Source organism: Somniosus microcephalus, chromosome 13 (assembly GCF_052327205.1).
Source record: "Somniosus microcephalus isolate GS21.2 chromosome 13, FLI_Smic_1.0, whole genome shotgun sequence".
NCBI classification, from domain to species: domain Eukaryota; kingdom Metazoa; phylum Chordata; class Chondrichthyes; order Squaliformes; family Somniosidae; genus Somniosus; species Somniosus microcephalus.
Genome location: NC_140999.1, coordinates 156736380 through 156858275, shown reverse-complemented (window position 1 = coordinate 156858275; position 121896 = coordinate 156736380). Strand labels below are relative to the sequence as shown.

The following is a 121896-nucleotide window of genomic DNA, read 5'->3' as shown; positions in this document are numbered from 1 at the left end:
TGTATTCTAATAGCCAATCTCACATGTTGCGTGCAGAAACAATTCTTGCCTGCCTTGGTGAATTTGTTTATCATTTCACCTCTCCCTTCCTGGGATGGCAGGAATGACATATAAGGAGAGATTGGGTCGGTTGGGCTTATATTCACTGGAGTTTAGAAGAATGAGACGGGATCTCATTGAAACTTATAAAATTCTAACAGGATTAGACAGACTAGATGCAGGAAGGATGTTCCCGATGGCGGGGGAGTCCAGAACCAGGGGTCACAGTCTAAGGATAAGGGGTAAGCCATTTAGGACAGAGATGAGGAGGAATTTCTTCACCGAGAGAGTGATGAACCTGTGGAATTCTCTACCACAGAAGGCAGTAGAGGCCAATTCATTAAATATATTCAAGAAGGAGTTAGATATATTTCTTAAGGCTAAAGGGATCAAGGGATATGGGGAGAAAGCAGGGACAGGGTACTGAATTTAGATGATCAGCCATGATCTCATTAAATGGCGGAGCAGGCTCGAGGGGCCGAATGGCCTACTCCTGCTCCTATCTTCTATGTTTCTATGTTTCTAGTTGTCATTGATCTGTTCATTAAACCTTCAGGATGGTGAAATCTCCCATGATGTTCTGCAAGTCTCCTTACTTGTTCAAATAGCTTTGTATCCACCTGTTCATCTTGTGCTGGCGGTTTCTAAAATTTACCAAATAAAAATTTACCACCCATATCATTATTTTAACTTTATTCCCTTCTGTTACTTTGTCCATCCTTTGGATAGATGCCATTCATTTTTTTAAATCAATAATACAACTGTGAATCAAGGGCTTACCCATGAAGAAAATAGTGACACTATGGCCTGATATTTACAGGGAGGCAGGGAGGGAGCGGGGGGGGTGGGGAGGCGGGGGGGGCGGTGGATCGTAGCATCCAGGAAACCTGGAAATGTGGGTAATGTGGATATCCGGCTGAATTGAACGAAAAAAAAATTGCTGACAAAACCTCATTTTAAAAAATCTCTCTGTTTCCTGGTCGGCAGCCCGATGGAAAGGTTGGCTGGCTGTTGGGCAGGAACTCCTGTGCTTGTAGGACGCAGCCGGCGAGCGGAGAGGATGGAGGGAGGGATAGAGAGATTGTGAGTTAGGGGGGAGATTGTGGGTCGGAGGGATAATTATGGAGGTCGGGGGGAGAGATTGTGGACGCCGGGTGGGAGGTCGTGAGTCGGGGGGAGATTGGAGGCTATGGGGGGCAGAGGGAGGATCGTGGAGGCTGGGGTGAGAGGGGAGATTGTGAAGGTTGTGGGGGGAGATCGGAGGCCGGAGGGAGATCGTGGGTCGGGTCGAGATCATGGAGGCCTTGGGGAGATCAGATCTTGGGGGAGGAGGGAGGCCGATTACGACAGGTCTACTTGGGGGCCAGGTAACGCAAGTCTTGTGAACAGAAGTTAATTGAATTTGCGCGATTGGCTGATCGGTGGGCGGGCTGGTGTCAGGCCAAAGGCTGTACTGCGAGCGGAGTCGGAGTCAATGAAGGAAAGGTTGAGTGCTCTGTGCTTTGTGTTACAGGGAGATTAACAAATGACTGACGGAGGAACAGGCTCGTAAAGCCTACGAGAGGGCTGTAAAAAGTGCTCCTGCTCATCCCAGCCCACAAGCAGTGTTGGAAAGGCACTTACCTGCTGGATCCGGTCATCGACAGTGCTATCAAGCGGCACTTACTCCCCTTGACATTCAATGGCATTACTATCGCTGAATCTCCCACTATCAACATCCTGGGGGTTACCATTGATCAGAAACTGAACTGGACCAGCCATATAAATACTGTGGCTACAAGAGCAGGCCAGAGGCTGGGAATTCTGCGGCGAGTGTCTCACCTCCTGACTCCCCAAAGCCTTTCCACCATCTACAAGGCACAAGTCAGGAGTGTGATGGAATACTCTCCACTTGCCTGGATGAGTGCAGCTCCAACAACACTCAAGAAGCTCGACACAATTCAGGATAAAGCAGCCCGCTTGATTGGCGCTCCATCCACCTTCAACATTCACTCCCTCCACCACTGGCGCACTGTGGCTGCAGTGTGTACCATCTACAAGATGCACTGCAGCAACTCGCCAAAGCTCCTTCAACAGCACCTTCCAAACCCGCGACCTCTACCACTTAGAAGGACAAGGGCAGCAGACGCATGGGAACATTACCACCTACAAGTTCCCCTCCAAGCCACACACCATCCTGACTTGGACCTGTATCGCCGTTCCTTCACTGTCGCTGGGCCAAAATCCTGGAACTCCCTTCCTAACAGCATTGTTGGTGTACCTACACCATATGGACTGCAGCGGTTCAAGAAGGCGGCACACCACCATCTTCTCAAGGGCAATTAGGGATGGGCACTAAATGCAGGCCTAGCCAGTGATGCCCACACCCCATCAATGAATTTAAAAAAATAAAAAAAATAACCTGCTCACTGATTGGGTTCTGCCAAGACCACTCTGCTCCCAACCTCATTACAGCCTTGGTCCAAACATGGACAAAGGAGCTGAATTTCAGAGGTGAGGTGAGAGTGACTGCCCTTGACATCAAGGCAGCATTTGACCATGGCATGAAGGAGCTCTAGTAAAACTGAAGTCAATGGGAATTGCGGGGGGGGTAAACTCTCCACTGGCTGGAGTCATATCGAGCACAAAGGAAGATGGTTGTGGTGATTGAAGGTCAATCATCACAGCCTCAGGACATCACTGCAGGAGTTCCTCAGGGCAGGGTCCTAGGCCCAACCATCTTCAGCTGCTTCATCAATGATCTTCCCTCCAACATAAGGTCAGAAATGGGGATGTTCGCCGATGGCTGCACAGTGTACAGTGCTATTCACAACTCCTCAGATAATGAAGTAGTCCATGCCCGCATGCAACAAGACCTGGACGACGTTCAGACTTGGGTTGATAAGTGGCAGGTAACATTTGTGCCACAGAAGTGCCAGGCAATGACTATCTCCAACAAATGAGAGTTTAACCACTGCCCCTTGACATTCAATGGCATTACCATCGCCGAATCCCCCACCATCAACATCCTGGGGGTCACCATTGACCAGAAACTTAACTGGACAAGCCACATAAATATTGTGGCAACAAGAGCAGGTCAGAGGCTAGGTATTCTGCACAGAGTGTCTCACCTCCTGACTCTCCAAAGCCTTTCTACCATCTACAAGGCACAAGTAAGGAGTGTGATGGAATACTCTCCACTTGCCTGGATGAGTGCAGCTCCAACAACACTCAAGAAGCTTCACACCATCCAGGACAAAGCAGCCCGCTTGATTGGCACCCCATCCACCACCTTAAACATTCACTCCCTCCACCACCAGCGTACTGTGGCTGCAGTGTGTACCATCTACAAGATGCACTGCAGCAACTCGCCAAGGCTTCTTCGGCAGCACCTCCCAAACCCGCGACCTCTTCCACCTAGAAGGACAAGGGCAGCAGGCGCATGGGAACACCATCACCTCCAAGTTCCCCTCCATGTCACACACCATCCTGACTTAGAAGTATATCACTGATCCATCATCGTCGCTGGGTCAAAATCCTGGAACTCCCTACCTAACAGCACTGCAGGAGTACCTTCACCACACGGACTGCAGCGGTTCAAGAAGGTGGTTCACCATCACCTTCTCAAGGGCAACTAAGGATGGGCAATAAATGGTGGCCTTGCCAGTGACGCACACATCCCATAAACAAATTTAAAAATTCCTCCTCCGTCCAAATGCGGGTTTTCTGAGCACTGGGAAACCCAGCCTTCAGCCGTTAAATGTAAAACTTTGGTAAAATTGGAGACACGCAGCTTCATTAACATATTTAAATAAGTGACCTGCCTCTCGAGAGCAGGTTAGGTGCCCGCACCCCAACACACCGCCGTTAAAACCGTAAGTGGGCGTGTTGGAGGCAGGTTGGGGTCGGATTCCGATTTTAAAAATTTAATTTCCCTCCCCCGCCCGTTCTGCAGGGGGTGGAGGTGGGGGTGAAAACTCCCCCCATATGTCGTGGTACAGGTGAGTGGCAGAAATTGGGGAACTGCAAAATTAGTGGAAAGATAGACTGATCAGCAGCCATGACCAGGAGCCTTGAATGGTGTCTTGCAATTTGGGACTCCTAATCACAGCTACAAAACAGACTGGGTACATCAATGTGGCTAGAAAGATAGTATAATAAGGAAGACTTCAGATTACTCAGACTTTGGAAAAGTTCTCGGGCTGGGGAAAGCTTTCCAGATCAACTTTTCTTTGTAGGTCAATCCTCGCTCTCAGCTTCCGCTCTTGGCTATCTGCTGTCAGCCATGTTTCTAAATTGACAATATTATAAATATTCCATCTAGCTGCAGATATTTCTAACTCCAATACTTTGTTCCTGCTGCTCCTTGTGATTGTATAAAACATTTAAGTTGCTCCTTCAATATATTCTTTTTGATATTGATCTATCTGTTGGTGATTGTCATCACTTTTTCTTTTTGGTCTATTTTTATTTGGCCCTCAACACCAACCAGCACCAGCACCGCCTCCCCCCCCCCCCCCCCCCCCCACTCCCCGCAACTCCACTTTACAGTCTTAAATCCTCCCCCGCTGCGTTATCTACCCTTGCTACAATAATATTGGTACCAGTCTGATTTAAGTGAAACCTATCTTTATTTTATTTGTTTCTGGGATGTGGGCATCGCTGGCAAGGCCAGCATTTATTGCCCTTGAGAAGGTGGTGGTGAGCCGCCTTCTTGAACCGCTGCAGTCTGGTGGTGAAGGTACTCCCACAGTGATGTTAGGGAGGGAGTTCCAGGATTTTGACCCAGCAACGATGAAGGAACGGCGATATACTTCTAAGTCAGGATGGTTTTAACTTGGAGGGGCAGTTGCAGGTGATGGTGTTCCCATGCGCCTGCTACCCTTGTCCTTCTAGGTGGTAGAGGTTCGCGGGTTTGGGAGGCGCTGTCGAAGAAGCCTTGGCGAATTGCTGCAGTACATCTTGTAGGTGGTAAACACTGCAGCCACGGTGCGCTGGTGGTGGAGGGAGTGAATGTTTAAGGTGGTGATGGGATGCTGATCAAGCGGGCTGCTTTGTCCTGGATGCTGTCGAGCTTCTTGAGTGTTGTTGGAGCTGCACTCATCCAGGCAAGTAACGAGTATTCCATCACACTCCTGACTTGTGCCTTGTAGATGGTGGAAAGGCTTTGGGGAGTCAGGAGGTGAGACACTCGCTGCAAAATACCCAGCCTCTGACCTGCTCTTGTTGCCTCAGTATTTATGTGACTGGTCCAGTTAAGTTTCTGGTCAATGGTGACTTCCAGGATGTTGATGGTGGGGGATTCAGCAATGGTAATGCCATTGTATGTCAAGGGGCGGTGGTTAGACTCTCGCTTGTTGGAGATAGTCATTGCCTGGCACTTGTATGGCACGAATGTCACTTACCATTTATCAGCCCAAGCCTGAATGTCGTCCAGGTCTTGTTGCATGCAGGCATGGACTGCTTCATTATCTGAGGAGTTGCGAATGGAACTGAACACTCTGCAATCATCAGCGAATATCCCACTTCTGACCTTATAATGGAGCAAAGGTCATTGATGAAGCAGTTGAAGATGGTTGGGCCTAGGACCCTGCCCTGAGGAACTCCTGCAGCGATGTCCTGGAGCTGAGATGATTGACCTCCAACAACCACAACCATCTTCCTTTGTGCTAGGTATGACTCCAGCCAGTGGAGAGTTTTCCCCGTGATTCCCATTGACTTCAATTTTACTAAGGCTCCTTGATGCCACACTTGGTCAAATGCTGCCTTGATGTCAAGGGCAGTCACTCTCCCCTCACCCCTGGAATTTAGCTCTTTGTTCCATATTTGGACCAAGGCTATAATGAGGTCTGGAGCCGGGTCCTGGCAGAACCCAAACTGAGCATCGGTGAGCAGGTTACTGGTGAATAGGTGCTGCTTGATAGCACTCTCGACGACACCTTCCATCACTTTGCTGATGATTGAGAGTAGACTGATGGGGCGGTAATTGGCTTGATTGGATTTGTCTTGCTTTTTGTGGACAGGACATACCTGGGCAGTTTTCCACATTGTCAGGTGGATACCAGTGTTGTAGCTGTACTGGAATAGCTTGGTTAGAGGCGCAGCTAGTTCTTGAGTGTAAGTCTTCAGCACGACAGCTGGGACGTTGTCCGTGCCCATAGCCTTTGCTGTATCCAGTGCGCTCAGCCATTTCTTGATATCACGTGGAGTGAATCGAATTGGCTGAAGACTGGCTTCTGTGATGGTGGGGACGTCAGGAGGAGGCTGATGTGGATCATCCACTCGGCACTTCTGGCTGAAGATGGTTGCCTTGTCTTTCGCACTCGCGTGCTGGGCTCCATCATTGAGGATCGGGATATTCATGGAGCCTCCTCCCGTTAGTTATTTCATTGTCCACCACCATTCACAACTGGATGCGGCAGGACTGCAGAGCTTTGATCTGATCCGTTGATTGTGGGATCGCATAGCTCTTTCGCTATTTAGCATGCATGTGTTGCAGCTTCCCCAGTTTGGCAACTGGTGCTAATCCTGGCATGCACTTCTGCACTCCTCATTGAACCATGGTTGGTAGCCTGGCTTGTTGGTAATGGTAGAGTGAGGGATATGCCGGGCTATGAGGTTACAGATTGTGGTAGAGTACAATTCTGCTGCTGCTGATGGCCCACAGTGCCTCATGGATGCCCAGTGTTGAGCTGCTAGATCTGTTCTGAATCTATCCCATTTAAATAAAGGAAACTACGATGGTCTGAGGAGCGAGTTGGGTAGGATTGATTGGGGAATGTCACTCAAAGGGTTGACGGTGGATAGGCAATGGCAAACATTCAAAGACCGAATGGATGAGCTACAGAATTTGTTCATCCCAGTTTGGCATAAAAATAAAACAAAAAAGGTGACTCAACCGTGGCTAACAAGGGAAATTAGGGATAGCATAAGATGCAAAGAGAGGACATATAAATTGGCCAGAAAAAGCAATAATCCTGAGGATTAGGAGCAGTTTAGGATTCAAAGGAGGACAAAGGGATTAATTAAGAAAGGGAAAATAGAATATGAGAATAAGCTGGCAGGGAACATAAAAACTGACTGTAAAAGCTTTTATAGATATGTGAAGAGAAAAAGATTGGTGAAGTCAAGCGTAGGTCCCTTGCAGTCAGAATCAGGGGAATTTATAATGGGGAACAAAGAAATGGCAGACCAACTAAATACATATTTTGGTTCTGCCTTCACAAAGGAGGACACAAATAACCTCCCAGAGATGCCGGGGAACATAGGGTCTGCTGAAAGGGTGGAACTGAAAGAAATCAGTATTTGTAGGGAAATGGTGTTAGGAAAATTGATGGGACTGAAGGCCGATAAATCCCCAGGGCCTGATAATCTACATCCCAGGGTACTTAAGGAAGTGGCCCGAGAAATAATAGATGCATTGCTGGACATCTTCCAGAACTCGATAGACTCTGGAACAGTACCCATGGATTGGAGGGTAGCTAATGTTACCCCACTATTCAAAAAAGGTGGTAGAGAGAAAAAGCGGGGAATTATAGACCGGTAAGCCTGACATCGGTAGTGGGGAAAATGCTAGAGTCCATTATAAAAGATGTAATAGCAGAGCACTTGGAAAGCAGTGACAGGATCGGACAAAGTCAACATGGATTTACAAAACGTAAATCATGCTTGACTAATCTACTGGAACTTTTGAGGATGTAACTGGTAAAATAGATAAGGGAGAACCAGTGGATGTGGTGTATTTGGACTTTCAGAAGGCTTTCGATAAGGTCCCACATAAGAGATTAGCGTGCAAAATTAAGGCACATGGGATTGGGGGCAAGGTATTGACTTGGATAGAGAACTGGTTGGCGGACAGAAAGCAAAGAGTTGGAATAAACGGGTCGTTTTCCGAGTGGCAGGCAGTGACTAGTGGGGTACCGCAAGGATCGGTCCTAGGACCCCAGCTGTTCATGATATATATTAATGACCTGGACGAGGGAATTGGATGTAATATCTCCAAATTTGCAGACGACACAAAGCTGGGTGGGAGGGTATGCTGTGAGGAGGATGTCGTGAAACTCCAGTACGATTTGGACAGGTTGGGTGATTGGGCAGAAACATGACAAATGCACTATCATGTGGATAAATGTGAGGTTATCCACTTTGGTGGCAAAAACAGGAAGGCAGATTATTATTTGAATGGCAATCGATTGGGAGAAGGGGAAGTGCAAAGAGACCTGGGTGTTCTTGTGCACCAATCGCTGAAGGTAAGCATGCAGGTGCAGCAGGCGGTTAAGAAGGCAAATGGTATGTTGGCCTTCGTAGCAAGAGGGTTCGAGTACAGGAACAAGGATGTCTCGCTACAGTTGTACAGGGCCTTGGTGAGACCGCACCTTGAGTATTGTGTGCAGTTTTGGTCGCCTTACCTGAGGAAGGACGTTCTTGCCATGGAGGGAGTGCAGCGAAGATTCACCAGGCTGATACCTGGGATGGCAGGAATGACGTATGAGGAGAGATTGTGTCGATTGGGCTTATACTCACTGGAGTTTAGAAGATTGAGAGGGGATCTCATCGAAACCTATAAAATTTTGTCAGGCCTGGGCAGACTAGATGCAGGAAGGATGTTTCTGATGGCCGGGGAGTCCAGAACCAGTGGTCATAGTCTAAGGATAAGGGGTAAGCCATTTAGGACTGAAATGAGGAGGAATTTCTTCACCCAGAGAGTGGTGAACCTGTGGAATTCTCTGCCACAGAGGGTGGTGGAGGCCAGTTCATTAAATATATTCAAGAAAGAGTTGGATATATTTCTTAAGTCTAAAGGGATCAAGGGATATGGGGAGAAGGCAGGGACAGGGTACTGAATTTGGATGATCAGCCATGATCTCATTGCTGGCGGAGCAGGCTCGAGGGGCCGAATGGCCTACTCCTACTCCTATCTTTTATGTTTCTATGTTAGCACGGTGGTAGTGCCACCAACACGATGGAGGGTGTCTTCAGTGTGAAGACAGAGCTTCGCCTGCACAAGGACTGGTCAGTGCTACCAAGTCTGTCATTCATGGACAGATGTATCTGCGACAGGTGGATTGGTGAGGATGAGGTCAAGTAGATTTTTCCCTCGTGTTGCCTCACCACCCAATCCGGCATCGACCTCGGCACTATTCTTATTATTGTCTTCTGTAGCGATTTTGTTACAACTGAGTGGCTTGCTAGGCCATTTCAGAGGGCAGTTTAGAGTCAACCACCTTTGGTGTCACATATAGGCCAGACCAGGTAAGAACGGTAGATTTCCTTCCCGAAAAGACATTAGTAAACCAGATGGGGTTTTTACAACAATCTGATAGTTTCATGGTCATCATTACTGATACTAGCTTTTTATTCCAGATTTATTTAATTAACTGAATTTAAATTCCCCAGCTGCCGTGGTGGGATTTGAACTCACATGTCAGGATTATTAGTCCAGCCTCTGGATTACTAATGCAGTAAAATAACCACTATGCTATTGTTCCCGATAACTGTTCTTATCTGAACAGTTTCTTCCTGCCCCAGAACTTGTTCCAATTTCCTTGAAATCTAAAAACTTCCCTTCTACTTCATCTCTTCTAGCCACATAGTAATATTTCTATCTACTGTACAGTGCATGGCACCAAAAGTAATCTGCGATTACAATTCAATCTAGAACCTAAATCCTCAAACTCCTTCAGTAACACCTCCAGCGTACCTTACTGTGAATCACAACTTTAGGCCTTTTCACTTTCACAGCTGCAAATTAGTCTTTCTATCCCCTAATTATGCAATACCAGATAACTAAAACTCACCTGTGTTGATGGATAGTGTAACTTTTTTCCCATGGGCAACCCCTTGGTTTATGATGCTCTGCTGTTCCTTTTAATACCCTTCCCTGTGCTTCTCATTGTTGCAAAATGGGCAGCCGATTCACTATCGCATGTTTTAAACCTAAAAATAAAAGTTAAAATGACCCCCACAGTACTTCTTTTGTCTTCCAGGAATATCAATTTGCTTTTCCTTAGACTTCCAATCTATCTTCACCTGAGACTTTCTAACAGCCTACCGGCCTTTCTTTAAGAGAACCTTTGATTCAATCTAAACTGTTCCTGGGTACATCCTGAATTTTGCATATTTGATCTCTGAAATGAAGAATAGATTTGCCTTTCTAACCTAGGCTTTATTAACTTAAAAATCCTGTAGCACATCTTTCAACACCCAGTCCCAACTAAAGGCTGGAAAGAACTGCATTTAAGATGGCCACCACAAATCACATGACATCAACTACCAATGAGATTACAACATATATCCCAAGGCAGGAAACAAACAACCAATCACAATACTTCTTACTAAACATAAAGAATAATCACCACATTCACCCCTCCTTTTAAAATATACTCCAACCTAAATAACCTTTACAATTTATAATTAATTATTTACAACTAAAACTATGCACAGACAAAATAAAACTATTCAACATGACACAATACTAAGTGAGCAACAACAAATAGTAACATTGCACATAAGTATTAAGTATCTCTCAACTAAAACAATATTAATATAATATTTCAACAATTTTAAAACATTACTATCAATTTAAAAGTCCATTTTCAATCGGTCGACTGGATATCTTGTTCGTGTCGACCTTCTTAACCTTGGTGAAATTCCTTGCCCTCCCACACCAGGAGACACAGAAGTATCTTCTGCAGGAAGGCTATCCATATCCCGATTTTCAACGGTTTCCGGATTAGAAATCCCATCAGGAGGTAAACTGGGACAGTCATGAACATCCATCGAGGGCTGACTAATAGAAGTATAATTATCTGCAGTCGGATTGGAAATATTCGTAGTATCTGTAACAGCATCCACATTATCTGAATCATGACTATTGTTAATATCCTCAGAAGAGGGCTGGCCACCACAAGGAGCCAAGTCTTTAATTGAAACGGTACTTTCTTTCCCATCTTGGAATCGAATATTGGGAATTTGCCTCCAACAGCTCCACCTCCTCCACTAAAGGATCATATTTTGACAATCTAACATGGCGTCGAAGCAGCACAGGTCCCTGCATTGTAAGCCATGAAGGTACCGAATATCCCGTAGTAGATCTCCGCGGATAGTTAAAGAGCCTTTCATGGGGGGTCACATTAGTAGCCGTTGAAAGCAATGATCTAATGGAATGCAGGGCATCAGGCAGTACCATTTCCCACTGTGCATTCTTAAGGTTCCGGGATGTCAAAGCCAACATAACTGCCTTCCAGATCACCCCATTGTATCGTTCGCACTGTCCATTACCCTGGGGATTATACGGGGTAGTTCTGCTAGTAGAAATTCCCCGACTCTGAAGGTATTCCTTCAACTGGGAAGACATAAAAGAACTTCCCTGATCCAAATGGATATACGCAGGCATCCCAAAGATGACAAAAAGTTGAGTCAGACATTTGATAACTGTAGCAGCTGATACATCTGCGCAAGGAAAAGCAAAAGGGAACCTTGAAAACTCATCCACAACAGTAAATATATATCGGTTTTGAGTAGTTGAAGGAAGAGGCCCCTTAAAATCGACGCTCAAACGTTCAAAAGGAGAAGTAGCCTTTATAAGATCTCGTTGAGGCTTAAAGAAATTCGGTTTACACCGAGCACAGATAAAACATGATGAAGTCATCCGCTTGACGTCTTCAACTGAAAAGGGCAAATTCTTACTGCGTACGAAGTGTATCATCCTCGTAACCCCAGGATGGCATAAGGCATTGTGAAGATTAATAAGCGTATCTCCGTGAATCACAGAACAATAAGCCCTCGACAGCGCATCAGCAGCAACATTATCCTTCTCCGGCACCCTCGTCTGAAGTGTTCTGCTCGGGAGGCTGTGTGTAGTAAATGCGGCAAGAGAGGTCATTACGCACGTGTGTGTAAATCATCAGGTTCAATTACCTCCTCTGTGACTATTCAGCCTTTAGATCGGGCGTTTATTGCATCAATTTCTGCTGCATTTGCTCATGGCCTAAACAAAGCTATAGTTACGGCCCAAGTTAATGGGTTGGAAGTGAAGGCCCTTATAGATACGGGCAGTACCGAGAGTTTTATAAGTCTTCAGTTGGCAAAGGAGAAGCATTTGAAAATTTCGCCTGTTTCCTATCAGGTGTGTATGGCTCAGACGACTCTCACTTCACAAGTAGCTGGTTGTTGCCTTGTGAAATTGATTCTTCTAGGTAATACGTATACTGATATACGCCTATCTGTTTTGCCTAATCTCTGTGCGGATATTTTGATTGGTCATGATGTGCTTCAGTTACACGAGTCTCTCAGTCTTTCATTTGGAGGGACTAAGCCACCTTTATCTATTTGTGGATTAACCTCTTTATCCATTTCTCCATTATCACTTTTTTCCAATTTGATGCCGGATTGTAAGCCAATTGCTATCAAGTCAAGAAGGTATAGCAGTCAGGATAGAGAATTTATTAATTCTGAAGTTCAACGTCTCTTATTGGAAGGAATCATTGAACCTAGTTGTTCGCCTTGGCGGGCACAGGTAGTTGTCACGACTAACGAGACATAAGAAACGAATGGTGATAGACTATTCCCAAACTATTAATAGGTATACTCAATTAGATGCGTACCCTTTGCCTAAGATTGATGAGCTTATCAATAAAGTATCTCAGTATAAGGTTTTTAGCACTATTGACCTAAAGAGTGCTTATCATCAGATTCCTATTGTTAAGAAGGATCAACCATATACGGCCTTTGAGGCTGGTGGAAAGCTGTATCAGTTTTGCCGAATACCATTTGGTGTTACTAATGGTGTTGCTTGTTTTCAACGGGCAATGGATGCTTTTATAAGTGATAACTCTCTCTCTGACACCTTTTCATACTTAGATGACATCACGGTGTGTGGCAAATCAAGGGTGGAGCATGATTCTAATTTAGAAAGATTCCTTCAAGCTGCGGAAAAAGTTGGTTTAACTTTCAATAAAGAGAAGTGTACCTTTTCGACCACTGAGGTAAATCTACTGGGGTACATTATCTTGGGAAACAAGATTAAACCAGACCCAGAACGTCTGCGACCATTGATTGATTTACCTTGTCCTACTAATTCTAAGGCTTTGCAACGAGTTGTTGGACTGTTTTCTTACTATTTTAATTGGATTGCAAATTTTTCACAGAAGATCCGACCTCTTATTCGGGTTACGACATATCCTCTATCATGGGAGGCCAGGACGTGTTTTGATAATTTTAAAAAGGATATCCTTGGAGCAGTTGTGCATTCTATTGATGAGCAGGTTCCTTTTGTGATTGAGACGGACGCTTCTGATTTTGCAATTGGGGCTACTCTGAACCAAAATGGAAGACCTGTGGCCTTTTTCTCACGTACCTTGAACAATAGTGAAAAAAGGCATTCTTCAATAGAGAAAGAGGCGTATGCAATAGTAGAAGCACTGCGTAAATGGAGACATTATTTATCAGGGCGACATTTTACGTTGGTAACTGATCAAAAGTCTGTGTCCTTTATGTTTGATGTCAAACATTTTGGAAAGATTAAGAATGATAAAATAATGAGGTGGAGGATTGAGTTGGCATGTTACCATTTTGATATAGACACTTCTGAATCCTAGAGGCAACAGCCGCTGAAGTAGAAACTGTTTCAGAATCTAGTAAACCACTCCTATTAAGTCCACATAATTCCTTTTCATCCGGAACTGCCGAAACCACAGTCACAGGCCGATTAAAAAGAGCATAAGAATCCGAACTTCTCTGAGCCACATCCAATGTAGAAGCTTGCTCAAAAGCACTCTTAAGATCCAAAGTCTTATTTTCTAACAACCGCTGACGAATTGATCTAGACAGTAATCCATTAATAAAAGCATCCCGTACCGATTCTTCCTTATATTCTTCAGCCGTCATGGCCTTATAATTACAGTTAACACTAAGGCACCGAAGTGCTTGTAAATAAGTATCCAACGATTCTCCCACCTGCTGCCTACGGGCAGATAGAAGGTGACGTGCAAATACCTCATTCTTTGGTTTAACAAAAATCTTTTCCAATGTAGAAATAGCCACTTCGTAAGTTTTACAGTCCAAAATATACTTATACACATCCGGAGCAATGTAGTTGATCAGCATATTCAGCTTATTTAGAGACTCTTGATCCAACACGCCCAAAAAGTTTTTAAATGTACAATACCAGTGTTTCCATTTATCATCCACTCCTGCAGAATTAGGGTCAGCATTGAATCGTTCTGGTTGAAGATATCGCTCCATTCTGACATAAAGTTAATAAATTGAAATGAAGAATAGATTTGCCTTTCTAATCTAGGCTTTATTAACTTAAAAATCCTGTAGCACATCTTTCAACACCCAGTCCCAACTAAAGGCTGGAAAGAACTGAATTTAAGATGGCCACCACAAATCACATGACATCAACTACCAATGAGATTACAACATATATCCCAAGGCAGGAAACAAACAACCAATCACAATACTTCTTACTAAACATAAAGAATAATCACTACATTCTCTCAAATGCAAAAAGGGATTTTCAGGCAAGTACAAACTGAACCAATCCTGAAGGCTGGTGTGCTGGACATCATCAAGCCTGTTACCAGAAAGACTACAGTAACTAACCTCACAACACTTTATAAGGATATGACAGGAGCACAACTCATCCCAACTTATTGCATGAAAATGGTGGCAGGTTCCCTGGCAGACATTTCCCAGTGTCTGCTACAGTTGCTCGGTTCTCCGAGACCACCATTTGGAAGGTGCTGGTTGGCACCAAGATCCCCCAACGGAAGGAGAGTCCTTGTTGCAGCCTCCTCTCCCCCCAATCTATCCCCCACTTACTTTGCTGTGTACATAGGATTACATAGGATATACAGCACAGAAACAGACCATTCGGCCCAACCAGTCCATGCCGGTGTTTATGCTCCACTTGAGCCTCCTCCGGTCTTTCCTCATCTAACCCTATCAGCATAACCCTCTATTCCCTTCTCCCTCATATGCTTATCTAACCGCCCCTTAAATGCATCGATAGTATTCGCTTCAACCACTTCCTGTGGTAGCAAGTTCCACATTCTCATCACTCCCTGGGTAAAGAAGTTTCTACTGAATTGCCTATTTGATTTCTTGGTGACTATCTTATATTGATGGCTTCTAGCTTTGCTCTTCCCCACAAGTGGAAACACTCTCTCTGTATCCACTCTATCAAAACCATTCATAATTAAAAACCACTATTAGGTCACCCCTCAGCCTTCTCTTTTCAAGAGAAATGGGACCCAGCCTGTTCATCCTTTCCTGATTGGTATACCCTCGCATTTCTGGTATCTTTTTTGCCCCCTATCCAGTGCCTCTATATTCTTTTCATAATATGGAGACCAGAGCTGTACACAGTACTCCAATTGTGGTCTAATCAAGGTTCGATACAAGATTAGCATAATTTCTATACTTTTCAATTCTATCCCTCTAGAAATTAACCCTAGTGCTTGGTTTGCTTTTTTTATGGCCTTGCTAACCTGTGTTGCTACTTTTAATGATTTGTGTATTTGGACTCCGAGATCCCTTTGTTCCTCTACCCCACTTAGATTCTTATTTTCCAAGTAATATGTGATCTCCTTATTATTCTTACCAAAATGTAATACTTCGCATTTATCAGTGTTGAAAATCATTTGCTAATTATATGCCCATTCTGGAAGTTTATTAATGTCCTCCTGCAATTTGTTGCAGTCCTCCTCAGTATTGACTATCCCCCCAATTTGGTATCATCTGCAAATTTAGAAATTGTGTTTTTGCATCTTTCTTCTAGTCTTGCAAGGACAGACCATTCCAAAAGGGCAGCAAAGTTGCCAATTTTCAGAAACAACCCCCAGTGGACAATACAAGATCGATAAAATGACAACACTCTCCTCTTAAATGGTTCCACATTTTGTTGTGCAGTGAAAATTTTGAGATTTGGAAATCTGTAAAAACATGAGCCAACACGCATCCGGAGCAGATATCGGGAAACTGCGGAATTCCAGGCCACCAGTTTCTGACCATTTATTCAATGAGTGCAAAAGTTCCCTAGATTGTTTAGAAAACACTCTGAGGGCTAGAAATTCATTATAGCCTAGGAATGGGTGGTATCATTAAAAAAGGTAGGTAACAGTTGGATAGTAGGCTCCTGTGAGAACCAAATACTATTTGTGGGCCTTAGTCTCTGCTGAGGCACATGTGGCTGCCAATTTCTTGATCTTTGAGGCTGTTCTGACCCTTTGATTGCCTGGCTGCCTCTTCAGGGGCTGCAGCAGCAGTCCCATTGCAGCACAGGTTTAGCTTTGTAGCTGCACAATGATGGAATTCCTCTTAGTGATAGGAATCCCATTGGGAGTCCACCATGCATTAATAATGACTCCTGAACCAAGGAAATAGGTTGAGATTGGAGCAGATTCGGAAGTCTCCAAAGAGGAGAATCTAGCTGAGGACATCCTCCATCAGAACTACTCATGCTCCATGAATCACCCAGTGCCGCATCCTTGCTTACAGTATCTAATTCCCCCCGAGTGAAAGTATTTGAGCTGGTGCGTGGGAGTGAGAAAGCAAGTGACATAGGGGATACCAAGGGCATTGGAGCAGATGAACATGGGGCAGGTTCTTGATACAGGGGCTCTTGTGTGACCTGGTCCTCTTCATTCCTATCCTCGTTGTCATGGTCCTCATCATCATCTTCTTTCTGTAGGAAAGGGGGACATAAGCTAAGAACAGGTTAGCAAAACTCTTAACATTTAGGACACTGTGGGTGGTTAGGAAGCTTTTGGCTATCTGGTCCTTTTCAAGAATGTCACAGTGAATGCCTAGGTATGCACCCACTAACCTGCAGCTTTCACTGTTTCACTGATCTTACCATCTCCACGGCTAGAGCAGAGTGCCCTCCCACCACCTCTATTGCCTACTCTTCGTAGGAGTTCAGCTTTTTAATGTCAGATACGTTACTTCCAGTCACCTGCCTTTCATGGACAATGTGCACACCTTTCTCCTGATTGAGTGCATTTGGTGAAGACTAGCATTTGAGGGATGTCAAATTGGTTCTTAAATGATTCCAGAGTTTTCACTTCCACTACTCAATCTGGGAGTTCATTCCATATGTTTATCTCTCTTTGCGTGAAACAATTGGATACTGTATTGAAGGCTCTTTAGGATCTTTCTCGATGGTTGAGCTAAGATGGGCTGAATGACCTTTCTCACAACTGTAATTATTTATTATTTCTCAGCACTTTTAGCCTGTCTAGGACGTCCGTCTCAGTCATTCGTTTTAGCTGAGATAACTCTTGGGGAGGACATTTTGCCTGTGTCTTCCTTTGCCAATATTTCAAGGAATTAGTCATTTGGGACAGTCACGGTCCTGTTCCTGTGCTGCTGCTCTGCTCTAAGCCCTATGTCACAGAGATGCTCAGTTATGTTAATTATGCTCAGAATATGTTAATAAGGCACTCGGTATATGCTAATTAGGCGCCCGGATATGTTAATGAGCTCGTCACGTGTCTGCAATTATAACTCGGCTCTGCCGCACAGCCCGCTGGGATAGGAAGTAGTTCCAAGATGGCGGCCGCAACAGCAACTGCAACGACGGGGATGAGCGCGGGGGGCCCGAGCCTCACCGGGACCCTCAACAAGAAGAAGAAGCCCTTCCTGGGCATGCCTGCGCCGCTGGGCTATGTGCCGGGTTTGGGCAGAGGGTGAGTTCCGTGCCCAATGTCTGCTTTTCCTTCGTGGCGCCAAGCGCGGGCCGGGAGAAAACAAACAAACACACACAAGCGGGCCGAGTGCGTTATGCGGGCCAGGGGATCGTGGTTGGCCAACTGAATGCCCCCAAGTCAAGTTCCTGTCGTCCAGGCAGCTCCCGAAACATTACGTTTGACTCCAGGTGGAGGCAACCGATTATATAATTTCTTACAAATGCCCTTAGGAGTTTCCTCCCCACCCCCTTTTTCTTTCATCCTTAAGACAATGGCTAATGCGCAGGTGTCAACTGTCCTTGGGTACCTGACTCAATTGGCTATTCTTCATATGTGAACATGCCGGGGGGGGGGATTAATCAAAGCACAGCCAATCCCGTCCTATCTTCTCGTGCTCACACTGTATAAACAGAAGAGGTCAGAAAGTGGTGCATGGTGCACTGAGGGTCAATTCTCGGGGACCAAAGTCCTGAGCCCAAAGGAGGCTGGAAAGATGTCCGACCATTATTGAGTTGGGCCATTTTTCAGGCATCTGTGATGGCATTACGTCCCGTACAAATATAAATGAACATATGAAAAATAAACAAGAAAAGACCAACTGATCCATCCAGCCTGTCCCACATGAGGAGTTTAATGTCTTAGTTTAGTGGGACTGAGGCCAATTGTAGTGTCCAACTATCTCCTGAGCTGAGATCAGCCAACACAGGGATTGAACCTGGAACATTCTGGTCCTTGTGGCTTAGTGCTACATGGGGTAATGCCTTTACCTATGGTCATCATGAGGGCAGCTAAATTCTATTGATGTTGCCTCCTGTTAAAAGATTATGCATGTTGTAAGCATTGGTCTAATGTACATAACTGATGATTTGATGGCTTCAAACTTTAAATTTCATTTGTAAAGAGGGACTTGAACATGGAATATGGTATCAGTTCAGTGCTTTCCTCGGGCCCCAAGTGTTTCTGTTGAATTCCACTTGTTTTTGCAGGATTTTATGTTCCTGTGTATGCTAATGAGATTCTCAGGAAATTTTGACGTAGCTCGCCAATGGGAAGATTAGTGTAAATTTCAGTTTAACTTGTTGGTTCCACTGTTTTGGGAAATTCTGAGCCAGTATGTTCATTGTGCAAAGCAGAAACCAACACTAAACTTGCATTAACGTATAGTGTAAATCTGGAGTCAGGGTTCTACCTGACAGGAGAGAAATTATGTGATATTCCCTGAAGAGGGTAATCTGATGCACGAGCGTACATCTAGCACAATACCTAACCTGGATTTTAAAAAGCGACCAAAGGGCCTATTGATTACCTTATCTACCTCCCCCCCCCAAAAAAAAAACCCACCTTGGGCACTTTTTCAGCCTACCTGATAATTACTTTGTTTAGAAAGTGGGTTTCCTCCCTTTTCACTATTTAAACGTTTACATTTTAACTATTGGGAGAGCAGCTTTGTGCAGAGTGCTCCCCTGGGTAGGACAATACAAGGTCCAGGCATATCCAGGAGTGTAAACAGTATACTACCAGCCTGCAATCAGAACTGCACCTAAGACCAGTAGCTGCAGTTTGAACGGTACTGTAACCACTCTGTGCTTCAATCAAAGTAGGTAAAATGAAAGAGCTTTTCTCTTTTTTAAAAGAATATATATGTATGACATAAATGGAGCCAAAACTACAAGTGGTTGAAATAATGGCGTATCTAATAATATAAAATGCTTTTATTATTTACCTACAGTCAAATATGGATTATAATTTGAGGAATACATAGTGTATGCAAGAATTTTTTGAATCTCAAATATTTTTTAAAAACTGATCTCATTAAGATTCAGATGATGGTATGGTGCATTTTATAACCTCTGGTTGACATCACTGCTTTGTAATCCCAGTTATCTGCTATTCTGTATTTATACTGCAATTTCAGATTTATTATGGCTGTAATCTCTAGTCCTGAGGTCATGGACTATCAAATTTCTTACTTTAAAATTATTAATTCAAACATTACTTAATACCTATAGTCTTTCCTGTAGCTCAGATGCTCTATGCCATTCATCCACTTAATTGTACTTTCTCCAAGACCAGGATGTTCCCTTGTGCTGTAGCATTCAGATTTGATGATGTTGGTTGAGGATAGAATGTTGACCAAGACACTGAAAGAACACCCTGCTCCTTGAATAGTAGCTCCTGAACAGACATTTGGGGCCTTGATTTAACATCTCTTTTGAAGGATGATACCACTACTCACAATGCAGCTCTCATTTGTGCACTGAAGTTGAGTTTGTTGTCTCAATCCAGTTCCTGTTGGGTGCAAACCCCTAATATATTATGGCCTGTTATTTTCAGTCAGTGGCGATGGGACAGCAATCGCCGCTGACCTCGAAGAAAGCTGCCCACAAAGATGTTGCGATCTTTGTGGCGCAAACTTTAGGTTTCGTGACGTGTAATTGTTTCTAATGCTGTCAATCGGGGATTCCTAGCACAATGCAACTGTGGTGTCATCAAGCTGTCTAAGCAGCCAATCACATTGAAGAATTCTCACAGACAGCAAACCAGGAAATGAAAAACACTGATTATCTTCACTTTTTTAACGTTAGAGAGCGCAAAATAAAGATTGGGACATACACATGGTGTTAAAGTAGAAGCTGAAATATCATGAACAAACTTAGAAAAAAAAAATATATATATATTTAAATCTAGTAATTTTTTATCATAATGGAGAAATTTGACATTCCACAAATATAAAAATTAGTTTTTCAGGGCCAGAATGGTGGTTTAGCAGTCAATATGCTGTTAAAACTCCAGTTACACCTATTCCAAAAAGGCTTAACATTTAATGGGGTATTTAACTGCGATAGCAGTGCGGAAAAGCTCAAGTTTTCATCAGTTTCACTGATTGCCGGCTCCACTGCGCTGCCTGTGTTAGAGCAGTGAATGACTGCAACTTCAGGATTTCCAAGTTTAGCAGCGCATGTGCTAAATACTGAAGTTACTGTTGGTTTCAGAGGGGTAATGATGGCAAACGTTGACAGTTTTCCGTCATTACCCACCGCAAAATCCAGGCCGTTGTGTCAGGAAATTGATAGCATCACTTGACTGGGCCATGAAATATAAGCAACGCTCTGTGCTGGAGAGAAGTTTGGGCTGGTGACCTGTGTGAGTTCCATTAAATTGTAGTGACATTCTTTAATATATCTCAGATTATAGTGGCCATACAGACCGATGGACTCCCTTGTTCTGGATTTCCCTAATAGAGGAAATAGTTTCTCTGTATCTAGCCTATCAACTTTTTTAATCATTTAAAGACCTCAATTAGATCACCTCTCAACTTTCTAAACTCCTGGGAATACAAACCAAGTTTATTAAACCTGTCCTCATAATGTAACTCTTCAAACTCTGGTATAATTGTGATGAATCTGCTGTACCCTCTCCATATCTTTGCTGGGGTTTGATGCCCATAACTAAACTCAGTACTTCAGTTGTACTCCAGCCTTGGTCAGACACTATCTGAAGTTGAAGCGTGGAGGTCCATTAAAGATGAAGCATAGGGTTAGAGATTTAGGGTTTGTTAAGTTGAAGACATGTACAAAGTTGAAATAAGTTACAAATAAAAGACCCCTTCCAAACAAAAAGATAATTGGTGTTAATTTGGAGAATGACCATCCAAACTTTGTTCTTGGGTCACCTAGGTACCCCAGAGCCTTGGGAGATCACATGTAGAATTTAATCGATATTCTCACTAATTTGAATACATCGCAATTGGCTACAGGACTTCTCCATCAGTGAGGCAACAGCATTAAGAACATCGCTTTCTGAACTCCCAGGCAAAATCTATACAGGACAAATCAGAAATTTAGAAATACTAATAAATTGCCCAGGGTCAGTTGATGAAATTTATTATGGCAACACAGTTGGGAGAAACTTGGTCCACCGAGCCACCAAGTGGCCAGAGCCTGCCGCAACAACGTGGCGGATCACATAGCAAAATTAAATGAGGAATGTTGACAGAATAGCAAGACCAAAAAGCACTGATTATCTGCAAGATAACAGCATATAAGTTTTGCGAAAAGGAGTGTGCACCCTAAGCAAGATTTTTAATAATGTGTAGATAGATAAAAGCATAATTGGACTGAGTTGCCTGGATTTCAAGAGCTGGATTGTCGGGGTTTTTTGGTTGTGGTTTTGACATTGTTACATTAAGTGACTTCTCAGTATTGTAAAAAGGCCATGGCCTAGAAATTGAGTTGGCGCCGCGCCAGGGCTTTAGCGCCGGAAATTTAGCGCCGGTGCTAAGTCCCCCTGCGCGCGCCAAAAATTCAGTAGCGCCGCGCCCAGACGGCTGCCGGCGCTACTGGCGGGCGTGAGCGCCTCCCAATGGGCGCTGACTGCCGCATTGCGGCGCTAATCCGGCGCTGCAGGACCTGATGCGGTGCGGCAGGCTGGGGAAGTGCAGGCCTCCTCCTTCAGTTAAGGAGGAGCTGCCTGCACCCGCCCGCTGTCCGTTCAAATATTGAAAAAAATGAGCCCGGCACCTCGGACAAGTGCCGGGCTTGCAGGCCAGACGCATCTGTTCCGCGGGGGGGGGGGGGGATGGAGGAGTCCGGGGAGGGAGGTGCGGGCAGGCGGCCGGCGGGAAAGCGGCCGGCCGCCGCGCGACCTTAATGCGCCGGCGCTAACTCGGGGAAGACTCGGTTGAAAAAATCTTAGTTGCGGCTGCCATGGGCGAGGTGGCCGCAACTCAATTTCGGCGCTGGGGCCGTCACCACGGCAACCGGGACACTGCGCACACCGATGACGTCATCGGTGCCGGCGCAGTGCAACCGGTGTAACGCCGACGGAAGGGCCCCACTGAATTTTCAAACTGGCCATAACTGCGGCGCTAGGCCCTCCAGCGCCCCAAATGGGGCGCTAAGCCTACTGAATTTTCAGCCCCATGTGTGCTCAGCATGGGGTAAATTTACTAGCCATAATTAGTGTAAAAAGCATGCAACTATTTAATGATAAACTCAAAAAATCCAAAACCTATGTTATCATGCAGAAGACATAAACCAAGTTGAAATAAAATTATATACAAAAGACCCCTCCCAAAAGATAAAACAATGTTTGTGTTAGAGCTCACACTATTGAAGAAGCACAACCATGTTGACCACCCAGCATGAAATCAATGATGAACTTCTATCTTTAAAAAAAAACTACTTTTGTCTACTGGTACAGTAAAGAATCTGGTTAGCCTTGTATCCAGGAGGAAGAGAAACTAATGCTAAATGTAGCTCCACTGTAGTTTGAATACAAAAGCTCCATTATTTTGTGACCTGGTTGTTAATTTAAATCTTGTACTTGATCTAGTGCTACTGGTTTCACAACCCGTTCTGATATTGGTCCGGCTCGAGATGCCAATGACCCAGTTGATGACCGTCATGCTCCCCCAGGAAAAAGAACTGTTGGTGATCAAATGAAAAAGAACCAGGCAGATGATGACGATGAAGATTTGAATGACACTAACTATGATGAGGTGCTAACTAGTATACTTGTATTTAAAAACTTCAATATGAGAGTTTAAAAATATGTTTGTCCCAGAAAATGAAAAAAATTAATAAGTTATGACCAGAATAGCAAGTTGCAGATGGTGCGGTAAGCCATTCACAAGTGTTTTATTTTTGCTTCTGTTCATAGGTAGCCTTCCTTTACTTTGCCATTTATTGCTTAAAATTGCTTCTAATATTTTGACCATTGATATGGTAACCTCTTCAGATTTTCAGACTTTCAAAATATTGCTGCTGTTACTGTAATTTGAAACAGCCAGGTTTACATAGACTTTACAGCGCAGAACCAGGCCATTCAGCCCAAATGGTCTATGTCGGTGTTCATGCTCTATGCGAGTCACCTCCCACTCTACTTCATCTAACTCTATCAGCATATCCTTCTATTCCTTTCTCCCTTGTGTACTTATCGAACTTCCCCTTGAATGCATCCATGCTATTCGCCTCTACTACTCCATGTGATAGCAAGTCCTCTCTGGCTAAAGAAGTTTCTCCGAATTCCTTACTGGATTAATTAGTGAATATCTTATATTTTTGACCCCTAGTTTTGGACTTCCCCGTAAGTGGAAACATCTTTACATCTACCCTATCAAACGCCTTCATAATTTTAAAGACCTCTATTAGTTTGCCCCTCGGCCTTCTCTTTTTTAGAGTAAAGAGCCCCAGCCTGTTCAGTCTTTCTGATAGTTTTAACCCCTCATTTCTGGTATCATCCTTGTAAATCTTTTTTGCGTCTTCTCCAGTGCCTCTATATCCCTTTCTGTAATATGGAGATCAGAATTGTGCACAGTACTCCAAGTGTGGTCTAACTAAGGTTCTTTTAACCTGACTTCTGCCTTTCAATTCTATCCCTCTAGAAATGAACCCCAGTGCTTTGTTTGCATTTTTATGGCCTTGTTAACCTGCGTTGCTACTTTTAATGATTTGTGAATCTGTACCCCAAGATCCCTTTGCTCCTCTACCCCATTTAGACTCTTTTTTCCTAAGGAGTATGTGGCCTCCTTATTCCTCCTACCAAAATGCACCATCTCACACTTACTTTTATTGACATTTATATTGAAATTAATTTGCCATTTACATGGCCAATCTTCAAGTATATTAGCGTCTTGTGTTTTGTCGCCGTCTTCCTCAGTATTAACTATACCCCCCAATTTGGTGTTGTCAAATTTTGAAATTGTACTTCTGATCCCAGAGTTCAAATTGTTTATGTAAATAGTGAACAGTGGTCACAGCACCGATCCCTGTGGAACACCACTTTCTGCCATTTGCCAGCCTGAGTAACTACCTTTAATTCCTACTGTTTTCTGTTTTGTGGACAGCTTGCTATCCATTCTGCTACTTTCCCCTGACTCCACATGCTCTGACATTAGTCATGAGTCTATTATCCTTACCAAAGGCTTTTGAAAATCCAAGTATATTACATCTACTGCATTACCTGTATCTACTCTTTCTGTTACTGCTTCAAAGAATTCAGTAAGGTTGGTCAAGCATGACCTTCCCTTTTGGAATTCGTGATGACAATTCTTTATTACACTTTTGTTTTCTAGATGTATTTCTACTACATCTTTGAGTAAAGATTACATTCCATTTACTGTACCATCATCACTGATGAACCTAGGTGGAAGGATTGTATATTCAGCATATTTTGTTACTTTTCTTAAAGTAAACCACAAAATTAAAACAAGTCCTTTTTTCTGATTATCTTTGCTTGATATTTTGGAGATACAGGTAGACTACCTTTTATCCGAACTTCCGAAAACCGAAACCCTCTAAAAACCGAAGGTTTTTTCGTTCAGCGTAAGTCGTGTGCACGACATGACCAGAGTGGCGCACGACTTACGCTGAGCAGAGGGTCAGCGTAAGTTGTGCGCACGACCCCGACCCCCGCCGACGACCCCCCCCGCCGACCCTGACCCCCGCCGACCCACCCCCGACAAATTTCCCAGTCTTATAAAATACCTTCCGAAATCCGAAATTTTCCGAAAACCGAAACACGGCTGGTCCCGAGGTTTTCGGATAAAGGATAGCCTACCTGTATTAAAGTCATTTTCTTTTTAAGTTCAATGGATATGCTGGAAGTTTGTTCTCAAGTGGACCATATGAAAAAGATGATGAAGAGGCTGATGCAATCTATGCTGCGTTGGACAAGAGAATGGATGAAAGAAGGAAAGATAGAAGGTATGAAAAATTACATTGAATTACATAGCATCTACAGCACAGGAACAGGTCATTCAGCCCAACCAGTCCATTCTGGCATTTATGCACCCCTCGAGCCTCCTCACATCCTTCCTCATCTAACTCGATCAGCATAACCCTCAATTCCCTTCTCCATCATATGCTTATCTAGCTTCTCCTTAAATGCATCTATATACTATTCGCCTCAGCTTCTCCCTGTGGTAACGAATTCCATATACTTAACACTCACTGGGTAAAGAAGTTTCTTCTGAATTCCCTATTTGATTTCTTGGTGACTATCTTATAATGATGCCCTCTAGTTTTTCTCTTCCCCACAAGTGGAAACACTCTCTGTGTCTATCAAAACCTCTCTCTCTTGTCTATTAAAACCTTTCATAATTTTAAAGACCTCTATTAGGTCACCCCTCAGCCTTCTCCTTTCAAGAGAAAAGAGACACAGCCTGTTTATCCTTTCCGAATAGGTATAACCTCGCAGTTCTGATATGAGCCTTGTAAATCTTTTTTGCACCCTCTCCAGTGCCTCTATATACTTTTTATGATATGGCGACCAGAACTGTACACAGTACTCCGTGTGGTCTAACCAAGGTCCGATAAATGTTTAGCATAACTTTACAATTTTACCCCTCTAGAAATAAACCCTAGTGCATGGTTTTCTTTTTTTATGGGCTTATTAACCTGCGTTGCTACTTTTAGTGATTTGTGTATTTGTCCTCCCTTTGCTCCTCTACCCATTTAGATTCTTATTTTCCAAGTAATATGTGACCTCCTTATTTTTCTTATCAAAATGTAATACCTCACACTTGAGCTGAAATTCATTTGCCAATTTATGCCCATTCTGCGAGTTTATTAATGTCTTGTAATTTATTACAGTCCTCCTCAGCGTTGACTATCCCTCCCAATTTGGTGGTGTCTGCAAATTAATTGTGTTTTTTATTTCAAAGTCTAAATTGTTGATGTAAATTATGAACCAGTGTCCCAGCACTCATCCTTGTGGGACCTCACTTCCCACCTTCTGCTACTCTGAATAGCTACCCTTTACCCCTACATTTCAATACAGTATTGCATTTTAATACTGTAAAATGTCAGATTCCATTGAATTTATTCATGAGCATATTTCATTGTACTGTTTAAGTATATTTTCTAAAGACCATCAAAACTGGAAATACTATTGAATGTAAATTGTAAAAACTGATTCAGCATGATCTGCAACAGGAGACACACAGATGGACAATAATTCAGATGTCTGCTTGTTTTAACAAATTATTTCATTCTTGAATGCAAGATATATGGAAGCTCATGAGAATACAGTAGCTGAAATATGATAGATGAAGCATAAATGCATAGTTTTGTCAAATAATTAGCTCTGATTAGCAAAAAATATATATAGCATATCTTTCTGTCTAATGCAAATTTCTGTCTTGCACTTAATGGGCCGTATTTTGCGACCCCTATGGATGTGTACGAGGTGCGCACACGCCCGTAGAGGCCGCGCAAGTGCCGGGTTTAGGCATGCGAAATGCATGCGCTAAAACCAGGCACTTGCGATCTGTCAAGAATCTTCTTAACAGATCCTCCGCATTCCCAGGAAAAGGGCCTCTACAAGTGGAGAGTTGCGCTATTTGTCCCACTTCCGCCCACTGAAAGGCCGTGGAATACTTGCACCTGGTAAAAGCTGGCGTAAGGCCTGCTTTTACCAGCATAAGAGTTTTAAAAAATAGAAAAATAAAATGTTATCACTTGCCTATACATTAAAAACCCTGTCCAATAAGGTAAGTTTATTTTCAGCCCCTTTAAAAAAAAAAATTTTTAATTCAAAAATTAAATTTTTGTTTAAAATATTTAATTAAATGCCATTTTAATTAATTTTATATATGTAATTAAAAAAAGATTATTTCATGTGTAGTGTGTATTTTTTAAAGTCATCCCCATTCATATTTATGACAGTTCCGTACGTAAGTATGAATGGGGATTCCCTTCTTTCATTGGTTGGGCTAGCCCACGTGATCCCAGGGGCGCTTGCGAACCGCATGCGCCCCTGGGATACGTGGGCCTCTACACATTTCTACCAGGAGAGGCCCAGGTTTGCAAGCCTCCGTATCTCCCGGTCCACCGGGTAAATGCGGAAAAAATGTGATGATCGGAGGCATCCGCCTATGGGAAGCCTCCGATCGCATATTCTGGGCCATTATTGTCTGCAGCTTTTTAAATGTATTCTTCACCAAAAAAGCCAGAGTTCTTTAGAAACAGGATAATGGCTCAGAATTAGCTGGAGTGGCCGATCTCGCGGCATGCCCTGTTAGTTAGACTTGTTCCTGCACCCTTCAGCTCTCACTTTTTTTGCCCTGTATGTTGCCACAAGTGTGAGCTGATAACGGGAGGGAAATGACACGTGGGACCTCGGGAACAGGGCAACTAACAGTGTATCTCCTTAACAAATGAGATTTAAGTGTTGTGAAATAAACAGAGGAAGAACAGAGAAGGAGGGTGAATAAGAGTGGGTAAATTCAATGTCATATCAGGTACAGAAAGATAAATAAAGAGGGATAGAAAAATTAGATAGAGAGAAAGAAAAGAGACAAAGGGAAAATAAGAATTTTTTAAGAAGATGTGACATTTAAAAAATCTCCCATCAACAATTCACTACATGCAGGAATGAGACTACACATTTTTTTAATCATTCACTTTCTGGGGCAGAGAGGTTGATTGGCAGTCATTAACAATTATCACGTCGTTAAAAGGGCACATGCGCTATCAATTAATAGTTAACTTTCTGTGGCAAGGGAAATTAACATGCAAATACAGCAAGTTGATGAAACTCATGGGGAGGTTAAGGGTGAGATGCTGTTTTCGTGAAGCTAATGGTGGAGTGGGGGAAATCGTCCAGCAGTTTATGGCGATTCGTAATTCACGGAGTATCTTCCTCGCCGCAAGTTGCTGACCGATTTACACATTAATAACGGCATGCGTCGTTCACACCCCTTTCAGCAAATAGGTTTTACATTCGCCCTTCTAAAATAGTGCATCCTCTAACTTATCGTGAGTAGCACTGTGGGAGATAGATATAAAATAAATTCTGTTTTTTAAAAATAAATGCACATAGTGTGTCTTTGTTACACTTCAGCTATAGACACATTTCTGTCACTTTTTTTTAAAAAGGAAGATCAATCTGACCGTGAACCTTCTAAGAACAGCCAGCATTTAGCTGATCCGAGCAAGGCAGAGCAATTGTACCAAGGAACACACCCAGTTGCACAGAGCTGCACTTTAGCATCAGAATTATACATTGTGTGTTGCATGATATAACATTTTTTCCCTTACAAAGCCGTGGAGAATACCGCAGCAGATCATTAAAATATATCTCACTTTGTGTAACATGCCAACTGAGTGATTTTTTTTTTTTTTTTTTCAAAAAATGTAAAAAGAGAAAATGTTATTTCCTGGTGGTTTTTCTAACCTTCAAATGACACCCCAAGGAAAGGAGCCAAGCAGCTGCCAATCTAGAGAAACTTACAATACTAATGGTAATGCAGTTGTAATTGATTCAGGATGTCCCTATTAATACCAGTTCCTCATGAGTGCCTGAGTAGTGGTCCTAATGGGACAGCTCAGATTAGTAGCTAAATATCGCAACTGTGCTCCAGAATACCCATGAGCCGCACAACAAGAGTTTAGCTAATATAAATAATCCTGGCCTTCGTGTTTTTTAGTAAAAGTTAGTGAAACTTTACTGTAAATACTGACTACTTGTTAAATGCATTGATTCCTGTACAATTGCCTCTAGATCGGTTTAATTTCACTGGAAGCAGTAGGGTCCTTTGAGGTTTTTGCAGCATCTCCTTACAGTAACCTCTGGTCTGTGCACCAATTTACAGTCATGGCCCTGGAGAGGAGTGATTCTTGATGTTCATTACAAAGCTGGCACAGTAGACTATAACCTTTCATTCATAAGATATAACATCCTGATTTAATTGAGTAGCTAGACTCTTGTGACATATTCGGTGAGCTGTTGAACTAGATATGAAGGTTACGCAAAGAATAAAATATTAGTTCATGATGCACTACTCATTATCTTCTTGTCAAAGTAACATTCACTTGGTCATTGATGACGAGACAGGTTTACTTTACTTTATAAGTGAGTGTTAATTGTAAGTGCCATTGTTCTCTTTGCTAATGGCACCATCCTCTTTGGAGTGGTTAACTTTCCTTCCAAAAGATTAGCATTGACAAAATCACAGAATTGGTCAGTGGATGAACAGATGATGTGTTTTCAGCACTGGAAGGACCAAATTAGCAAGAAAAGTTACAATACAATTGGTCTAAAATCTATCTACATTCCTGGATCAAATTTATGATGTATCTATCCTTACTATTAACCCTGGATGTATCCTGTCAGCTATATAAGTTTGCTATAGAGGATGAGACTGGGAAATTAATGGTGGGAAATATGGAGATGGCAAAAACACTGAATGAATATTTTGTATCAGTCTTTACAGTAGAGGACACTAAGAATATCCCAACACTGGACAAACAGGGGGCTATGGGGGGGGAGGAGCTAAACACGATCAAAATCACTAAGGAAGTGGTACTTGGTAAAATAATGGGACTCAAGGCGGATAAATCACCTGGACCTGATGGCTTACATCCTAGGGTCTTGAGGGAAGTGGCGGTAGGGATTGTGGATGCATTAGTAATAATTTTCCAAAACTCTCTGGACTCGGCAAAGGTCCCGGCAGACTGGAAAATTGCTAATGTAACACCCTTATTTAAAAAGGGCAGCAGACAGAAGGCTGGAAACTATAGACCGGTTAGCCTAACATCTGTGGTAGGTAAAATTTTGGAGTCCATTATTGAGACAGTAACAGGACATTTGGATAATCATAATTTAATAGGACAAAGTCAGCATGGTTTTATGAAGGGGAAGTCCTGTTTGACAAATTTGCTGGAGTTCTTTGAGGAAGTAACATATAGGGTGGATAAAGGGGAACCAGTGGACGTAGTGTATTTAGACTTCCAAAAGGCATTTGACAAGGTGCCACACAAAAGATTATTGCTTAAGATAAAAAATCACGGGATTAGGGGTAATATTCTGGCATGGATAGAGGATTGGCTATCTAACAGAAGGCAGAGAGTTGGGATAAATGGTTCATTCTCAGACTGGCAATCAGTAACTAGTGGTGTTCCGCAGGGGTCAGTGCTGGGTCCCCAACTCTTTACAATCTATATTAACGATTTGGAGGAGGGGACCGAGTGTAACATATCAAAGTTTGCAGATGATACTAAGATGGGAGGGAAAGTAGTGAGTGAGGAGGACATAAACAACCTGCAAGGGGACATAGACAGGCTAAGTAAGTGGGCAGAAATTTGGCAGATGGAATACAATACTGGAAAGTGTGAGGTTATGCACTTTGGCAGGAAAAATCGTAGAGCAAGTTATTATCTTAATGGCAAGAAACTGGAAAGTACTGAAGTACAAAGGGATCTGGGGGTCCTGGTGCACGAAACTCAAAAGGTTAGTATGCAGGTGCAGCAAGTGATTAAAAAGGCCAATGGAATGTTGGCTTTCATTGCTAGGGGGATAGAATATAAAAATAGGGAGGTATTGCTTCAGTTGTACAAGGTATTGGTGAGACCGCACCTGGAATACTGCATACAGTTTTGGTGTCCATACTTAAGAAAAGACATACTTGCTCTCGAGTCAGTACAAAGAAGGTTCACTCGGTTAATCCCGGGGATGAGGGGATGGACATATGAGGAGAGGTTGAGTAGATTGGGACTCTACTCATTGGAGTTCAGAAGAATGAGGCGCGATCTTATTGAAACATTTAAGATTGTGAAGGGGTTGGATCAGGTGGATGCGGGGAGGATGTTCCCGATGATGGGTGAAACTAGAACTAGGGGGCATAGTCTTAAAATAAGGGGCTGCTCTTTCAAAACTGAGATGAGGAGGAACTACTTCACTCAGAGGGTGGTAGGTCCATGGAAATGCTGCCCCAAAAAGCTGTAGAAGCTACATCATTACATAAATTTAAAACAGAAATAGACAGTTTCCTAGAAGTAAAGGGAATTAAGGGTTACGGGGAGCGGGCAGGAATTTGGACATGAGTCTAGGTTTGGATCGGACATGGCCCTGTGGGGGAGCAGAGCGGGCCCAGGGGCCGTGTAGCCTGATCCTGCTCCTATTCCGTGTGTCTAATTCTGTTAGATTCAGGAGATGGTTCTGTGATAGTAGATTGGCGGTTAGGATCAGATCAGCCATGATCTTATTGAATGGCAGAGCAGGCTCGAGGGGCCGATTGGCCTACTCCTGCTCCTATTTCTTATGTTCTTATGTATAAAAATCAAATGCAATGTGAGTTTCAAATAAGGATTGATTTTTAGGGACCAAGTATTGGACTAATTCTCTTTGTACTACATTTCTTGGAAGTAGTTATTGAAAATTTGTTTAAAAAATCTATTTAATGTCATGTTTGGACGCCTTCGTTTTAAATTAAAAGTTACTTTCTCTTTAAACAGGGAACAGCGTGAAAAAGAAGAAATTGAGAAGTACCGTATGGAACGTCCAAAAATCCAGCAACAGTTTTCTGATCTGAAGGTAACTTTTTTTGTCCTCAGCATAAAACTCTATCTCGTTATGGTATCTTCTCCTTTAACCTCGTCATTGAATTCTCTGTGTCGTGCATCATCCTAGCTAAAAGACTGAGTTCAGTAGCCAAGAGCGGCACAATAATGGCCCAGAAGGGCCCCGAATCACTTCTGTGGAAAAAGTACGAAAGCAAAATCTGATCCGTCTTTTGTCTCCACTAGTCCTATCACCATCTCGTCTCGTTTTGAATCCCTCTTAATGTCTCTTCACTTCTTTTGTTCTCTCGCAGCCCTGCCTTTCGATCTATTTCATTTCCTTTCCAGTTTTGAAAAAGGGTTAGACCCGAAACGTCGACTCTAACTTCTCTCCACGGATGTTGCCTGGCCTGCTGAGTTTTTCCAGCATTTTCTGTTGTTATTTCTGTGAAAAAGTAGTTTACCTCTACTTGGTCCCTCACCTTAGGGCACTGGTCCACACTTACTATACCTATCAGTTTGCTACATAATGTGTTTGGGGCCTAATGCATTGTTACCTCTTGATTTGTAAGTAAATTATATTACCACTTGTAGGAATCTTTTGATGTTTACGTAATATGTTTAAAAAATTTCTCTTCAGAGAAAACTTTCAGAAGTTACAGAAGAAGAATGGTTGAGTATTCCTGAAGTTGGGGATGCTCGTAACAAACGTCAGCGAAATCCTCGCTATGAGAAACTGACGCCTGTACCAGACAGTTTCTTTGCCAAACATTTGCAAACTGGAGAACAACACACATCTGTAGATCCCAGACAAACGGTCAGTATATTACTATGTAACTATCACTGAAGTATGCAATTGCACTAGGATATTCAAAGCTGAACTTTAAAAAAATGTAAATTTATTGGCTAATAATGTGACCTCATTAATGGTTATTCTTGTATATTTTAATTTGGTTTTTCAGTGTAAAACATGTTATCGCTAAAATCTAGAGATGGTTCACAGTTCTACAGAGATGATGATAGATGTGAGCCATTGAAATATGTCAATGGCTAGACTATTTTATAATAATGCTGAATTGTGGTTGAGTGGACATGGGATTGGTGCTGGACAATGGGATTGGTGCTGGACATGTGCATTGGAGCCCCAGTGTAAAGGAAAATAGCCAGAAAAGCAACAGATTAAACTCTGGAAAAAAGAAATCCAGAATAAAATAATTTCATCAGCATTAAACATCAAAAAAGTGTCTGAAGGATAATTATGTCTGATTACATATGCATGCACTGCAGATTTGGAGGTCACATGTGCAGTAGAACCCTATTCTAAGACAAAAAATAGATGAGCAAGCCTAGCATAAGGCAGTATTTTGCAAGAAAAGCACAATTTAAGCTTCAGACTGGTGAGAGGGGGGCATCGTTGCAGAGATTTCAAGTGCAGGAACGACCGTCCTATGGCAAGTTTAATAACTTGTTTGTGAGTTTAATTATTTGATGTATTTACATGGGGTTTGAACTCGCAATCTTCTAGAGTGCTTCTACTCAGCCAAGCTGACAATGCATTGGATGTAAATTAGGTAATAGATACAAAATTTAAAAAATCTACTCTATGCTTGGAGAGAAGGAAAAATCCAATGGTGGACTTTTTTCCCCTCCTAATAAAGTAACATGTTGGCCTAGAAATTCACTGGCCTTAGCGCCACTTTTGAGGCGCTAGAGGGCCTAGCGCTGAAGTTATGGCCAGTTTAGAAATTGACAGGGGCCCTAAATCGGCGTTAGGCCGGTAGCGCTGCGCCGGCACCGATGACGTCATCGGTGTGCGCAGCGTCCCGGTTGCCATGGTAACCCGCCCGAACTCGGAAATTGAGTTGCGGCCGCCTCGCCCGTGGCAGCCGCAAGCAACGTTCTGGCAGAGGTGCCTTCCAGAACTTTGCGCCGGCGCATTAAAGGCCCCGCGGCGGCCGGCCGCTTTCCCGCCGGCCGCCTGGCCGCAGCTCCCTCCCCGGACTTCCCCCCCCCCCCCCCGGAACAGAAGCAAGCCCGGCACTTGTCCGAGGTGCCGGGCTCATTTTTAAAAAGATTATCGCGGGCCGCGGCCGGGTGCAGGCAGCTCCTCCTTAACGGAAGGAGGAGGCCTGCACTTCCCGAGCCTGCCGCACCGGAATAGCGCCGCAATGCGGCGCGTGGCGCCAGTTTTGAGGCGCTGAGACCCCTCAGTAGCGCCAGCAGCCGTTTGGGCACGGCGCTACTGAATTTTTGGCGCGCGCAGGGGGACTTAGCGCCGGCACTAACTTCCAGCGCTAAAGCCCTGGCTAAGCCAAAACCGAATTTCTAGGCCGTTGTGTTTTAGCTGGTTGGTATGTTACATAGTTTATATTCAACATTTTTAATTGGTTCTGGTTGCTGAGACCCAGTTCTGCTCACAGAGACAGGAAGACATTGAGGCTTGGAGGCGGTTCATAGAAGGGCATTGAGACTCAGCCCTAGTATCAGAAGATTGGGTTACGATCAAAGATTAGAGATTCTTGAGCTTTTCAATCTTGAAAGGAGGTGATTTTAGAGGCAGATAAGATAGTAAATGGTGTAAAAAGAAAGGCAAATCTGGAGCACTGCAAAGTGAACTGTAACAATCATGTATGGGGCACTGATACAAACTAGTAAAACATAACCTAAGGACATGAGGGCCACGATTTTGCCGGTGCTCAGAGGACGGGTTCGGAGGCAGGTCAGCTGTTAAATTCGAAATGATTGACGGCGGATTGGAAACCCGCCACGAACTGGCCTCCATGTAAGTTTCCAAGGTGTTGGCTCTGCAATTTCAGAGCAGACCCGACAGCAAGCGGCAGGTGAGGCATTTAAGATAATTAACTGCTTGTTAACTGCTATTTTGCCAGTCTTTTTCTATTTTCCCACATTTTTAACGGGGTTCCTGCCGCTCGGGGATCACGTCCGGTAAGTAGGTCGAGTTCTCTATGTCTCCCCATTGCTGTGAATAGATGAAAGCTACCATTTCACAGCTGGTCACTTTCCAATGTCAGAAACTTGAGCCCTCAGGACTTGGAAGACACTTTTGAGCTGTATGCAGTTTGGAAGTGTTTAGAGTAAACTCTCTATCCACTCTCGCCTCCTTGGAGCAAGCTCTCTCACCATTGACAGATCGCTTCTGTCATCTCAAATTCAGCTGCCATGTATTCCAGCAACATCGGTGCCCTTGGGGAAAAAATGTCACCTTGGTCCTCTGAATCCCTCCAAGATCAACCCCGACATCATCAACAACCACACTAACCTCGCAATCACCTGATTCTGCACAGGACACAGGGCATCAGCACCCGAGCACATTGCTGCCCGGGAGGCCAGCGATAGCATCACCGTGGCCAGATTTACTTCACTTAACGCTGTACACCCTGGCTGCCACATGATGTGCCAGGTTAACACCACCCCACACCAGCACCATAAAGCATTCCTACAATGACCAAGCCGTTCCTTTCACACTCATCACCATTGCGGGGGATTCCGTTATGTCTTACCATTCCCTGCAACTCACTAAGACACTTCCAAAGGTGAGCACAGATCTGTACAATAAGGCAAAGTGTTGAAAATAAAGATTTCAATGTTTGACAACACATTAACAGAAAATTTACATGAACGTTGCATAAGACACCCAAGTGCCTACCCTTGTGTGTCGTTAGTTGGAATGATTGGACTAGGATGAGTGTGGGGGGTGGCTAGTGAGATGGGGAAGTGAAAATGTAGATAGAGAGGGATGGGTGGAGGTGCAAGGTAAGTTGGTGTGAGTAAGGATGTGCAGGAGTAGGGTAGGGAAGGCAGAGTGATGGGGATGTGATGAGTGGCACAGTAGGATGAGGTTGAGTGTGGCTTTGCAGTAACGTTTTGTGATCTACTGAGATCATTGAAAGGTTTGTGCCACTGCAGCCCGGTCCTCCTGACGACATCCCTGCTTTTGCCCTCCTGTGCAAAGTGCAACCAGGCTGCGTTGGTGTCCTGGGGAGGTCTCTTCCGCCCATGGGAAGGGAAAAGAATCTCCCTGCATGCTGTGACTCCCTCCATAAGCATATGGAGGGAGTCATGCGAGAGCCTGGGTGTAGCTGTGCACCTTTGTTCAGTGCTTGTCAGTGTTTGCAGCACCTCAGTGCTGCAGAGCACTGACGGCACAACTGTCAATGAATGTGGACATGGCCCCACTTAAGGAAACTGGCTGATGACACATCATCAAATGACATCATCAGACCCGCTTGCTTTTAATTGGCCGGGAACCCCGCAGGGTGGGCTTAACAAGCCCTATTAACGGAAAATCCTTTCGACAGAGCAGCTGCAAGCGGGAGAGGAACTGGAACCCGCCAACCAGCACTCCTGCCTCCGCTGGTAAAATCCAGCCCGAAGTTTTTCACACTGATCAACATATAGAATGGACGTCTGGGTTGGGTAGTGATGATAAAAACCCTGTAATAATTTAAGAATTAGTTGGATGCTGTGATGGAGAGGCACTGTAGGCTCTTGCTGAATAGCTTTCCTCATCCATAATACTTGAGTTTTTTTTAATAGAAAACTGCAGTTCTGGGCCATCTTGTGGTGTTTTATGTGTTCAGAATAGTAGTTTTGTACAGTGACCAGTCTCGACTAATTATCCAATATATTTGAATGATGTAGATTTCATCCACATGACAGTTTACTCATTTGGTTTCATACTGTGACACTTATACTGTGAGGCCACAGCAACAAAAAAGATGACCTGTTATTAGATGATGAAAACACTAGCTGAAAAACATTCATCTTAATTAAGTAGTACTCAGCACAGTATAGTGAGATAAATTAGAACCTATGGTTGGGAAATGTGTTATGATTACGTGCACCTCCCTAAGTTTCCTTTGGCTAAAAATCCTTCTCAAGTGAACTGTACAGACCCCAGCATGGGACCCTATATACTATCGATACTTGAATATTCACTTTTTTAAGTATGTTATTACTTGCTTGACTCCTTTTAAACAGATGAATCTATTGCACAAGTTAACAAATAGTTTTCAGCGAATACTGGAAGTGTTTTTGGCATGGGGAACTTCTACATATGGTGGGAGACTGAATAGCAAAAATAATATACATTTTGTATTAAAGATGCTATATGGTTATTCTCCCGAGAGTAAAACGATTTCAGTGATGTTGATGAGGTTTCTACTTTTTTCAGCAAAAGTCCCACCTTATAAAGAAAGACACTTAAATTGCAACTTATGACAGACAATCGGGCACGCCCATTTTGGGGCTTGTATGGGGCACAGGGTACATTCCCTCCGCCCTAATAGAAACATAGAAGATAGGAGCAGGAGTAGGCCATTCGGCCCTTCGAGCCTGCTCCGCCATTCAATGAGATCATGGCTGATCATCCAAATTCAGTACCCTGTCCCTGCCTTCTCCCCATATCCCTTGATCCCTTTAGCCTTAAGAAATATATCCAACTCTTTCTTGAATATATTTAATGAACTGGCCTCCACCGCCCTCTGTGGCAGAGAATTCCACAGGTTCACCACTCTCTGGGTGAAGAAATTCCTCCTCATTTCAGTTCTAAATGGCTTACCCCTTATCCTTAGACTATGACCCCTGGTTCTGGACTCCCTGGCCATCAAAAACATCCTTCCTGCATCTAGTCTGTCCAGGCCTGACAGAATTGTATAGGTTTCGATAAGATCCCCTCTCAATCTTCTAAACTCCAGTGAGTATAAGCCCAATCGACACAATCTCTCCTCATACGTCATTCCTGCCATCCCAGGTATCAGCCTGGTGAATCTTCGCTGCACTTCTTCAATGTCTTGTCTGAAGCATGGTATCTATGCCAATATAGAAGTCCCTCACTACTGCACCTCAAAGTCAATCTAGATTATGTCTTCAAGTCTGAGAGTGGGTCTTGACCACCTGAGTGAGATGAGACTGCTACCAATTGAGCCAAGTTGGTTTATCAATTTATTCGCGTATTGATAGGTTTTACAGGAAACTTTCGATTTACCGGCACCTAAAATAACCGGAACTCTCGGTTAACCGGCAAAATTCAGGAGTAGGTTTTACTTCATATTGGTATTTGCCGCCTTCCATCTGTGCTGTGCAAGGGTGTGGCTGCAGCTGTTGCTAAGCTACAGAGACGCTTGAAACTTGTGTTCATTGTTCTACTAGTTGTTGCTAAGCAACAGGGTTTGTTGCTTTATACGGAGCTGTCAGCTCTCCCTATCTTTTACTATAGCGTTCGGTTATCTGGAATTTTTGATGAACCGGCGCCACGTTGGTCCTGTCCGTGCCGGATAAAAAAAAGTTTCCTGTAGTATTTTTTCCTGTTTGCACTATGCACCTTCACTATATGGACTGCAGCGGTTCACCCACCACCAACACCTTCTCGAGGGCAACTAGGGATGGGCAATAACTGCCGGTTTTGCCAGCGATGTCCACATTCCGAGGATGAATTTTTAAAAATGCATTATTAATTAAGTGTAAATAAAATATACTTGCGTCTATCAGAGTTTACTTGAATGTGCTTCTAAGTGCAGCAACCCAACCATTTATATTTTTTGTGTAATTTTACATTAACCACCAGGTGGCAGTGTAAGTTTTAACATCTTTAGCATTTGGGGATTACTGTAGTTGTATAACCGTCACTGGAACTTGCAGCAGCATGTCATTTACAACAAAAATGCACTATTGATTATTTGCAGCGTGTGGGACAGCTACATTCAGGCATATAAATGCTGTACAAATACTTTAAAAATTCAGATATATGACACACGGTGGCATAGTGGTTAGCACTGTTGCCTCACAGCGCCAGGGACCCGGGTTCAAATCCGGCCTCGGGTGACTGTGTGGAGTTTGCACATTCTCCCCGTGTTTGCGTGGGTTTCCTCCGGGTGCTCCGGTTTCCTCCCACAGTCCAAAGATGTGCGGGTTAGGTTGATTGGCTATGATAAATTAACCCTTACAGGGATAGGGTGGGATATGTGTTGGTGTAGGGGTTACGGGGATCGGGTGGGATATGTGTCGGTGCAGGCTCGATGGGCCGAAATGGCCTCTATCTGCACTGTGGGGTTTCTGTGATTCTGTGATCTGCTAGTGGGTTTGAGTAACTGGGTCACATGCCCTTTTTGTAGAATATGCAGCATTTTTTTGGGTTAGCACAGTGATAACTTTTCATCAGTAACAGATGTGGGTAAAACCAGTAACGTGTAAAATTTACATGTATAATGTTTGGGACAATTGGCAGTACTCCTGCCTCTGAGTCAGGCAGTTGTGGGTTCCAGGCCACACCAGGACTTAAGCACGTTATCAAGGCTGGCATTTCAGTGTCGTGCTGAGGGAGTCCTGCATTTTTTGGAGATGCTGTGTTTTGAATGAGATGTTGGCCTGTTCGGGTAGATGTAAATATCTCGTGCCACGACCTGAAAAAGCCGAGCTCTCCAGTGTTCTGACCAACATTCTTTCCTCAACCAGCACCACCAAAAAGAATGCCAATTAGCTGGTCATTCATCTCACTTGTTTGTGGGATGTGGCTGTGTGCAGCTGACTGCCACTTTTGCCTATATAACAGCAGTAGTTCAAAAATAATTAATTGCTTGTTAAGTGTTTTGACATGTCTCAAGGATATGATCAAGAATCATACAAATGTAAGTTTGTTATTTAACTGAGCGAATAGGATGGTCAAATAAGCAATATTGCCATGTAATTAAAATCATTTTATCTCCATTAATGGTTTAATGTTAATTGGAAACTCATGAAGGCGTTGCTGAACTTCAAGTGTGCTTTTGACTGTCATTTGGATATTTTTCAGTTTAAAAATAAATTTAATTGAAACTAAATCAGATGCTATGAAATGGGATACTATATATTAAATCTAATTTCACTTCACTTTATATTTCTGTTTCCGGTAGAAATAATAATTGTGTCACAATTTGTACAAAAGATTAGGTTTTTCCTATTACAATTATGTATTATGCTTCATGTAATCCAGTGCACAGTTTGATAATAATGCTTCATGTTTTAATTGCAGCAATTTTCTGGCTTGGCATCTCCTTACCCTGGTGGCTTGAATACACCATACCCAGGTGGAATGACACCTGGTCTTATGACGCCTGGATCAGGAGAGTTGGACATGAGGAAAATTGGTCAAGCCCGAAACACCCTGATGGACATGAGACTGAGCCAAGTAGGTGAACGGCAATATGGCTAATGGAGTGACCAAATATTGTATACAGAATGTAAAGCGCAGAACACACCGACACTTCCTTGGGGAAGAATAACATAGTACTAAGAATTTACTTGATTATTGAATAGTACAGGAAACTTTCGATTTACCGGCACCTAAATAACCGGAAATCTCGGTTAACTGGCAAAATTCAGGAGTAGGTTCAGGTAAGTTTTATTACTTGCCTTCCTTGATCTGTTGCTGTGCAAGGGTGTGGCTGCAGCTGTTGCTAAGCTACAGAGACGCTTGGAACTTGTGGCCATTGTTCTGAACCTGTTGCTTTATACGGAGCTCTCAGCTCTCCGTATCTTTTACTATAGCTTTCGGTTATCCGGAATTTTTGATGAACTGGCACCATGTCGGTCCCGTCGGTGCCAGATAAAAGAAAGTTTCCTGTAATGTGGAGTCTGAAATGTAAATCTTTTTTCTTATTTCTGCACTGGACAACATAAATGTAATTGTTCTCTTTCTTTGAGGTATCTGATTCTGTCAGTGGACAAACTGTTGTTGACCCTAAAGGTTATCTGACTGACTTGAACTCTATGATTCCAACACATGGTGGAGATATTAAGTAAGTGTATTGTGATTGGAGTTGAAACATACCTTTGCCTACCATGAGAAATCCAATTGTAACCCATTGCGATTTGAGACCTGACGCTCTTGCCATTGTGACTTTTCCTTTGTAATGCTGCTCTATTTCTTTCCCATATCTAAACCAGCACAGCAAAAGCCTTGGCCTGCTCTGAACATCTGCTAGTGTCCCTTTTCTGCTCCACCCACTTGAATAAAAAAAACTTGTAAATTAAGGTCAAAATTAAAGAACAAGACAGAAGATATTCCAGTTAAGAGCTTCCTGAGAAGAAAATAGAAATATTAGCAATACCACACAACTATATTTTTAGGTTTTAGTAGTGAGGGCTGAACCACCTCTTTAGTACTTGCCTCATGAAGTAACCTTCAGTGCTACTGGCATCCAGTATTAGAGAAACAAACTGTCAACGAGACTGCATGATGTCTGTGGTTCATTATTACACTGTCTGGCGTGGCTAAATAGGAAATTCAGAACAATGACAAATGAGCAATTTTTGAGTAAGAGTGACTTTTGCTTCAGCAAAATTGGTAGTGTCTTAGTTACCCTTGAAATTTTTATTACTACTTTTATAATTGAATGATTACTGCTGCACACTGTAACCAGAGGTGCAAATTTTTTCCTGATTTCCTTTTAATTGTGCTGCTTTGTCAAATAGTGTTTAAGGGTTTACAAAAATATCTGTTTGCAGTTAAATACTATCTTCTTGTAACAGTGACATTAAAAAAGCCAGATTACTACTAAAGTCGGTACGTGAAACCAACCCTCATCATCCTCCAGCGTGGATTGCATCTGCAAGGCTTGAGGAAGTAACAGGCAAACTGCAGGTGGCCAGGAATCTAATTATGAAAGGAACAGAGATGTGCCCAAAGGTAATCAATGTTTTTCTGTGGCTTGGTACAGTATTGTGCACTGAATATGCTTTTCACTTGGGCATTTTAATTTGACATGGACTTTGTTCCATTTTGTTTAATCTGATTGTCTGTATTTCACTGTATATAGTGAATGTAGTGCATAAATCTCTGGTGTTTAATCCATGATTGTGTCAAGAAGTTGCAATATCTTTCTGTAATTTGATGTATCTGCTCATTTCATTTATTCACTAAACCTTGTTCAGCTGAAGATGTTTCTCCTGATTTCTCTATTTTCACTCTCTTTCATTGGGGCTTTTGCTAATTGTGGGATTCCCTTGCCACCTTCAGTGCTACTGGCATCCAGGATTAGAGGAACAAACTGTCAACGAGACTGCATGATGTCTCTGGTTCATTTTTCTCTGGGTTTTTGCTGGAACTCATGCAATTTATTTCTCCTCTCTTCCTTGTAGTGATCTCTATCGAAATCAGAGCCAGCTTTGTGCTGGTAGTGCTGATTTCATCAGCCACAGCAACTTGCACTTATGCAGCACCTTTAACATAGCTAAACATCCTAAGGTGCCTCACAAAAGGGAAGAGAAATGGACTGAGAGTAAGAGTTAGGAGAGGTTGCCAAAGGCTTTGTTGAAGAGGCAGGTTTTGAAGATGGGGAGAGATATAGTATGATGCAGGGGGTTAGGAAGAGAATTCCAGAGCACAGGGCCATGATGACTAAAAGCTCTACCACTGACAAATTGGAGGAAGGGGGATGCACTAGAGTAAAAGGAGTGAACGTGCGAGATGGGAATGACACTTTACTGTTGCTCTCACTTCATGGGCCCAGAAAATTGGATAATAGAGTTGCATCAAGATTTTACTGCACTCAAGTGAACGATTTTTGGTTCTGAAAATGATCTCCCTAAGAATGAATAACCCATTCATTGCACTGACCTCCACTGAACAGAATGGCTAGCAATTGTTGCCCATATCATTAGCTAGGTCCACATTAGCCACTGCCACTCCAGTGAATGGGTAGGATGAACAGAGAGCGAACAAATGTAGAAATTATGCCTAGTTGAGGGAGTGAGGAAGTTGAATGTCGTTCCTACAGAGGGGAGGGTTATAAAATGCAAGGGGCTACATTTAAACTAGTTAAATATAGGAGCAACCTGCAATACAATAATATACTCTACTAATCAGAAAATGAATTAAAGGAGTGACTTCGGACTCCTTATGCATGTGTAAGTGTATAATGAAAAATTGCCTTGTTTTAACCCGCTTGGAGTAAGTACTTTGAATTTATTTTCTGATTACCACTCCATGACATGCCTTGGGGTGTTTTTGCATGTTAAAGGTGCTATATAAATGCAAGTTGTTGTAAAGGAGTATGGAGATATCTTAATATACCATTATGGTTGATTGAGGATTATGAAAATTGCTGATTGTCAGTGAAGGCATTCATAGCCTTTAAATCAATTTAAACATGTTCATAAAAGTAAATCAAAGTTAGTCTGATTTTTTTCAGTAAATTACATTGTGTATTTCTAGAGTGAAGATGTTTGGTTGGAAGCAGCTCGACTACAGCCTGGTGACACAGCTAAAGCAGTGGTAGCAAATGCTGTCAGACACCTGCCACAGTCTGTTCGCATATACATACGTGCTGCAGAATTGGAAACCGACATTAGAGCCAAGAAACGAGTTTTGAGGAAAGGTGAGTACCAAGTTTGTTAAACATTTTGCATCTTTTTGGTCTTAAGCATCTGCACTTAAAAAAAAAAAAACAACAAAAAAACCCACAAATAGGGAGTCAGTGGCACATTGTTGGTAGCACATTGTTCTTTTGTCTTTGAAATCTAGTTTAAGCAAACCAGAGGGACAGGTAGAAAGTGTCCTCTTATAATTATAAATAATTAACCAGTTTCAGCCCATTTCTTAATAGGTGTCGTTCCCCAGAACAAAGCTGTCCACAAATGGGCACGCCACAAATGGGCACTAAATAATAGCCAATTTCAGTCGAAGGTCAAAAGGATGTTTATGGAATTTGAAAAATTTATACTAATGCAGTATGTCAATGGAAAGAAAAATCAGCGGGGCGTGTAACAGGTGGCCAATCCGCTATCGCCTGTTTTGCGCCCTCGCCAAAGTTGAATTTGTGCTCCTCTGTCTTGCAACTATGACTGTATCTAATTCTAGTAAAATTTTAACTGCTTTTGTTGGTCTCCTTCAGTCCTGCCAACATTAATCCACTTCACATTGCAATACGAGACTGATGTACAAATCTGAAGGGCAATTATTTTTAAATTTCTATTTTACTGCCAAAGCACTACGGAACATTTTAATTTAGCTTGAAGAAACAAAAAAATTCAGTCACCTGAGTTGGGCAAAGCAGTCTTTTCTCGGTTTTTCCCCCCTCTTGTGACTTGTGTGTCTAAATGTTTGGCACAGTATTCCCCCTTCATATTGTGGCATATATCAAGTGATGTGATCTCAAAGTCAGCTAGGGCAGACTTTAACAATGTTCACAAGGAATTTATATCTCTAGATCTTTTGGTGAATTAATTAAATAGAGTGACTGCTGCCAGCGAACCAGAAGCTGCGCAGAACCGTGCTGCGCAGAACCATTCTGCGCATTAATCTGGAAGCCGATATCTGAACAACCAAAAAAACACAGACTGTGCATGCGCAACTACTTCCGGTTCGTTGGCAGCAGTCACGTCCATTAATTAAATTGCAGGAAACTTTCGATTAACCGCCCCCTAAATAACCGGCACGCTCTATCCACCGGCAAAATTCAGGAGTCGGTTCAGATAACTATTACTTTTTTTACTCCATTTGTCTACAGAGACGCTTGCAACTTGTGCCGATTGTTTTGAAGCTGTTAAGCAGCAGGGTTTGTTGCTTTATACGGAGCTCTGAGCTCCGTATCTTTTACTATAGGGTTCGGTTATCCGGAATTGTTGATGAACCGGCACCACGTCGGTCCCGTCTGTGCCGGATACCAGAAAGTTTCCTGTACTTCCTAATTAGAATCTTATAAGGTGTGCTGTGTTCTGGAGAAATTCATATTTCATTTTTTAGTTGAGGTGTTTGAAATTTTTTGTTGACCTTTCTTGCAGAGTTCATTATTATTTTCATTGTTTCCAAAATTGAGGATGTTCATTCTTTGCTGTCAAATGATGCATGGTTTGTAATTTGGTGGTGACACATTCATAGATAAAGTACTTAAGAACTTTATTAGTGTTTTAATGAATAGCGATGAAGCCCAGCCACACTCTTTTTATATAGAAAATCTTTGTTTTCGATTTTATTTTTTATGGAGGGGTGGGAATTCCTTTTTTGCAATGTAGATCACAATGTTTTTATGGTGTATTGTATTTTTAAAATGAAACTGATAGACACACAACCTGCAAATACAAACATGATGGGAAATGCTTCTGAAAGCTGGTCCGTATCTCATTTTCTGTGTTATGTGGGTTTTATTAATTTAAAGTGCTCAACAAATGGTTGATGACTATTGCTTCTGTTGTACCTCCTGGTTTTTAGCAAATTTCATCAGACAAAGTAGGTTTGCGTTCTAATGTTAAAGATAGTATTTAATTACTAAAATGTTATCCAGTGTCATATAGGTATGATCAACTTTGTTTTAAAGACTAGAAGAAACATGAAAGATAAGATTACTTTCAATTTTTAATGTTTGTTTTGGCTATATTGCTTTCACTTTAGCTGAAGCATTGTTATTGACCTAAAGAGCAATTATGATCTGTTGACACCTGAAACTTGGTTTAAAATATGCTTAAGTGGTTTATGTATTTACTTTCTCTAATTTTTTGGCATAGAATTAACATTTACAAGTGATAAAGAAATTTATTGATGGTTATAAAATAAAACTAAACTCGGTGAAATGATTTTTTTATACAATTGATTTCTTGCAGTACAATAGTTTATTTGATACATTTCTTGTCCTTTTGAACTGTAGGTAGTTCAGTGGAAATTCCAATCTCCATGAGCTGGTTGGTTTACGATGGTGAAACAAGCAATAATATTTAAAATAATAAATCCATCCAAGTTTCAGAAATAGGTTTCCAAGTTTCCACTTTTCATTGCAAACAATCTATTCCTGCCTTTGCTGATTTAAGAGACATTCAAACCAGGAAACTTTCAGTCCAAGTGCACAAGGAAAACATGAGGTTTACTTGTTTTGTGGTGGAGTTGATCGCTGATTGTTCCGCAAATCTGCTAAATGTAGACCTGAAAATGCAATGACGTTTGAAAAGTATTTTACAACATACTACAGTAGTTACTTTGTTCTTGTGCAAGAATGTTTCTTTTTGTTTGGAAGGGGGGGGGGGTGCGGTTGTGGGATGTTTTGATGCTTCTCTTATTCAAAACAAAATGAATAGAGACCAACATAATTTACATCCATTCAGTACAAATAAAGAGAAAAAAAACTTGTCCTTTGTCTTTACAGATGCTGACTGATCTGTATTTCCAGCACCAGTATTTTCTCTTTATTATACCTGTTTAGTGTTCATATAATACATTGCCCAGTAAAATAAAATTGTTTTGTTTTCTCCAGCCCTAGAGCATGTGCCAAATTCAGTGCGTTTATGGAAAGCAGCAGTTGAATTGGAGGAACCTGAGGATGCACGGATTATGCTCAGTAGAGCTGTTGAATGCTGTCCTACAAGTGTTGAAGTAAATATACAGTAGTCAATCTTTTTTTTTTAAACCAGTGATTCTTGTTTATGCTGTATGTAGTGCAGTGGGTCCCCAAATTAAGGAGACTTAGATTTTTTAAATATGTAAGTTGTAGAGTTGTGAATCTGATGTTCACATTTTTTTTCTTGTAGCTTTGGCTTGCGTTAGCAAGATTGGAGACCTATGAGAATGCTCGGAAAGTGCTCAACAAAGCAAGAGAAAACATTCCAACAGACAGGCATATTTGGATTACTGCAGCAAAGCTAGAAGAAGCTAATGGAAATACTCAGATGGTTGAAAAAATCATTGACAGAGCTATTACTTCACTTCGAGCTAATGGAGTGGAAATTAATAGAGAACAGTGGATTCAGGTAATTACTCATGTTAGTGAGTGCCAGACAGTCCTTTTCACTTGGGTTGAATCACCTGTTGAATTCTGTTAAGTCAAGTGAATCTGATATACTTGCGGTGTAGTAGACCTGAACTAAAAATTGATGGTCTACTACTATTAAACGTTTCTCAACGTAACATGCTGAAGGCAAGTAGTGATCATAACATTTCAGGTACTAGAAAGCTGAATGTGTGATGTTAGAGATAACACTTAAGAGCTAATAGTGTTTAAGGTGGTAAGAGCTAATTAGTTCTCATACTTTCCAGTAATTCACATGGGGAAAATTCGAGTAAGTACAAGCCTTTTCTAAAAGGGATGCAGAAGACACCATCAAATGTTATATGCATTTTTTTTAAATGAAGCTATTTGAGATCTTATTTTAAGTCCCACATTCTGATTGACATGCCTTTGCTCAGAATTTCTCCAGTGATTTCCTTGTTGGGTTCTTCAATTCTACCATTTTACAAGTCATCCAGAATACTATAGCTTGTCTCCACTCCTGCAGTAAGACTCTCACTCCATTACCACTGTTCTGGCTTCCAGTGTCCCAGTGATTCAACTTCAACGTTCTGGCTCTCACTTTGAAATCTTTCAGGACTTCTACCAACCTACCTCAAGTCCTGTGTTGCACTACGCACCCTCCGGTCCAAACTGGCCTACTTCTAGCCTGCTCTGCCGTTGGTGGCTGCACTTTGATCTACCTTGCCCCATCCTCTGGAATTCCAACGGTCAGCATGCCTTCTCACCTCCCACCCTCCCTGCAAAAACCTGCTTAACGTAGAAACATAGAAGATATGAGCAGGAGTAGGCCATCCGGCCCTTCGAGCCTGCTCCGCCATTCAATGAGATCATGGCTGATCATCCAAATTCAGTACCCTGTCCCTGCCTTCTCCCCATATCCCTTGATCCCTTTAGCCTTAAGAAATATATCCAACTCTTTCTTGAATATATTTAATGAACTGGCCTCCACCGCCCTCTGTGGCAGAGAATTCCACAGGTTCACCACTCTCTGGGTGAAGAAATTCCTCCTCATTTCAGTCCTAAATGGCTTACCCCTTATCCTTAGACTATGACCCCTGGTTCTGGACTCCCCGGCCATCAGAAACATCCTTCCTGCATCTAGTCTGTCCAGGCCTGACAGAATTTTATAGGTTTCGATGAGATCCCCTCTCAATCTTCTAAACTTCAGTGAGTATAATCCCAATCGACACAATCTCTCCTCATACGTCATTCCTGCCATCCCAGGTATCAGCCTGGTGAATCTTCGCTGCACTCCTTCCATGGCAAGAACGTCCTTCCTCAGGTAAGGCGACCAAAACTGCACACAATACTCAAGGTGCGGTCTCACCAAGGCCCTGTACAACTGTAGCAAGACATCCTTGTTTCTGTACTCGAACCCTCTTGCTACGAAGGCCAACATACCATTTGCCTTCTTAACCGCCTGCTGCACCTGCATGCTTACCTTCAGCGACTGGTGCACAAGAACACCCAGGTCTCTTTGCACTTCCCCTTCTCCCAATCTATTGCCATTCAAATAATAATCTGCCTTCCTGTTTTTGCCACCAAAGTGGATAACCTCACATTTATCCAGATTATAGTGCATTTGCCATGTTTCTGCCCAATCACCCAATCTGTCCAAATCGTACTGGAGTTTCACGACATCCTCCTCACAGCATACCCTCCCACCCAGCGTTGTGTCGTCTGCAAATTTGGAGCTATTACATCCAATTCCCTCGTCCAGATCATTAATATATATTGTGAACAGCTGTTCTTTTGTATTTTAGTCCCCATCCTTATTACTCCTCTTTCCACCATTTCCCCCCCACCCCCCCTTCTCAAAGCTTGATTTCCATATACTGGCCTATAAAGCACAACGGGCCCGAAATTTGGGTCGGAGGCTTCCAGCGGGTGCCAGCCCCCAACCTGCACTTGCATAGCGCGTCTGCCGTTGTGCTGTGGTGCCGCATGGGATTCCGATCCTGGGCCTCCTCCAGCTGCCGGTGTGCAGTGCTTGCGTATCCCAGCGGTGAAGTTAGTTCGCAGCGTCCCCTGGGATCATGTGGGCCATGGGGAGCCAATCCGAGCAGGGAATCTCTATTCATAGATTTGACAGGAAGACCTGTCAAATCTATGAATAGAGATTGGCCCCAAAACTTAAGTAAAACTTCAAATACATTTTTTTTTTTAAATAAAAAAATCACATTTTTAAAATAACTATAAATTACATAAATTAACTAATTTAAACAAAAATTTAAATTTTTGAAAAAATTAAAGGTTTTAACGGGGCTAAAAATAAACTTGCGTATCTTTAAAGTATTTTAAAATGATAAACCTGTGGGAAAAAATGTTTTAATTTTACTTAATTAACCTCTTACCTTGTTAAAAGCAGGCCTTGCGACTGCTTTTTTCATGTGCAGCTGCTAGGGACTTACCCGCATGTAGAAAACTGTTTTAAATAAAAAAAAATAAAAAAAATGTTTTAATCGGAAGTTCCAGGCGTACGCGCTGCCTCTCTGGCGCACGCGTTTGACCTGTGAATCCCTTCCTTCAAGGGAATGGAAGTTCCGGTTTCCAGCGCATGCGCAGTGCATACACGAAACTGGTACTTTCGTTGACCCTACGCGTGAGTACACAGCGCGTACTCACCCGTGGAGACCCGAATTTCTGGCCCAATGAGATGCCTCTGTACATATGCATACTATGGAAGTTCAAATTATTTAACTGACCATAATTCTTTTTAAAAGAGCATTTAATTTGCATTGCAATAATTTACTGAAAGTCCTGTCTCTAACTCATGGCCAAGTACATGCTCATTTATTGATTGTTTTTTCAACGCTGAAATACTGTGTGCTTGTTCACTAGAAGTGGATTGAGACTGCCCAAACTCATTAAAGTTGAGATTTTTAAAGGGTGGTTTTCACCTGCCTACCACTTGTTCACGCTGAAAATCTGGGCAGTTGGCAGACCAATTTTTAAAAATAATCTCCCGTCCATTGATTGCCCAAGGCCTGCCTGACTCGATTTTTCAAGTGGGCCTCAATGGGTGACTAGCGCTCTCACCCGATGGAAGCAGTCACCTGAAAATTGCCCACTTCTAGCTGTCAGAGAAAGGTGTAGGTTTCATCACGTTCAAACTTTAGTCCCAGAGGTGAAAGAGTATGTCCTCACCCAATTGGTCATAAAATATTAGGCAATTGATTTCCTAATTTAGTTATTCCTGCTTCTTTCTAGGTCATGTAAGGGTAGGAACATGATGAGCTCAGCATGTCAATTGCCGCCTGTACTGTAGCATCAGATTACAGTTTAGTGAGACTCCACAACTGCATGATGGTGATAATCAGAAGGATAATGAAATTGTGTTTTGGGATGCAGCAGTAGTGATTTCATGATGTTTTGTTTTGTTTGCCCAACAATAACGTTAATTAATCTGTGTCTCTTTTAACTTGCAAAAAGCTATGTTTAAACACTGCAAAAATTATTGCTGCTTTTAACCACTTTTTGGCTTTTTTTTGGTGACCTAGCTCTGATACTAATATTCAGTGCATATATTGATATTGCTGAATCTATTTTACTGCATTGGATAAGTAACTTCACGCTACCACACAAACAAGCTAAGCCCTGTCTGGGAATGTCACCTGCATTGTCTCCTGACTGCTTGCACCTGGAAACAGTTTTGTAATGTCTTGTATATATCAGGACTCCTAGGAACTAATTGGCATTTTCCCAAAATATTCCTATGTTGCTTTAAATATTTTCATGAATGCTGTCAAAAACTAAACTTCGGCTAAAAGCACAGAATCATTGCAATCATCATGGGAACGGTAGAATAGTGGTTATGTTACTGGACTATTGATCCAGAGACACGAGTTCAAAATCCCACCACGGCAGCTGGGGAATTTAAATTTTATGACCTATTGGGTGAGGACATACTCTCTCACCTCTGCGACTAAAGTTTGAACGTGATGAAACCTACACCGTTCTCTGACAGCTAGAAGTGGGCAATTTTCAGGTGACTGCTTCCATCGGGTGAGAGCGCTAGTCACCCATTGAGGCCCACTTGAAAAATTGAGTCAGGCAGGCCTTGGGCAATCAACGGACGGGAGATTATTTTTTTTAATTGGTCTGCCAACTGCCCAGATTTTCAGCGTGAACAAGTGGTAGGCAGGTGAAAACCACCCTTTAAAAATCTCAACTTTAATGAGATCGGGCAGTCTCAATTCACTTCTAGTGAAATCTGAAATTAAAAGGCGAGTACGGGTATCTGTATTTGTGACTACCGGATTGTTGTAAAAACCCATCTGGTTCACTAATGTCCTTTTAGGGAAGGAAATCTGCCATCCTTACCTGGTCTGGCCTATATGTGACTCCAGACCCACAGCAATGTGGTTGACTCTTAACTGCCCTCTGAAATGTCCTGGCAAGCCACTCAGTTGTACCAAACCACTACAAAGAACAGCGGTTCAAGCAGGCGGCTCTCCCAGCTTCTCGAAGGCAATTGGGGCTGGGCAATAAATGCTGGTCTTGCCAGTGATGCCCGCATCCCAGGAATGAATAAATAAAAAAAAAATTGTTCAATTATTCTGCCAAATCACAAATATTGTTTCATAGTTATTAATCGTAGTTAATTTGTAATCAAAGAACGACATCCCTTTAGGCTGCACACAATTCACTCCAACTGAATTGGTGAACTTGACTTTGCAGGTGGCTATGTGGTGGGGTTGGGGGCTTTCCCTGTGCAGAGGAAATTTATAAGCATAATTTTCCTGTTCATAGTGTCCTGAGGCTTGAGTGCATACTCTACATTTAAAGTGATAAATGTGTGGATTGTAACTTTCCCACTGAGATCTATCAGTAAGTATTGCCGTATCGCCTTAATTAAGTTTAAATAATTTTTTTGGCTGCTCGTTGTTCACGGGAATGCTTTACGTTTGTCATGGGGTAGAGGTTGTAGAGAATATGGAACTAGCAGGGCCCGTTCTATTATGAAGAAATACTTTAAAAGAAAAAAAAATCTCACTTATTAGTGCCTTATCATGTCCCCCCAAGTGCTTTACTTTGTAGGCCAATATGGCAGCCAAATTACACCCAGCAAAGTTGATCGGCTATTAAGTCCACGATCCGAACTACTGCTGTCTTAACTAAAAGAGGTGTGCCAGTGTGGTAAAAAGAGAAGGGTAAAGATGATAAACTAACTTTGGTTGTCTTCTCGGGCAGTTTTTTTTTTAAAGTTACTTGTTGGAAACTATCCAGTTGCCCTATTCTATTTGCAAGTGTAAATTTTGAGGTGTCTCATCCAACAACTTGCATATTTAAAACTTGCTAAATTACTTTACAATGCTAAGCAGAATGGACCTGTACAGCAATTTGGAGCTAGTAAATTTTTGTTTAAACCTTCTTTTAATAAAGAAATGTAAATCGTGTCACTCCCTGGCAATCGCGTGCAGAACTGACTGGCATGCTTTTAGATTTGGCTCACTGCTTCAATCGATCAAAGAGACATTTGATGACAAAATGTTTGTCTAGTGTCTGACTCACCAGTGAACTTCCTCCAGATGTTATGATGTTCGGGTGTTTTGAGCACTCCAGTTTTTTTTTACAATTCAACATGATTTAGTTTCAACATTCTTTGGGTTGCTTTAAAATTATATATCTAGTTCATTAATGTCTTCTAACCATGCAACCGTATTGTAACTTTTAAGCCCATGGAATTAAGGGGAAAGTGGTATGGATGCAAAACTGGCCCAGTGACAAGAAGCAGAGTGTGGTGGTGGATGGATATTTTTCAGACTGGGAAGTGGTTTGCAGTAGTGTTCCCCAAGGGTCAGTTTTGGGTCCATTACTCATTGGCAATTTTTATAAACTCAGGTGCAGGGAGCAGCATTATAAAGTTTGCATATGATACGAAACTTGGCAAAGTAGTAGATCATGGTGAGGATAGTTACAGGCTTCAGGATGACCGGCAGGATGGTGAAATGGGCAGAAACACGGCAAATGGAGCTCCATGCAGAGAAGTATGAAATGATGCACTTCGGGAGGACTAATATGGAAAGATAGCATATTATAAATGGCACGATTTTGAAAAGTGTAGATGAGCAGAGACATCTTGGGTGTCCATATACACACATCCTTGGTGGCAGGGCAAGTTGATAAGGTGGTTAAAAAAACATGGGTTACTTGAGTTTCTAAATAGAGGAACAGAATATAAAAGCAAAGGGATCATGCTCGAACTTTATAAATCACTGGTTAGGCCTCAGCTGTAGTACTGTGGACAGTTCTGGGCACCACACTTCAGGAAAGATGTAAAGGCATTAGAATGGGTCCAAAGGAGGTTGACCAGGATGTTTCCAGGGATGAGGAACTTCTGTTATGAGGAGAGGTTGGAAAACTTAGGCCTATTCTCCTTGGAACAGAAAAGATTAAGAGGTGACCTAATAGAGATTTTCACGATGATGAGAGGTTTTGATAGAGTAAATAGTGAAAAACTATTTCCTCTGGCGAGTGGGTTAGTAACTAGAGGTCATGGATTCAAAATCATTGGAGAAAGATCTAGAGGGGAGATGTGAAATTTTTCACGGAGTTGTCGGGATCTGGAATGCTGTACCTGAAAAGGTCGTGGAAGCTGATTCCATAAATAATTTTAAAAGGGAGCTGGACAGGTACTTGAGGATGAGGAACTTACAGGGTTACGGACAAAAATCAGGAATGTGGGACTAAGCACAACTGCTCTTTCAGCCAGCACAGACACGATGGGCCGAATGGCTACCTCCTGTGCTGAAAGTTTGTGATTTTAATTTGTCGTCATAATGCCATCGGATTTATTACCAAACCTAATAATTGACTTCCTGTCAACAATATATAAAATAGTTCATACAATCCAGATTTGTAAATTTTTTTGTGCAATTGTTTTGTAGTACTCGTACTAAGAGCATAATAATATAATAGTGTAAGCTCTGACAATGACAGGTGTGAAGTAGTAACCTTGAAATTAATGTTGCTGATATTAACCGTGCGTTTGTATGACATTCCTCTGTCTACCACATTAGTGGAAGCGCTAACCTATTTTGAAATAAATGGATGACTGTATGGTGGACACTGGCGTGTCATATGTACAGGTTCAGTGCTAGCCTGCTAATGTAGTTTCTGTGTTTGTGTAACCTATTTCATGATTTAGTGATGACTTCAAGTTTTGCATATAAATACCCATTTGTACCTGAATTAATAAAGTGGATACCATTGTTTTACTTGCTCTTGGGATGTGGGTGACACGAGCAAGGCAGTATTTAATGGCTTTTGGAAATCCATGTACACCACGTCAACCGCATTGTCCTCATCAACCCTCTGTTACCTCATCAAAAAACACGATCAAGTTGGTTATGCACGATTTGCCTTTAACAAATCCGTGCTGGCTTTCCTTAATTAATAATTAATTTTGTCCCGGATAATCATTTCTAAAAGCTTCCTCACTACAGGAAACTCTTTGGTATCCGGCACCGACGGGACCGGGATGGTGCCGGTTGATTAAAAATTCTGGATGACGGAGAGGGTTATCTACCGAGGCTATTTTTAACAAACAAAAATTAAAAAATCAAGAAATGTGCAGTATACAGTAATTGGGTACTCACCTAATAGGATGTTGGGTTAAATGGATGGTGGAAGATGCTTGATTAAGTACAGTACTGCCAGTTGAGGGTAATCCATAACTCTTTAATTACTTAACAGTAAAACAAAACTTGTACAGTAAACGACTGTATACAGCGCGGGAGAGTCAGACTTCTGTTAATGAGGTGTTCGGACTTCCGACAGCGCCAAGAAGCCGAGTAGTGGCAGTTTGGCGAACTACCCCCACTGACTAATTCGGCCACCGCGGGAGACTCGGACTCGGCAACATTGCCGGTTATTGAGGTGTTTTCGGAGTATGAATTTTGCCGGTTAATAGAGAATTCCGGATATTTGGGTGCCGTTTAAACGAGAGTTTCCTGTACCAAGGTTAAACTGACTGGCCTGTAGTTGCTGGGTTTATCCTTGCACCTTTTTTTGAACAAGGGTGTAACATTTGCAATTCTCCAGTCCTCTGGCACCACCCTCCATTTCTAAGGAGGATTGGAAGATTGTGGCCAGTACCTCCGCAATTTCTTCTTCACTTCCCTCAGCGTCCTAGGATGCATCCCATCCGGTCTTGGTGACTTATCTACTTTAAGTACAGCCAGTCTTTCTATACCTCATCTTTATCAATTCTTATCCCATCCAGTATCTCCTTTACCTCCTCCCTCACTATGTCAATGGCAGCATCTTCTTCCTTGGTGAAGACAGATGCAAAGTACTCATTTAGTACCTCAGCCATACTCCTCTGCCTCCATGCGTAGTTCTCCTTTTTTGGTGCCTAATTGGCCCCACCCCTCCTCTTACTACCCGTTTACTATTTATATGCCTGTAGAAGACTTTTGGATTACCTTTTATGTTAGATGCCATTCTTATACCCTCTGCAGAATTTTTACTGGTTTTTCGGCATTGATTCCATCCATTTTTCAGTAATAATTGCAAGGCAGTGGCCGCGAACACAACCAGTTAAAATGGCACTGCTTCTATGGTTTTTAATTTAAACTTGCAACACCCCCAAGTTTGAAGCTTTAGCTCCGATTTTAACCTAACATGAGCAGCGTGCGTTCGGGTCAGACGCCTGATTTACATCCTGCCCTATTTTATGCTCAATTGACTTCAGTAGAGCTGAAAGTGGGGTGTAAATTGGGCATCCAACCTGATTGTGCCCTGTTCTCGCCGGATGTGTTGTGTTAAAATAGTGGCTATGAGTATATGGGACTATTTTTATTGTAGCGCAAGTGGAGCCTTTAGATAACTTTTTTTGTTTTGGGAGACTCTGTTTTACTGGGTATGAATATACTGACCAATAAAACAAAATAATGTAATAAAAACAGAAAATGTTGGAAATACTCAGCAGATCAGGCAGCATCTGTGGAGAGAGAAACAGAATTAACGTTTCGGGTCAAGAACCTTTCGTCCAGACTGGAAACAGTTAAAGATGTACCAGGTTTTAAGTAATTACAGAGGCAGGGAAGAGAGGAGGAAAGAACAAAAGGGAAGGTCTGTGATAGGGTGGAAGGCAGGAGAGATTGAATGACAAAAGGGATGATGTTCAAGGTGAAAGGAGATGGTAATGGGACAAGTAAAGAAACAAAAGATAGGTCTAGAGGAGGTGTAAATGGGAATATCAGAATCTTCAGCAACAGCTACCGTCCAAAAAAAATAGGGGTAGAGGTTATGATGTGAAATTGTTGAACTCAATGTTGAGTCCAGAAGGCTGTAAAGTGCCTAATGGAAAATGAGGTGCTGTTACTCGAGCTTACGTTGTGCTTCAATGGAACAGTGTAGGAGGCCGAGGTCAGAGTGGGAGTGGGGCTGGGAATTAAAATAACGTGAACGGAAGCTCTGGGTCAAGCTTGTGGACTGATCAGAAGTGTTCTGCAAAGCGGTTGTCCAGTCTGCGTTTAGTCTCCCCGATGTAGAGGAGACCGCATTGTGAGCAGCGAATACAGTATACTAAATTGAAAGAAGTACAAGTACATCACTGTTTCACCTGAAAAGGAGTGTTTGGGACTCTGGATGGTGGGAAGGGAGGAGGTAAAAGGGCAGGTGTTGCATCTCCTGCACTTGCACAGGAAGGTGCCGTGGGAAGGGGAGTGGGTATTGGGGGTGATTGAGGAGTGGACCAGGGTGTCATGGAGGGAATGGTCCGTTCGGAATGCTGAAAGGGGCGGAGGGGATGATGTGTTTGGTGGTGGGATCATGCTAGAGGTGACGGAAATGGTGGAGGATGATCCGTTGAATGTGGAGGCTGGTGGGGTTGGACGCTGAGGACTAGGAGAACCCTATCATTGTTCTGGAAGTGAGGGGAAGGGGTGAGAGCAGAAGTGCAGAAATTGGAACGGAAATGGTAAAATAATGTCCTACCTGACAGCGCTGGTGTAGGACTTGAAAGCAGCCATTGTGGTCAAAAACGATATTAAGTATCACATTTTAAATTGGTACTGCACAGAAGTATCAGGTTTTCATTTGGTTGCACTCTTAGTTTGAATGAGAAGGAAGTGGGTTCAGGCCCCATTCCGGCACTTGAACATACAACCTAAGGTGGCACTTCATTGGCGTGCATTGCCGGAGGTGTCTTTTGGGTAAAATGCTAAACCGAGCGCTTGTGTGTCTCTTTGGTGGAATAAAAGATTCTGTGGCACTATTTGAAGAAGTGCAGGGATTTCTTTGTGTCCTGCCCAAATTTCCTTTGTCAACCACCACCACCAAAAAAAATAACTGCGCATTTATCTAATTTGCTGATGGTAGGTTAAAGCATTACGTAAATATAAGTACTGTATATGTTCTTTCCTTAGTTGTAGTGCTGATGATAGACCACTGCATGTTGTTAGAGGGCTTTCTACAAAATTTTCTAAATTTGCACACATTTAATCGGGAAGCTGGTGGTCAAGTAGATTACAATTTTTTGTAGCCGTATTTTGTTTTCCCACTTGAATGTGGAAAATATTGATGCAGATATAATGGCTAATTCTGTGATCCCGTGCTCCCAAGTGGGGAAGTAATGCTTGATGGGTGCTGACTCATTGAAAGAGCTACACCATTGTAGTCCAGATTCTCTGACTGTGCTGCTCGCAAGTGTGGCTCCCTGCTGGGCTTGTGTTATTACTTCTATGGAGTATTAAACATGAGCAGTGCTTTTGAAAGCAAAATTGCAACGTACAAAATATAGCAATTATTATTGAATATCCTTTATTCAATTTTATTGATTCATATACAAGTTGTTTGTTTCAGTGACTACTGTCTTCAGAGCAAATAATTTAATAATTGTAATCTTTAATGTCAGTTAATAGAATGAAGTAGAAACTGTCATTAAAAATCTTTAACAAAGGAGCAGTAATAAATACACAGTATGTTTCATTGTTTGCCTTTTTCTCATACTCTTTTAAAATGTTAAACGTTAGCATATTTTCAATGGTATGCACATACTTTGGAGTTCATGAGTAAAGAAATCCATTTACTTCCTTTTACCATGATGAATGTTCCTGGAAGAAAGAGCGAATTCTTCAACTTGCTGATTTCCCACCCGCTGAATATGACACCGATGTTGTTGCAAGCTAATGCAATTTCTCTTGCAGATTGCGTAGTGCAAGGATTATGAAATTTTGGCCCATTACGGATATCTTGCGAGGTAGTCTGCAATATCCAAATTAAGAAGTGCTAATCTTGCCATTTGAAATGAGTGTTGATGCTCATCCTGGCTATCCTACGTTGGGAATAAAGGCAGTTGCTGCATTGTGAAGTGTTGATGATGCATGGATCCAGATAAAGCATTCTTGGCTCAATGAGAGAGAGAATGGCTTTCTGTTTTATTTGCCACTTATAAACAAATTTCACTTTATGTAATATAGATGCCACCAGGACCAGTTGCTTCAATTACAGTCTTAATACTCCAGCTCTATCCACAATTTTTTCTATAAACTCTGGCAATTCCTCTTAACTGGGACTAAAGTTGCAACATTGTAATGGGTAACCATTTAAAGTTTAATGTCAAATTTTGTGAACACTTTTTAACAATATATCTCTGATAGAACAGTGTGCATCTTGGCTGCAATAATGAAAATGTTCCGGTTGCTTTCCAATTCGATCATGTGATTTGTATACAAAGCAATAAAGCAATACCAACTCGGCTTGGCAAAGTTATTTACTATCTAAAAGTCATATTACATTGGAAATATGGCTCTGGAATTCCCTCCCCAAAACCTCTTCACCTCTCCACCCTCCTCCTCCTCTCATACGGTAGTAGCAAAGCAAATCAAATGTCAATATCTAAATTGGATATCCAGGCCAAAGCTTCTGGTGTAACAGTGTGTAGGCTGCCCTTTAAGACGCTGCTTGCAACCTACCTCTTTGACCAAGCGTTTGGTTGCTTGTCCTATTGTCACTTTCTTTGGCCCAGTGTCAAATTTGATCTGATTGCACGCCTGTGAAGCACCTCAGGACATTTTGCTATGCTAAAGCTGCTATATAAATGCAAGTTGTTCAAAGGGTACTGAAGAGTGGAAGGATTGCACCAGGCAGACCAATGTTGCCCTGTACAACCATGGCACCTGACATCTTCACCCCCCTCCCCGCAGGCTTTCAGAATAATAACTGCTGCATACTCCATAGTACCCTGAAAAGCGGTCTAGATATACACCTCAATGACTAGATGGTGACACAGTGGCAGTATAAGAGGCTGAAAATGCTTAGTGCAGGAGGTGTGGCAAATTGGCAACAGTGCCTTTTTATTGTGTGCCTTCTCTACCTGAGTGCTTGAAAAAGAGCTTGTAGCTTCTGGCCAATCAAAGTGCTTTCCTCAGTCAGTTAATGTCCATTTCTGCAACAATTTGGTGAGTGATCAGCTAGCTTTACGTCTTTAACAAAGGCATTATCATGAGCATTCTTAATCATTTATGTGGGAACAGTGCTGATTGGAAATGCCCTATTTTTTGAACATACCCATTTGAGGAACATTGGGCATTTCTGCTACTAATGTGTTCTCATCATTTTATCATAGTTTAGTAGACTTTGATTAAAATACTCAGCCAATGTATTGGGATTCTAATGCACTGCATCACCATGTGCCTATTAGCCCTACCTTAGAGTCTGTTACCTCCTCTTCCCTCCCGAAAAGTCCTTCACTTCTACACCATAAACTTGTAGACAGAGGATACTGTGGAATTCTCTACAAACCTAAAAAGAATAATCAATTTCTGGTTCAAGGTTTATTTTGGACTAATTGTGCCCTGATGCATAATAAATTGACTTTGTTATAAGTTTGTGTTAAATCTTAGTGACTGCTGGTACTGAGGATCGTGTGCCATAAATAAATGTACAAGCATATTTATTGATGTTTATTTGAAATCACATTTAAATGATTTAACTAAAAGTCCACTCAACTCAAAACCGCTTCTGTTTAAGATTTGAACATCCTGCATAACTGGTTCTGTTTATCTGCTGTTGTACGAATCTCGGTTGACTTAATCCTTCAATGCTGTTCAAAAGTAGTTTTGCCCCTTTTGCAGGATGCTGAAGAATGTGATAGAGCAGGAAGTGTTGCCACCTGTCAGGCAATTATTCGTGCAGTAATTGGAATTGGCGTTGAAGAAGAAGATCGGAAGCATGCGTGGATGGAGGATGCAGAAAGCGTAAGTGGAGAATGTTTTGTGGGCTTTTTAATAGAAAACTATACCCAAATTAAATGAAAATAGTTTTGAGATTTGTTTATTTTTTTCTGGTGACTTAAGTGGGTTTGCCTTTTTTGGTCATAGAAAAGACCGTAACGGTAATACATTTTTATTTTGTACTTCTGTTGTATTGTTTAAGAACTGTCATTTTTGTGGCAGAACAAATTACTAGCAATGTAGATTGTACCATTGACCGTTATCTCATCATAGAAAATATTGTGTGTACTCTCCTACAGCTCAGTGTTTTCAGTGCTCCATGTGGTGTGGTACTGAGCTATGGAGACCAAGAATGTCTAGATTTGATCCTCCTTTTGGGTAATCAATATCTCTGAGCAGTTCATACTTGTCCAAGTGGTGTATCATTCTGTCCCTGATGGATTCCAGTGACTTCCCCACAACTGATAGCTAACTACAGACCTATTGGTTTGATTTCTCCCCGCCCCCCCCCCCCTCTCTCCCTTCTTAAATAATGGAGTGACATTTAGTAAATTTCCAATTCATAGGCACAATTACCGAATCTAGAGAGTTTTGGAAAATTATGACTACGGCATCTGCAATTTCCTCACTTTTTTAATACTCTGGGGTGGTGGAAACCATCAGGTCCTGGAAAGCTGTCTACCTTAATTTTCTCCAATCCTATTTTTTTTTAACTTCTATTAAATCCACTGAGTTCCTATCCTAGACTTATTTAGGTTCCTTTTGTATCACTGGTATTTTGTCCCTTTCTCCACTGTTAAAACATACAAAGTACTCATTTAACAAGTCTGCCATTTCATTATTGTCCATTATGGTCTATCTTTAATGAGCTCATAATCACCTTTGCCACTCAATATATCTTTAAAAACTTTTGCTGTTTGTTTATTTTCATATTCCTTTTTGCACTTCGTTACTTTCTTTATATCCCTTTGTTGCTTCTTGTAGCCCTTCCAGTCTGCTGAATTTCCAGTTTTCTTTGTATTTGTGTAAGCCTTTTCTTTTAGCTTGATACTGTCTCTACCTCATTTGTTGACTGTAGTTGCTTAACTACACAAATGGAGCCTTTGCCTTTTAGGGGTATGTACTGGTGTTTTATTGTACCAAGTACTTCTTTGAATACTTCCCACTGTTTTGTACGTTTACCCATTAACAGTTCAGCCCAGTTTACTGTGGTCAATTCATTTTTCAGCCCTTCAAAATTTGCCTGTTAAATTTAAAACCCTGGTTTGTGACTCTCCCTTCTCTCAAATCTACTATCAAATTCAATATTATCATCACTATTCCCAAGATGTTCTCCTACAGTCAGATTGTTAACTAGTTGTAGAATCATGGATAATTTTGAATTATCACAGTGAGGAGAGGTTAGAAGAAATTTCTTTACTCTGGGTTATTGGAGCATAGAATATTTTGCCACAGGGAATGGTTGAGACAGAGACCATTGCATCTTTTAAGGGAAACTTGGATAAAATATTTGGACCGGAGGAAGACACAAGGCTATGGGGAGAGAATGGGGAAGTGGGATTAGTTTTGCATTGTCTCGTAAAGAGCCAGGGCAGACACGACGGGACAAATGGCTGCCTTCTGTGCTGTAAACTTATATGGTTCTATAGGAGTGTGGCGTCACTGAATAAGTCTTCTTTAACATCTCTCATTCTCATGCATGGATAGTGGTTGTGTATAATCTAAAAAAGCTGGCTCCAAAAGGCTAGCTGTTGACATGCATGAAATAAACTCAGTAAACTAAAGGATGTTTGCTACTGTTTACCCTGTGACAAAGGTAATCAACCCTCTACTAAATGTGATTGGAGCTTAGCAGTAGAAATTGCATGCTTCAGATTAACAGTTTGAGCTTCTTAAATTTCATTTTAGCTCTGTAAATATGTTCAATGCCTGTTTGTTCCAATAAATTGTCAATTATGTAAGATAGTTTTTGATTTTAATTTAGTCTGAGAGTTCTTCCTTATTTAACTCTGCTTCATTCCTCAGTGCATTTCCCATGGAGCACTTGAATGTGCGAGAGCAATCTATGCACATGCACTCCAGGTCTTCCCAAGCAAAAAAAGTGTGTGGTTGAGAGCTGCCTACTTTGAAAAGAATTATGGCACCAGGTACTATTGCAGTCGAAATACAGTACTAGCATCATTGTGCTTGGTGAAGGTGGTCACAAATAACTTTACTGTATTTAGTACAAGAACCATTGTTTTTGTTGGGCTGCCTAATTTTTATTATTCGTAGACTGGATCTAATTATTTTTGTCAAAATATAATGGGATCAAGCTGCTATCACCTTAAATCCTGGATGAAATACGGTAGAGTACACTTAAACACCTTTGCGATAGAGTTCTATCTCCTCTAAATTTTCCCACATGCACTTAACCGCTGTAGTGCAGATTCTCACCCATAAGATTAATTATTGTAGCACAATCCATGGTAATTTGACCCTAGATGTATGTGTCTCTTCCCGTGCATTTATATTCCACTTTTTAAGTAGATTAGACAAAGTAGTCTAACAAATTGAAAGTCACGGGGGAAGAAGTTCACTTTGGATTCTTTTTGCCCTTTTGTCTTGTTATACTGATTTCAAAAAAGATTTTAAAGTTGTCTTTGACTTAATTCAATGACAAGTCCTGGTGTGCAATAGCAAATCCCATGTCATGAAACAGTTTAAAACCATGTTCCTTCCAAGGTAGTCTATACTGCATTGCGGTTTGTCGCAGCCTTCATAATTTCCCAGCTGGTACAAAATTTTATAAGCAATGAGTTATTATCCATGTGGATATCAAGTCTGTTTATGTTTGGCTAAAAAAGTTCATAGGAAGAATGAGATGGGAATATCTAACATTGAAAAATGGCATTAATGCATACAAAATATTTGTAGACAGAGCAGGGGAAAATTATTAAATAATTTGTCCAATACATATCTATTAAATTGTCTACCTAATATTTTTTTCTTTATAAAAGTTAATGTGGAACCACTTTATTGTGAAACGTGTTATATGGTAATGAGGTAATTCCATAATTTTATGCCCTTTATAGATTTCAAATAAATCTCAATTTATGCAAAGATGTAACAAGCTACTAACATAAATAACAGGTCAATCATTGCATTTATATCTGGCTTGAATACAATAGATGCTTTCTTGGATTGACCTTGATAGCAATGTCTAATCATAATTTCATTTAACTATCTTATTTTATTTCAGGGAATCTTTGGAAGCCCTTTTGCAGAGAGCTGTGGCTCACTGCCCAAAAGCAGAAGTCCTTTGGTTAATGGGGGCTAAGTCCAAATGGTTAGCTGGAGATGTGCCTGCAGCTAGAAGCATTCTTGCACTTGCTTTTCAGGTCTGTATGATTTGAAATTTCTGTTCTTTGCTGAGTTTTGAATTTCCTGATGACATATTGCATTCACAACAATAATTTAACAGCAAAAGAAAAATACTGCGGATGTTGTAAATCTGAAATAAAAACAACGTGCTGGAAGCACTCCGCATCTGTGGAGAGAGAGATCTTTCATCAAATTTGATTTGATCATTTGACAGCATATGGTTTTAATATTTTTCAAACAGCATTTACGTTTTTTGACTTTTTTCCCCCTCACCCCTCCCTTCCACTCCTCCTCCTTTCCCCTACTGATGCCTCCACTGTCCAAGTTTCATCTTCCAAGTAGGAAGGTGGGGCAGACTGTGGGCTTCTCTGGCTGCTGCCAGTGCTAGGATTAGACCTGCTTTTTTTCTTCTTCTAGTAGCCATCCTGAGAACATATAAGAAATTTGTGTAGATTGAGCAAAATCAAGATCCACTAACATTGGAGACATTTTTGTTTAAAATTAGGGATCCCTGAATAAAAGTTTAATTTTTGTACCACTGAAGTTTATTGAATTGTTTAATTTAATATGCATTTTACATGTGTTAGAGCAATAAGAAAGATATAGTGATGTCAGGTTGGATCAGTTAGTAGTACTCTTGTTCCGGAGTAAGAGTAGGTACAAATCCCACTCCAGGACTGGAGCACATAATCTAGCTTGACACACCAGTGCAGTACTGAGGAAATGTGTCATCTTTCAGATAATACATCAAACTGAGGCTCTATATCTCTTCTGGTGGTTCAGGTGGATATTAAAGATCCCAGGGTACTATTCAAAAGCAGAGAGTTCTCCTGGTGTTCTGGCCAACATCCCTCCCTCGGTCAACATCATTCATTACATGGATGTTAACTGTGTGAAAGATGATTGTTGATTTTGCATGTATAATAGCCCTTCTCTCAGCCAACATCACCACGAACAGATTCATTGGCCATTACATGGATATTAACTATGTAAAAGATGAATGTTGATTATTCATATATAATAGCCCTGCATTTCAAAGTACTGTAATTGATTGGTGTAAAGCACTTTGAGACACTTCTGAGAAAAGTAATGAGGCATTACGTAAATGTAAATCACTTTGTTTTGCAGTGATAAAAATTGCTGAAGTTCAACTACCAAGTTCAAGTGAAACATTGGTTGTTAGTTTTTAATAAATATATTTTTGGTTCATTGTAAATTTTTGTTTTGTAATAGGCTAACCCTAACAGTGAAGAGATTTGGTTGGCTGCAGTTAAGCTGGAATCTGAGAATAATGAATATGAAAGAGCGCGAAGACTCCTGGCTAAAGCTAGGAGCAGTGCTCCTACTGCAAGAGTAAGTAAACATAAAGCATTTTAAAATTAAACTTAATATAATCAATGTCCTCTGGGGTGGAAGCATCTATGATAAGTGCACAACCTGCTTCGTTGCTTTAAAGGAATACTGTTATCTACTGACTTGTAAAACTGTGGACTTAATTGAAGAAAATATTTCCTAACTCTCCATTAACGTACGCTTAAATTATAATTACACTAATAACTGAGGTACTATTTGGTCAAATCCAAACCTCTAACTTCTGCCTGGCATTTTCTGTCCTGCAAGGCTTAATTGTAAGATGCAAATTGGTTACTTTCTGGATACTTATAAATCTATGCCTGGTGACTATTGGTTACGTAAAACACTGAAAGGTACTTGAATGGGCAGGAAATAATGGTGTTCTAAAATCATATATATGAAATACTTTGTATAAGTGTATTCTGCCTAAACATTCAAACGCAAGCACTTGACCCAAGGAAGTAATCTGATACCTGAGCCAGACACTACACGAGAGAACTGTTGCTGATTGTTTAGCTAAATTTGTCACTGGGGGCTACGATACTTCAGACTCTGCTCCAAATGGCCCTGCAGTCCAGTACCCCAGTGAGTCGAGTGCCCTTGGCTGTGCAATTGCCATAAAGTTTACCGGTGCTTAGTGCCAGTAAGCTGCATGTTTTAATGGTTTGATTAAACTCCAGCAGTACCCTGTGTGCACTTAAGAGAAAGCGGGGGTAGGGGGGCCTTAAGCCATGGCACCGCCAACTTGCACCTAAGCTCTCTGGACTTTGACAAGTGGGATGTGTCGTATGGGAGGGAGTGTGCAATCCATATCAGGAATACAGATACTGCACTTGCATGGAATCTCAGAAATATTATTTGGAGACCGCTAAACATAGTGATGGTTTTCCTTGCCTGATCAAAAAAATTGTTTGATATCATTTTGGGCAGTAGAAGTCCATTGGTCCATCTAGCCTACCCTTCCAAAGCACCCATCAGGTTCCTTACTGTGATTATAGTACTAACAGTCCTGTTGTCTTTCCTAATAAGAACTCATCCAGTCCTTTTTTAAAAGCTGCCATGGCTTTCCGTTTACTGTACCCTGCTGATAATCTGTTCCACAATTCTTTTACCTTCTTACAAAAAAATTATTCTCTCAATTTCATACTTTCTTTTGATTGCCTTGAAAATCTGTGCTTGCCAGAACTTTTGCGGATCCAAATTCTCCATGCCTGTTAAAATTGTAAAGACCTCTGCAAGTTCCCATTCATCCGCAAAGGTTGTGGTTGTTGGAGACCAATCATCGTAGCCCCAGGACATTGCTGCAGGAGTTCCTCAGGGCATGTCCTAGGCTCGACTATCTTAAGCTGCTTCATTAGTGACCTTCCCTCCATCATAAGATCACAAGTGGGGCTGTTTGCAGATGACTGCAGTGTTCAGTTCCATTCGCAGTTCCTCAGATAATGAGGTAGTCCATGCCCACAAACAAGACGACCTGGATGACATCCAGGCTTGGGCTGATAAGTGGCAAGTAACATTTGTGCCACCCAAGTGCTAGACAATGACTGTCTCCAACAAGAGAGAGTCTAGTCACCTCCCCATAGCATTCAATGACATTACCATCGCTCAATCCCCCACCATCAATATCCTGGGTGTCACCGTTGACCAGAAGCCACATAAATGCCACGACTATGAGAGCAGGTCAAAAGCTGGATTCTCTGCGGCAAGTGGCTCACCTCCTGACTCCCCAAAGCCTCTCCACCACATAAATGGCACAAGTCAGGAGTGTGATGGAATACTCTCCACTTTCCTGGATGGGTGCAGCTGCAACAACACTTGAAGCTCAACACCATCCAGGACAAAGCAATCGTCTTGATTAGCAGCCCATCCACCACAAACGTTCATTCCCTCCACCACAGTGCACATTGCACAGTGTGTACTATCTACAGAATGCATTGGAGCAACTCCCCAAGTCGTCTTTGACAGCACCTCCCAAACCTGTGTCCTCTACCACTTAGAAGAACAAGGGCAGTAGGTACATGGAAACCCCACCACCTCCAAGTCGCACACCATCCTTACTTGGACATGTATTGTTGTTCCTTCATCGTTGCTGGGTCAAAATCCTGGAACTCCTTACCTAGCAGCACTGGGAGTGCATCCACCACACGGACTGCAGCGGTTCAAGAAGACGGCCCACCACCGCCCTCTCAAGGGCAACTAGGGATGGGCAATAAATGCTGGCCTTGCTAGCGTTGTCCATATCCAAAAATTAATTTTTAAATTAAAAAATTGAATCCTCATTTCAAATATTACAGTCTCTCATAATTTAGCCCTCTAAGTTCAGGAGTCAGCTGTAGTCTTTGGACTCCCTGCAATAATTCTACATCTTTCCTGTAATACAGAAACAAAAATTGAATCCACTACTCCAACTGTGGTTTCACCTGAGGCTAGATACAAATTCAAGATCACCTCCTTAGATTTAGCTATACATCCCAACATTTTATTTGCGTTCCTGCGGTGTTTGGCAACCAACACTTAGCAGCCTATTTACCAAAAGCCACAGCTTTTTTTCTTGATTTGTTACTTCAAGCATGATGCCACTTAATATGTAATCTGCACTTTTAAATCTTATACCTACTCTTGTGACATTACACCTGTTTGTGTTAACCTAAATCACTTCTGTGCCCACTTGCCTAGCTTATCCAGATGGATCTTTGCACAGTAGTTAGCATCATCAGCTGCCTTACTCAATTTGTGATCCACAAACATTAGACCTCTTAACAATGTTCCATTCGCTAAGAATTTTATTTAAAAAATTATAAATATCAGCAGCCCCAACAGCAAATGTGGGAGCAATTTTATAAAAAATTGGAGTTTGGCTAAAAGCAGGTTCTGAAGCTATTTTTATTGGGCAATCAGAAGCTCAAGATTGAAGATTGGCATATTTGCTTAAACTCACTCATGCTATAGTATTGATCAGGAAATAGTTATTTATATCACCAGTGATTTTTTTTTTGTTTAAGCATTGTCTTTAACGCTGGTGACTTATCCTGGGGTAACCCTAACAGCATTGCCTCAGCTGAAAGCAGCTAATTCAACTCAGCAAATGTTGAACTTCGTATCACTCCGTGTGGTGTATTTGGCCATTTAGTCATCGGGGAAGCTTATTTTAAATGTTAACTAGTTTTCTGACTTGATCTGTTAAAAAAAAAAAAAAAAAAAAAAAAAAAAAAAAAAATGCTGGTATTCAGAAATAAAAATGAACAATACTGGAAAAGACGTTGAATAGTCTACAGCTCTTTGCAGGTGCTGATGGACTTGCCGTGCATTTCCAGTATTTTCTGGTTTTGTTGCTGACCTGATGTGCTACTTGTAACATTTCACCCTCATAGGGGTGGTTACATGCTGCAGCAAGCAAGCATAGTTGATTTTAACCCACGTTTTACTTTGTATCAGAAATAAAATTGCGAATATCATTAACTTTTGTGCTAGTACCTAAGGACAGCTTACTCGTCTCTCCCAACAAAGGTGGGGGAAGAGAATAAATCATGTTAGGAAATCTTTTTTGAATATGGGGATTACAGGTGAATGATGTACCCATAAGCCTCTAATTGGCTGAGCATACACAATTTATAATTTGGATCAATTTGAGTTTTCATTTTCTTCACTGCCCCTCTCCAGGTAAAGGAACAGTTACTGATAATATTTCTGCATTTTGTAGGTATTCATGAAATCTGTGAAATTAGAGTGGGTGTTGGGAGACATTGCTAGAGCTCGAGAATTGTGTGATGAAGCACTAAAACATTATGAAGACTTCCCAAAACTATGGATGATGAAGGGTCAGATTGAAGATCAAGTTGAAAATATAGAGAAGGCCCGTGAGTCTTACAATCAAGGGGTATGTATGTTTTGTGACCATCAAATGTACAATGTTTTAATAGATTATGGGCATGTAAAAGAAATCTCTTTAATTGGCTGAGCAGATACAAGTCACCTCAATCTCTTTTTTAAAACTTCCTAAGTCATACATAAAGTGACTCTCCCATAATTGGAAATAATTTTCTATAAATTCTGCTAGTTTTATGTGATGCTGCTTGTGTGTATACATCCATTAAATTATTTTGTATTGTATGTATTTTCTGAACAGTTAAAGAAATGTCCCCATTCCAGTCCCCTTTGGTTGCTTCTGTCCAGACTTGAAGAGAAAGCTGGTAATCTTACAAGAGCAAGAGCCATCTTAGAAAAAGCACGTCTGAAAAACCCACAAAATCCGGAATTATGGTATGAAAAACAGCGCAAGCCTTTAATTAGCAGCATACCGCATTACAATTGGCAAGTGTCTGAGAGAAATATATAGAACACACTTTTGTGAAATGGCACAAGAAGTCTTTTAAGTTGCTCCTTTTTATAAAGTTCAGTTGAGAGCTGGTTAAAGACTTACGTGACCAGTAGATTTACGTGTTTGCCTTTCTGAGTATTTGGTGTTGTGTATTGCTTCATCCATTTTATTTGCTTAAAGTCGTTTTTGGTTTTTTGATATTTTGTATACTGAGTAACTTGTTTCTGTAAAATATTTCTATTGTGGCTCAGGTTGGAATCTGTAAGACTAGAATATAGGGCTGGTCTGAAGAATATTTCAAATACATTAATGGCGAAGGCGCTTCAAGAATGTTCCAACTCTGGTAAGTTCATTTAAAATGCTCCAGTCATAGGCTGTACCTAGTGCTTTCAGTTATTAAACAACACTGGCATGCAAGTTAGTCACCTTTTTGGTGTTTTGGTATGTTTCCTTTTTTTCTTAACAAATGCACAAATATAATATAAAATAAAAACAGAAAATGCTGGAAATACTCAGCAAGTCAGGCAGCATCTGTGGAGAGAGAGAAACAGAGTTAACATTTCAGGTCGATGATCCTTCATCTGACGAAGGGTCATCGACCTGAAATGTTAACTCTGTTTCTCGCTCCACAGATGCCGCCTGACCTGCTGAGTATTTCCAGCACTTTCTGTTTTTATTTCAGATTTCCAGCATCTGCAGTATTTTGCTTTTGGATCACGAATATAATATACAGCAGAGACCAAAAACAGATGTTGGCTTACTGTGTAAATTATTGACATTGCTGCTGAACCCAATGTTTTCAGTGTGAGGTAAACACTTTTGTTTACTTAAATTTCAGAGAGCTACCCTTACGTCTCCCAAGAGTTGAATGGGATAATATTGGAGTTAGCTCACTTTCTTGCTGCACCAGAGGCGCGCTCTCTATTTTATGTTATGTTCTTCTCCGTGATGCATATTCCGTTACCAAAGGGATGGACAGGTGACCCACCTCCAGGCCTTGCCAATGATGGAAAGGTCCTGTTCTTCATTTGCCATTTCCCTCAGTGGAACAGTTGAATTTTGAACTTGTGATTGAATTGGAAGGTTGCAGTAACCGTTCCTCCAACCGTGTCATAGCACTTGGCAGCATTGCCACCTTTGCCACTGCACTCATGTCTCTGAAAAATATGACTAAGTTTTACATTGCAGTTCCTATCTTGCAATGACAGAGCCTTGATATTGAGGGTTAATCATTTTATTGAAAATAAAATAAAAAATCTAATTCATGTTCTAAGAGGCATCTTCTAAAATGATAAACACTCATTGCATGGCTTTATTAAATATATTTGTAAGTAACATAGTTTTATCAGCAATGTCTATTGGTTCAGAGGCTGGATCAATGGTTTAGTTTTAAAATGTAAATTGTGGCATTTATGTCTGCAGCTGGAAATGTAAATTCAAGTAGAGAACAAGCAAGATAGAGAAATTTGACTAGAGGGATTCATTTGCTCTTGTAATACACTGGTAAATATATTTGCAGAAAAATCTTTTGTGCAGTATTTTAATGCAATTGTTAACCTGTTTAGAATAAACAGATTAATGATTGCATTTAAATAGCGCACAAAGGCCTAGAAATTCGGTGGGCTTTGCGCCCAGTTACAGCCCAAAGAGGGCTTCTGCGCCAGTAGGGGTGGTAGCGCTGATTTTGAGGGGCGCGGTAATGGCGGCGGTAGCCGGTAGCGCTGCGCCGGCACCGATGACGTCATCGGTGTGCGCAGTGCCCCGGTTCCGCCCCGCTACCGCCCCGACCCCCATCTTCAGTAGCGGCCGCCTCTTCCGTGGCGGCCGCTAACAACATCGGGAGACCGGGTCCTTACTGCAGCCTTAGCGGGGCGCTTTAAGGTGGAGGTGCGGCCGGCCGCTTTTTCGGCAGCCGCCTGCCCGCACCTCCTTCCCCGGCCTCCTCCACCCCCCGCCCCCCCCCCCCCCCCCCCCCCCCCGCGGCATTGCCGGCTGGTTTCCGTGGAGCCCGGCACTTCTCCGTTGTGCCGGGCTCTTTTGCCGGCACTCGCGATCGGGGCTCCGGCCGTTGCAGGCACCTCCTCCTTAAGAGAAGGAGGAGGCCTGCAGTACCGCAGCCTGCCGCACCGCATCGGGTGGCGCAGCGGCAGCTAGAGCGCTGAAATTCAGTTTCAGCGGCCCAAGCGGGGGCGGGCACACCCTGGAATAGCGCCCGGTTCCGACTTGGGGCGCTAAAACTGAATTTCTGACGGTCGCAACTGGCTCCGCGCCCAGCGCTAACTTTTGGGCGCTAGCCAGCTGGCGGGCCCAAACTGAATTTCTAGGCCAAAGGATTTAGAATAAATAGTGGCATTAAAGGAATTTTACACAAGTATTAAGGAGTGCACTACCAGATGAAATGGAACCTGTGGATCACTAATTGGAATTATTGTTACTATGTCTTGAATATAATTGTCTCAATTGTTTCTGTGCGAGGCATACCCATAATAACTAGTGCAGTGCCATTGGTTGCTATGTTGTGCACTTAAATTGTTCTATTCAAACTGAGTCACCACGCACCAGTTAATGCTTCTTTCATCTGTGTCCTCTCTTCCCTTCTACTGTCTTTTTTTCCTCTCTGCTCGTCTGCTTGCTGTGCACATTCTGCACTCTTTGCCTATGTTGTCTGGTTGGCTTTCTGTGTCTAGAGTCAAACAGTGTTTTCTGAATAGAAAAGGCACTTGGATGAAAACACAGACTGCCACAAAAAGAGCATGTGCTTTTAGAAAATGTAATCTTTGTTTGTTTTCCTTTCTTGTTTCTCCACTTGTAGTAATGGTTCCATCCACAGATACCAACTTGTCATGCCATTACTTTTTTTAAAAACTGATTTCATAAGTGAATTCCTCTCTTTGGAATTTAAATTGTTTTTCATCTTGGTTGCTTGGGGCATTTTATTATGTTAAAGGTGCTATATAAATGCAAGTTGTTGCTGGTTGCTAAATATGCTTCAGTTTGTCTGATACTGACTTCTTAGCTCAATATGCGCAGAACATTTAAAAATATTTTCATTGGTTTATGAATAACTTCTCATTAGTGTAGTGGAGAGAGTTGATTCTGGCAACTATCGCTGCAATTTTAAACAAAATGTCGCAGTGACACAGGAAAAACTGGAGATTTAGAGAGAATAGTTTCCACAACGTTGTTTACTTTTTTGGGTGTTTGTCTTGCTCTAGATGCCTTGAGAGTTGTTGAAGAGCTACTGTATTATGTTTTTATAAAATAACCATATAATCTTGCACTTAGAGAATGCAGTGATCTATTTACAGCTTTTCATCTCTCCTCCAGTTTGGACTAATAAGTAATAGCAGTGATGCTTGATTCCTGTTCAACATTTAAGCATTTGAAGTGATGACATTGTCTTGTCGAAAAGCTTAGTTGTTAACTTGGTTTTTAAAGTAACAGCCCCAGCTGGTTGTATAATGTGCAGAAAACCATTAAAATTTGACTGCAACAAAAGCAAATGAGATTCTACATACAGAAAAATAGAAACATGGTTTTATTAAAGACATATTTACTCACAACTTACACAGCATAAGGGTTCAAGTTTTAGTTATCAAAATGAATTAGATTTTTTTTTATGCAGAAAATGTTCCTCGTGAACTAATCCAGTTTATATTTTGGCCTGTTACTTGTACAGTAATGTAGGCTTTCCTGTTGGTTTAGTAATTTTGTCCACTTTGCCTTGTCATTAAGTGGTACGGCTGGTTACACCTAGGTGCATTTTAGAATGGTTTGCTCTTTTTTTCCTCTGGGAAATTGGTTTACTTTTGCTGCGTGTAATTTAATACGAGTGAAGCAACGTATTTACAGTGATCAATCAAGATCTCGCGCATTCAAAAACTCCTACGTTTAGTGACCCATTTGGGGCTTCTATGGTGCAGGCCAATTTTTATTTAATTTGATGCTTGGGAAGCTTCAAATATCAGTCAAGAGAATTTTAAAAAAAAAAACTGGTGTCTGAACATTTCTTCAAGTTTAAAATGGATGTTTTGTGAATAAATTATAGTTTCAGTGTAATGGTGAATTAATTTTCAGATTTTATTAAGTTTAGACCTTAGATTCAAATCCTGCCAGTAACTGACATTCAACTTGTCTGTCACTTGGTGAGTTCTCATGTGTTGTATGCTGGAAGTACAGTACCTACAATTTAAGGGGTACAGTAGCGTAGTGGTTATGATTTTGGACTAATAATACAGAGGCCTGGACTAATGACCCAGAGACACGAGTTCAGATCCCACCACGGCTATTTAATTAATTAAATCTGGAATAAAAAGCTAGTATCAGTAATAAAACTACTGGATTGTTGTAAAAACCCATCTGGTTCACTTCAGGGAAGGAAATCTGCCGTCCTTACCCGGTCTGGCCTATATATGACTCCAGACCCACAGCAATGTGGTTGACTCTCGGCTGCCCTCTGAGAGGGCCTAGCAAGTCACTCAGTTGTACTAAACCGCTACAAAGTATACTTCCCTCCCTAACAGTACTGTGGGAGTACTTTCACCACATGGACTGCAGTGGTTCAAGAAGGTGGCTCACCACCACCTTCTCAAGGGCAATTAGGGATAGGCAATAAATGTTGGCCTTGCCAGTGACACCCACATCCTGTGAACGAATTAAAAAAAAAAACTCTGTCCTTAACCAGTGAGATTGAAGAATTGTTAATGAGCAGCGCAGAGTCTGAACCAGGAAGTGTCAGTTCAAATTTTTTATGTCAATCGGGTACAGAAAACAAAATATTAAGAGGGAAAGAAAGATGGGATTAAGAGAGAGAGAAAAGAGACAAAGAACAATGTTTTTTAAAAAAGTTTTATTTAAAAAAAAAATAAAAAAAATTTAAATCTCCAACATTAATTCAAATCTGAAGGAATGAGACTCCACACTTGTATAAGTTAATTTTCAGTGCAGAGGTTGTTTGGCAGTAATTAAGACTTATCAACAATATTCCCGTTAAGCTGCACGGCTGGTCACCGGCTTTTGAATGGAAAAACGACGTGTGCACGGAAATTTGAATGCCATGCACCCAAAAAACATGAGAGGAAACATTGCTCATCACGCCGTTAAGAATTCCCTTACACTGGAATGGATAAGCCCTATTTTTTTCTGGCGAGATTAGTGGGTATCTATCACACAGGTACCCCAACTTCACGCCCTTGCGTATATTTGAATGCTGAGTCTCGCGGCGAAATACCGCAGCTTCTGGAGGAGCAAGGCAACTCGGACAGCAACTTTTGGATTGCAAGGTTTAACTGCACCTGTGCGGTCGCCAGAAGTTGCTGTCCGATTTACTCTTTAATAACGGTGAGCGCTGTTAGCCTTGCCGTTGTTTCTACCACAAAATCGACCCCATTATGTATATGATGTTGCTTTATTTAATAGTTGGTATATTTCTGTGTTGCACATTCAGTTTCATTCAGCAAATTGCTGGCAGGATAATTTCCTGGTTCCAGTCAGTGCTTGTATCGTTTTTTTGCGAGGGCCAATATATCTTGATTTTTGCCAATTTATTTTCCTCTTCCCTCTCCCCTCCTTCCACCACGATCTCGTGAGGCATTGCATCAACCTGCTCCTGAAACTCTAGTAGTGCAGATCCTGAGCCAGTTTCTGCAGGATTTCCTCATGTGACCTTTATGCTACTTAAATAACTCTGTAAAAAGACAGGCCTAATGGGTAATGGCATTGCACCAATTACATTTCTTAAAACACTCAGCGTTCCTATTGATTTTTGCCTGAGAGGTTATTTGACTACATTGCAGCTTATTGAGGATAATTTTGTTCAAGCAATGACTGCTACACCTAATGGTGTGTAATTGACCTATAATGTATACTGTATAAAGAATATAAAACGAATAGTGATTATACTGTAATAACCTGTCACATTATTACAGTTCTCCTCCAGGTTATTCAGCATTAAAATTGATTTGTGTTGTTTCTCCTGTACCACTCATCTTCCTGATACCATGCAGTGAAGTTGTTCTGTTGGGGCCACTCTGTCTAACCAATCCATGATCTATTTATGAAGCACTACATAGGGCAGTATTTTCACATCAAATTGTGAATTAGAATTTCAGATCAATATTTTTTTTCCTCCTCCCTCCTGGCTGCTCAAAACAAAACCTCATCCAGCTTGTGAATCTGACAGGTTATGTTGAACTCTTTCTAAAACTCAGCAGTTTATAGGCTTCTAATTCCTGCATCATTTTGGGATGAAAGAATGATCATTCAGCAGTCCCCTTGTAGCTCTGATATAAGCAGTGGTTCTTGGTACATGGATGACACTAGTAGTGGTGAGGGATTGGTGGTGTGGTTTTCTAAAATAAATAACGGCTGAAATGGGATAAAAGGGTTGGTGAAACTGGCATAAAAAGGTGAGAGAATTACATAGAATTTACAGCACAGAAATAAGCCATTTGGCCCAACAGGTCAACGCCGTTAATAAAAACAGAAACTGCTGGAAATACTCAGCAGGTCAGACAGCATCTGTGGAGAGAAAAAGAGAGTTAACCTTTCAGGTCGATGACCTTTCGTCAGAACTGGAAAAAGTAACATTTTAAGCAAGTACAGGGGCAGGGGAAGAGGGGGGGAAAAAGAACAAAAGGGAAGGTCTGTCACTTTAATTCTCCGCTCCACTCCCACTCTGACTTCTCTGTCCTCAGTCTCTTGGACTGTTCCAACGAAGCTCAACATAAGCTTGAGAAACAGCACCTCCCCTTTCGATTAGGCACTTTACAGCCTTCTGGACTCAACATCGAGTTCAACAATTTCAGTCCATAACCTCTGCCCCATTTTTTCAGATGGCAGCTGTTAATGATTCTGGCATTTCCCATCTACACCTCTTCTAGACTCATCTTTTGTTTCTTGTCCCATTACCATCTCCTTTTGCTTTGTACAATCATCCCTTTTGTCATTCAATCTCTCCTGCCATCCACCCTGTCACAGACCTTCCCTTTTATTCTTTCCTCCCCTCCTCCCCTTCCCATGCCTCTGCTTAAAATCTGTTACATCTCCAACTTTTTCCAGTTCTAACAAAATGTCATCGACCTAAAACGTTAACTCTGTTTCTCTCTCCACAGATGCTGTCTGACCTGCTCAGCATTTTCTGTTTTTATTTCAGATTTCCAGCATTCGCAGTATTTTGCTAATGTATTAGGTCTATGCCGGTGTTTATGCTCAACACGAGCCTCCTCCCACCCTACTTCATCTAACCCTATCAACATATCCTATTCCTTTCTCCCTTTACTTATCTAGAAACTAAGAACAGATATTGAATTGGAATTTGGCATGAAAGGGAATATTGGTGGTGGAAAAAGCATAGAAGATTGAAATAGACAGACTAAATGAATTAAAATAATTAAAAATATTGGGGGTGAAATTCAACTTCGGCGGTAGCACAGAACAGGCGATAGTGAATTGCCAGCCCATTTTACATCCCGCCTGGTTTTTTTTTTTCCATTGACTTAAATGGAATAGAAAATGGAAATGGGCAGGGTGTAAAACGGGCTGCCGATTAGCTATTACCTGTTTTGCTCTACCGCCAAAGCGTTTGCTGTTATTACCCCTTTGAAACTGACCGCAACTTCAGGATATAGCGCATGCGCATCCTAACGTGGAAATCCTGAAGTTACGGTCAGTCGTTCACTGCTCCGACACTGGCTGCACTGACGCCACCCCGCGCCCTCACCCTCCTCCCAACAGCGGAAATTGGTGTGATCTGTCAAATCATGGAAACTGGCACAAACTTTGGCTCTTCTGCGGTAATAGCACTGTTAAATACCCCATTAAAAGTTAGACCGTTTTGGATTAGGTGTAACTGGGGTTTTAACAGCGTGTATTGACTGCTAAACATAGGTTATGGCCCTGAAAAACTAATTTTAAATTTTGTGCAGTGTCAAATTTATCCATTTTAATAAAAAATTTACGTTTTAAGAAAATTTTAAAAAAATTTAACGTTTAAAAGTTTGTTCACCTTTATTTCAGGTTTGCCTTTTCCCCATGTGAGAGCCCCAATTTTTGTTTTGCTCTCTTTAACATTTTAAGTTAGAATCAAAGAAGCTTACCTGGTTTGCTGTCTGAGAATTCTGCATTTTGATAGGCTGCTTAGACAGCTTGTTGACATCACAGCAGCTCGCGATAGGGATGCCCCATTAATGTGCGTTGATTTCAGTTACGCGTCGGAAAAACCGAACTTCTTGCCACCGAGAGATCGATCTTTGTGGGAAGCTTGCTTCGGGGCCAGAGGCGAATGTCTTGCTTCGCCGCTGACCGCAAATTACGGGCCATTATGTTTATGGGTGAGTGAAAATTTTGCCAGGGGTGAATGAGAAGTGCATACGGGTGGTTGGAGTTCCAACAGTAGAATAACTCATCACTCCAATATCTTCTTCCTGAGAAACAAGTTTAAAAAATATAAAAGCCATGATCTTATTGAATGGCAGAGCAGGCTCGAAGAGCCGAATGACCTTCTCCTGCTCCTATTTCTTATGTTCTTATGTAAAGTTAGGATTCAACATTGAAGGTTATAATAAATCAGTCAAGCTTTGCACTCTCAGATGTAATTGAAACCCCTTTCATTAACTAACAGTATTATAATGTGCTCCCAAATAGCTAACATTCATTCACAGTGCATTTCTTTGCAGTTGATGTGTTTGGTCTTGTTAATCTCCATAGAGATTTTCCAAGTGGTATTCCATTCTACATACTGGCACTGAGTAGTTCCAAGAAAGGTTGTGTATTGATACAAATTTGGCATCCATATCCAGAATTTTGATGGATTGTCTTAACTTGCTTTATAATGTGTTGTTTTGCACGGAACACAAGCTGAGCACTGGTATAATGATTTTCACTCATGCACCAGAATAATAAGTGAACGTACGATTGGCATATTGATCTGGCAGCATCTGCAATGTAGTCCTACTCGGGTTCACAAGGATCTTAATTACGCATGCTGCACAATTTTGCCTTTCAGAGGCCTCATCATGGAGGCCCCAGAGAACAACAGCTCCCATCAGCAGTAGCCTGAAGAGGATGCAGAGGACAGTACATTGCCTGCAACTTGAGTGCATTGCTACTGTTGTACAGCAGTTTCCTCTTTGTGTCAGTGTATGAAGAATGTGCTCTTAAACCTCGCTTTGTGCTTCTCCTAAGTGCTCCTTCGTGAGGTGGCTGGCTGCTTTGTTGCAATAGGTGTCTTTTGGAACTGAGGCTTGCCTCACAGCAGCTAAGTCTTGAAATGGATCTGCTGCAGGCTACACCTATAGTAATGCCGCATTGTGATGGTAATCAGACTGGGTAGCGATATTGCACTGGGATTTATTGTAGCAACAGTCCTTCAAGTCCTTGTGCGGAGCTTTTGTGAATAGACAGCCCTGCAGTGTTTAATTTCAATGACTAAGACCGCAAATATTTGTTCTGCTATAGGACATGAGAGCAAGTTCCATGGAACTTGGCAGCCGTGTCTTTACCAGACAGATACTTTGTTCACACCTCCTTTGAAATAAATACAGGGTACTTAAATTACAGAAATCAGGTGGAAAAGAGTGCATGTCCATAATGGTGACAGCCCAATTTTGATTTTTTTTCTCTCTCGTTTATTTCAAGTAATGAACAGATGATCAGGCAGGCTCACTTATGGCAATGCAATCTTCCCTATCCAATTTTCCAGTATTTGCTGTACCCAAGCAATCCCAGTATGCCCAGGTGATAGACCTAGGAAATCTATCCTATTATTTCTACATAACTAAAAGCATTGTTTCTAGTGTGCAACCGAGTGTCAAACTCACAGTGTCGCACTTCAAAAACTCATGCAACAGTCGGACATTGTAGTTGTGAGTGATCATATAGTATTGTGATTGGCTCAAGTAACCGCTATCCACAAGCTGATCATGCTGATTGGTTCAAATGTGAACCAATCAGAAACACTACTTTTCACCGGCCAGGGAGAAAAGTTTCCAATCAGTTACAAGCAAGCACTTCAAAAATACCTAATCAGGCTACTCACATTTTTTTTCTAAGCAATCAATCTGGAACCAACAATAACTTTAACAAACCAATCAACTTGCTCAAGTTTCTGCATCTTGCTTGTGAATGCCATTATCTTTTCTTCACTTGTGTCAGTGTATTTAGCTAAAAATAATGGAGTTGAATTTCCGCAGGGATTCTCCTGCCTAAGTTACGGACAATCAGGAGAACCCCTGTGGGAATTCAACCCCAACATTTGTAACTTAAATTATACAGTTCACAAAAATATAAAATTGATCATTTGATGTTGAAAATGCCTGCATGATGTTTCCCTCATGCAAGTCTGTTCTTTGTGTTGGACTTGAGGCTAGAGTTCTGCTTTAATTCAAGAATTAGAACTTTCACTTTGGCTTTGAGTGTTGGGGATTTCCAGGTCGTGTTGCCAAATTCTGTAAGAGAAAGAGAGCTGCATCCACCCTGCTCCTCTGAAGCGCTAATACCAGGAAAGGTGGCAACATCACGTAACAACCATGTTAGCTGGAGAGTTATAACTGCTATTGACACATTGTCTATTTATGATGTCTCATGGAAGTTGTAGTTTTCACCCAACTTCTGTGGAACAGCAGTACACAGAATTTACCATAACAATCCGTCACATAAATGCCAAAAGGTAGAAAATTTACAAAAACCTGAGGCACAAGTTATGGTATGAAAAAATTTATATTTTTTAATTCCAGCATATTTTAAGCCATTAAATCAAAATCTTGAGCTATTTATATTTGGGATAAGATTTTTCTTTGTGCTGAGCCAGAGGGCACAGGTTTTATGAGGAATAACAACAGAAAATGCTGGAAAAACTCAGCAGGCCAGGCAACATCCGCGGAGAGAAACGTTTCGGGTCTAACCCTTTTTCAAAACTGGAAAGGAAATGAAATAGATCGAAAGGTTTTATGAGGACTTTGATGTTGACCGTGGACTTTGTGTCCGAGACAGTCAGCCAAGCTTGAATCTTAGTCTGGAATTTGCGGTGGGTAATGACGGCAAACTAACAGCGTTCGCCGTCATTACCCCTCTGAAACTGACCGCAACTTCAGGATTTAGCGCACGCGCAGCTGAATGCAGAAATCCTGAAGTTGCAGTCAGTCATTCTCTGTTCCGACACTGGCTGCACTGTGGCCCCCCCACCCCAAAAAAAAGAGCTGGCAATTAGTGTGATCAGTGGAACTGACACAAACTCAGGCTTTTCTGCGGTAATATCACTGTTAAGTACCCTATTAAATGTTAAGCCTTGTTGGAATGCATGTAACTGGGATTGGCAACCAAATGTTCTGGCACTGAAAAACAATTTTTTATATTTGTGGAGTGTTACATTCTCCATTATGATAAAAATTGCAATTTTAAAAACAATTAATTTTTTTTAAAGTTTGTTCATGAAATTTGTTTCTACCTTCTCCCCATGTGAGTGGCCCAATCTTTATTTCGCTCTCAACATTTTTAAAAAGTCCGGATAAAAGCAGCTTCTCGGTTCCTGTCTGAGAATTCTGCAATCTGATTGGGTGCTTAGATAGCTTGTTGATCTCACAGCAGCATCGCACTAGGAATTCCCATTACAGAACGCTGAAATCAATTGAACGTCGAAAAAGGCAAACTACTTGTTCTTTGGGGCCAACGGCGAGTGCCTTTACTTCACTGCTGCCTGCAAATTACGGGCCATTGTGAATGACAACTCAATAAAGATGTCCTCTAGCACCAATAGTTTCAGCAAGAACTACAAATCTACAATGGAAGTAATGGGGAAGAAGAAATGCTCTTTATAATCATGTAGGCAGAGGATGGAAGCATCTCCAATAAAAACTGAAAATTCACATTAGGAGATCGAGCCATATATAATTTAGAGAATGTAAATAACTCAAGTATTTTGGGGAGGTAAATATTGGGTGGAACTTTCACCTTCAGCAGGGGTGTAAAACAGGCACTAGCGAATCGGCTGCCCATTATGCACCCTGCTCGATTTTTCTTTCCATTGAAGACAAAGTTGAAAATGCCACCCAGTATTTCAAAAATAGATATATTTGAGGCTTGTATCTTTACATTTTTAACCTAAAGAACACGTGACTTATTGCTTTAGTAAATTTGCTCTTTTGTGGTGATAGGTGAATCACTCACATGTAGGCTGTAGCGAGACCATGGTAAAGATCACAAACCACACTCCAGGACCTGGAATACCAGTGAGCAATGCCACAGGAAATGGGCCTATAATATGCAAATATTTTGTTTGATGTATTAATTATAAAAGATGTACATTGTGTTCCAATAAATGGTATCCCAAATGTTTCAATTGTAGGTATACTTTGGGCTGAAGCTGTTTTCCTGGAAGCAAGACCACAAAGGAAGACCAAAAGTGTAGATGCTCTGAAGAAATGTGAGCATGATCCTCATGTCCTCCTCGCAGTGGCAAAGTAAGTTGCCATGTTTCTTCTTTTGTTTAGCTGTGTAAATAGCTGTGATAGTAATGTATGATAACATCACATTATTGCAATTGGCGTTGGTGCAAAGTGAACCATTTCACTCCAGTGCTGCTTGTGTAAATGTAGCCTAAATCTGGAGTTGGCGATTGACCTGATACCAGAACAAAGTTGAGCATGGGAAAGCCTGGACTAATGATCCAGAGATGTGAGTTCAAATTCCACCACGGCAGCTGGGGAATTTAAATTCAGTTAATTAAATAAATCTGGAATAAAAAGCTAGTATCAGTAATGGTAACCATGAAAAATGTGACTCCAGACCCACAGCAATGTGGTTGACTCTTAACTGCCCTCTGAAATGACCTAGCAAGCCACTCAGTTGTAACAAACCGCTACGAAACACAATAATAATGAGAATAAAACTGGACGAACCATCTGGCATCGACCTCGGCACCGACTGCAGACACTGCAATGGTGCATCCAGCCCAGTCGACCCTGCAAAGTCCTCCTTACCAACATCTGGGGACGTGTGCCAAAATTGGAAGAGCTGTCCCACAGACTAGTCAAGCAACAGCCTGACATAGTCATACTCACACTCACAGAATCATACCTTTAACATTCACTCCCTCCACCACCGTGGCTGCAGTGTGTACCATCTACAAGATGCACTGCAGCAACTCGCCAAGGCTTCTTCAACAGCACCTCCCAAACCCGCAACCTCTTCCAACTAGTTCAGTTCAGTTTTTCAGTTCAGTTCAGTTTTATTTGCCATATGTAACCAGTACAAGTACAATGGAATGCTTATTCCCCGTAGGGACGCGTCAGCTATACATACAGCGCCACGTTCAGAGTCAATACAATGGCTTCCCGTGGCAGTGGGAGCACGATGTCCCTCAGCCGCTCCGTCCTCCTCGTCACTGCGGCCTCCTCCTCACTGTTGCCGGCTCCACGTGTGGTGGCCTGCTTCTCCCGCTCTGGCCGCCATGCCCGGCTCCCCTCCTCCCAGTCGGACTGCGAGTTACCCGCCATGGAGCTGCCAGCCGACGTGCTGCAGCGTGTCGTCGTGGCTGCTGCTTGTTGCGCTGTGCTGCCACCGCCCGACTCGCCGAACACATTGTCGGGATGTGAATGCTCCAATCGCCGCGGCCTCCTCCTCACCGTCGCCGGCTCCACGGCCCGGGGCCTGCTTCTCCCCCTCACGGTTCGGCCTCTGGCCGCCATGCTCGGCTCCCCTCCTCCCAGTCGGAATTCCTTCCCGCCGAGGAGCTGCTGGCTGACGTGCTCCAGCGGGTCGACGTGGCTGCTGCTCACCGCGCTGCGCTGCCTCTGCCCGACTCGCGGGAGCGAGCAGCGAGAGCTGGCCGCCCGAAGCAGGGAGAGTGCTCTCCGCACCGGACCGTCACGGCCGCCTAGAAGGACAAGGGCAGCAGGCGCATGGGAACACCACCACCCCCAAGTTCCCCTGCAAGTCACACGCCATCCTGACTTACAAGTACATCGCCGAACCTTCATCGTCGCTGGGTCAAAATTCTGGAACTCCCTACCTCACCACACGGACTGCAGCGGTTCAAGAAGGCAGCTCACCACCACCTTCACGAGGGCAATTAGGGATGGGCAATAAATGCTGGCCATGCCGGCGACGGACACATCCCATAAATGAATTTTAAAAAGCAGTGCTGTTAGGGAAGGAGTTCCAGGATCTTGACCCAACAGCGATATATTTCCAAGTCAGGATGTTGTGTAACCGAGTTGGTGGTGATGGTATTCCCATGTGCCTGCTGCCCTTGTCCTTCTAGGTGGTAGAGGTCGCGGGTTTCGAAGGTGCTGCTGAAGGAAGCCTTGGCGACTTGCTGCAGTGCATCTTGTAGATGGTACACACTGTATGCCAGTGGTGCAGGGAGTGAATGTTTAAGGTGGTGGATGGAGTGCCAATCAAGCGGGCTGCTTTGTCCTGGATGGTGTTAAGCTTCTTGAGTGTTGTTGGAGCTGCACTCATCCAGGCAAGTGGAGAGTATTCCATCACACTCCTGACTTGCATCTTGTAATGGCGGAAAGGCTTTGGGGAATCAGGAGGTGTGACACTCGCCACAGAATACCCAGCCTCTGACCTGCTCTTGTAGCCATAGTATTTATGTGGCTGGTCAATGGTGACCCCCCAGGATGTTGATGGTGGGGGATTCAGCGATGGTAATGCCATTGAATGTCATGGGGCGGTGGTTAGACTCTCGCTTGTTGGAGATGGTCATTGCCTGGCACTTGTGTGGTGCGAATGTTACTTGCCACTTATCAGCCCAAGCCTGAATGTCATCCAGGTCTTGCTGCATTCGGGCTTGGATTGCTTCATTATCTGAGGAGTTGCGAATGGAACTGGACACTGAGCAGTCATCAGCGAACATCCCCATTACTGACCTTATGATGGAGTGGAGGTCATTGGGGAAGCAGCTGAAGATGGTTGGGCCGCGTACACTGCCCTGAGGAACTCCTGCAGTGATGTCCTGGGGCTGAGATGATTGACCTCCAACAACCACAACCATCTTCCTTTGTGCTAGTTGTGACTCCAGCCAGTGGAGAGTTTTCCCCGTTTCCCATTGACTTCAATTTTACTGGGGCTCCTTGATGCCACAGTCAGTCAAATGCTGCCTTGATGTCAAGGGCAGTCACTGACCTCCGCTCTGGAATTCAGCTCTTTTGTACATGTTTGGACCAAGGCTGTAATGAGGTCTGGCACAGAGTGGTCCTGGCGGAACCCAATCTGAGCATCGGTGAGCAGATTATTGGTGAGTAAGTGCCGCTTAATAGCACTGTCGACGACACCTTCCATCGCTTTGCTGACAATTGAGTGTAGACTGATGGGGCAGTAATTGGCCGGATTGGATTTGTCGTGCTTTTTGTGGACAGGACATACCTGGGCAGTTTTCCACATTGTCGGCTAGATGCCAGTGTTGTAGCTGTACTGGAACAGCTTGGCTAGAGGCACGGCTAGTTCTGGAGCACAAGTCTTCAGCACGACAGCCGGGATGTTGTTGGGGCCCATAGCCTTTGCTGTATCCAGTGCGCTCAGCTGTTTTTTGATATCACGTGGAGTGAATCGAATTGGCTGAAGACTGGCTTCTGTGATGGTGGGGACCTCGGGAGGAGGCCAATATGGATCATCCACTTGGTACTTCTGGCTGAAGATGATTGCAAACGCTTCAGCCTTGACTTTTGCACACGCGCGCTGGGTTCCATCAACATTGAGGATGGGGATATCCCCCCCCCCCCCCTGTTGTTTAATTGTGTACCACCATTCACAACTGGATGTGGCAGGACTGCAGAGCTTTGATCTGATCCATTGATTGTGGGATCGCTTAGCTCTGTCTGTAGCATGCTGTTTAGCATACATGTTTTCCTGTGTTGCAGCTTCCCAGGTTTTTAGGTGCGTCTGGTGCTGCTCCTGGCATGCTCTTCTGCACTCCTTATTGAACCAAGATTGGTCCTCTGGCTTGATGGTAATGGTAGAGTGAGGGATGTACCAGACCATGAGGTTACAGATTGTGATGGAATACAATTCTGTTGCTGCTGATGGCCCACAGCACCTCATGGATGCCCAGTTTTGAGCTGCTCGATCTGTTCTGAATCTATCCCATTTAGCACGGTGGTGGTGCCGCACAACACGATGGAGGGTGTCCTCGGTGTGAAGACGAGATTTCGTCTCCACAAGGACTGTGCGGTGGTCACTGCTACCAATGCTGTCATGGACAGATGCATCTGCGACAGGTAGATTGGTGAGGACGAGGTCAAGTAGGTTTTTCCCTCGTGTTGGTTCTCTTACCACCTGCCGCAATCCTAGTCTGGCAGCTATGTCCTTCAGGACTCTGCCAGCTCGGTCAGTAGTGGTGCGACCGAGCCACTCTTGGTGATGGACATTGAAGTCCCCCACCCAGAGTACATTCTGTGCCCTTGCTACCCTCCGTGCTTCTTCCATGTGGTGGTCAACATGGAGGAGTACTGATTCATCAGCTGAGGGAGGGCAGTAGGTGGTAATCAGCAGGAGGTTTCCTTGCCCGTGCTTGACCTGAAGCCATGAGACTTCATGGGGTCCGGAGTCAATGTTGAGGATTCCCAGGGCCACTCCCTTCCGACTGTATACCACTGCTGCCGCCTCTGATGGGTCTGTCCTGCTGGTGGGATGGGACATACCCAGGGATGGTGATGGAGGAATAAGAACATAAGAAATAAGAGCAGGAGTAGGCCATACGGCCCCTCGAGCCTGCTCCGCCATTCAATAAGATCATGGCTGATCATCGACCTCAGCTCCACTTTCCCCCCCTGATCTCCATATCCCTTGATTCCCTTAGAGTCCAAAAATCTATCTATCTCAGCCTTGAATATACTCAAAGACTCAGCATTCACGGCCCTCTGGGTAGAGAATTCTAAAGATTCACAACCCCCTGAGTGAAGAAATTCCTCCTCATCTCAGTCTTAAATGGCCTACCCCTTTTCCTGAGACTATGCCCCTGAGTTCTAGACACTCCAACCAGGGGAAACAACCTCTCGGCATCTACCCTGTCAATCCCCTTCAGAATCTTGTATGTTTCAATGAGATCACTTCTCATTTTCCTAAACTCCAGAGAGTATAGACCCATTCTACACAATCTCTCATCATAGGACAGCAGTCTCATCCCAGGAATCAATCCAGTGAACCTTTGTTGCACTGCCTCCAAGGCAAGTATATCCTTCCTTAGATAAGGAGACCAACACTGTGCACAGTACTCCAGTTGTGGTCTCACCAAGGCCCTGTACAATTGTAGCAAGACTTCCTTACTCTTATACTCCAACCCCCTTGCAATAAAGGCCAACATGCCATTTGCCTTCCTTATTGCTTGCTGTACCTGCACGCTAGCTTTCTGTGTTTCTTGCACGAGGACACCCAAATCTCTCTCGACACCAACATTTGAAAATTTCTCACCATTTAAAAAATATTCTGTTTTTCTATTCTTCCTACCAAAGTGAATAACCTCACATTTCCCTACATTATACTTCATCTGCCACCTTACTGCCCACTCACTTAGTCTATCTATATCCCTTTGCAGACTCTCCATGTTCTTCTCGCAGCTTACTGTCCCACCAAGCTTTGTATCATCAGCAAACTTGGATACATTACACTCTGTCCCTTCATCTAGGTCATTAATATAGATTGCAAATAGCTGAGGCCCCAACACTGATCTTTGCGGCACCCCACTAGTTGCAGTCTGCCAACCTGACCAAGATCTGTTTATCCCTACTCTCTGTTTTCTGTCCGTTAACCAGTCCTCTATCCATGCTACTATATTACCCCCAACCCCATAAGCCCTAATCTTGTGTAATAACCTTTTATGTGGCACCTTCTCGAATGCCTTTTGTAATCCAAATATACTCCCCATTATCTACCCTGCTAGTTACATCCTCAAAAAACTCTTAATTTGTCAAACATGATTTTCCTTTTAGAACATGATTAGGCAGAGTCAACATGGTTTTATGATTGTTGGAAGTACCCCGTTATCACTTCCTTAACAATGGATCCCAGCATTTTCCCGACGACTGATGTCAGACTAACTGGCCTGTAGTTCCCTGTTTTTTCTTTCCCTCCTTTCTTGAATAGTGGTGTTACATTTGCGACCTTCCAATCTGCTGGGACCATTCCAGAATCTAGGGAATTTTGGAAGATCAAAACCAATGCATCCACTATCTCTTCAGCCACCTCTTTTCAAACCCTAGGATGTAGGCCATCAGGTCCTGGGGATTTGTCGGCTTTTAGTCCCATTAATTTCTTTAGTACTTTTTCTCTACTTATATTAATTACGTTAAGTTCCTCACCCTCATTAGACCCTTGGTTCCCCACCATCTGGGACATTGGCTGAAAGATATGATTCTGCGAGTATGACTGTCAGGCTGTTACTTGACTAGTCTGTGGGACAGCTCTCCCAATTTTGGCACAAGTCCCCACATGTTGGTGAGAAGGACTTTGCAGGGTCGATTGTGCTGTTGTCATGTCCGAAGCCGAGGTCGATGCCGGGTGGTCTGTCTGGTTTTATTCTTACTGTTTTTCGTAGCGGTTGTGTACAACTGGGTGGCTTGCTAGGCCATTTCAGAGAGCAGTTAAGAGTCAACCACATTGCTGTGGGTCTGGAGTCATAGAGTGTCAGATAGGTTAACATTTTTGGATATCACTTTCCATGATCACGTTAACCTATCATTGAGATGCTTGACAATTGGTGATGTATTTCCAATATATTCTGTTTTTGGGACTTGTAAGCTAATTGTCAGGAAATTAAGCAAAATAAAATGATGTCCTTGGTTGATGAAGGACTTCACAACTGCAATCTAATAGAAATTACAAGCTGACTCATTCAGTTCTGGTGTGTATTCTAAAAGTACTAGGTAAAAAGATCGAAACCATTTTATATGATAAATTTGTGATACCATTTAACAAATTAACTAAGTTCAGATTTCCTTTTAAATGTTTGCATTCTAAATCTTGGTAATGTAATTTTTGTTAAAAATTGGCTTGTCCAATAATTTAAATCAAACAATAAAAATAACACAAATTTAGTGCCAAAAATATTTAATTATCAGATCATTTGAATAAGATTAAATCCATCAATTCTAAACATAGAGACTGCATACATCTCTTGTTTTGGAAGGCCCTCAAAATGAATACCAGTATTCCTTGAGGTTCATGCAACTTCTGTGTTGAGTATTTTTTAATTAATTGAACGATTTCCAATTTATAGGGTGATGTTTTTAGTAGATACCGCACGTATGTATATTCGGTAACAAAACATTAATTTCTCTGCTTATTCTTTCAGAAAAATGGAGTAAAAGAGATTAGAAAGGCTGATTCATCTCTCTTTGTAGCAACCATCACTTTTTTTTGCTTTTCAATGCTTTTCTTTTGTATTTCAGACTGTTTTGGAGTGAACGCAAAATAACCAAGGCCAGAGAGTGGTTCCACAGAACTGTGAAAATTGATCCTGATCTGGGAGATGCTTGGGCTCTGTTTTACAAATTTGAGCTACAGCATGGCACTGAGGTAACTAAGAGGTTATCAATGCAGCCATAGACATGAAGCGTTCTATAGTCTAGCATATTATAGTGTTACCTGGATCTCAGTAGGGTTGCAGTAGTATATATTGTTTAGATGTGAGGGCCTTCAATTTGCATTGGTGGATAGTTAAGTGATTATTTTGTTCCTATATTGGAACTGCCTAATATATAACCAGCAAACGGCAGAGTACATAGATATATGTAAGATGACTATATAGACCCATATTCTGGAATGGATTACCTGTCAGCCTTCTGGACTGGAGCATGGTATGTTGCATGAGTAGGGGATGTAAACTAATGGGGATCCAAAAGCTTGCCAGCAAGTTGTTGTCCATTCAAATGAGCCTTCTGACATATATAGAGATAATGGGATATCGAAATCAGCGTGGCTTAAGGATAGAGGCCTGAACATATGGTAGAAGATGCACTCAACTTGTATGAATACACTGGCTTACCCATTTGAAAATATTGAACTGAACATACCTTACACACACACGTTGATTAGTGGCTGTTATGCTATTTGAAGTATTCCTGGTGTATGGGGAGGATGGAGTCGATATGCATATGTTGGATTTTATAGAATGGGATTTTAGACAATTAAAAAAATGCTGAAATAGGCCCAGTACCCAGTCAGATGGTTCTTGGAACTTTTACCGTTAAGCTGCAGGTTGGTAAGGAGAGAGAGAAAAATTAATGAGACTGATAGCAAAAAGAATGGCTCTCTAGCACTATAAAAGTGTATAGCAGTGGTGTAATACGGTACAAATGGATAAGATAGCTTATAATTTGAGGAATAGGCTATAAAATAGATAGTATATGGTTTCCAGTGGGATATTAATATTCATAAACAACCATTTATAGAGTCATAGAGTTTTACAGCACAGAAAGAGGCCCTTCGGCCCATCGTGTCTGCGCCGCCCATCCATCCCTGTCCAGTCTAATCCCATTTTCCAGCATTTGGTCCATAGCCTTGTATGCAATGGCATTTCAAGTGCTCATCCAAATGCTTCTTGAATGTTGTGAGGGTTCCTGCCTCTACCACCCTTTCAGGCAGTGAGTTCCAGCTTCCAACCACCCTCTGGGTGAAAAAGTTCCTCCTCAAATCCCCCCTAAATCTCCTGCCCCTTACCCTGAATCTGTGCCCCCTTGTTATTGACCCCCCTACTAAGGGGAAAAGTTCCTCTTTATCTACCCTATCTATGCCCCTCATCATTTTGTACACCTCAATCAGGTCCCCCCTCAGCCTCCTTTGCTCCAAGGAAAACAACCCCAGCCTGTAGAGTCTCTCTTCATAGCTAAGGCGCTCCATCCCAGGTAACATCCTGGTGAATCTTCTCTGCACCCTCTCCAGAGCAATCACATCCTTCCTATAGTGAGGCGACCAGAACTGCACACAGTACTCCAGCTGTGGCCTCACCAGCGTTTTGTACAGCTCCATCATAACCTCCCTACTCTTATATTCTATGCCTCTGCTAATGAAGGCAAGTATCCCATATGCCTTTTTAACCACCTTATCTACCTGCTCCGCTGCCTTCAGGGATCTATGTACATGTACACCAAGGTCCCTCTGACCCTCTGTACTTCCTAGGGCCCTGCCACCCATTGTGTATTCCCTTGCCTTATTTGACCGTCCAAAATGCATCACCTCGCATTTTTCCGGGTTAAATTCCATTTGCCACTTTTCCGCCCATCTGACCAACCCGTTAATATCGTCCTGTAGCCTGAGACTTTCCTCCTCGCAATTTACCACCCCACCAATTTTCGTGTCATCCGCGAACTTACTGATCATACCCTTTACATTCTCATCCAAATCGTTAATGTAGATCACAAACAGCAAGGGACCCAGCACCGATCCCTGAGGTACCCCACTGGACACAGGCTTCCAGTCACAAAAGCAACCTTCGACCATCACCCTCTGCCTCCTGCCACTCAGCCAGTTTAGGATCCAACGCGCCAAGGCCCCCTGGATCCCATGGGCTCTTACCTTCTTGACCAGTCTCCTATGCGGGACTTTGTCAAAAGCTTTACTGAAGTCCATGTAAACCACATCCACAGCATTTCCCTCATCTACACAGCTAGTCACCCCCTCGAAAAATTCAATCAGATTGGTCAGACATGATTTACCCTTGACAAAGCCATGCAGACTATCCCCGATTAATCCTTGCCTCTCCAAGTGGAGACTAATTCTGTCCCTCAGAATTTTTTCCAATAATTTCCCTACCACAGATGTTAGGCTCACTGGCCTGTAATTCCCTGGTTTATCCCTGCTACCCTTCTTGAATAATGGTACTACGTTAGCTGTTCTCCAGTCCTCTGGTACATCCCCTGTGGCCAGAGAGGTTCTGAAAATTTGTGTCAGAGCCCCCGCAATCTCCTCCCTTGCCTCACACAACAGCCTGGGATACATCTCGTCCGGGCCTGGGGATTTATCCACTTTTTGGCCTGCTAAAACCGCTAGTACCTCCTCCCTCTCGATGCTAATATGTTCAAGTATGTCACAGTCCCCTTGCCCGATTTCTATGCCTACATCATCTTTCTCCACAGTGAACACGGAGGCAAAAAATTCATTTAAAACCCCACCTACTTCTTCTGGCTCTACACACAGCTTGCCACTTTGGTCCCTAATGGGCCCTACCCTTTCCCTGGTTATCCTCTTGCCCTTAATATACTTATAAAACATCTTAGGATTTTCCTTTATCTTGCTCGCCAGTGTTATTTCATGGCCCCTCCTCGCCCTCCTAATTTCCTTTTTAAGTATGCCCCTGCACCTCTTATACTCCTCTAGGGCTTCCACCGTCTTTTGTCTTTTGTAACTGCCAAAAGCCCCCCTTTTTTTCCTAATGCATTTTTGTATGTCCTTTGTCATCCAAGGTTCCCTTTGCTTGTTGGTCCCACCCTTGACCCTTACAGGAACATGTTGGTGTTGTACTCTCTCTATTTCCCTTCTGAAAGCCTCCCACTGTTTTGATGTGGATTTTCCTATAAGTAGCTGCTCCCAGTCCACTTTGGCCAGATCCTGTCTTATCTTATTAAAATCTGCCTTCCCCCAATTTAGAACCCTTATTTCCGGGCCGTCTTTGTCTTTTTCCATGACCACCTTAAATCTCACCGAATTGTGGTCACTATCGCCAAAATGCTCTCCTACAGACACGTCCACCACCTGCCCGTCTCCATTCCCTAGAATTAGGTCCAGCACCGCTATATTAAAATGCATAAAAACAAATAAATACAGTAATAGACAAGCCAGAAATCTCCAATCTTAGATGGCAAGAGTTGACGTTTTGATGGTTTTTACAACATATCCAATTGCATCAATGTAATGTTTGTAATTTTTGTTAAATATGAATTAATAATATACTTGAAGAAACTACAGAAGTTTTATTGCCAATTAAGTGTAAAATAAATAGTACATTTAGCATAAACAGTGATTATTTTTTGCTATAACTTTAATAATACAGGAAACTTTGTGCTATCCAGCACCGACGGGACCGAGCTGTTGCCGTCCCATCAAAACTGCCGGACAAACCAGCGCTAATGTTGAAACATACGGAGATTTTGAGCTCCGTATCTGGCAACAAACCCTGTTGCTTAGCAACAGCTTCTAAACAGTCGACCGTACCTTGCAAGCATCTCTGTAGCTTAGCAACAGCTTCAGCGAGACCTTGCAGAGCCTGACTGGTGGGGGAAAAAAACCTAACGAAACGGCTCCTGATTTTTGCCGGTGGCTCGAGCATTCCGGACAGTTAACCTCCAGATAAACCAAAGTTTCCTGTATACTGTAACTTGAACATTCAACATTGTGGTGTAAGCTAAATATCTACCCTCCATTATAGCAATAAAAAATGTGAATGGTATCTCTCCAAACCTATAATTCTAATTATGTAGTCAGTGGTCCCTAATTCTTTTACGAGCTGGTGTATAATAATTCCAAAATGTATTTTTTGTGAATTGAAGATGAAGGGTACATAACCATGTATTTCAATGTTGTGGTTCCGTTAAGTATAGGATAACTGTAATGAAAAGCTCCCTCTTCAGTACCACAAATCTGGCTTAATCTTCAGCCCAGAAAACACCTACTACTACTTAGCTTGTAGGCCAAAATGCTTATGATTCAGAAATGGACTGAGCAGCTTCCAAGTCAGGCCATACATAGCAATTTATGTCTCTTCCCTCTAGTCTGCTTTAGGTAGCAGGTTTTTGTGGATTTTTCAGTAAAATAAATCTAAGCTTCAAATTTACTTTATTTTTCCCTACAGGAACAGCATGAGGATGTGAAAAGGCGGTGTGAAAATGCAGAGCCAAGACATGGAGAGCTATGGTGTGAAGTATCCAAAGACATCGCGAACTGGCAAAGAAAGATTGGAGAGATTCTTATGCTTGTAGCTGCTCAAATAAAAAATACATTTTGAATGAATGTTTGAAGACATTGGTGTGTCTAAACAGTGGTTAATTTTCTTTTATTGGAATAGACTAGGACTTCAGTGCAGAAATCTGTATATGTGCTCTGTCTTCCCCCATGTAATTTAATTACATGTAATTTATCCCAACTTCTGAGATTTTCTGCTGGGTAACATGATTTCTATGTTATTGTGTACAATACTTTTTTTTAAAAAACAAAATGAGCATCATCCTAGTATTGATCAGTGGATAATATATTTTTTAAAAACTGATGATTTGATGCTGGTTGTAGTGTAGTAGCTGTTAACTGTTGGAGGATATAAAATATGAAATTAAATACCATATAAATTGATCTTGTTGCTACAGAAAACATATATAAATGTCAAGAGAAAATCATATGTGTGAAATATTTCAATGTTTTTGTTGTCTGGGCAAGTTGTTTAAATTACCATGTTACCTGTAAAAGGACTTGTAAGCCTGTTCAGCCTGAATACTTTTTAATAAAGTTCAAAGTGTAAATGGTTGCATTTAATACTTTGGTACTTTAACTCACTACTTTTACAGCAGCTCTATAAATTATTTCACTTCAGAATGGTTTTCTGTTGAATTGAATTTATTGACTTGAAATTGTGGTATCCCAAATGTATGAGTAAAATTGTGTTGAATTTAAGGATAGACCTTTTTATGATGCGTTCGTGTTATAAAAGTCATGGTTTCTATGTGCGGTTAACTTTTCTTAAATTACATGGTAGACAATTTTGTGTGGTCGATATATCTATCCACAAGGGAAATCAGCATGGGTGTGGAACCGTCTGGAATGAAGACTGAACCAAGTGCCTGCTAGCAATTTAGAATGCCTTTGCCATACATAGTCATAGCATACGTATTTACTCTCAAATTGGTCGCAAAATGCAGGAGCAAGAATTGAAAAGAACAGTGCAACAGTGCTGTGTGCCTTTCAAGCTGCTATTTGCAGGAGTGACAGAAATCTTCAAACATGCAAGTTTTACGATGAGTTGCGTGGAACTGGTTTATGTGCTCAAATTCATCTGGCAGTCCCTTCTATTGCAAATGCTGAATCACATGTTACTGGAGGGATCAACAGCCCCAACTATTAAGTCTAATGAGAGTGAAGGAAGCAAAGATGCTAATGGTAGGTCATGCACACCCATCCCAGAAGATCAACACCACTCAGGCTGCCTCATCGATTCTTCCCTCTGAAGATCAATCTCCAGGGAGAGAGGCCACACCTGGAACCATCGCAACTGAGCATCAAACAGGTGTGTACTTCCTGCTACCTGTTTATTCTTCACACAAGCACAGTTTGACACTTTGGCCCAGGAGTTGTTAGAGTGGGTCACCTGGAGGCGACTTTCCTGCATCCTTCAGCACAAATCTAATTTGCACCGTAACTTGCTGGAGGTGTCAGCGAGGGCAATGGGGCATATGAGACCAACAGTATCTCCTTAACTAATGAAATTTGAGGATTGAGAAAGGAATGACTGAGAAGGTGAATTAGTCAAATCAGCTACAGAAAGCTAAAGAGGGAAAGAAAGATTGGATTGAGTGCAAGAAAAGAAGGGAAATGTAAGTTTTTTTTTAATCCCAACCTGTAGGAACAGTTTAAATTGTTCCCTTTTTGGGTGGTGAGATTGAGTGGCATTGCAGGAACATTCCATTTCCTGGGTGCAGTGTGAATAGGCCTCAGTAAAGCCTATTATTAACACCTTTGATAATTCAACAAAATGCAGTGTGTATCAGTATTTTCAGCCTATGTAGCAGAGCCAGCAATCATTTTACTTGGACTCTTAACACTATGGCTTCTTTCCCTTTGACCGGAGCAGCCGCTGGTGGCTGACCTCAAGTTGCCCAGCTGCACTAGGGTTCTGTCTGTACCTGATTAGTGATTCTGATGCTCATCAAGTAGCAACTTCAAGAGTCAGAAACTTCGATATTGGCAACATGTTTCTGTGGCTTTACAGTCGCAGGACGCTATGGCTGAAGAGATGAATTGCAACTCCAAGGGGACACATCCTGATACAAGCCATATAGATGATTGAGGATGAGAAATGTTGCCAAAGAATAGTGTTCTGGGGAAATTGTTACTTTAGCCAATCAATTAGATGTGCATATAGTGAGAGTGACTATTTTCATTTATCAGATATAAGCAAATATTTTTACATTGCTGTTTGTGTTGAGGAAGATGTATTGCTAAATGTAGCAATGCCAAAATTGGCGCTTAAGAACTGATTTATGCAGTTAAGCATTTTTGAATGTATGTTTTCAATTTCATGTGTGGCTATGGTAGTCCAGAGGTTATGGTACTAAACCCTGTGGTTGAGAGTTCAAGTCTCGAGGGCAAGTTGTGACACCCAAGGCCTCAAACGGGCCGGAAGTGTGTCCTTTGCCATATTGGCTAAAGACAGAGGAGGCGTCTTTTACCCATGCCTAAAGCAGGAGGTAGGCCCTTTGCATATGCAAATAAAGGATTAACACCTGGTTGAGGTCCCCTCTCCATCAGGGGCTGCACTCGGAAACCAACCCTAGGGATCACTTGCAACAAAGAAGGTAGGAAACTTGACTGAATAAGGAGTGCCCCGGCGACCCCACATAACCACCTTCCTGATCGCCGTTGCACCCAACCCCTTGATTCTCCCTGGCCTTCATGTTTCTGTGGCTTTACAGTGGCTGAAGAGATGAATTGCAACTCGAAGGGGACACATCCTGATGCATGTCCCCAGGCTCTGTTTTGTTTCCTACCCTCATCCCCGGAACCACGTATCTAAGGGCAGCTGAGACAGTAGCGCCGGCTCAATTTCTCTTCAGTCTTCGCTGGCGGGCTGTTGTGCCACTTCGGCTCTATTGCATAAAGGTCCTAGCCCCAATATCTCAGGAGCCTCGGACCTCGTCCTTTTGCTGGAAGGTGTTTACCTTTCAGCCCTCAAGCGATCAATAATAGGTGCTCCTGAATTTCTGAGCCCATATATCCTCAGAGTAATTAGGGATGGGCAGTGTCACCTACATCTGAAGAACAAATAAAGAAAATGTGCATTATAATTAAGGTTGGACTTTGCCTTTTCATGTGTAGGCTGTTCTGGTGTGTTACGTTAAAATAGGAATGGGAGAAATGTTTCTGTGGTGGACATTACATATATTCCATGCTACCAAATGTGTCCAAACTGTTGACGTGTGGTATGTTTATTTCATGGTGCTATGCTAATTTTGTCCGCACTTGCAACCATCGGGCTTTTATATAATGTCCATATTTTGATGTTTAGATAAACATTTGCCCTATTTGCCGCTCTTTGGAGAACATTTTGTTAGCACTGTGACACGGGGCAATGGAATGCAATTGAAAGGGGAGGGAGATACAGCATATAGATCCGTGTGCATGTTTATCGGGCTGTGAAAGAAGTGATTTCAGGTATTTTACATAAGTAACTGCGTGTTTAAGGATTAGAGTTACAAAGAGAAGGTGGGGACAGCAGAGTGTGGTGCTAGTTGTGCTTTAACAGTAGCCATATGAACGGCACACTTTGAGAGGAATGCAATTGCTTAATGTAATTGGTATCCACGTTAAACAACATAAATAGAGCATTTTATCCGTAGAAAGGTGCAATGCTCTGAAGAATAGAATTGCCGCAGTTAAATGTTGTGCGGTATTAAGAACGAACAGTAAACTGGCAACCGAAGGGTTGAGCAACATGGATTAGCAAAAATAAACCTCAACAACATTTTATTTGTTTTTTTATTAATGACCTAAAGCAAAAAAAAAGTGAAAGACATTTGATTGCCTTGATGCAGTTGAACGGGTGACAGTTACTGCTTTTACATTGGCTTCACTGCTGGTTTCAGATGCTCAGTTCTCATGTACCCAGCAGTAACTCCAAAGTTAACTTGCTAGATTTTCTAAGATCAGTCACAAATAAAGTGTGTTTAGATAAACTAGCAAGTTTATATTGGGGTTAACTACAGGTGTCAAGAAAAGCGTACGTCCCTCAATAAGGTCAATGGGTAAGGGGCTATAGCTGACTAGGATATCAGACAGTTTGGGAATCACTGGATTTCTCACCCTATTACAACACTAAACCACAGTATTGTAGGAACGGAGGTTCCTATCTGAATAAGGTATTCGACTCGATGAATCAAATCAACAGGTTTTAATGAACAACGAAGTTAACAGGGAAACTACAGGAGAAACGGTACACAGGTCTAATCAGCTTGCTGGGCACTCGACGACTACTGGAAGATTCTGGAAGCTGACGTCATGACGTCATCGCGTTCTTCGCGCCACTGGTGGTCACGTGATCGGCGTCATGACGTCATCACGTGGAGTGCAGGAAAACACAATACAGTACAGTTAACAGGCAGTTTAAAGGTGCAGTCCGCGGCTGCACTACACTGTAGTTAAAGGGATTATTACTAATTGTTCTGAGACCCTTGGTGGCTCTGCCACAGTATTGCCAATATCCTGCAGTGAATCCTGCACATCTACATTGGCTGTTTGCACTATACCTGGCTGCTGGACAATTCTTTCCATTACTTATTCATACCCCTTATAGAGGAACACTTGCCCATGCAGCTTGCATATGTTATGTAGAATACGGCAAGTAGCTTTTATGAAGAATAATGTAATGCGGATATTTTATACTGCAGAAGGCATTTCCAGTGTGTTTTCAGTCTACCAGTAACTTGCTCAATCACCAAGTGTGAACTCCACAGCTTGTGATTGGAATATTATTGCCGTGGGGAAGACAACTGTTGTCAGCAAGTGATATCAGAAGCCGTGTATAGAGTATGCAGCATCTTCAAGTAAGTGAACCGGCTCCTCTACGCTATTCATATGCACAGTACTTGCATCAAGTGATGTTCCACCTGAACTCATGGTATATATTGGAGAGCAAGCCAGTACAGGCGCATCATGAATGTCTCTTGGCTATCGAAAACAGGTTGTGCAAAAGTCGCAATTATGCTTCATTATTGCCTGTTAGATTGTAGAAAACCAGTTACTGTTTAAAAAAAAATTCCCTGGGAGCCCCTGTGGTCCTGTGATTGGAATATGGGCTTTTTGTGAGCAACCAGTTGTCCTTTCAAAGTCGGCTACATGAAAACGAATTCTTCCCTTGGCACTTTGAACTGCAATTACAGCACCTCAATAATTGTAGTGCACATTTCATGCACCATTACATATATGATTGATGTAACACCAAATAAATGTGAAAATGTATGGAGCTCACGTGTTCCTAGTTGCCACAAAGTAACAGTTTGGCTGGAACAGCAGAATAAAATGTGTCCACACAAGATGTACAGACATATACTTTGTGTATTCATTCAGCAATTCACCATCCAACCTCTGGGTGAGATTCCCTTCATCATGCATTCCTCTCAGAACTCTTATTTTCATGGCCTGCTCCAAATTGATCAGTGACAAACCTTTGCCATTTTTTCATGCAAAGCAATAACCTATTTCCTTATGTTGCTTTTCCGCTTCTGATGAATAGCTACAAATTGGGTATATATGGACCGCACACTTTCAGTATTTGCTCTTGATCAGTAAGAATTTATTTTATTTGTTACTGGGATGTGGGCGTCGCTGGCAAAGCTAGCATTTATTGCACAACCCTAATTGCTCTTGAGAAGGTGGTGATGGTGAGCCGCCTTCTTGAACCGCTGTAGTTCCTGTGGGGAAGGTACTCCCACAGTGCTGTTAGGGAGGGAGTTACAGGATTTTGACCCAGCGACGATGAAGCAACGGCGATATGTTTCCAATTCAGCATGGTGTGTGACATGGGGAGAACTTGGAGGTGGTGGTGTTCACAAATGCCTGCGGCCCTTGTTCCTTCTAAGTGGTAGAGGTTGCAGGTTTGGGATGTGTTGTCAAAGAAGCCTAGGTGAGTTGCTGCAGTGCATCTTGTAGATGGTACACACTGCAGCGATGTTGCACTGGAGATGGAGGGAGTGAATGTTTAAGGTGGTGGATGGGGTGCCAATCAAGCAGGCTGCTTGAGTATGCCATCACACTCCTGACTTGTGCTTTGTAGATGGTGGAATGGCTTTGAGGAGTTAGGAGGTGAGTCACTAGCCACAGAATACCCAGCCTCTGACCTGCTTTTGTAGCCACATTATTTATGTGACTGGTCCAGTCAAGTTTCTAGTCAAGGGTGACACCCAGGCTGTTGATGGTAGGGGATTCAACGATGGTATTGCCATTGAATGTCAAGGGGAGATGGTTAGACGCTCTCCTGTTGGAGATGGTCATTGCCCGGCACTTGTGTGGCGCAAATGTTACTTGCCAGAGGAGATTTTTCCCCCTGATTCCCATTGACTTCAAATTTACTAGGGCTCCTTGGTGCCACACTTGGTCAAATGCTGCCTTGACGTCAAGGGCAGACACTCTCACCTCACCTCTGGAATTCAGCTCTTCTAACCATGTTTGGACCAAGGCTGTAATATGGTCTTTAGCCGAGTTGTCCGGGCGGAACCCAAACTGAGCATCAGTGAGCAGGTTATTGGCGAGTAACTGCTGCTTGATAGCACTGTTGATGACATCTTCCATCACTTGCTGATGATTGAGAGTAGACTGATGGGGCGGTAGATTCAGAACACATCTAGCAGCTCAAAATTGGGCATCCATGAGACACTGTGGGCCATCAGCAGCAGCAGAATTGTATTCCGCCACAATCTGCAACCTCATGGCCCGGCTTATCCCTCACTCTGCCATTACCATCAAGCCAGGGGACCAACCCTGGTTCAATGAAGAGTGCAGAAGTGCATGCCAGGAGCAGCACCAGGTGTACCTAAAAATGAGGTGCTAACCTGGGGAAGCTGCAACACAGGACTACATGCATCCTAAACAGCAGATGCAGCATGTTATAGACAGAGCTAAGCAATACCAATACCACAATCAATGGATCAGATCAAAGCTTTGCAGTCCTGCCACATCTAGTCGTGAATGGTGGTAAACAATTAAACAACTAACGGGAGCAGGAGACTCCATGAATATCCCCATCCTCAATGATGACAGAGCCCAGCATAGGCGAGCAAAAGACAAGGCTGAAGCGTTTGCAACCACCTTCAGCCAGAAGTGCCAAGTGGATGATCCACATCGGCCTCCTCCTGAGGTCCCCACCATCACAGAAGCCAGTCTTCAGCCAATTCGATTCACTCCACGTGATATCAAGAAACAGCTGAGCGCACTGGATACAGCAAAGGCTATTGGCCCTGACAACATCCCAGCTGTCGTGCTGAAGACTTGTGCTCCAGAACTAGCCACACTCTAGCCAAGCTGTTCCAATACAGCTACAACACTGGCATCTAGCCAACAATGTGGAAAACTGCCCAGGTATATCCTGTCAACAAAAAGCAGGACAAATCCAATCCGGCCAATTACCGCTCCATCAGTCTACTCTCAATCATCAGCAAAGTGATGGAAGTGTCATCAACAGTGCTATCAAGCGGCACTTGTTCACCAGTAACCTGCTCACTGATGCTCAGTTTTGGTTCTGCCAGGACCACTCAGCTGCAGACCTCATTACAGCCCTGGTCCAAACATAGACAAAAGAGTTGAATTCCAGAGTTTTTAAAAATTTGTTTATGGGATGTGGACGTCGCAGGCAAGGCCAGCATTTATTGCCCATGCCTAGTTGCCCTTGAGAAGGTGGTGGTGAGCCACCACCTTGAACCGCTGCAGTCCGCGTGGTGAAGGTACTCCCACAGTGCTGTTAGAGAGAGAGTTCTAGGATTTTGACCTAGCGACGATGAAGGATTGGCAATATACTTCTAAGTCAAGATGGTGTGTGACTTGGTGATGTTCCCATGCGCCTGCTGCCCTTGTCCTTCTAAGTGATAGAGGTTGCGGGTTTGGGAGGTGCTGCCGAAGAAGCCTTGGCGAGTTGCTGCAGTGCATCTTGTAGATGGTACACACTGCAGCCACAGTACGCCGGCGGTGGAGGGAGTGAATGTTGAAGGTGGTGGATGGGGTGCCAATCAAGCAGGCTGCTTTGTCCTGGATGGTATCGAGCTTCTTGAGTGTTGTTGGAGCTGCACTCATCCAGGCAAGTGGCGAGTATTCCATCACACTCGTTACTTGTGCCTTGTAGATGGTGGAAAGGTTTTGGGGATTCAGGAGGTGAGACACTCGCCGCAGAATACCTAGCCTCTGACCTGCTCTTGTTGCCATAGTATTTATGTGGCTGGTCCAGTTAAGTGAGATGAGAGTGACTGCCCTTGACATCAAAGCAGCATTTGACCGAGTGTGGCATCAAGGAGCCCTAGTAAAATTGAAGTCAATGGGAATCAGGGGGAAAAATCTCCACTGGCTGGAGTCATACCCAGCACAAAGGAAGATGGTTGTAGTTGTTGGAGGTCAATCATCTCAGCCCCAGGACATCACTGCAGGAGTTCCTCAGGGCAGCGTCCTAGGCCCAACCATCTTCAGCTGCTTCATCAGTGAGCTTCCATCATAAGGTCAGAAGTGGGGATATTCATTGTGCAATCATCAACGTTCAGTTCCATTCACAACTTTTCAGATAATGTAGCAGTCCATGCCCAAATGCAGCAAGACCTGGATGACATTCAGGCTGGGCTGATAAGTGGCACGTAACATTCGAGCCATACAAGTGCCAGGCAATAACTATCTCCTACAAGCGAGAGTCTAACCACCGCCCCTTGACATTCAACGGCATTACCATCGCCGAATCCCCTACCATCAGCATCCTGGGGGTCACCATTGACTAGAAACTTGACTGGACCAGCCACATAAATACTGTGGCTACAAAAGCAGGTCAGAGGCTGGGCATTCTGTGGCAAGTGTCCCCAGTGCCTTCCCACCATCTACAAGGCACAAGTCAGGCGTGTGATGGAATATTCAAGTAGCCCACTTGATTGGCACCCCATCCACCACCTTAAACATTCACTCCCTCCATCACCAATGCACCGTGTCTGCAGTGTGTACCATCTACAAGATGCACTGCAGCAACTCGCTTAGGCTTCTTCGACAACACATCCCAAACCCACAACCTCTACCACTTAGAAGGAACAAGGGCCGCAGGCATTTGGGAACACCACCACCTGCAAGTTCTCCCCATGTCACACACCATCCTGAATTGGAAATATATCGCCGTTGCTTCATCGTCGCTGGGTCAAAATCCTGTAACTCCTTTCCTAACAGCACTGTGGGAGTACCTTTACCACAGGGACTGCAGCGGTTCAAGAAGGCAGCTCACCACTACCATCTTCTCGAGGGCAATTAGGGATGTGCAATAAATACTGGCTTTGCCAGCGAGACCCACATCCCATGAATGAATTTTTTAAAATCTTGTCCTGCCACCTGCAAAGTTTTGTGTATGTACACTCCAGGTCTCTCTATTCCTGCACCCCCTTCAAAATTGTACCATTTCATTTATATTTCCTCCCCTCATTTTTCCTACCACAATGTATCACTTCACACTTCTCTGCATTAAATTTCATCCGCTAAGTGTCTACCCATTTTACCAGTCTGTCTATGTCCTCCTGAAGTCTGTTACTATCCTCCTCATTGTTTACTACATTTCTGAGTTTCATTTCATCTGCAAACTTTGAAATTATGCCCTGTATACCCAAATCCAGGCCATTAATATATATCAAAAAGAGCAGTGGCCCTAATACCGGCCCCTGTGGAACACCACTGTATACTTCCCTCCAGTCTGAAAAACAACAGTTCACCACGACTCTGTTTTCTGAGCCTTAGCCAATTTATTATCCAAGCTGCCACTATCTCTTTAATCCCAAGGGCTTTAATTTTGTTAACAAGTCTATTATGTGGCACTTTGTCAAACACCTTTTGAAAGTCCATATTCACTTCAACAGCACTACCCTCATCAACCCTCTCTGTTACTTCATCAAAGAACTCAATCAAGTTAGTCAAACATGATTTTCCTTTAACAAATCCATGCTAAATTTAGTTTATTAGCCCATACTTTTTCTAAATGTCAGTTAATTTTGTCTCTGACTATTGTCTCTAAAAGTTTCCCCACTACCGATGTTCGGCTGACTAACCTGTAGTTGCCAGGTTTATCCCCCTACTTTTTTTTTAAACAGGAGTGTAACATTTGCAATCCTTCAGTCCTCTGGCACCACCCCCATATCTAAGGAGGATTGGAATATTTTTCCCAGAGCCTCTGCAATTTTCACCCTTACTTCCCTCAGTAGCCATCCCATCCGGACCTGGTGACTTTCCTACTTTGAGGACTGCCAACCTTTTAAGCACCTTCTCTTTATCTATTTTTATCCTGTCTAATATCACTACTAGTGAATCTCCTCCTTTACTGTGACATTGGCAGCATCCTCTTCTCTAGTGAAGAGAGATACAAAGTACTGATTTAGTATCTCAGCCATGCCCTCTGCCTCCACAAGAATATCTCCTTTTTGGTCCCTAATAAGACTCACCCTTTACTTTGACTACTCTTTTACTATTTATATGTTTATATAAAACTTTTGGGTTCCCTTTTATGTTATCCGCTAATCTATTTTCATACTCTCGTTTTGCCCCTCTTACTGCCTTTTCAGCTTGGTTCTCAACTGTATTATGAACCTTACATTTGTCTTAAGCCTCCTTTTTCTGTTCCATTTTAATCTCTATGGCCTAGAAATTGGGTATAGCCCCGCTTGGGGCGTTAGAATTGGCGCAGCGCAAAGTTTATAGCCAGACTCAACTTATCGCCACCTGGCGCGATATTGGGTTGCATCGCCCCTAAAGGTGATCGAGGCGCGAATTCAGGCATTACACGGGACTCCTAAGGCGCTAAACTTCCGGCGCAACCCAATATCGGAGTGGACGGGCGCAGTGCAGGTGCTCTCAATTACCGATGACCACGAGACTTCCAGGCGCCGGCCAGCTCTTAAAGGGGTGGGTCAGTCAGCTTCAGCATCCACACTCTTCGCCTTGTAGGCCTCAGAATCGGCGCAGGCCCTTCTCTGGCGCTAAAAACTTGGACCAGATGGAGAAGGTGAGACAGAGAGCAGAGCGCTTCACCAATGAGGCTCTGGAGCAATTGGTGGCCGCAGTGGAGCGCCGGCGAGATGTTCTCTACCCAGACAATGGCAGGAGGCCGAATCATAAGGACTACCGATGAGCTTGGAGGGATGTATGCCAGAGGGTCAACTCCAGCAGCATGGTGACCAGGAGCCCTGTCCAATGCAGAAAGAAATTCAACAACCTCACTCGGGTCATGAGGGTGAGTGTTGTTTCTGCAAACTTCTGCATCCCTTCATTTGCACCTGACTTTATGGCTGCATGGTGGGCTGTGCCCCATTGGCCATCTGCCAGCAAGCACCCATGGCCCTTTCTGGGCACGCACATGCACATTTGACTCACGGCGTCATGTAAGGGCTCTTGCACCATGGGGGGTATGAGATGATCACTCAGGGCATCATGTAAGGGCTCTTCCACCATGGGGGGCATGAGATGATCACTCAGGGCATCATGTAACATAACTTCCCCTCCTCACCCCTGCAGTCCAAGCTGGCGAGGATTCGCAGAGACCAGCTTCGCACCGGTGGAGGACCTCAACAAGTGGTCATTCTCATGGATCTCGAGGAGAGAGTCCACCAGATTCTTGGAGAACATCTGAGTGGTCCTGTAACCACTGCAGCTGCCAACCCCATTGTCGACAGCGATGGTAAGGTTCTCACCTTTTACAACTGTCTCCTTCCACTTGTTCCCCCCGCCAGCATGCTTTCTCACTGTGGACCCATGTCATAGCCTTGCCGCAATCTGGCATCCCTTGCTGCCAAGCTGTCCTTTTGCTAAAGCCACTCTTCCACCTCCCTGCTTTCAGATGCTGCATCACCAGCTCGGGAGCCGGGCCCTCAAGCTGCCACTGCCAGTGCCTCCGAAGGCTCAATGAGAAAATTACTGTCCAACAGAAGGTCGGCAACTCTCTCCAGCAACGATCAGAATGGCCAGCCCAAATGGCTGCAGCTTTTATACTAGTGCTGTCCCCTTTAAATAGCGCCCCCCGAGTCCGAGAAGGGCCTGGGGATGCTCCATCCAACTGTCACTAATAGCGCCAGACGGAAAGGTTGCGGGCGCCACCGAATATCTGGTCCGGGGCGCCAAAAAGGCGTTGCACACTGAAATGACATCATGATCTGCCTGCGCCCGTGGGCGCGCACAAAGTGTTAGCGCCGGCGCTAAAAGGATACTCAATATGGGAGGTGGTGCTATATTCACTGCGCCCGCCCGAAAATTGGGTAACGCCCCAATTCTCGGGCTCTTTAGGCGCTAATCGCTGGCGCTACCAACCGAATTTCTAGGCCTATGTCTTTAGTCATTCAGGGAGCTCTAGCTTTGGATGCCCTTCCTTTCCCCCTCATGGGAATGTCTATTCTGTACCCGAACCATCTTTACTCTGAAGGCCTCCCATTGTTGAAATTACTGTTTTGCTTACCAATTTTTGATTCCAATATACCTGGGCTAGACCCTTTTTCAACTCACTGAAGTTAGTCCTCCTCCAGTTAAATATTTTTACACTTGATTGTTCCTTGTCCTGTTCTATAACTATTCTAAAACTGAAGATATTATGATCACTTTTCCCAAATGCTCCCCCACTAAAACATACTCCACTTGACCTACTTCATTCCCCAGAACTAGATCCAGCACTGCTTCCTTCCTCGTTGGGCTAGAAACACACTGATCAGGAAAGTTCTCTTGCACACCTTTCAGGGATTCCTTCCCCTCTTTGCCCTTTACACTATTACTATCCCAGTCTATATTTGGATAATTTGAGGTCCCCCATTATCAATACTCTGTAGTTCTTGCATTTTTCTGAAATTTGTAGTTCTTGCATCTTTCTAAAATTTGTTCCTCTATCTCCTTCCCACTATTTGGTGGTCTATAGTATACACCCAGTGGTGTCATAGGTTATGACTCATAGCTCCTAAATTGTTCCTTAATTCCAGCCAAGTAGATTCCAACTTTGACCGCTCAATTACATCATCCCTCTCCAGTACTATAATAGTTTCTTTGATCAATACTGCCACCCCCCCCTCCTTTTTTTAATCCCCTATCTTTCCTCAATACCTTGTAGCCAGGAACAATAAGTTCCCAATCCTCACCTTCTTTGAGCCAGGTCTCTGTTATTGCCAGTACAACTTTAATGACAGTACATCTTTAATGACAGTACATCTTTAAATAGCAGGCTTTCTCTTTGTGTGCAGGCAACTCAAGTGTCACAATGCCACACAGAGATGTCAGAATGTCAAATGACTTCAAACCAATTTGAAAACCAAGGAAAGCTGGTCTCTGAGCCCAAAAGTGATTTGCACCATTTGTTTGGGAAAAATGTAAATGTAACCTAAAGCTGAAGGTGTTAATATTCATTCATTCTAGCTTCCCGTTGTAAAACAGTAGCACTTTTAGTTTTAATCTTTATGTAAAATACTTCAAACATAATTCATTATCAAAGGCAGTATTTCTCAAACATAATGGAATAAATGTGCAGTGCATCTCGATTTGGATGGGTAATGTTCAATTATTCATGTATTCTGCTCTGATGTAACATTTTTATTTAAAATCTTGAAAATCCTGAGATTGTGTTGTCTAGTTAATGGGCAAAATATTAAATCTATTGGTACAAACAAAGTTTAATGTACCAGTAACTGGAAGCTTTGCAGTGCAGATAAACTATTCAAAACTCTTGCCAAGAAAATGTTGAAGAATGTGATAGCAAGTTTTTTTTATTAGATGAAAGTGAAAGTCTGGCAGCTGGTCACGGAAGTTTGTTGAAGTTAATCAAGCTTGAGCTGAATGAAATCGAGGGTAAGCAGAGAATTCTGTCTCTTTCTCTGGTCATGGCACTTAGTACGCAACAGCGATCAGGGTTGATTCAACATGAAGTTAACTAAAGAGGATTAATCAATATGTCAATGATCTGCATAATTGCATAAATGTTTGGTGGGAAAGGGACATGAATGTGTGGAAGTGAAACTTTTGCATCAGAGAAGTTTGACAATGATCAGTAATTACTTCTTGACCATCGATTCACAGTATTGTGGATTATCCAGTATACCATGCTAAATGGTAAGCAAAGGAAATTCACTTTCTGCCTAATTTTTCTTTTAGAAATTGAGTTTCTTCTATGGAAAGATGTAATTTGCTTGTATATTTATTATTGATTGATCATTTGATCTGGAAGATACCTGTATGTCTCAATCAATAATCAGCAATTTCAGGTCCGCATTTGATGTTAGAATCAATTTAAATCCATGTTGGTTTAAATAAAATGTCTTTCTAATTAAAAGCAGAACTGAGAAGTCTTGTTGCCAAGAAATATCAGCACTGCAACATAAAATTAAAGGCAGACTATACTGATTTTTAATTGTGAGTCTCAGCTTTAGTTTATTAAAGGTTTTGTTTTATCTGAGCTTTCATGCTACATTCAAGCCCATGGGTGAAATGTTCCCCTTTGGAAGGGGATATTTCCATCCTTGTATCTCTAAAGATAAAGTGGCATTTTTGGGTGTAGTTATACTGCTAATTTTGTATTGCTGCAAATCTGCACATTTAAAATTTACCCGTCAACAATGAATCTCTGCGCACACCTGTTAAGTGCACATGTGTGGAACTTTATCCTGGCAGTCAGAATTCGATGTAGAGCCAGACAGTATAAACAAGGTGCTGAAATAGATTCTGTAGCTACCAGACTCAGAACAGTAGCCAAATAAAGTCAGTTCCAGCCAGGCATTCCAATAATGTATACATACATGCACATTATATGAGACATATGTGTGCCATGCTCCATTTCTAACATGTCCCTACTATCAAGTGTTTTGATCATCATTGTTTTCCAAAAGAACCTTTAAAATACATTTAATTAATGTATAACACTATTTGTATTTACCTGAGTATAACTAATTAGAGATATTCTGTAATAATTTAAGTAAAGAATTAAGAGCAATTGTACTGATGGCACCTTATAGGTTTGATTGCAATCCAGTTCTTAATTTTGAGAGTAATAGTACTGGAATTTAGCATATTGCAAAATAAGTTATGTGATTAACTGATAATGTCTTGTGTTTCTATAACTAAAAACTGGAGGTCAAGCTAGTCATCAAATGCAATACCCATCCCATTTTAGTCAGTTGAGTTTATTTCTTAGTATTGAACTGAAAAACAGAAAATAGGCATTTGATAAGATTCTGCACAAGATTATTAGCAAAAATAAAAGCACATAGAGTTGGAGGCAACCTTGTGATATGTGTTGGTAATTGATTGGGAGATAGGAGACTGATAGTAGGGATATAGAGAATGTGCTCTGATTGGCGGGATGTGACAACTGGTGTTCCCCAGGGATCTGTACTAGGGCCTCAGCTTTTCCCCATATGTATCAATGACTTCAATGAAAGAATATAGTTGTATATCAAAGTTTGCAGATGACACCAAGTTAGGAAGCACAGTAAATTATATGGACGGGTGCAGGAAGTTACAAAGAGACATAGACAGACTATGTGAGTGGGCAAAACTGTAGCAGATGGAGTTCAAAGAGGCCATCCAATTTGGATCCAATAAAGACAAACCAGAAGTTTCTTAATGATGAGAGAATAGGAGCTGTGGAGGAGCACAGGGATTTAGGTGTCCTGTTACACAAATCACTAAAAGCTAGTGCACAGGTACAAAAAGTAATCAAAAAAGGCTAATGGAATGTTGGCCTATATCTCAAGGGGGTGGAATACAAAGGGGGAGGAAGTTATCCTTCAGCTGTATAGCGCCTTGGTCAGACCCCATCTGGAATACTGCATTCAGTTTTAGGCACCACACCTCACGAAGGATATATTGGCCTCGCAGAGGGTAAAATGCAGATTCACTAGAATTATACCAGGGCATAAAAGGTTAAATTATGAGGACAGGTTGCAGAAACTTGACTTGTATTCCCTTGAGTCTAGAATGTTGAGGTGTGATTTAACTGAGGTGTTTAAAACGATAAAGGGAATCAATAGGATAGATATAGAGAAACTATTTCCTCTGATGGGGTATCCAGAATAAGCGGAGCACAATTTTAAGATTACAGCACTTTTTCACACAAAGGGTAGTGATACTTTGGAACTCTCGCTCGCAAAAGACATAGGATGCTAGGTTATTTGAAATTTGAAAGATTTCTGTTGGCTAAGTGTCTCAAGGATATGAAGCAAAGGTGGGTAAATGGAGTTGAGGTACAGATCAGCCACGATCTGATTGAATGGTGGAACAGACTCAAAAGGATGAATGGCCTACTCTTGTTCCTATGTACTAAGTCAAATATGTTGTTTTACGGGAACATTTCACAATACTGGAAAACATATTTAGAGCATGCAATTTTGATATATTAGTTGTTTCTTGCTGCACCTCTGGAGTGTTCTGCATCTATCTTGTGAACTGACTGCTGTGTAACAGTGTGTACAGCATGAGACAAAAATGCAAGCTTGTTTTGACAAAAATACATTTCAGACAGCTACATAAACATAATTCAAATATTTTTATAAATACTGCCCAATAGCTGAACTTTTGTCCGAGTAAATTGGGCTTATCCAAATAACATATCACACAATTTATCTGGATACAGCAAAACCACAAAATTGGAGCAACAAAATAACTCGCCAAAACAGTTAACTGGGCTGGATAGCGTGATTATGAAAAACATTATTTCTCTGATCCAAATTTTCCTCTGTTGACATTCATTCAAAGCAAATACAATCCACTACACAGATGTCTTTCAGTTTGTACAACTTATTATTCCTTAGCAAGAAATGCAACTGTAGTGAAATGTGTTTATGTGAACTTATATACATCACTTTCGATGCATTAATTGCATACAACACATTACGTTTGGAAAATGCATTTTTAAGTTGAAAGCAAATAAAATACATTTAAAAAAAGAATAGTCAAGCATGATCAAGTTTGTTCAACTATTTTTAACATTAGTGCAAAAGTAGGAACAAAAATGAAGTATTACAACTTTCAACTGTTAACTTATATTATGGGAATATCTGTCTCTATTGGTGCTTAAAATGGGCTTTATCTTTTTGAAAATCTCATCTGCATCAGTGCTTAACCTGTACCCAAACAGCTTAGCCTTAGCATTGACCTTTAGCATGAGAGCATGGCAGTGACCTCATAAAATCTGGTTTCTCCACAAAAAAAAAACAAAATGTGATGAGGCTTAACAGATACGATGGCCGAAATATTGATATGATTAGATTACTTTTCCAGAGATTAACCCCTCAGGTGATGAACCCTTTGCTATCATTTCATAAACCTCTACAGAAGATCTGTTTAACTACAGGTAGAAAAGGTTCATACTTCATTCTCAGGATCTATGCATAGATAACAGAATTCTCTGCTTGCTGAATCCACTCCATTGAGAGGACGTAAGTACAGCTCTGTTATTTCCACTTTTCACATACATGTTGATGGAAAATTTCTAGGAAGGTACCACATGACTTTTCAGTTTTTATGAAAGGGAAGCTCTGCAAAAATTCAACCACTTCAAATTCCTCATTCTAGAATAAGAGCATTACACAGACACACATCCTTTTTAAGTCAATGGTTGCTGTAAAACACAACAGAAGATTGCACAGTTCTTTGATCTCACTCCAGCTCACTGAATTTGTGACTACATGCCTTGCTGGCTGAACAGTACTTTAGCTTGCATGTGAAGACTTGAGTGTTTCATACACATCCTGAAGTTCTCAACAAAGGTGATGCATCAGCTCTTTCTTGCTCAGGAAGCCATGGTAGAAGTCTCTTACTCAGATCACAGCTCTGATCAGGAGCATCAATTCAACTTTGGAGATGTGAGCTGGGTTCTCTGAATAGAACTAGAAGTAACATACCATCTGCTCAGCTGTTTAGATCCCATAGGAAGAAACTTTTGCAAGAAATGTCCAAGTAATGATTAATTCATCGACTGGTCAAATACAACCTTATCGTACTATTATTTAGTAGGATGAGAGTCATCTGAAGCAATCAAAAGATATTCTAAAAATTCAGCATATCCAGGAATTTCTGGACGGTAACTACTTACAGTAATATGTACATGTTTGTCAAGTATTATTGCTTTGACACAACTGCCTGAGGATGAGGAAGCCGTTTGATAGAGGTGCGCTTAACTGGCAATCAGACAGATTTCTTGTGTCTCCTTCCTTTATGAACTAGTACTAGGAGAAAGTTAAGCATATGTGAATTATGCCAAATAAAGAACAAGTAGGTTGCTGATCTTTCAAGATCCTAACTCCCCTTATTTCCTTAGGCTTTTAAACTGTAATTTTTACAACAGAACTGCCCTTTTTTATTGAAAATAGTGTACTGTTTGTTAAACCATGTGAGAAATTACTATTTGTGATTACTGGACAAACGCTGAATGCACTCAGATGACATCCTTTGCTATTTAATGGAGTCATTGGGTTAATGTCTTTGCTAATATAGTAAAGAGAGGAATGTCATACGAGCAGGTTAATCTGGCTAATATCACCAGTAGTAATTTCTTGGTTATGGTGTAGTTTTCTCTCTGAGAAGAGGTATTTTGCCCTTTTAGGACATAAAGGAAATAAGGCTTTACAACTTATTCCACCTACTTGTAAGATGCCTCTGGTCAAGAAGTGAAGTGGATGCATGCAGTGAATGGACTTAGATTCTGTTAGAGAACACCATCCAAGTTCCAAGCAGATCCTTTGAAAAGGACAGTCATTCATCTAGTTTACTGGTTTTGTATCATCTTACTCATTGCATATGCAGTTTTCAAAGATTGAATTTCAAGGTGGTGAATCTACCTTAATTTATAATATTGCTCTATATTTTCAATACAGAGTATAAAACGCACAGCTTCTCTGTAAGCTGTTGCCAGGTTTAAAGTGGAATTGGATAAGTATTTGAAATGGAAGAATGTAAAAGTTTACAGGGAAAGGGCAGGGACATGGGATTAGAGTAAATACCTCCAGTTGGACAGTTAGCACCAGCACAGGTGTGATGTGCTAACTGGCCTCCTTCTGTGCTGTAATTTTTGTATGTGCATTAGAATTCTTGATAATTATGTGCTGTCCTGAAAAAGCATTGACCATGCAAAAGTGATTATTTCCTGTTGTGTTACTTTTCTCTAGTTTGTCCCAGGCTTGTGACCAGTGTTTTCCTGCTGCTGATACTGATGTCTTCAGTCACATGCAAGTGCAAAGGGAAGAAGTGCAAGATTGGTACCATCCTAGAGAATTATAAAGCAGTCATGTTTGATGAACTAAGAAGCCTAGTATGTACACGGAAATAGCTTTTGGATTTTATGAACATTATAAAATATTAAATTAAATAACCAGATTTACACTATCATTTCATTTTTTGCAGAAAAATATCACAGGAATTTCTGAAAACAATGAAATGCTGAAACACCCAAAAATGTTTAGTTGTCGATCTAATAAGGTACAGTTGGACAAACTGCAACAGTAAGAATTTTTGACAGTCCATAAAAATCAAATCTTTTTTGTCACACTGTAAACTGTTTACTATTTATTTTCTATTGTATCGGCTCATTGATCGATTTCAGTCATTCTTTTGGATATCTAATATATGTGATTGGATGCATACAGGTGATGTTTCTTTTAAATACATATTAATTTGCATTAGGATATTTAATACATGTATGCTTCAATTTCCTCATACATCAACTTGGATACTGCTTGTGTCAAATAATGTCTTGGGTTGCTTTAAAGGGGGAAGATTGAAGTTATGGTTCAAGGGTTAGGGTTTCAGAGGGATTTTGAAGGCAGGGAGACAGGTAGTAAGGCAAAGTAGTTTAGGAAAAGAATTCCAGGGCAATGACTTAAGGATCAGCCTGCAATTGGAGGGCGGTGGAGGACAAGCAGTAATCTGGAGACCAAGAGTTCCAGTTGGAATGTATGGCTGAAGAAGATTTCCCAAATAGGTGAGGCACGGCCATGGAGGGATTTGAATTTGCGGAGGAGATTTAAGTTTATTCATGGGAGGTGTGGGACCGAATGGAGCTGGGGACAGTGCTGGGGGATTTAATGTGAGAGAGGACTTTGGTCATAGAGTGTTAGATTGGCTGAAGTTTATGAAGGGTTGAAGTGGGGAGGTCAATGAGCAGAGCAATTTAGAAATTGATTATCAAGTTAACGGCATGAATAAGAGTTTTGTCAGTAAAAGGGGTGAAGTACGGTGTAAGCGAGAATTGCTGCAGAGGTGGAAGAAGGCAGTCTTGGCAATGGAGTGGAAAGCTCAGGGTCAAGAAAACACTTGAGGTTGTGTGCCACCTGGCTCAGCCCAAGGAAGCAGCCAGAGAGTTTAATGGAGTCGGTGGTGGAGGTATGGCGTTACTGATGATCTGAATACAATCATTTCAGGTGCTGAAGGAAGTTTCAACTCATTAAGGACTCGATGTCAAATAGACATCTGGATAGTAAGCAAGAGACCTAGATTCAATGATGGGTATAGTTGGCTACCATTGGCTTATATGCAGAGGTTGATCCTGTACTTGAGATGATGTTGCTGAGCATGTAGGTAATGAATAGGAGGCGACCAAGAACACACCAGAGGTGACTTTGCAGGCACAGGAGGAAATGTTTTTTTAGGAGATTATCGGCTGGATTTTCCCAGCCCTGAGGAGGCGGGTTTGGAGGTGGGACTGCTGGGAAAATGGGGAAAATTGAGAGCGGGTCCCAACCCCACTCCTAACCCACCTCCGAACCATCTTCCCGGGAGGCAGGTCCCCGACTCGCGCAGGGACCCGTCTCCTAGCGGCAGGAAGGGGATTAGAGCCAATTAACTGCCTGTTAACAGGCAGTTAAGAGGCTTTTCCCCATTTTCAGCCTACTGATGCGGGCTTCCCGATGACGGGAAACCCCGCCAGGGGCAGCCAGGCGTACTGTGGGACTGCTGCAGTGTAAGTGTGAAAATGACAGCTGCAGAGGTAGTGTGATGGGTGCAATGGTGCACAAGTAAGTATGACAGGTGAATGTAGCGAGAAATATTTTTATTCTGTTTATATGTATCTGCAGGTGGCAAGATTTGATGTTTCTTTGAAGCCTCATCTGATCGGGAGAATTGCCAGATGGCTTCTGCAATCTCACATGCAGTTGCCACCTGTTTTCTCCTAAGGAGAGAGTCATTAGTGAGCCTGGGTAGAAGGGCTCACCTTTGGACAGTGATTGTCTGTGTTTGACAGCACCTCAATGCTGTCAAACACTGACAATTCATCTGTCAAAAAATTATGGGGCAGATGAAGCGTCATGCACTGGCATCATCTGACACCGGCTTTCCCTTAATTGGCCGGCAAGCCCGCAGGGCGGGCTTAAAAAGGCCAATCGGGAAAATAGCGTCAGGTCATCAGACGTCGTTGGAGGCGGGACTGAAACCTGAAAACCAGCGGTCCCGCCTCGAACGCGCCTCCTCAGGTAAGATCGCGGCTGTAGTATCAGCATTGGGACAGGTAGAACTGTAACTATGAGATTCTGGTGCCATGGAATTGGACCAGTAAGGAGAGATGTAAGAGGAGAGTGGAATGGTTAATCGCGTCAAAGGTGACTGGTATTAAAATCAAACATATTTTAAACTAAGTATGTTTTCTACATTTGTGTTTTAGGAACAAAAGATACTTCAGTCAATTTATTGTATGACTTTATTCCTAAAAAGTCAAGTCAACTGCACTGCAACCCTTGACATAGATTCAGCCTTGTGCAAGATAAGTAACCAAGTGGAATCTGTAATAAAATGCCACTGTCACGAAGTATATCAGGTTGGTAACGACTCTCTATCTATAGTCATAAATGAAAAGTCTTGTGAATGTGCACACTTCCTGTAACTATCACATTTATTCCCTATGGCACTTTCCTGTCATGTCAGTTTCCACCATGCCTGTCTATCACACCTAAACTATGCCTATCTAAACTGATCATGTACAACTACCCGGCTCTCGTCTCCAAGGTAGGTGGCATTGAAGGCGCCACGCTTCACAGTAAGACCCACTTTCCCACTTTCTTGATACTGCCTAACTGCCCACCTCCCTCTCTCCGCACCCCCTCCGCCAACCACAGTAAAAGCTCAGGGCTCAGCGTCCAGTCACAGCATGGGGTTTCCAGTCATGGGGTGGTAGGGAGAGAATTTCTTGAAAGGATTTACCCAGCAGTGACTTGGGGAAATCTGATATTGCTAAAAATAAATACTCTTAAAAATGGAGGGAATTAATTCTCCTTCATTCTCCATTTTCCCTCCTACTCCTGTATCCAACTGCTCTGTATTCGTCCTCTTCCCTTCCTCCTCCTCCCTACTGCCTCTCACTGCGCCCGCCTCCTCCATCCCCACCCTGAGCATGTGTAACTTCCACTTGTCACGCTCACTGTCCCCATGCTAAGAAACAATGCATTTCCCTCCCATTCCCCACTGCCAATTTCTATCAAGGAAACCCCAATACTATATAAGTCAAAATCTTATCATTGGAGAAGACAAATACTGCAACTATGATCTTTAGTTAAGTAATATATATTTTTTAAAAATTCAAGATCATCTGAGTTTGTGGTTGGGGAAAAAAATTCAAGCAATTGTCATTTTGCAAAGGTACCATCCTGCAACTCCCCTCCCATAGTTCCCACTTCCCAGGATCTCCCTCCCATTACTCCCACAGCCAGCAAACTTCTCTTTCATAAAGCTGCCCTTCACCACATTCTCAGTGCTGCCTCACTTCAAAGCCACCATTGTCACTTCCGCTATCTCTCTCTCCTACTCCTCCCACACCCCAGGACTTCCAAGCCCCCCACTGCTGCCATACCTTAACACCACCCCCTTCCACTCCTACCAGATCTTTTTCACCCCCTGTGCTCCCAATGCTCTAATCATCCTTTCCCTATTCTTTGACATCCCTTACCCCACCCATTCGCCCAGATCCCCAATGCTTCCTCACTCCATGACTGGGCTGGTTCCAGGACCACCCTCCCAACACTATCATCCCATGTGGCACCTAGCCCTCTCGCCCCTCCACTCTCCTGTACAAATACATGCCATTCCTGCAACCTGGAACATCTTCCCTACCACCTTCCTCTGTACCTTGCACTTTAAAAAAGGTAACAGATAAAGTAAAATTTTTGTTAAACATATAAATCCATCGTAATCAAGGCCACTGATTTACAGTTCTTGTATGCAAATTTGCTTCTTTAATCACCGCGAACCAGCAGCCCTGATGATATATTATATATTAAATGGTTTCAAACAGTGTATCCTCTGAATCACCATAAGCAATCCCCTATGTATATAAAATATATTTTATGTGTTCATCACACTCCAGATGTCATATTTCAAAGTCACCCTGCATCGTGTTGTGTGGCATTACCACCGTAATAAATAGGGTAGATTCAGAATAGATCTAGCAGATCAAATCTGGGCATTCATGAGGCGCTGTGGGCCATCAGCAGCAGCAGGATTGTATTCCACCACAATCTGTAACCTCATGGCCCGGTACATCCCTCACGCTACCATTACCATTAAGCCAGCCAACCAACCCTTGTTCAATGAGGAATGTAAAACAGGCATACCTAAAAATGAGGTGCCAACCTGGTGAAGCTACAATACAGGACTACATGCATGCTAAACAATGGAAGCAGCATGCTATAGACAGAGCTAAGTGATCACACAACCAACGGTCTTCAGCCAATTCGATTCACTCCACGTGATAGCAAGAAACAGCTGAGCGCACTGGATACAGCAAAGGCTATGAGCCCTGACAACATCCCGGCTATCGTGCTGAAGACTTGTGCTCCAGAACTAGCCGCGCCTCTAGCCAAGCTGTTTCAGTGCAGCTACAACACTGGCATCTACCCAATAAAGTGGAAAATTGCCCAGGTATGTCCTGTCCACAGAAGGCAGGACAAATCAAATCCGGCCCATCAACCTACCCTCAATCAACAGCAAAGTGATGGCTGGTGTTGTCGACAGTGCTATCACGTGGCATTTACTCACCAATAACCTGCTTACCGATGCTCAGTTTGGGTTCCGCCAGGACCACTCCGTTCGACCTCATTACAGCCTTGGTCCAAACATGGACAAAAGAGCTAAATGCTAGAGGTGAATTGAGACTGACTGTCTTTGACACCAATGCAGCATTTGAACCGAGTGTGGCACCAAGAAGCCCTAGTAAAACTGAAGTCAATGGAGATCAGGGGGAAAACTCTCCACTAGCTGGAGTCATACCTAGCACAAAGGAAGATTTTTGTGGTTGTTGGAGGTCAATCAACACAGCCCCAGGACATTGCTGCAGGAGTTCCTCAGGGCAGTGTCCTAGGCCCAACCATCTTCACTGGCTTCATCAATGACCTTCCCTCCATCATATGGTCAGAAGTGGGGATGTTCCATTCGCAATTCCTCAGATAATGAAGCAGTCCGTGGCCACATGCAGCAAAGCCTGGACAACATCCAGGCTTGGGCTGATATGTGTCAAGTAACATTAGAGCCACACAAGTGCCAGGCAATGACCATCTCCCACAAGAGAGTCTAACCACCTCCCTTTGACATTCAATGGCATTACCATTGTCAAATCCCACAAGATCAACATCCTGGGTGTCACCATTGACCAGAAACTTAACAGGACCAACCACATAAATACTGTGGTTAAGAAGGCATACGGAATACATGCCTTTATTAGCCGAGGCATAGAATACAAGAGCAGGGAGGTTATGCTTGAACTGTATAAAACACTAGTTAGGCCACAGCTAGAGTACTGCGTGCAGTTCTGGTCACCACATTACAGGAAAGATGTGATTGCACTAGAGAGGGTACAGTGGAGGTTTATGAGAATGTTGCCTGGACTGGAGAATTTTAGCTATGAGGAAAGATTGGATAGGCTAGGTTTGTTTTCTTTGGAACAGAGGAGGCTGAGGGGAATCCTTATTGAGGTGTATTATGAGGGGCCTAGATAGAGTGGAAAGGAAGGACCTATTTCCCTTAGCAAAGGAGTCAACAACCAGGGGGCATAGATTTAAAGTAATTGGTAGGAGGTTTCGAGGGGATTTGAGGGGAAATATCTCCACCCAGAGGGTGGTGGGGGTCTGGAACGCACTGCCTGAAAGGGTGGTAGAGGCAGAAACCCTCACCACATTTAAAAAGTGCTTGGATGTGCACTTGAAGTGCCATAACCTACAGGGCTACAGACCAAGAGCTGGAAAGTGGGATTAGGCTGGATAGTTCTTTGTCGGCCAGCGCGGACACGATGAGCTGAAATGGCCTCCTTCCGTGCTGTAAATTTCTCTGATTCTATGATTCTAAGAGCAGGTCAGTGGCTGGGTATTCTGCGACCAGTGACTCGCCTCTTGACTTCCCAATCCCTTTCCAACACCTACAAGGCACAAGTCAGGAGTGTGATGGAATACTCTCCACGTGCCTGGATGAATGCAGCTCCAACAACATTCAAGAAGCTCGACACCATCCAAGACAAAGCAGTTCACTTGATTAGCACCCATCCACTACCTTAAACACCCATTCCCTCCACCATCGGTGCAACGTGGCTGCAGTGTGTTCCATCTACAAGAGTAACGGCTGAAAATTCAGTAGCCTTAGCGCCTCATTTGAGGCGCTAGAGGGCCTTGCGCCGGAGTTATGGCCAGTAGTGAAATTCCCTGGGGCCCTAAATCGGCGTTGCTCCGGTAGCGCTGCGCCGGCACCGATGACGTCATCGGTGTGCGCAGCGTCCCGGTTGCCGTGGTAACCCGCCCGAACTCCGAAATTGAGTTGCGGCCGCCTCGCCCGTGGCAGCCGCAACCAGCGTTTTGTCAGAGGTGCCTTACTGCAGTTAGCGCCGGCGCATTAAAGGCCCCGCGGCGGCCGGCCGCTTTCCCGCCGGCCGCCTGCCCGCAGCTCCCTCCCCGGACTTCTCTCCCCACCCCCCCCCCCCCCCCCCGGAACAGATGCAAGCCCGGCACTTGTCCGAGGTGCCGGGCTCATTTTTAAGCAGATTTGCGCGGGCCGCGGCCGGGTGCAGGCAGCTCCTCCTTAACGGAAGGAGGAGGCCTGCACTTCCCCAGCCTGCCGCACCGCATCGGGTGCCGCAGCACCGGAATTGCGGCGCGAAACGGCAGTTAGCGCCCTTTTCCAGGGGCTAAGACCCTTCAGTAGCGCCGGCAGCCATTTGGGCGCGGCGCCACTGAATTTTTGGCGCGCGCAGGGGACTTAGCGCCGGCACTAATTTCCGGCGCTAAAGCCCTGGCTAAGCCAAAACCCAATTTCTAGGCCTAACTCTCCAAGGCTTCTTCAACAGCACATCCCAAACTTGCCACCTCTACCAACTTGAAGGACAAGGGCAGCAGGCGCATGGGAACACCACTAACTCCACGTTCCCTTCCAAGTCACACACCACCCTGACTTGGAAATATATTGCCGTTCCTTCATCATTGCTGAGTCAAAATCCTGGAACTCCCTCCCTACTCCTGCACATCCTTACACCAACTTACCTTGCACCTCCACCCATCTCTCTCTATCTACATTATCACATCCCCATCTCATACTGACTGCAGCAGTTCATGAAGACGGTTCACCACCACCTTCTCAAGGATAATTAGGGATGGGCAATAAATGCTGGCCTTGCCAGCAACACCCACAGCCCATGAATAAATAAATAAGTGTTGCATTTTGACACAGATGCAAACTACCTTAAAAATACTGTGTTCTTCTGATTTGGAGTGAAAAAGTTTGCAAGCAACTACAGTTGCTATCAGGAATTTGCAAGCACCTACAGTTACCTAGATTTGCCTACTCAGACCACTTCCCCATAAAGGGTACTTGAGCAAAAGCCTTAAAGAAACAGGCCGGGATTTTACTAACCTCGGCGGGTCCAGGGTGGGCGACGTTGTTGCTGGGTCCCGACCCCGCTGCTGGCTCCAGCCTGCTCTGTAAAATGAATTTCCCTTGATGGGACTTGTTAAGCCCTCCCAGCGCATTTGCTAGCCAATTAGAGGAAGCGGGTCTGGTGACGTCATTTGATGACGCGTCATCAGCCAGTTTCCTTAAAGGGACCATGGCCAACTTTATTTTGACATTTGTGCTGTCAGTGTTCTACAACATTGAGGTACTGCAAACACTGACAATGACTGCACAGAGGCAAAGGGCTGCACCCAGGCTCTCCCATGACTCCCTCCATATGCTTATGGAGGGAGTCACAGCACGCAGGGAGGTCCTCTTCCCTTCCCATGGGTAGAAGAGACTTCCCCAGGAGACCAAGACAGCCTGGTTGCACATTGCAGAGGACATAAGCAGTGATGTGGTCAGGAGGATCTGGGTGCAGTGCTGCAAACCTTTCAATTATCTCAGTAGATCACGAAACGTTAGTACAAAGCCACACTCAACCTCATCCTGCTGTGCCTCTCATCACATCCCCATCACTTTGCCTTCCCTACCCTACTCCTGCACATCCTTACTCACACCAACTTACCTTGCACCTCCACCCATCTCTCTCTATCTACATTATCACATCCCCATCTTACTAACCACCCCTCACACTCACCCTCATCCTAGTGCAATCATACCAACTAACAACACACAAGGGTAGGCACTTGGGTGTTTTATGCAATGTTCATGTAAAGTTTCTGTTAATGTGCTGTCAAACATTGAAACCTTTATTTTCAACACTTTGCATTCTTGGACAGATTTGTGTGCACCTTTGGAAGTGGCTTAGTGAGTTGCAGTGAATGGTGAGACATAACGGTACCCCCCGCAATGATCATGAGTGTGAAAGGAATGGCTTGGGCATTGTAGGGATGCTTTATGGTGTTGGTGTGGTGTGGTGCCAACCTGGTGCATCATGTGGCAACCAGGGTGTACACTGTCAAGTGAAGTAAATCTGGCCATGGTGAGGCCATCCCAGGCCTCCCAGGCAGCAATGTGGTCGGGTGCTGACGCCCTTTGTCCTGTGCAGCATCAGGTGATTGCGGAGAAGGTTGGTGTTGTTGCTGTTGGTGCTGCTGGTGTTGGGACTGATCGTGGTGGGATTCTGAGGACCAAGGTGAGAGAATATAAAGGGCACCCATGCTGATGGAATAGATGGCAGGTGAAGTAGAGATGACAGAAGCGATCTGTCAATGGTGAGAGAGGTAATGAGGTCAGATTGGATGGAGACTTGTGTAAAGACTTGCAGCATGGTGAATCTGTTGTGGAAATGCAGTGAGGAAGAGCTTGTGGCTGAGGGAAGATATCTCTGTAAGGTGGGAGCTTTTACTGTACATTTGAAGCTGTCAACTCAACAGCTGATTCAATGGCCACTGAACTCCCGCCTCTGCTTGACAGACATGGTCCACGACCAGCATGGACCCCGCGGGCGAGCATGTAAATTCAAATGGTGAGCTCAAATATATTCTTAATGATCTGTAAATAAGGTCATAATTACCTGAATTGGGTCCCCCGCCGCTGCGTGTCGGGTCTGCTCAGCGCTGACAGACCCGACCGTAGGAAAGGCGCGTGGCAGCGGATTCACAGCGGGGTCCCGACCCCCTGGGTAAAGAAAACACTTTCCCACCCGATGCGCCACTGCTTGCGCCCGCTGACGCGCCCCCTCTCCCCCACCCCCCGGAAAATCTCTGCCTCTAGATCTGTATTCGTGCCAACTCCAGGCCTGTGCCAGAATACTAAATCCAATACCTGTCTTTGGTTCTGTATATATTGAGGACAGACATCTTGGCTGTTAGCTATTGCCACAGCGTACTGATTGACTGACCTGAAGCATTAGGCTTATTTGTCATTGCACGGCTTGGTTGGGGTGCCAGGTGTGTTCTTCCTTCCGCCTCCCTAACATCCCCCGCCCCCCTCCATGCAGTCTGTTTTATTTCCATCTTCTACATAACCCAGCCATAACTAGTTCCAAATCAGCATGGGCAATCTAAATTGTGTTCTTAGTTAGCATGTGTATACAGCACACAAAAAAATGCCCACAATTCAGCAGCAACTGACACTAATGGGCGTTGCGCCCATTTATCAGGCACATAAAGGGCACAACACATA

At 42.7% G+C, this 121896-nt stretch overlaps 1 protein-coding gene across 1 annotated transcript; it reads left to right on the top strand.

Annotated features, from left to right (window-relative positions):
* The first annotated feature begins 17552 nt into the window (after nt 1-17552).
* prpf6 (PRP6 pre-mRNA processing factor 6 homolog (S. cerevisiae)) lies at nt 17553-112162 on the top strand. Its single transcript, XM_086005427.1, has 22 exons — nt 17553-17711; nt 23046-23211; nt 25299-25417; nt 31949-32027; nt 32634-32810; nt 40023-40178; nt 40694-40788; nt 41522-41678; nt 43206-43368; nt 46234-46352; nt 46508-46726; nt 59853-59975; nt 61977-62098; nt 63193-63331; nt 64548-64667; nt 68368-68544; nt 68794-68927; nt 69237-69328; nt 81326-81440; nt 88371-88497; nt 92768-95477; nt 112020-112162. Exons 1-21 carry the CDS (start codon nt 17575-17577, stop codon nt 92918-92920), a joined length of 2889 nt encoding a protein of 962 aa, XP_085861553.1. The 5' UTR covers nt 17553-17574; the 3' UTR covers nt 92921-95477; nt 112020-112162.
* Nucleotides 112163-121896: the final 9734 nt, after the last annotated feature.

Coding starts and splice junctions, on each gene's coding strand:
- prpf6 (XM_086005427.1), top strand. CDS start 17,575: ATGGCGGCCGCAACAGCAACTGCAACGACGGGGATGAGCGCGGGGGGC. Junction 40,789..41,521: donor ACACATGGTGGAGATATTAA/GTAAGTGTATTG, acceptor TTCTTGTAACAG/TGACATTAAAAAAGCCAGAT. Junction 62,099..63,192: donor GAAAAGAATTATGGCACCAG/GTACTATTGCAG, acceptor ATTTTATTTCAG/GGAATCTTTGGAAGCCCTTT.